Source organism: Trachinotus anak, unplaced genomic scaffold (genome assembly GCF_046630095.1).
Source record: "Trachinotus anak isolate AG129_WGS33_773 ecotype Australia unplaced genomic scaffold, CSIRO_AGI_Tana_v1 ptg000025l, whole genome shotgun sequence".
Taxonomy (NCBI): domain Eukaryota; kingdom Metazoa; phylum Chordata; class Actinopteri; order Carangiformes; family Carangidae; genus Trachinotus; species Trachinotus anak.
The window spans coordinates 16,105,853-16,231,710 of record NW_027273876.1 but is presented as its reverse complement, the minus strand read 5'-3'; the positions used below and the strand labels follow the sequence as shown (position 1 = coordinate 16,231,710).

General features: G+C 40.4%; 4 protein-coding genes across 9 annotated transcripts; 3 read left to right on the top strand and 1 right to left on the bottom strand.

Moving 5' to 3' along the window:
- Positions 1 to 1,835: 1,835 nt before the first annotated feature.
- On the top strand, positions 1,836 to 4,882 carry lrrc18b (leucine rich repeat containing 18b). 2 transcript variants are annotated; one of them, XM_071463393.1, is made up of 3 exons: positions 1,836 to 2,115; positions 2,540 to 2,798; positions 3,732 to 4,882. In XM_071463393.1, the coding sequence occupies exons 2-3, from the start codon at positions 2,541 to 2,543 to the stop codon at positions 4,161 to 4,163; spliced, it is 690 nt and encodes a 229-aa protein (XP_071319494.1). In that variant the 5' UTR covers positions 1,836 to 2,115; position 2,540; the 3' UTR covers positions 4,164 to 4,882. The 2 variants fall into 2 exon arrangements, with proteins under 2 accessions (XP_071319494.1, XP_071319491.1); XM_071463390.1 differs by having other exon boundaries at positions 1,838 to 2,115; positions 2,537 to 2,798.
- Positions 4,883 to 10,273: 5,391 nt separating this feature from the next.
- arhgap22b (Rho GTPase activating protein 22b) lies at positions 10,274 to 48,615 on the top strand. The gene is made up of 12 exons (XM_071463007.1): positions 10,274 to 14,169; positions 14,753 to 14,848; positions 15,845 to 16,025; positions 22,548 to 22,747; positions 28,902 to 28,989; positions 39,168 to 39,296; positions 42,321 to 42,528; positions 42,625 to 42,757; positions 42,846 to 42,919; positions 43,103 to 43,224; positions 43,345 to 44,386; positions 44,873 to 48,615. Exons 3-12 carry the CDS (start codon positions 15,983 to 15,985, stop codon positions 45,093 to 45,095), a joined length of 2,262 nt encoding a protein of 753 aa, XP_071319108.1. The 5' UTR covers positions 10,274 to 14,169; positions 14,753 to 14,848; positions 15,845 to 15,982; the 3' UTR covers positions 45,096 to 48,615.
- A 1,688-nt stretch (positions 48,616 to 50,303) lies between these two features.
- Positions 50,304 to 81,467, bottom strand: mapk8b (mitogen-activated protein kinase 8b). Of its 4 annotated transcripts, none has more exons than XM_071462508.1 (12): positions 81,158 to 81,464; positions 73,291 to 73,472; positions 70,702 to 70,831; positions 70,165 to 70,223; positions 67,697 to 67,835; positions 65,236 to 65,401; positions 63,038 to 63,109; positions 60,705 to 60,887; positions 59,097 to 59,221; positions 56,943 to 57,006; positions 56,267 to 56,344; positions 50,304 to 55,414 (listed from the first exon to the last, which is right to left on the bottom strand). In XM_071462508.1, exons 2-12 carry the CDS (start codon positions 73,410 to 73,412, stop codon positions 55,242 to 55,244), a joined length of 1,311 nt encoding a protein of 436 aa, XP_071318609.1. In that variant the 5' UTR covers positions 73,413 to 73,472; positions 81,158 to 81,464; the 3' UTR covers positions 50,304 to 55,241. The 4 variants fall into 4 exon arrangements, with proteins under 4 accessions (XP_071318609.1, XP_071318612.1, XP_071318610.1 ...); XM_071462509.1 differs by having other exon boundaries at positions 55,246 to 55,419; positions 81,158 to 81,461; XM_071462511.1 differs by lacking the exons at positions 63,038 to 63,109; positions 81,158 to 81,464 and adding an exon at positions 64,091 to 64,162 and having other exon boundaries at positions 73,291 to 73,467.
- Positions 81,468 to 83,033: 1,566 nt separating this feature from the next.
- Positions 83,034 to 103,404, top strand: frmpd2 (FERM and PDZ domain containing 2). Of its 2 annotated transcripts, XM_071463379.1 has the most exons (30): positions 83,034 to 83,263; positions 85,836 to 85,957; positions 86,264 to 86,427; positions 86,908 to 86,973; positions 87,076 to 87,255; positions 87,413 to 87,488; positions 88,295 to 88,382; positions 88,726 to 88,882; positions 89,145 to 89,216; positions 89,558 to 89,732; positions 89,899 to 90,034; positions 90,146 to 90,284; positions 91,193 to 91,345; positions 91,470 to 91,655; positions 91,783 to 91,942; positions 92,039 to 92,237; positions 92,475 to 92,575; positions 93,064 to 93,144; positions 93,304 to 93,411; positions 93,904 to 94,020; positions 95,232 to 95,413; positions 95,699 to 95,797; positions 96,924 to 97,017; positions 97,340 to 97,425; positions 97,542 to 97,737; positions 98,878 to 99,092; positions 101,350 to 101,416; positions 101,495 to 101,643; positions 102,068 to 102,172; positions 103,202 to 103,404. In XM_071463379.1, exons 2-28 carry the CDS (start codon positions 85,837 to 85,839, stop codon positions 101,530 to 101,532), a joined length of 3,456 nt encoding a protein of 1,151 aa, XP_071319480.1. In that variant the 5' UTR covers positions 83,034 to 83,263; position 85,836; the 3' UTR covers positions 101,533 to 101,643; positions 102,068 to 102,172; positions 103,202 to 103,404. The 2 variants fall into 2 exon arrangements, with proteins under 2 accessions (XP_071319480.1, XP_071319479.1); XM_071463378.1 differs by having other exon boundaries at positions 86,908 to 87,255.
- Positions 103,405 to 125,858: the final 22,454 nt, after the last annotated feature.

The following is a 125,858-nucleotide window of genomic DNA, read 5'->3' as shown; positions in this document are numbered from 1 at the left end:
TCTGCAATGACATAAAAGTCAAAGTAAAGGTAAGAAACACTGTGTTTTGCTTTGTTTTTTGTTTTGTTTCTTTTTTGCATTTTCCATACTGTCCTAACTTTTTCTGATTTGGGGTCATAAGTAAAGACAATAACCTACAGTGATTGTGCATCTCAGTAGCCTATTTTGTTTTTCTTTGGTCTGGTTATTATCACAGCATCTTGCACCTGATACCACTTCCTGATAACCATGGAAATACCCAACAATGACCAGGGCCTGGTTACATGATTTCCAGCACTGTTTTATAACAAATATTAATTTGCTTATTCTAAATTCATGAAATGGGTTTCCCTTTTTTCCTAAACAACAGGAAGAAAAGTAATTGCAGAGATGTTTTGCCCTGCAGCCTTTTTAGGGACATCTGACTGGGAACTGTACTGGTAGAGTGATATGTGACTTGCACGGAAACAGCACCACCTAATGACAGTTCCATGTTACTGCGAGGCTAATTTTAGTCAGGTCACGGCCGAGTAACATCAGAGGTGAGACTACAGTATGTGATACATTATACTTACTGCTGACAGAAGTGTGTGTGTGTGTGAGTGTGTGTGTGTGTGTGTGTGTGTGTGTGTGTGTGATATCACTGCAGCCGTGTGACTGCTGTATCACATCAAAGCTTGAGAAATAGGTCAGACTGGAAGCTATTTACAAACACAGGAGTTGGAATTAAAGGCCAAAGGTTAACTTGCTGTCTTATGTGAGTCAGGTCAGTGTGCTGTAAGTTTTAATTATATTTTTATTTAGTATATGTTGTATGTATTGTTTTTTTTCCAAATGAATATGGAGTGAATATGAATTTTACTTGTATGGAAACACAATTTTTGGACACAACTTTTTTATATTGAAGAAAAAATTGTGTCGTCTTGAAACTGAATTATACTGCATGTGCTTTCAAATCACTGATTCAGCAGTGTTTGTTGTTTTTTTTATTATTATTATTTTTAACCAATTTAACCAAAACCATTTTTAATTACTGTAATAACTATACTATAATATATATCCAGAAAATGATTCTGAATTTGGATGAAATTCATAAAAACAAGGGGTTTCAACACACTTTTTAAATGAGTCTTTGTGCCAACTAGTCCAATATTTTTGGGGAAATGGAATAGAGGAAAAAAGTGCAGTTAAGATTTATTTTTCATTTATTTATGTAACACCGTGCTGATTTTTTCATGCGAAAATTATACTGATACTGATACACGGCACAAAATAAATAACATGATTTATTGCATTGCATCAAAGCTGCTTTACTTATTACTACTAAGTACTGCCCAGCATGAACCAGTGCACAGTGACACTGACAAGTAACACTGCATTACACAGTATGACTAATAGTTTTCCATTGGGTCATCATAACCTTGAAAAGGCCTCTGTAAACATGCAAAGCTGAATGATTCAGAGATATGAAATTACTCATTCTCAGACTGAAACTGTAATAGCTAATGCTTTATGATAAAATCAGTTTAATTTGGTCATTTCAGTGCAGAAATTTATACTAAAAAATAAAAAATAATCAGGATCTAATATTTGATCTAGTTTGTTTTTATCAGCCTTTTTGAGCATTTCTTAAACTTCACTCTGAAACTTTCCACTGTAACCCAGACTTGTATGGGATGATAGGGTAACTGCTTTTTTTAGAGCCCTGGCAACCCTTGGGCTGTTGTGGAAAGTCAGATCCTCCACTGCCTCATACAATCAGTAAGCAACACAGACATCCTCTCATGTCATTTTTATTTAAAAGAGAGTAGTCCTAGAAACAGTTACCGTATTTTTTCTAAATGACTTCCAAATGCAGACACCGTTCCTGCTGTAGCTGCTCCCTGCCAATGAAGTGCACTCAGACCAGACAACAGTTGCCTGGAAACAAATGAAAACAAATGCCATTTCCGGGCTTGTGAGTCCAGACAGCTACTGCACAACATGTCAGTTCTTTCCCTGTCGACAAGTCATTTATTTTTATTAACAACTCTCTACAGAAGAATCTTGATGCAGAGAATCTGGAGTCTCAATCCTTATTTGTCTTTTTCTTGGTATTCAATGCACTGGTTCTAAGCTGCAGATTTATTAATGCTGGTAAGGAATAGAAGTTTCTTGATTCTTAATTGCTTTACAAGAAAACAAAGAATGTGGTTTAAAAACCCATTTATTCACCTTAACTTTTATTTATTCTGACTGACACCACATTTGAAGTGCCACATTATTGTTGTGAAACAGTACTGAACACTGATTGCACATTGTAAATACACTATAGTAAAGAGCTTGAAATGTGTTAGTGAATTTGCTTTGTCATGGAACAATGAGAGATAATGTTTCGCGTATTTCATCTAGGGAGAAAGGTAAAACTCGACTTTGTCTACTGTTACAGCTGCTGCACGCTGTTGGGAAACATAATCTTGCAGACCAGTTCAACTGTCAACTCCTCTGTCACAGCACTTTGCTGAATACTGTTAACTACAGACCCCGTCACTGTCCACTATCTTCCGTCTCCCTGCAGCAGCATGGCCAAAGGAAAGAAAAGCAGACAGCCGAAGGGAAAGACAATCACCTTGAAAATGGCTCAGAACTGCGTGGCGCTGACGCTGGATGGTAAACGGCGACTGGACCTCAGCTTCAAGGAGATTGCCACGGTGCCAAAGTGCATCCAGAAGCTGTGTGACATCGATGAACTGGACCTGAGCAGGAACCTGATCATAAAGATTCCAGATTTTATTGAAAATTTCATCAACATCAGTGTTTTGGATCTGCACAGTAACTATGTGAGTATGGCAGGAAACTGAGGAACAGATGCTTCAAAAGGCATCTTTGATTTCTTTGATTATATAGTTTTTTTACTGACTAATTCTTTACCCTAAATACTGTTAAATAATATAAATAAATAAATAAATAAATGAATGAATATCTTCTTAGGCTCTGAAAGAGTTGGGTTTGGGAGTCTAGAAATTTAAAACCAAAAGCCTCCATTACCCACTGAGAGTGTTTTCAAAGAAAAGTTGCATTTTGGGAAGTGTAGGATCCAGGGGTTGTTTACAGGTCAATCTACACTTAGGATTTGTACTTTTTACTCATCTAGTGTGATGCAGATGTCTTCTTGGGGCCTTTGATGGTCCTAATATATACCTTTTAATAGTTGTGTGTTCAGTGTTATTTTGTACCACACACAATGTTATATGCAGGGCTGGATTTATCTTCTACTTGACCCTCAGGTAGGATGTGACCTGTGGCCCCCAGTTAGTTATTAAGTTAGTTTGTGGATATTTGATGAATGTGTTTAGAAAGCAGTCCATGGAAGCAGAAGATAAACTGAAATAACAGCTTGAAAACTACATTTTAAATTGTAGCCCCTTTACAAGACATGGCCTCCAAGTTACCTAATGATGCCGATGTCATTTCTGTTCGTATTGTGCATTTGGTGGTGAACACAGTATTAACAGTCTAATTGGAAACTCAACAAATTACTACAGAAAGTGAGCACAGAGTCTCTGGGCCCCTGGGTGTCACGGGGCCCTTTCATAATGGATAAGTGTCTGGCTGGATGCCATGGTGTCAGATAAGGAAGCATTTTCTGCATAAATCTGCACATTACATTACACATGATACATTAAAGCAGAAGAGCATGAAGAAAAAAAGAGAACATTTTCAGGAAATGGTTTTGTTGTCTACTACAGAACGTGTCCCTGTTCGTTTTGTAGCTAGAAGAACTCCCTGTGACTATCGGCCGTCTGCAGAACCTGCAGGTTTTGAACCTGTGCAACAACCGTCTGACAAGCCTCCCCAGTGAGCTGGGCCTGCTGAGTAAACTCCACACACTGAATCTGGGTCTCAACCAGCTGGAGGCTCTTCCCAGCTCCATCGCAGCCTTGAAGGAGCTCCGCCAAATTGGCCTCTCTGACAACCGATTCACCCGCGTTCCAGTCTGCCTCTCGAGGATTGACAAACTGGAGAAGGTCAACCTGGACAGGAACCCCATCCTCACTGAGCTGACACCCAGCTACGAGTCAGTAATGACAACAGAGAGGCTTTACCTGGTCACAGAGAGCTGCCTGTGTGAGGACTGCCTGGATAAGTGTCAAACTGCGAGGAAGAAGATGGAAGATGTGGTGAAGAGCAAATTAACTGAGTGAGCTAAAGAAGACAGGGAGATGTAAAGATTCTTTTACTTTAAAAACACAGTCATGCAAGGCATGTATGCCTTTCAAATGATTTATTTCTCATTTTAACTCGCTGTAAACTTGTGCTGTAACCGTACCCACAAACAGTAGCTTTAACTGACACTACAGCACCATCTGCTGTTGTAACACTGACAGTAAGGCTCATCAAAAAATCTTAAGACATGAGCACGAGATACAGTGGGCTGAATGCGCTATTATGAACTGCTGAGGGACAACTGAGGAGTATGGATGCTTGCTAACATTTTTTTTTTTTTTACATTAACAATGGATGAAATGACTATAGTTATAAGCTCCCTGAGCCATCCTGGGCTTTTTAGTATCTTGGTACATTCTCACCGCTCTCAAGTCATTCTGAGCTAGCAATTTTCAGTGAAACAGCTCTAATAGCTCTCATGCTTGCTGTTTAGTTATACACACACACACACACACACACACGCATCCGCATTCACACAACAGTGTGCTACCTCTAACCTGAGTCACTCTCCGGGACATATTAAGGGTCAAGTGTCTCGCTGAAAGGGCAACTGCCCAGCTCTCCCAGTTCCCGTCATACCTCAAAAATCGTCAGCTGTTGTTCTTAGAAAACACTACTTGCCAAGAAGATGAAGGCCAGAGCGTCTGCCCTCTGTTCATTCCCCTTTAACTCATTACCAGACCGAGATCAATTCGTTTTCACGTCCACACAAACAGTCAATACAATCTGAAAACGGCATAACCTCAGAGGTCTGTGTCATTCAGTTTTTACCACTTCACTGAGCGAAAGAGTGCTGAGTGGACTGGATTAAGATCTCAGTAGATATGGACTCATTAAGAAGGAGGCAGCCTGGTATTGACTCAGCCATATTGTGAGACTAAGCAGCGATACAGTAAGACATGAAGGACAGAGAGCAGAGGCTCCCTCTTTAAAACCCAACCCATGAGTTGAGATTATGATGGATGTGACAAGTCAACCATGCTGCTGTAAATAAGATGTTACAGTACTTGCTATAACCACTATTTTATTTATAGTCGTACAGCATCAGTTGTGTGGAACTTTCTGGTTTGTCTGTCACAGTTAAAAAATGTTTACACCACATTAGTGCAGTGTCATGAATATTTCTTAGTTATCAAGTTTCAGGTATAGAATCTAAGGTTTATTTATCTAATTTCTTCCATTTACTTCCCATCTACTATGTAACAGCATGAATGAAATCTACCTGCATCCGTCAGCGGTTTCAACTGGTCTTATTGTGTGATCTTTATTTAAGTAGCTCGTGCAGCGAGCTAGAGGTCCGTCACAGCTGAACAATCTAATGCTCCTTGCCCAGCGCTCCCGGACACATGGACCCTGTCAGAGCTATTGAAAATCAATTCACACACATGCACACACATATAGATGTGCTCTCTTTTTGTTTCGCCCTGCTTTTTAGCCATTCCTTCAGTCTCTCTCTGGGCATCAATCACCCAAGCACACCTAGGAAGACAGAATGAATGAAACAGAACAGAAGTGCTGCATAGGCAAAGCACTGTGGTCACAAATAGAATGTAATTCATTTTGACTGTGTGGCCCTGGCTCCATAATTGACTGAGATAGAGGGCACTTGGACTTTGTTGCATTATAAGGAACGAAACAAGGAACTCAGAAAGTCATTGTGGGGCTGTCCATCAAGTCAAGGTCCTTCTACCATTTATATTTGCTGTATCAAAGGTTCCTTTTAAAGTACAATATAATAATTCCCACATTAATTTTAAGACACGAGTGGTGTCTCATTTAGGTGCATGGCTTTACAGTTATCCAGCTAAAGTCAAAATCAAATTGGCATTATAATAATGCAAATTTCTTAAATTGGTAGTAATTGATTTTTTTTCTCCACTGGGGCACATCACAACTAACTGCGCTCAACTTGTGCTGGGCGGGTTTTAACCATGAGTTTATCAGAGGTTATTCTGTGAAAACAGATGCCTTCACTATGGGGAAATGAGGCTCATGAGAGCTGCGAGACTCAAACAAAGCAGTAAAGTTGTCGGCTGTAACACCGAGGTAAGTGAACCTTCTGGAAATGTCTGAATTCATGTACAGATTTGTCTTAAAATATGACCAGATCATCATCAAGTTACATGACGTTACAAATATGAACAAACGCTTTTGAATTTCCCCAAGGGATCTATCTATCTATCTATCTATCTATCTATCTATCTATCTATCTATCTATCTATCTATCTATCTAACACTTGTAACACACAAATCATTGTATTGTTCTTGTCCATATTGAAAAAACACTTCACAGTGTAGGTTGGGAAAAGTAGTGAACCCCTCAGCTAAAAGCTAATTGGAGTCAGGAATTATTTAGAAAAACCTGGGGCTGGTTTCAAAAAGATATTTTAGGCTAGTCTGTAGTGTTAGCTCAGTCTTAGTTTTGCTCATGCACGTAAGACCATTTAACAATCATAAAGACTAACTAATTCTAAGCCAACAGCATTAGACACCTTACCGCCTGGCTAACTCAGGCCTAAGAGCTATGTTACCATGGAAACAATCATACCTGTGCACACTAGTAGCACCCAACAACAAAAAACAGGAAAACATGGCTCATAATTTGTGGTTTGCTGACATTATTATGGAGAAAGCAATGAGAAGGGAAAGAGTTTTTAGAGACAGCAATGATTCTCTTGCACATCAGATTTTTCTTTTTATTGTTCCACTCTTCGCTGTATTTCCCAAGTAAAATGTCCTTGTAACTTCTGAATTCTTCCAAAAGACAAACATTTCCTGCTGGACCAAATGCAGCTCAGTGGTTGGATGCAATTCCTTGTTCTGCCATTTTTTTATTTTGAAAGAAAGTCTTAATTTACCCAGAATTCATTGTACCACAGTCCAGCTTAAGATAGTCAAGAAATAAACTGCTTCCTGCAAAGCATGAATTTAGACGTCTATCTGAACTCTGACTATTTGTTATATCTAAGCCACAGTCAAAGTTTATCCTTGTGGATCCAGCCCCTGGAGTCCAGTCAATGAAACCAGATTGATGGTGTGGGTTAGAGCTACATTGACTCGACTCAGACATTTTGAGTTTGGTGTTCACAAGAAATATCTGCTGATGTGAGCCATGGCTCACAAAAAAAGATCCAGATTTGGGAATTTGCATAAAACTGAAAGGGTTACAAAGAGTTTCATTAGTCCACAATCAGTCAAACAATGACCATTTAGTTTTTTGTGTACTCTCCCTTGTAAAACTTCAAAGGCTCAACACAGAGGTAACAAAGAACCTCAAAGTAACAGCTAAAGGTTTGAAGGAATCACTGGAGCTGGTTAACATCCCTGTCCACAAGCATGGTGCCCATGTCAGAACATGGGAACCTGTAGGGTGGGGTGGAGGGAGCATCACAATGTGGGGCTTTGCTGCCTCTGGGCCTGGAATGAAAATGAATGAGTAAAAATGAATTCCCATCAGTTTCTCACAGGATAATGTCAGGGTGGCTGTCCACCTGCTGAAGCTCAGTAGAAGCTGAGTGATGCAGCAGGACAATGACCCTAAACATCGAAGTAAATCTATTACCCAATGACTTTGAGCAAAGAAAATCCACCTCGTGGAGTGGCACAGTCAGAGCCCAGACCATAATCCAACAGAGATGCTGTTGTCTTGGTTTACTTTGTCCACCAGCACTGTGAATGTTAAATGGGTGTGTTCAATATAGACATGAAAGATTATAATTGCTTGCATGTTATAAGAACATTGTGTTTGTCTCTATTGATACATCACATTTTATGCAGGAAACCAGGTCGTTTCAGGGTTTCACATATTTTGTCTTTCCAGTGTCTAGCGTCAGTAAAATGTGTGTAGACAGCTGGACTGAGAAGTGTAAGGGTTCTGTCAAACATGCTAAATGCAGCTAAAATCCTTTCTCTGTAGACCTGCTGTTAGCGTCCTGACAATAACAATAAAATCTACTAATTTTATTACGCCTCACGACCAGCACAGCTTCTGAAAAACGCCTCTATGCAGCGACTGTAATGTGACAAAAAGACTGAGTAAGAAGATTCAGACAAAGAGACAGAGACACAGTCAGACAGGCAGAAGGCTGCCATCCATATTGCATACGCCGCAGTCCTGTCTGCTCCTCACATAACCATTAGTGGATGACATCATGGCCCTGTGCTAATTGTCAGTGACAGAGTAGTGAGGCAGGGTAATGGGGGAAGAGAGGGGGTTAGAGAGAGAAAGGCAGAGGCAGACGGACAGACAGAACTCAGGGGAAAACACCTGTCTGCTAAACGTCTCTTTAGTCAGTCACACCACTCTCCTACCGAGCACCAATGTAATTCTCTTTCTCCTAATTAAAGGATGAGAGCCTGAGTCACTGGACTGTTAACTTATTAGAGAGATTGGGTTATAATGAGCAAAACTGCGTTTTAGCTTCGAAGCTGAAATACAATCAACATTGCAATGTAATTACATAAAAATGTCTTCTTTCAGCCTTCTCCTGCTTACACATTGTTATTTTGTTACTGCAAGTGGGACAGTTTAGCTAAATGAAATATTCAACAGAATATAAGTTGTCAGAACCCAGATATATGAGCAGGTGAATGGAACACACTCTGTACCCATACAGAAATGTAACATGTGACATATACTGTATGTCCCTATATCAAGAGTGAGGTTGCCATATATGTCACCTATGAGGGATGTACTGTATTATCATCACATATATACATAGATGAAGATATGAGTTTATAATATGATGTACCCATAATAAAATTTGTATATGAACATATATAAAGATATCTATATGACAAGTTTTTGTATGATAAAAAAACATATGTTATGACTATAAATGATGACAATATATACTTAATTTATCTTTGCAAGTTTGTTAAAACAACATACATATAAAATTATTTATATTTTATGTGTTTGTTTGTTTTTTATTTCTCATTCATTTTAAACATTTCTATCTTCTCATTCTGGCAAACTGCTCTCAGACTTTGGACCCTTCTGTATATAACATATATTGACAGGCTTTGGGATGGATATATTTTTACTATATATAACGTATGTCTACTATATAAGCATACATACATAAACATACATATTTCTATGGGCTAGACATCTATGTCAATATATAATTTTTGTCCAATTTCTAATAGGTTTCATATATAATTTTTACCTTTGTACTTTTATTGTATATGTACATACAGTATATTTCATATATAGCCATTTAATATATGTACATATGTTGCATTTGCGTGTGGGTGGAATAAAATCTTTCATTCAGCTTTTTACTGTTTATTAAATCATGATATGAACAGGCTTTATACTGTGTATTTAACATGAACTCCTGTTATAAGTTTCTTATCATAACAGCAGCAAGTGTAAATAAAAAATTCCATATGATTTACTACAGACTTTATTCAAAAATTTGTGTTGAATAAAACCCTCTAACCCTTCATATATGGTCATCTATTATAACACTGACATCAAAATATAGCCAGTTTTCTGCAACATTCATTTAGAAAATGTTTATTGATACATTAAGATGATTACATAATAAATCCAGGAGCTTCATCATTAATGGAAAATCTTAACAACCCTTATTTTATTTATATATAAAATGTACTATTGAAATAAAATCTGATTATAATACCATCATTTAGAGAAGCAGAGTTAATGTCAATACAGCCCCCCAGTCATTGCTGCTGACTGAACGATGCGTCCCATCACAGTCAGTCACTGGTGATCAATAAATAATGCTAAGTCAACAGTCACACGTTCAGCAGCCACCCACAGGTCTGTTTTAGTGTAGCCCATCCCTGCCAATATGAAATTTTAATCATCTTCATTATCAATATTTTAGAGGGGTTTTTAAACACTGTGGATCCTGAGGGCTGTTAGCATTCTGAGCGTGGTTCGTCCTGACTGACATTTGACCTCGCTGGTGACAGAGGAAGCATAAACACAATAAGTGACGAAAGAAACAGGATTGATTTCATTTCCAACATGGACGCTACTTAGCTTCAGTTTCTATATGACAGGTTTTGTCACTCTGCCTCCCAAACAGCAACTACATGATGACATGCATTTCCAGCGGTTTGACAGCAGAGACCGTGTCAGCAGCCTTAAACCCTGGCTCGCAGCAGAGGTGGCAGAGAGCGGTTCGTGTGTGTGACCTTGTAAAACAGGTGGTGCATGAAGCTGGTCACAGGACTAGCTGGAGGACCGCTGCAGACAAGAGCACACTCCAAGCTAGCTCACTTTTTCACTGTTAGCAAGCACAGGTCCGCTCGGTTGAAAACCGGACAATAGACTCCTTTATACTTTATACTCCAGCAGGACGAGATCATGCAACACGGGAAATAGACTACAGAGTATTATCACAGCAGGAGAAGCACAGGTGTAACACCATGTTCATGTGATGTAATGGATGGATTTTAACAACTTATGAGCACAACATCATCATGATGGTTGTATGATTATAAAGTTGCTCATCGAAAGATTAAAATTGGATGGATAATTGTGGCTCAGTGATGATACAACAACGCAACTAGCAACCTAATCTTAAAAGTAAGAAAAGCAGGGTGTGTATGCATAGTCTACTGAAATAGTTAATAATTCAACATCTACCTTTATCTCACTCTTTGCTACATGCAAATATATTTTTTGTTATGGTCGATTTCAAATGAATGTTTCTGGGTCAGTGTTTTCCACCGACAAAATGACAGTCATGCAGATATTTAGTCCTTTTCTCATCTGTCAATATTTGAATCAATGCCATTTATCCTTCTTCCGCAAGGTTAAAAGCTGACAGTGCATGTAGTGTAGTAAGTAGAACATAGCCTACAGGTGATTTCATTTTCATGGAGAGTTCATGCATTACCTACACCAACGCAAGACACAATAGGTTTAGTGTTCCGTGTGACTTGCTCAATAAAAAGAAAGACGGTAACTGTGGAAACTGATTTATTGATGTGCGATGAATAATACATGATAAACTGGAACATACATGCATGATACATGATGGATTTAGTTAATCAGTGTTGTGTATTCATCGATCACTGTTGAAACACAGGTAAAGAACCTCTGTAATTGTTTGCACCAGCAAAAATTGGTCTCAGCACAGGAAAATGTTCATTTCTTTAAAACTATAAACACAATGAGCCTGTGAGAGCAATCATCATTAATCATTTTACCTGGCTCGGTGTCTCTGCCTCTTTAGGGCCAGCTCCAACAGTTTCTGCTCAAATTTACTGTCATTAGCTGACTCAGAGAGACAAAAATTCAAAACTATGTCAAACCAGACTCTTTGATCATGCCAATGATGTTGATTAATGAGACTAAGGAGGTTTTTTGTTTTTTTTTTTTTTTGGAAGATGTTTTTGCAATTATATTTTTTTTAATTCAACTGAATGATCCAAAGGGAGCTACCACCATACAAAGACACTCAAACCTCAAGCACCTAATGTGATCAAAGTATTGCCCAGTCTTTTTGGTGAACTTTTCAGGGGTGAGGGAGTCTACACCACAGCTATGGTTATTTTAAAACTCTTCAGCCCCGACCACTGTCAGCTGATTTGGATATCCAGATCCATACAAATATCAAATACATTTACAAATTAGATTTGCCTGGTTTTCGATGAGGGGCTGTTTATCCTTTTTTTTTTTGGTTGTTAACCCACAGCTCCAAGTTGTTCAGCTCAGCCTCACAGTTAACACCTGTGATAAACAGGCACATGCATGTTAACAGGTGTCCAGTTATACTGTCCAGTTAATCCACATCTTCCAGACCAGGCTGAAGTCAGTGAGTTTTATTCTTAGTGGCCACTGATGCCAAAGTCCAAATAAATGTGATATTTGTTGAAGAAAAAGCCATTCCACCTTACAATATATTACATTTCTCTAAACCCAATCAAGTTTTTATCATGTCTACATCGCATATTATCTTCTGTGAGCAATTAAGTTATTATCTTGGGTGCACAAGTTAATAACCTATGCAAACAAGATTGGTATCCTTTACTGGATAACATCGTGTGAACAAGAAAAGGAACTTGTGTGAACAAGATCAATATCTTGTGTGAGAAGAAAACTTGTGGAGATAAGGTAACCTAGATGATAACTCGTGTAAACAAGATCAGTATCTTGTGTGAGATGGCAACTTGTGGAGACGAGAAACAACTTGTGGAGATACCTCTTGTGCGAATTAGATAATATTTAACAATATCTAGCAACTAGATAAAAACTTGTGAACACAAGATAGCAAGTTGGATAAACTAGACAATAATGTGTGAACAAGATCTCAAAATATTACCACCTTCAGGGACCCCTGACAAAAGCCATTCTGGGAGATGCAAGAAATCAACAACTTAGGTAGAAGTACAATCAAAAAGCCAAAAGCAGATTTCACAACCACGTAAATTACAAACCTCAGTCACAGTACTCCACCCTAACAGGGACCTACTCTGATACGAGCTGTGTCCTTCACATCACGCTGGAGAGAACAGCCTGACAATCGAGCGAGCTCTGAAATAGACATGGAAGCTTGCAGGCCTACATGTACGAGTTATGGTGTCAGTGAAGTGTATACAAAGAGTAACCCAATGTTTATGGCTAAACAAAAAACAGGAAAGTTACGGTTGAGTGCTGCTCTGGTGGTTTGCAGCTCTGCCACTCGTCTTGGTGTGTGGCTTCAGAGGTCCACCCACTGAGTCCATGGTCCCTCCTTTTCTCACCTTTCTGTCTCTTTTACTTTAGTTTAACATCCCATGCTGTGTTAACAGAACAAAATGATGATGACTGGGCGATACATTCAGAGTGAAACAACACCCAGAGCCACACCCAACACAGTGTGGTTGCATCGCTTTCACCCAACCTCAGGCTTAAACCAAACACTGGCACTGAATGCTTTTTATTGCTGTCTCATTTTGGCTTGTTGGTGTGTTTGTGTATGTGTGTGTCACTCCTCCCTCGCTCCGCTTCATCTTGGTTTTTTGCTGGTATGTCCCTCCTCTTTCAGCTCATTTGACCCCAATCTCTGTGTCTGTCAGCCCCATTTTGGCTCCATTTTGAATGGCTCCGTGTGTGCGCATTAGATCTATCTATCTGTCCATTTGCTGCTTGATGTCTTGTGTGTATATGTGCTTGTATGTTAGGTGTGGGCACACACACACACACACACACACACACACACACACACACACACACACACACATACACACACACACACCCTTCCACCCCCTTCGCGTCTCTTTCCCTCTTTGCTCTGCAATAAGAGCAGCTGTGGTTGACGTGAGGCCAGATCTGATTCAATTGCAGTGCAGGACTTAAGGCTATTATCCTCTGTACACTGGAGGAGGAGGGAAGCACAGCATAGCTGCTACAGCAATGACAGGTCTGATGCTGCCTTCTAGAGAGGGCTGAGAGTAAGAAATTCAGATTTCAGAGGGGGGAAAGTGCAAAGAAACTCCTTGAAGGAGACCATGTGTGTTGTTTTTTTCTCAACTGGACAAAATACTTTGGTTATTGCAAAATAGCAGGAAAAATCTAGACCGGTGGTGTGTGATAACTATATCCATATCCAGTTCAAATTCCTGTCTTTCAGTTAACCTTTTCTGGTTTGCAATGTGTCTCAATACAAAGCGTTATAATTATTCCAGGGTGTGTGTGGTGACGTTCAGTGTTAATTTCATCAACCAAAACTATTACAAAAATGTTTATTGGCGACCTTTCATCGGAACAAAAATGAGTCTAAAATTAAAGAAGTTACTTGTAAGTTTTCTCTGCCTCCGAATGTGGTTTCTTGCCAGGAGCGAGTGGTGGTGAGGTTATAATACGACCTCTGAGCAGTGTTACGCCTTCAGGGCAGACTGGGGGCTACGGTGAGTCGCTATTGGAAAGTGAACAGATGGACCAGGGCTAGCTGGTTAGCATGCTAACTCCAGCAGGGTAGAAGAATAGAGAGTTAACCTTCGCGTGGCTTTCCACCACTGGTGAGTGAAGGAATGAAGTTTGATTCTGAACTTGCAATGTTTCTTCTTCACTAGTAAGTAAACAGTTGTTATTGCTAACGCTAGCTATGTAGCAATAGCAAAACTTACAATTAGCTCCTTTGAATAAAAGATAAACTTTAAAAACAAAAAATTTGACAAAATAAGCAAAACACTTTTCAATCAATAAAAACTAAATGATAAAGTCAAAGACAGAGCAACTCATTAATGCAGTCGCTGCAGTTATTGAACAACCAGCTAAACTGTAGATCGTCCGGCCATTGCTCACAAATATGTCTTGGTCTGTTGTGCTAAATAGTATCACACATTTCAGGAGCCTTTTGTCTCTGTCACTAATGTTAATATTAGCTCATGTTAGCTAATGTTAGTGGTCCCGTCCAACTGACAAACCAGAAAACATGCACTCCAACATCATTAAGGGCTGTGGACGCAATGTTAGGCTAATGTTTGCTAGCAACTAATGGGTGTGAGTGCAGGTTTTAATGTAGGCTGTCAACCATCTATGTCTTTCTCTACAGTAAATGTTAGAAAATCATTGCATTATTGTTATCTAACTATTTAACAGGTAGAGCACATAGCCGCAGTAAAGCTAGATGAGTATGAACGACAAGGAGTAAGCAGCTTTGGAAACGACAACTGGATTCACTGGTCTCCAAAAAAGGTATGAAAATTAAAATCCATGACAAAAATTTCACTAATGAGAACCAAACCAAAATATTTACTTTTATTGTTGTGTGAAGTTTTCTATGCTGTGACTAAAACAAGTCAATATCAGGTGCCAAAATACACTGGTGACATTTGTCGTCTTTGCTATAAATTTCTCTCGCCACCAGAGCCACACTCCCACACGCTGTCTTGTATCAGTTACAGGCTGCTGTAGATCAAGGCGACAGGACGTGTTTGTTAGAGGGGGAGTTGTATTTTTTTTTCTCCCCTGGTTTTTCTGAGTTCCTGAGCCACTGGAATGCCTGGAGGATGTAATTCTGACCTAGTGTACAAGTTGGGAATTCCCCACATCTGACTTTGAATTGAATGCAGCATTATTCTTACAAAGCCAAAAGGGATGAAGACAGAAGTGGTTAAGGAAAGTGTTCAAAGTGAAGTGTGAAGGGAGTTGATGCAAGAGATGTGGGGGGAGAAAAAGAGATCAAACACTGGTTTAGCTAGATAGAGATAGAGCTAGAAGGAGGCAGGAAGAAAATGAGAGAGAAAGGAGGAGAAGGGTGGGGGAAATGAGTGATTAAGGGAAGGAGATGGAGACATGCTGAGGACCTCTACAGCTTAATTAGGTGCAGAAGGAGGAGACACCTGCCAGATGAACACCCCCTCCCCTTTTCTCTTTCTCCCCCTCACACACATGCAAATCTTTATGAAAAAGCAGTCCTTCAAAAAAAAAAAAAAATAAGAACACTTAAAATCAAGCATCTGTTAGTTGGTCACATCTGCATTCTGCTGGTGGGAGACCTTCCCCAAAAATGTCCTCCTCCATCTACCCGAGGCGCATGAGCCACTATGAATAATGTAACAGGGAGGGGTGGAGGCCACTGAGCGTGTGTGCACAGAGAAAAAAAAAAAGGGGTAGTTCCTCCTCCTTTTCCTTCACCACCCCCTTCTTTTTTCCATTCTCCTCCCCTCCCCTGTTCACCCAACCCCCTAGCTGCCGGCCGCACTGCAGAAGGTCAGAGAGAGAAGAGGAAGAGGCGCGAGGCAAAGACACAGAGAGGCTGAGGGAGAGACAGGGGTGGGGTGCTTGGATGTACATGAACATGCCGACAGGAGAGTGTGTGGCCGAGCGATGACAGCAATGCTGAGCCCAAAGATCAGACAGACCAGGAGAGGTAGGACATGGTTTACTTGCACTACCTTCACATGTACAGTACCTGCCAGCTGCATTAGCTGCCTGTTCATCCTTAACTCTGCACTGTCACCTAATGTCATATCTGACAGGGATCGGATCAGAGGATGTGTTAAGGATGGAGTGACTCTTGCTGAACACTGACCTGCACTTTTGCAAATATTGTCATTTGAAAAAGTGCTTTCTCCACTGTAATTCTTATTTCACACAAGAACACGTCTACAGAAACACTTTTCCTCCACTCCATCTGTTTTCCTGCTGCAGTCATGTATTTCTGAATGAAGCGGTTGGTCTGCCCACGCAAGCAACCTCTCCTGCACATTAGCATTCTACTACAGCTGGCCGACGCTGCCAGTGTGAATTCTATTAAGAGGAGCGAGCAGCATCTCTAGTTTCATCACTGCAACGCTCAGCACTAACAGGCAACCGTCAGCTGCTGCTGCTGCTGCTGCTGCTGCTGTGTGCGTGTGTGCGTGGATGGATGTTTTAATATGTCCATGTGTGCAAGTGTGTGTGTCCTTCCCTCCTTCCTTGACACTAATCTCCATGACTGCAATTATATACTGTAGCTGGAGCTGATTAAAATGAAATGAATAGTTCCCGAGAATGGGAGAGTGATGTGTAAATCCTCTGCCGGAGCAGATTGAAATTGTTAGCAAAGTGGATTAAATCTACATTTGCATATATTAAGAGAACAGAACAGATTCAGCTGAATTAATGAATCACTGTGTACATTTTGGGCATTGCACTTAATTGATCACAGTTTTTTGTGGAAGATGATTGTTTGACATTAACAAGCATTAAGGTCCAGTTTTGAGCTCATCAAGTGAGAAAGAAGGTCTCATGTGGATTTACAGAAGATCCAAATACGTAAAACAAAATGCAGCTGTCATGTTAAAAACCACTCATCTTGCATTTGTGTTAAGAAAGTGGAAATTAAAGAGATTTGAGCGACTCTATGATCCTGCGTGAGAAGCATTCTCCGCATACCTTCTGCAAATTGGTGCTTCACTGCTGACAGCATCACATTTGTTGCATGAAGCCCATGAATAAACGGGTATGTGACAGATGTAGTCGTGTAGTCCGTCCTCAGTTAGGGTCAGAGCAGGTCATGAAAGGGACACAAACACTAACCAGCATGCATTGCGGGAGGATGAAACTACTTCTGACGAGCAAACTGGAACGTGAAAGAGTACAATCCAGGTATAAATTAATAATATAATTATCATTTACTTTTTTTATTGATCTTTCATAGCTATGACAAAAAAAAAAATCAATTCATCATCAATATCTGCTTCTTAAAAGACAAATCTGGCTGCTATGCTTCAGTAACTGCTACAACCATCAGCAAATTAAAGCTGTAGCAGGGCCCTGGCTACATTTTTCTGTGGCTGGCATCAGAAATCTAGTAGCAGCTTTAATTGCCCACATGTCAGCTGCTTCATTCTCTTGCTGGTGTCTTTTTTGATCTGCGTTACCATGGTTTTATGATCAAAGTCCTGCAATGTAGCAACACCCTGACATTCTGCCTTTTTGAAGCATATGAATGAACACCCTCACAACTAGGTACTGGGAGCCAGAGCATGCAGCATGGATAAAAAATGCACACAGTGACACACTTGGATAATGTTCATGTGGAGATGATAACGTGCACAGAAATGCACAGACATGCACACACCCGCTGCTGCAGATCAGTTCCACTCCACTGCAGCTTTCACATACAGGCTGTATGTTATTGGCCACACCCCCAGCCTGTCAAGGAAGGCTGCCACAGAAACACACACACACAGACACACACACATACACAAACATAACGGTTAACACATTAATCAACAGTGACAGGCTAACTGGAAGTTACGCCCTGATGCACCTGTAACTCTCCATTTTCCACGAACCATAAATCACTACACAACAACCGAATTAATGAAATTGAATTCCTCCAACATGCTTGTGTGCATGCTTGTGTGTGTGTGTGTGTATGCGATATAGCCAGCAGTGTGGTACTGCCTAGCTATTGTGGAGTACCCGCCTCGCCACGCTAATGGATGGGCGCCTCTGCGATGTGCATAAGAGCCATAAATCCATTTCCTGCTGATAATAAATATACGGCTCCAAACTACATTAAGTGACATTATAGGGGCCTAGAGTGTGTGTGTTCAGGCATGTGTGTGTGCAAATAGAGCATCAAGTGTCCCTTCATGTGCCATACCATTTGTGATCTGACGTGGGTCTGCAGACAACCATTTGTTCACATTGTAACATTACTTACATACTTAGACGTGGCACTGGTGAATCCAGCTTTTTATGGGCAGAGCACTCTTCTGTGCCCTTTACAATACTTTTGTTTTTCTCATTTGGTTTGTCAGTTCCTGTGACAGACCAAGCTTAGACACTGCCTTTCAGATTGTGTTTGGGTAAAATGGCTCAATCTCCAGCACCTCAGGCAGTGTGGATTTGTGGAACCCCTGCTTAATGCAACCAAGGGTTAGTTTACCGAAATTACAAAACTGATTCCCCTTAGTAGGTCTGCACAGGTTTTGAGATATTTATGAATACAACTGTAAAGTTCTATTTAAAAATTTGCTGCGTTAAAAAGACTTATTCGTACGATCGACTCCTGTCTCATAACTGTCTGAAAGCAACGTCTCTTTTGTGGAGCAGTTTATATTCCAGCAGAGGAGATTCAGTAAGACTGAATGATGTAACACGGCTAATAAGCTATAACAGCTTCCTGCCTTCACCAAAGCTGAACTCGATATCAAAAATCCACACAGATTTACTTCAAGACCTTATCCACTGATCACGACAACGACAATTTAGCCATTTTAAATTTTGGGTGACCAGGGCTTAAACCTGTCAGGATCTTTTGTGTATTTCTCTGTTGGTTAAATTGAAGTCTATTTTTTACTTTTGCCATAAATCATAGCTGAAGTTTTATGAAATAATAAGTGCACCCCCCTCCCCACCAATGCGCAGGCTCGTTCATGATATCATGTATGAGCTCATGACTGAGCAAGCAGCCAGTCCATCTGGTATTCCTGGATATTCAGCTCCATGCTCAGAAATTATTCATCTATGTTGCACATGACACATGGGCCAGTTTGCATAGATAATCATTGGGGTACGTCATGATAAACAAATGTGGGCACACTGCACATCTGCCAGGCACGATGTCGAGCCCTATTATTGGACTCAACCCCCTCCCTAACTGCTAGCTACTGTAAATGAAGGAGCCACAATTACGCTCTCCATCACAGTGAATTGCAGTGATTATGCATAAAGGGCACATTTACAGTAAAACTGCCTCTTTTCAGCATTGCAGCCGATAGTTGTAGAAGTGACCACAGAGCAGCTCCACCCAAGCCAAGGAAGGTCTGAATCATTCTGAGCAGAAGGTCCAAATTGGCGCGGTGGGTAGTCGTGCTTGGCACACACACATTCACACACTCAAAAATCAGTTGTTGTGACTCAGGCGTGAATCATCGGCCAGTGTGTGTTCCACTGAGTCTGTGGTCCAGGCAGCTGATGTGTCGAACAGTTGCGCTCTTTCATGCTAACACCGCCGCCAGGAAGGATGGAAAGACGTGAGGGACATGATGGGGTGAGGAAGAACAGAGGGGTCAAGGAGGACAGGGAAGGTGAGTGACACCTTTAGCAGCAATGTGACAGAAAGAGTAAGGCCCGAGATGCTGAGAGGACAAGACAGTTCACATTCAGGATGTTAGCATTTACAAACAATCAACCTGTTCACCATGCCCTTCACAAAGACTGTTTTAAACAGCTCTGTTGCAGCACCTAAAATTACCCTTGTTCTCAAAAACAATGGAAGTAATTATATTTTTTTTAAATTGCCGATAAAAATGTGCCTCTAATCCAACAACTAATTTATGAGACAAAAACTGCTTTAATTAGGAGCCAGTGGTGAGAACAATGCTCTGCTTTTGTGTGTGTGTGTTGTGTGGTTTTGCATGTGTGCATGTGCCCTGTGTGCTCTCAGTAATGACAGCGCTTTGATTCAAACGGACCAGCAGTGCTGAAAGTCAGGAGGGAGAGAAGAATTAGAGCGAGTCAAAGTCAGAGAAACGGAGGGAGACGGGGACGGGGCCGGGGCCGGGGGCCGGGGCCGGGGAGTGAAAATACAGAGCTTGTTAGTAAAAGACTGGAATTAGCACAAAATGGATAAACGAGAAAGGCCAAGATGGTGGTGACAGAGGTAAAGAGAGAAAGAGAGCAGGAGAGGGGAACAAAATATAAAGGAAGAATGCCCGGCTTGTTCCCTCAAATGTTTTCATTTTAAAAAGAGGTGTGTTTTTCCATGTTTGGTGTCATGTCACACTGTGTTGCTCGGAGCAGCAGCCCTAAACTAAACATCAGGCTTCAAAAATTTCCAATTAAACAACAACAAAAAACGTCATGAACCCAAAAACCTCAAGGAAGTACTGGATCTATAGAGATGTAGGGCGACACTTATTGGCTGCATTAATAAATCTTTTTATACTAACAATGGATGAAATGATTATGTGAAAGGTATTGCCCGTGGTGAATAATCACCCAACTCTTCAGTTCCTCTGAGCTCTGCAGAGCACTTTAGCATCTCATTGTTTTGGTTTTGCAACTCGCAAATTCACAGCTCTGGTTCAGTGCCGCAGCTCTGATCATGTAGCAGGTAGTTTTCTCCAGCCAAAAACTCTAATAAATATACTCTAAGCTTCCTGCTCAGCACCAAACAGCCGACATGGAGCATTTAGCTACTAAAGAGTCAGATATTTCTCTTGGGAGCTGCACAGAACAGAGCTAAGAAAGAGTTAACGCTGGACCCAACATTTTATGCTGCATTAAGATGATATATTTGGCCAACTAAGTAGTTATCCATTTGCTGACAAGTTTGGTAAACTAGGTAACGTCTGCCATTGTACTTTGTAGTGTATTTAATAAAATTTCATGTATCTGACATGAGTAGTTAACATCACATAAATTATCCGGTGAAAAATTACAACTGTTATACACAGGGACCAATTTTAAAAAAGAAAAGAAGGGAAAAAACACATTGTGAGTGTGTGTTATTGTTCTTATTTTCATTCATTTCCTGTGGTGATAGTGTTTACTTTAGTTATTGATATGTTCAGGCAACTCACAATAAAATAAACATTTACACATGAAAAACACACAAAAATTATGCTTTGAATTATCATGGAGGTGATTCACAATAAAACTGGACACTTTGAAAACATGGCCAAAAAAATCCTACACATTTTCCTTAGAACTACTACTGGAACATCCACTCTTCACTTAACACCTCTCTGAGGATCAACAGGCTTTGGAGGCTGCCAGGACAGGCTGTGACATGAAATAAAAATGACGTGAGCCGTGTCCTTTAAGCTACATGTATGCCGGAGAAAGCGGGATGAGACAATAAAATGGTATAAACATTGATTTTCTTCCCCTCTCCCCATTCATCCACCCCCTCTGTCCCCCTGCGCCATCTCAACATTGATCGTGTGTGTGTGTGTGTGTGTGTGCGCGCGCGTGTGTGTGTGGCACAAAACGCACACCAGCAGGGAGGATGTCTGCACAATTGATTTCTATAAATTATACATGATCATCAAATGGCATTGCCTTGTTTGCCTGACCAGAATACAGCCCCACGGCAGGAGCTTCAAACCTTCAGCCTGTTTTATGAGAGTGTAACTACATTTAGCCTCAACTTCTTAAAAAAAAAAAAAAGACATGAATGATGGTGTGTAGGTTTGCAGAAGTCATACTTAAGAGTCAGCTGGTGTAAAGAAAAATGTCAAAAATGACACGTGGTCATCGATTTTTTTTCCAAAGCTGATGTCATACAAGGACAATCTGAGAAGCATTGCCATCCCTTCCCTTTTAAACCTGTCCTTGACTGAGTTCAGGTTACACACGTTTGTTGAGAGGATTTCAGTCAGCCAGCCAGTCAGTCAGCCAGTCAGTCAGTCCCATGTGGTCCTATTATCTCGGCTCAAAAGCCTCTGCCATTCTGTTGGCAACACACAATAAGTCTCTTCCAAGGACCTTCCGAATTCGACGGGGGATCCCTGTCACCTGAGGCTATGTGTTCTGTCTGTGGGTGCGTAAATGTGTATGCCCCTGTGTGTGTGTGTGTGTGTGTGTGTGTGTGTGTGTGTGTGTGTGCATTCCCCCCTTCACAGTCCCTATTCTATCTGCTTTCTGTTATTATTTGTGCCTGTTGTCCCTCTCCCCCTTCATCTAAAGGCGTAGCAGCCCGGGGGCAGAAGGTTGTGCGTGTTCATGACTGAGGAGCCTGGCAGAGCATGTGTGTGCACACAGCATACCGAATGAGGGTTAACACAAGCTTCTATTAGGGAGAAAATGAAAAGACACCAGCTGGACAAATGGAAGACATATAGTAAATCAAGCAGCACAACCAATTCAATCCTCTCTGACCTACTCGACCCTTCGCTCTCTGACTGCTTGTGTGTACACAGAATGAAAATGCTTTATGTATGTTTTGCAGCCAGGTCCAAGAGCATGGTGATGGGCGAGGTGTCGCGGGGCTCGTGCCGGCCGGGCTCCCCCAGCCTCCAGGAGGGGGCCCTGAAGGCTGGCTGGCTGAAGAAGCAGCGCAGCATCATGAAGAACTGGCAGCTGCGATGGTTCGTGCTGCGCTCGGATCAGCTCTACTTCTATAAAGACGAGGAAGAAACCAAACCACAGGTAACACCTCAGCCATGTTTGCACGCAGAGGGATACGCCGACAGGACGGTGAACCTCAAACCAGACTGTGTGATCACATTTACACAATGAAATGAAAGTGTTTTATCTTATCTAGATTTGCTCTCTGGGGGGGACTGATGGGTTTTTAGGTGCTAATAAATCAAACAGCACGAAAAACTTAAATAACTAAAAGCAATACTTCTGGTTATTTGACATGGGGTTGTGTGAGGCACTTATCTGTGATCAGTGTATCACCTGTGGTTGATTTGGATCAGTGCGCTGCCAGATTAGAGAAGCAGCTGAGAGCACAGAAGCTGCTTAGCCATTTAAAAAAAATACCACTACACTACACTCTTGCACCATTACAAGATAAAGCAGTAAAAATATTTTAAATAAAGCATACACTTAAACTGACAGGGGTTTTTTTGTTCTGTGGGCATGTTTTTAAGTAGTTAAAATTTGTTTTTCTGCTGACCCTGTCCACAGCAGCACAGCACTCAGCGTCTGTGTCTGAATTTCAGACTGCGTCTGTGTCCGACTGTGTTTGATCTGAATCTACTGCAGGTAACACACTGACTACAGATAAGTACCTCACACATCCCCACGTTAAATAACCTGAACTATCATTTTAATGTGAGGCTTAAAAAAAAAAAACAAGGGATGTAAATTTAGATTATTATGTTATCTGATGAATCAGTGATGAGTCTGTAAGAAGCAAAGGAGAGTGTGAAAACACACACAGGCTGGCCATTAATCGTAGGTATTGGCTGTGACCACCAGTATGTGTCCTCAAGCAAGATCCTGAGCCTTTTTTAGTCTATCGATCACATCTTTTCACCGTTAATTACCTCCCTCCAAATATCTGTTCTTGTGGGAAAAGAAGTGTGTGATTGCAGTTGTCAAATGTTAACCGGTTTCCCCAGTGAGTATTTAAAGCTCAGTAGCAGAGAACTTGCATTATCTTTTGCCCTCCATTCATTTCCATGTACAGTATGTAGCGTGGCTCTGTCGACAGTGATGCTGATCTCTCAGGTAATCCACCACTCTCTCTCAGTATCTCAACAAATATCTCAACAGCTATTGAATGGATTGATGTGAATTCGGTTGAGACATTCATGGTCCCCAGAGGATAACACCTACTGACTGTAGTGATCCCCTGATTTTTCTCCTGGCACCACCATAAGATTGACGTTTTTGGCTTCAATTTAAATCTCGATGGATAGATTAACCTGAAATCTGACATTTATTGTATATCCCCCTCAGGATGAATTGACTTTTTATTCACCAACTGCTGCAGTTATCCTCAGCGCTCTTGTACACAGTTATTCAAGGCTGAAGCAAAGCTCTTGGAGAACTTGCCACAGTTCTTCTGTGGATTTTCAGTCTCTCCTCTCTCTTCATGCAATCCCATGATGTTGAGATCAGGACTCAGTGGAGGCCAGACCATCTGCTGCAGGACTCCTTGTTCCTGTCTCTGAAAATAGTTCTTCATGACTGTGTCTTTGGACTCATTGTGCTGCTGCAGAATGAATTCAAGAAGGATTCTTGATGCCTCCCTGATGGTACTGACTGATGGATAAGAATCTGAAGATCGTTAACTTTTGCACAGTATTGTATATGTCTCAATTAATACTGTCATTGTCTAATATGTAATATGTTAAAAGTGTCTTACCTAAAATGCTAATCATTGCTATGTTTCAGCGTCACTTATGCTGAGATGGCAAAGAATGTATATTTGATGAGTCAGCAGGTTTTAAGCAGTTAAGAGAACCAGTGGCCAGGGGCAGCACAATTTAACAATAATCAAGTTACAATAATACAATAATACAATTTTACCATATGAATTTAATAGACTTAATATTGCCAGAAGTCCCAAACAAATATTGCCAAGTTTAGAAAAGTCACACTGTGACCTTTGAAATGTAAGCGATGATGTTGACAGCTGGAGCAGCACCACTACACATGTCAGTCACCACTGGAGCCCAGATTTAATATCCTCCATCTGCAGACTAAAACAGGCCCTTCATTCATTCCTGTCAGTGGTAATGATGACTCATCGCACTCTCAGGACATTTTAGTGCATCAGTACAAATAGCAGCATGTGACGCTTGGTTTCCTCCTCCATTAGTACAACCATCATAAAAACATTTACAGTGTAAATCTCTAATCAATCCCACCGCTTCTCTGATGAGACACGCTCATCTTCTGTGGCCAGGTGCTGACTCATATTTTCCCATTGCAATTCAGTACTGAAGTGTCCTCAAGCAGTGCGATAGCTGGCCTGGCCTCACACACACACACACACACACACACACACACACACACACACACACACACACACACACACACACACACACAAACAAAATAAAGAATATTGGGATGGGCAGTCAGTGTAAATGACAGGCTTTGCATAGTTGTGATAAGAAGAGGTGATGTAATCTAACAAAAGACACCAGGGGCAAGTCCATGACAGACACACATACGCACACACAGATGCACACACACATACACACACACACACACACACACACACACACACACACACACACACACACACACAGAACATAAAGATCATCTCTTTACATTCCTTGTTGAAATCTTGACACATTTATTGATTTCTTCAGTTTTCACTCTGCCTGCTGTTCATTTAATGTCTGCCATCACTGCCATCACTGTCTACACACACACACACACATACACACACAGACTAAAGCCACACCGAATGACGTGTCTCTCCTCCTCGCAGTCTCCATTCTGTGGAGAACAAATGACTGAAGGCTTCGACAGACTGTCTTTAATCAGAGCCTGTCAATACTCATCCAGCCGACATTGATTTGCAACTCCCAGTGGATTCAAGTAAAAACACGGGGCTGGATGCACTCACACATATACACTCAGAGGAAAGCACACTTACGTACAGACACACACCCTCCCCCTCTGAGAGCAGGATGTGTGAGAAAGTGTCATTCTGGTCTTTTTTCCTCCCTCTCATCTTCTAATCGATTGGAAATTCGAGGCTGGGAGTGGTGGTGGTGTGTGAGGCGAGGGAGGGGGGTGTGGGCAATTCATTGCAATAGAACAAGACGGGGGTGTCTTGTTCTGTTGCGATGAATTGCCCACACCCCCCTCCCTTCCTCCCTCTTCCCTACCAAGATGAAAGGATGTGATAATTGGTGAAAGGAAAGGCAAATCTGATGCAGGATCCATACTGGTTTTCTTTTTCCTTTTCACCGCATGGGGATAAATCCACTACAGAACAAATGGACTTCATTTATCAGATGTTAGATTCCTGCTCCAAGACAAACACATGGGTGGTGGTGATGGTGGTGGCGGTGGAGGGGATCATTAGTTCTCAGAATACAAAATGAGTCTTCAGCTCGGTTCATGACACACAAAACCATTTGTGAGTGATAAGTGGACGCTCGCAGTGTGGATGGTGTCATCTCTCTCTTTGATGTATCTGTTGATCCAGTTCGGTGGTTTGCTTTCTTCTTTGGTAAGAATTTGTGGCTCATGCTGGCTGCTGTGATCTGGCTTTATAAACTCCAGTTTCAGTTGTTTCATGGAAAAGACCAAAGCTCCAGCAGCCAGATGACATGAACAATGCATATGTTTAACCAATAGAAAGTTGTGTATCTGTGGCTCTGATGACACTGGACTATTTTTCTCTTTCCCCTGTGGTGTCATGGTAAATGTAAATGGTAAATATGACTGCATTCTAGTCCTATCGACCACTCAAAACGCTTTACAATGGAAGCCACATTCACCTATTTACACACACATTCATGCACTGCTTTTTGCAACACATAGTGATACATCAGACCAATTTGGGGTTCAGTGCCTTGCCCAAGGACACTTTGAAATGTGGACTGGAGGAGCCAGGAAGCAAACCACTGATCGTTTGGTTAGTGGATGACCCACTCTCCCTCCTGAGCCACAGCAGAGGCAAGTTGAGGCATGCATTCACAAATTACAGTTACTTGCAAACAGCAAGTAAATTTGTGTGTCCTAGGCTGAGGTGCACATGGTACCAATCAGTCACAGTGTGTAAAGTGTGTTTGTAACAATACACTGGCGGCTTTCGCACTGGTGGGGGACATTATCAAAGTGTGCTGAGAGTAAGAACTGGCCCTGCCGAGTGTTCTGATGATTGTGATGAACCGAATAAAGTTACCTTGTGTACACAAGAGTCAACAAAAAAACAATCTAACCACAACCATTAGCACATGCTAGCATTGTCGTGATCTGCTCCACAGCAGTGCTGACAGTTAGCCAGCTAGCGATAGCAACATTTGTCAAACAGCAAGTCAGCTGAGGTTATCATGCTATTCTAGCTGTCACTAATGAAAATAGACCTGTAACATTTTGTAGCTTCAAATTACTTACACATGGAGGAGAAGAAAAAACAGTTCTGAGTCAAGCTGGAACCCTTTAGCAGCTCATAGGAGTCTCCATCTCAGGAAACACAGACTGGGAAAGAAATTCAGCCTCAGACTTTTCCACAGTTGCACAAATGACACTGCTGGAGCTGGTAAAAAAAAAAACTGATGGCGCTGTTTGGTGAAGATACAGACAGAGCCAGTAAAAACTTCACTGTTTTGACGCTCTACCGTTCAATTTTGAGCCAGTAATCCCTATGGCCAGTCCACCTTTGCTTTGGTCTCATCTCTGTCTTCAGTGCATGAAATTCTGGAGGGACGCTTTCACCTGGACACTGTCACTTTCACCTGAAGGTTGCATACTGATAAATATGAGCTTACATTGCTGTGGAAAGGCAAATGCAGCAAACAATAACCTATAACTAAACATTTGGTACAATGGCACTAAAGACAGGAATCAAGGTTAAGCTGTAAAACGTCTTCTTAACTTTGTCACATATTTTAAGCATCAGCTGGTTCCAGTGTTAATTTTGAGTCAAATGCTTATTGTGTGATGCTGCACAGAGACTTTGTTACCTGTAACACATTTAACTGAGAGCATGTATATCTAACACAAACCAGGATTTGTTTTTGTCAAATCCTCTTAAACTCAGTCTGACATTATACACTTGGTATCTATGGTGACCTAAGGATGCAGTCAGTGAGGAATGGCCTTGGAGGGTTGTATAAAAAGTGTCAGTGTTGCAGTTACCTTGCTCATAGGACAATGCTTTTGAACAATAAGACTGATCCAGTCAGTTGTTTGATGCTGCTACTTTGACTGGGATCCAGCGTTGGCACAGATTTACTGAATATGTGAGGAGACAGCTGTTGAAAGAGCTTGTTAGAGCTTCTTGCCATGTGTTTAACAATGGGAGGTTGAGGTGTCTATGTGCCTCAATTTAGGGCCTATGTACATGGTACCATTCAATAACAGTGTGTAGGATGTTCCCAGAGTGAGATGAGATTAAGAACTGGTCTTCAGAGACCTGGCTGGTGTTCTGGTCCAGGATGATGATTGACATTAATGAGCAAACCAGGTTAAACTGTGCATATTTATGGCCGGTTGAAGGCTCAAACATGAGCTCTGCCTCAGAGTCACTATGTCTCCATGCTAAGAAAAAAAAGAAAAAAACAGAGTATCCTACATTTTCATCCCACACAGCTTGACCGTGTGATTTGTCTTCTCGGGGTACGTGTTGCCTTTTCTTCTTCATTCATCCCCGGCCAGCTACTCGGGTGATTCCGAGCACACAGCACCCTTGGGAGCTCTCCTCCCCCCGGTTCCTGCCCTGCCCCTGTGCTCCATCTATCCCCAGCCCCCGCCCCTTCCATTTGTTTCCATGGCGACTAATGCTGGCGACAGCCCGGTCCTCCATCTGAGGCGGTTTGGCAGACTCCACTCCCCATTTGATGGAGGATGCCAGTGCGCAGATTAACGGGGCCGACCTACTGACGCTGGCATCTCTTCACAGCTCAGTTGGCCTCAGTTCTCAGGGCTAAATAGGTATTGATCTTGATAATGTATTCTGATAATCAGTGTGGGTGCCTGTTCACTTTTAAAGGGGTCAAGAGTGGAGTGATAGGAGGAAGGAGGGAAGGAAGGAAGGAATGAAGGAAGGGTGAGAGGGCAAGGATGACAGGAAGAACGAAAGAAGGAAAAGGGAGGAGGAAGTTGGAGGAAGAACAAAATTACATTTGTCCCATTGTTCAGTGTTCCTCTGCCTCGTTTTCAGGGCTGCATACCTCTGCAGGGATGCCAGGTGAATGAACTCACAGCTAACCCGGATGAACCAGGAAGACATCTATTTGAGATTGTACCAGGTAAGATCCACTAGCTCCTCCTCTTCTTCCATCATCCACCATCTCTTCCTCACAGATTCACTTCACATCTCAAACAAAATTAACATGCCAAAACAGGCACTAGGTTAGATTGAGGAGAAGATCATTATTTGGGTAAAATAACAACAAGGGTTGGTTACAACAATGAACATCCGGTTATGGTTGTTGTTGTTGTCATCGGTTTCACACAGGAAAAAAACAGCCTCCTCCTTTGTCAACCCATCCACCCCCCAAACCTCCCCCTAACATGAACCTTGTTGCTCTATATTACGTCAGTCGTTATGATTACGACAGTCACTAAAAGTCAGCTAAGAATAGAGTGTAGCTACATGACGACCACTACCCTACTGTTGTTGTTGAACCTCACCATTGTGGCAGAATATAGGCAAAAGTATTCATATGCAAACTGGTGATTATCTGCATTGTCCTCTTTTTTTTTTTTTTTCTTAATTGTCGGAGTGGAAATGAGGCTCGGGCTTGTGCACACAGTTCAGGAGTGATTGAGATTTATAAAATCATATAGTGATATATAATTGTATAATTGTGATAGAAAGGGTGTGTAAGCATATTTCTGTCTTTGTGTGTATTAGTTTTAGTCATGAATCTATGTGAAGTTTTATGCATATAAGTTTTTTGCTGATTTGGTACATCCAAGTGTGAATAAAATCTTAATGAATCCAATATTTGCACATCAAGACCTGTCAACATGCACCTCAGTGTAACTTTGAGGTTAAAAACAACCGTAGACAATGTTTTATTAACCAGAAATTTTCAAAAGAAATGTTTTGTCTGCACTTCCTCTGTGTTATAACAGGAAATGAAAAACTGCACGACAACCACCTGCATTCTCTGGTTGCTATTCAGTTTTCAGACAGCAGGGAGCACTGTTAGCCAGGGATTAGTTGCTGTACTGCTGGGGACATGTCTGCTCTATTGTATTTCTAGCTCCTCGAGTGTGAAAGTCAATTCTTGCAACAAGAACAAAATGGCATCTCCATCATTGCGAGCTGAGTCTGTGACGGTATATCTCAGGGCTGTTAGCGAGCCGTCATGGTCCACATGTTTAACCCACAGCGGACACATAGCAGCTTTGCCTGTGGCTGAGAGTCCAGTAGATAGATTGACCTTAAGTCACCTTTCATGGTTTTACTCAATCAATACAACACTTATTTTTTATGTGTGTTGCAAGTGTGTATTTGTTAGTGTTTGTATTTAACCCTTTGTGAAATATGACAAAAAGAATATATTATCATAGCTGTATAGTTTTGGACTGGGCTGTGCATAATGTGAGTCCAACCTTCTGGTTCTCTATATCACTCTGTCAGTCTGTGCCTGTTTGCCTGGAGGTCTCTCTTTGTGTTTAGAATGGCTGCCAGGCTTGTAAGTCTCTGTGTGTTTTGTTTATGGCCTGTCAACATAGCAGAGGGGTGCGAACCCCAATGAGCCTCTAACTTATAGCTTCTAGCGCACAGGCCTGCACCCTGGGAGCAGAAACAGGAGGCAATGAAAGGCAGATGGAAACACAGACAGCTAAGGAGAGCTGTCAGGTGGGAAAGATATAAAGAGAAAGGTAGAGTAGGTTAGAGTGGACGGCTTCAGACAAATACGGATATGTAGACAGTTCATAAAAGTGTGCAGATTAGATATAATCTGGTTAAGGTTTTAAGGTTTAAATGTTACATCAGGTAAAATGTTAACAGATTAGCTTCTCTTTACAGTGCGGTTGTTCCTTAGTTCAAATCAACAGCAGGAATCTGATTAAATGACCCAAGTTACATTCTTCCTCTTTTCAATCCCTGTGTGAACAACTCGCTGTCGACTACATATTATGTTTACAGCATATTAGATTTGTTGGCTCCTGGGCAGAAACACATGAGTTGCTCGACTCTTTCTGTAGTCTATAATCGGCTTAGAGAGACGAAGGCTTTTTTCACTCCTGTTGTGTGAAATGAATAGACTCTGAGATTTCAGACTTCATAGTCATGCTTCAAGGAGGAGAGCCCTTCTTCAGTTTTTTAAAAAACAGTCATTATGGTGTCCAGTCCTGAACAATACAGCTTCAAACAGAGAGGCTTATTGGTAAAAAATCACCTGATGCTGCAACTTAAGAGAATCTCACTCTGGCAAAACAGTGATCAGCCTTTGGCTCAATGTGCACCAATGTTCTTTTTCACTCTTTTACTCTATTATTAACTCCTCAGAGGAGAGCAGTGACACTGTAGTCTTTACTGTTGGCTCCTGAAAAAACTGACACCTCAGACATCATTGAGCCTTAACTCTTCATGGTTTGATAAACTAAGGCTCCTAATTGTATGCAAATACAAAAATTAAGCAATGTGACTTTGGTTTGCTCATCTTCGTCCGGATTACGTCCAGAGTTGCAACAATCAGTCTATCAATGCATCAAAAATAAATTTCATCATTGATTAATTGCTTAAGTAAGTCTGAAGCAAAAATACCCATGTTTTCAGATGTTTTACGGATCAAATGAGAAATAGATTAATCAAGTAAATAATCAGTTGCAGCGTTAATTCAATCTCTTCTTTATTGGGGTTAAGTTGTACATAAATTAAAAAAATAACATTTTAGTTAATTTCCCTAATAGCTTGACTAGTGAAAGAACTTGTTCATTGGGGCTCTTTTGATAAGTCTATTTTTATCAGGTTAAGATAACAAACCTTTGCAGGAAAGGTTTAAATGTGCACTATTTTATGTCTGGTGTACTGTACAGGCCTGCAACAGGGGGCTATTACCAGCTGCTACCATAAAAATGGTAGAAAACCACACATCTAAAAACATCTATTAGGATTCCCAGACGGATCAACCCTCAATTTGAGGTCAATCCAGCTATGAAATGAAGGTGTTTTTTTTTTGTTTGTTTTTTTTATCAGGGCTGCTAAATCAGCTGCTGGCTTGCTCTCACTTTCAGCTCTCCTTTGTCCACTGTAATATTAGCTTTGCCCTTCAAAGGAGCCCGGGGACCTTGACTGTTCATCTGGGTCACGTCATTGAGTGATGGACTTTGCTTTTCTGAGACTGTTTGTGTGTGTGTGTGTGTGTGTGTGTGTGTGTGTGTGTGTGTGTGTGTGTGTGTGTGTGTGTGTGTGTGAAGTCAGCCACAGGGTAAATCCATTGGTCATGTTTATTGTGGAGATATAGAGTACCCATCCCTGTTGCACAAGGTAGATACAAGATAGATAGCAGCCACAAGATGTTGAAGCCCAGACACACACACACACACACACACACACACACACATACACACACACACACACATGCACACACACTCTTTGTATAATGTGTGTGTCAAATGTCTCCAGTGAACAGTGCATTTTTTTATCCTATGATTATGGGTAACAAACTATTAAAGCGGACTGGAGACGCTTTCTCATAAACTGAAGTTGATGAAATCATCATTCGGTGCACGTCTTGTGTGCACACGATCTCAAGGTCATGGTCACATTAAAATCTGCTTGCGTACATTTATCCTGCTGAATCTTTCTTGAACGTTGCTTGGTGGAAGCAGAAAGAACACAAAGCTCATTATGGCACTTCTTGTAATTTCCTCTTGGCATTTGAGTGAAACAACAGCAATAGTTCAGCGTGCAAGCAATTAAAAACTGGGACTCCCACCATGTTTTTTATCAGTATATACTGCAGACAGAGGGAGCAGGACACCCAAACAAAGCCGATTCCACAGTCATGTGGCTTAGTCTGAACTGAGCTTGTCTCAAAGCTCAGAGGCATTAAGGAAATGGGCAAATAATTGGTTATTTTTAAATATTCTTTGTATTTAATGGCTGACTCAAGGCTGTAAGCCCTCTGTTGTGGTAGTGTGAAGCAATTAAGCCATTTGGAAAATAGACACACACACACACACACACACACACACACACACACACTTGTGCCTGTGCAAACGTGACAGGTTCTGCTAATTCATTATTGTGGGCTAGCCCACACATTCACATCCCATCCATGCAGGCCCCAGAAATACCATTTTCCCAAGATACACAGACAAACCCGCATGAGAGTTCAGAGTCCTTTTTTCTGAACAGAAACATTAAAAGACTCTGTTAATTTTAGCCTTTGACCTTTGTAACATGTACACAACTGTACATGTTGGCCCTTATGCTGATCCTGACTGGGTCAGTTTTTGGCTTTCAAACTACATTTTAAGACACATAAAAAAATATATATTCTTTGGCAGGATACTGGATAATTTGAGTTGGATCAAAGGAAAAAGTGAACTTAGGTGGTACATATTTCTTTGTATGTTCAGCTGTGGTGGTTGTTGCTGCCAACAGCCTAGTGTTTCTCCTGTGTATTCCCACTATCACTACTTATTGAGGCCATTCATACAAAAGATAAATATTTTTACTACATTATCAATGACAACCTCAGGAAGCTTCTGCGTCTGATTGGTTAATATTTTTGAAAAATTCTGACTGTGCTTGTTAATCAATTTAGATGAAGCTATGGAGATTGGAGAGTACAGTCTTTGGCAGTGCTTGGCGTGTTGTTTCCAAGTTTCATAAGACAAGATAAGATAGATAGATACTCCATTATTAATACTCCTTTATTAGTTCTTCATAAACTGGTTACAGGTTTTAGGTTACACTGCAGCAATCAGTGATAGAAAGCCGAAAAATTGATTTTTAAATACAAGAAGTCACAGATTATTGTGATATCTCATATAGGTGCATGTGAGCCTGAATCCTATCTGACTGAAGGAAGAATCCAAAGTCTGTACTGCCTGTATCATGCAGAGATTGATTGGCATTGTGTCTGTATGTGTCTGTGTGTATACAAGTTTGTTTGGCAAAGACTGGAGGACAGCCCATCTCCAAGTTACTGCACACACACACACACACACTCAGAGAGAGAGGGACAGAGAGAGAGAGAGAGAGAAAGCCTTGTTACACTCCTCCTCAGGGATTTGCTTCTCCCCAGGGGAGCTGAGGGAACGGACCTGCTGAATGAGAGAGAGACAGGAAGAGAAGAGTGAATCAATGGACAGTATAGACGAGTGAGGAGCAAGAAGTGGGACTCGTTTGACGGGTTTTGTTTCCGCTGGCATCGAGCATGCCTCACTGGCAGGTTCTGGCCGTCAGTGCTACCTGCGTACTGATCTGCTTCCAAGTGGGCTTAGCGCTGGCAGAGAAGCCACTTCTTCATGCTGCAGCTTTAGGCCAGAGCCAGTCCCAGCTCCAGTCTGCACCGCTCACTCAGACATGGGGCCGGTCTGCTGCAAGCCGGACAGACTGAAGAAACAACATCTCCCAGGTAACGGGAAACAGATGCTGGAGATTTTTTACAAGAGTAGTAGAGACTGAAGTGGAGCGCCTGAGTAGCTGTGAGACTGATGGGACCTTAAGTATAGTTACAACAGCCTCTTATTTATGGCTTTTTGCATAGCATTAAGACACTGACTCATGTTGCTTATATGCAACATATACCCTATATTGAGATTGTTAGACATTTGAAAAATTTGAAAAAATAAATCTACTCTTTTTACTTTATTTTAAAATTTTCTATGACTCAGCATGGATAGACCACAAAGTGAATTTATGTGTTCAGGTTTGCTGAAAAATACGTTTTACCAGTATCCTATCTCTTTCTGCAAATGTTTGCATGAACAAGTATTTGACTGATTCCTGTCTAGCAACTTTATTGTTATTTTCTGCTATATTCATATTTAAAAAAAAACACATATTGCAGCATGGAAACTTTTATCCCCTCTTTCCCCTTCTGCTCTGGTCTTAGAGTCTTATATCAAATTAATGTCATCTGGTCAAAGTATCTTTTTAAACAGCAGATCGTTACTTTGGCAGCTATTTGCATGATTGACGGGTCGCTTAGACATGACTAGTGTGTATTGTCACACTTACAGTAGAAATATTATGGCAGGAGCTTGTTTTGTCCAAAGCAGTGAATGCTGGGTGAAAAATGTGAGGTTAGATCTTAAAAGTGACTGCAAGGTCAGGAAGTATTGTGTCTGGTTGTACTCACTGGGAGGATGTCCATGGTTATTGCTAGTCTGGGCAATATAGTTTGTGCATGTTTCAAGTTTATCAGAGGTATTTTTTATGATTTCATACTGTTTGCCTCCCCTTCTCATTGTTCCTTACACTTTTCATACAGTAATTACATTATTATCACTGTCCTGCAACACTAATCCCAGCCTTACAATCCTATAGCAACAGCTTGTTATACTGCTTACTCATCATAACTGATTCATGTAAACTGATCATTGTGTTTTGATTTGGCAATCATGAATGGAAACAACATGTTCCAATATGCTGAGTGGGAATTCTGGAACACAGTAGCTGCATCTATATTTAAAATTCTCCCAGACACACAAGAGGAAAGCATGAGACCGAACGTGAATCATCATGTAGTTATAGCGACTGCATATTAAGTATCATCAGTGCTGCTGGCTGCACTGACGGGTCCTCACTTGTCTCCCAGTCCGTCTCACTGTTTCTGTTACTCTGTCCTCCTATTTGTTCACTAACTTTCTTTGTATCTCTATTTCCATCTATATCTGTCCGGTCTCATTCTCTCATTCATACCAATAATAAGCTGCACAGAGGTCGTATAATGTTAATCCCCAACCAGTTCACAGTGCCCAATCATCAGTCACATTATTAATAGAGGACGTAGCCTGAGGGGCAAGACACGCCAACACACTCGATAGTGTAGAATAGAAACTGCATGACTGTTTGCTAGGCCAATAGTGCTTCAATGGACCCTTTTATGATTTGAAATTTAGTCATTACTTTTACTTATTCTAGTAACACTGTCATTTTGATATTTTCTGTGAGGGAGGGGCGGGTCAGTATCTGGTCTGATATTATGATATTCTCTGTAAGGGAGGGTTGACGGTCTAGGATGTGTTAGCTTGGCACAGGGCGTTGAGGTAATGAGAAATTAGCCCTAATTGCTAATTAACTGTTCATGTTGTGTGTTGTTAGCTCACTTGCTAATGTTAGCCTTTTTTTAAACCCACACTCAGGAATCATCTGGTTTTGTTCATAGTTGGAGGGAAACAAACGGTGCTGCTTGTGGTGACGGGACGTTTAGTATTTAGGGTAGTCTAGCTCCAACATGCAGGTTTGCTGCTAATGAAACTATAGTATCGAGTAATATAAAAAAATGTCTTTCCCTGTGGCATAAACAATTAAGTAATATAATTATTTTTCCATGATAATATTTGGTATTAATTACATTTTTCTTGCCCAATACTGTTCATTAGCCTAGGCACGCTCGCAACACATATGGTTTATGAATGCTAACTAACAAATTTCATCTTTGTCTAGGTAACAAAGTTGACAACTATGATTGGCACACAATTAACATTTAGTTAATTCAAATCAGCTCAATTGAGACTGTAAAAGTTTTAAGTAAAAAAAATTACACAGGCCTTTTGAGACTATTAAAGCTGAAGAGCTGAGGACCTCTCTTCAGTGGACTGCTCTCTCATGCTGACTACAAGTATCCTGTCCCACACTGACAATTTAATAAGTTCAAACAGTGGCATCAGTGAGAAAATGTCTCGTCCTCGGCATTGTAAAAACTACCTGTCCCCCTTCCTCCCTCCTTTCCGCTCATAATCTCCCATTCAGCAGTGCCTATGAGCTGTCTGACATTTAGGAGCTGCAGCTGTAATTATCAAGTATGTATCTTCAATAAACAGACACTCAAAAAGCAGCAGCATTACACCCCCATGCTGTAAACACTCAGCCTCCTCGCAGACTGAAATGTCAACCTCCGTGTGATTGGCGTGAGGAAGAGCTAAAAACGAATTCATCACTGGGACTTTGAGGGGAAAACTCAGTTTAGCGTTTGCCTCCGTAAACCCTGCAGTCACTGTTATCTTAATTGGCTCCAAAAGGGACCTTTGTAATGCTGATCCAACCAGGTTTGGATGTTCCAGTGATTTTAGTGTCTATGTTAGGATAGATTTTAAGTGGCTCTGCGTGTGTGTGTCTTATCAGTTGACGATTCACTGAGGACGAAATATTGGATGCTCTCAGGCTCCTTCATGTCTGAGTCTCCTCTTTATTTCTTATTCACACATTTAATTTTCCTCTTCTCCTGAGGACTCATCTAAATTCAATTGTACATATTCATACACACACTGTGAGCAATAATGATTGAGATAAATGCTCAGTTCAGTATTTCAAGACGGTGGAGCACATGTGAGGACAGACTGCAGTGTGTTGTTCATCACGGCAGTGTGAGTTTGCAAAGCTGGCTGACAATGGCACTTAACTTTATGGCACCACTGTTTATATTTGGATTCCCTTCTCTCAGCTAAATGACAGTGACAACAATGACTGTGACTGTGGCAACAACACCATCCAACACTAATGGCTCAACCAGAAAATATGTGTCATTCTCTCCAGATTATTAAAATGTCTAGCAGTACAGTGGTGGTGGATTGTATTCTGTATTTACTGTCTATTGTGTCGGTTTGGTGTTGCTGTAAAAGAAAAAGCAAAGATGTCCCATTTGCTATCTTGACCGAACATCACTGTGTAACGTTTTTTACTTCATGTGTTGAAGGGCTGTTTATGAATCCAAAAAAAAAAAAAAAAATACAGGAGATCTGCATTCACTAAAAGCTGCTCTGTTCAGAGTGACAACTAAATGCCTCACATGAAAATGTGAACTGGATTTACTGGTGCCATAATTACAGGACAGGAGGGTCAGAGCATTCAGTGCAGCCATTGTGCCATCTAGTGGTAAGAAGCCCTTGTAGCACATTGGTTTTAACCTGACTTCAACCCCAGACAAAACCAGCTGGGTGGGTATGAGATTCGTTTTTTTTTCTTCTTGGTCAGCATTTATTCTACCTGAACTGAAAGCAAATTTTCTATTTCATTTCATTGTTGGGTGAAATTCAGGCATCGATATGTGAATTTGTTGCTGCACCAGTTTGATCTTTCACAGCAAGAATCACAGCTTTGTTTTAATGTTCTTACCTGAATATTATATAATAAGTAATTTCTAATGTCCATATACACAAAAGACTTTTGCCAGTGTGACTAGTAAGTTAACAATTATCAAGCAAAGAAGCAGAAATTAGAAGCATTAAAAACATAAGCATGGATTAACAGCATGGAGGCTGATATCCCCAAACACACCTGCAAGAACACACCTGCAACAAAAAGAAATGCCTTATATTTATTCAAATGATTAATTAAGTCACAATATTGCTCTGTTGCACACAATATCAGCATTAACAAGCACACAGAGCTGTCTTATCTTAAATCATGTTAAATCATGTCTTTTTTTTCTTGCCTTTTTCTACACAAAATCATCCGCACATGCTTATTAGTTCTCCATTTAGAGTTCTATTTCGCAAATTTCACATTGAAAACCTAATGCCCCCCCCTTAAAAATTATGTCTTTCTTAAAACTTGAAAATCATTGGGGGCAAAGTCCTCATTTACAGTAATGTTGAGTAGATACAAAGTTTTAAAAAGCTGAAATCAATTAAAACAAACCTATGGATACAGTTAAAAAAATAATGCAAGTAGATCAATTAAAACAGGTGCAAACAGAAGTTAAAAGGTTAGAGATTAAGGATTTAAAATAACAATGAGGAACCAACAAATTAATTTTTAAAGTGCTTTGAGTTCCATGTGGATGGTGCTAAAAAGCCAAAAGCAGCTCTTCCAAGCTTAGTATGAACTCAAGGGACATGGAGTGTAAGTCAGTAATCAGTCCGGGTTTTATGTAGCCCAGTGGACAAAACTAACATACAAAGAATAAATGAAGGCAGTTTTCCAATAAGGCGCCTTGCAAATAAACAAATCTGTACGCAAATTGAGTGGCTAGTTATTATCATATTTTTGAAACTCTCAACAAAAATTAAATGGGTTCAAATCTAACTTACAGGCTGGTTCTCGCTCCCCCAACCTGCAATCCTGCTTATCCAATAAGGTCCCTGAAACAAACATAATTTGGAAATAAAAAATTGGGAAGGAGGGAAATATTTCATGGAGTTTTTGACATTATATATGGAAATCTACAATATACTGCATGTCCACGAATATACATTAATTCACATGAATTCAAATACAAATAAATAAATATTTGCAGAGTCTGGTGCACTTATTGTCATCTTTTTCCCCCCTCGTTTTTTCCTATAGGTGGAACAGGAGAGAAGGACCGGGCACCAATCAGCCATGAATCCTTCCTGCTCATGGCCAACTCCCAGACAGACATGGATGACTGGGTCAAGGCCATCCGGCGGGTCATCTGGGCGCCGTTTGGAGGAGGTAAACACAAACCTTTGACCTGAAACATGAGAAATACGATCACTTTTAAAAACATACAGATTCTCATCTTTGAGCATTTGACCTCATAAGAATGAACAACAAGGCTTTTTTAAGGGGAGATTTCGGCTGCAGGAAGGAACACGATGCTAAAATGAACAACATGGTGAAACATAAAGTAAAACCAGCAACAGAAAGACCTGAATTTTGAATTTTCAAAGAGATTAAAGATAAAATTCCTCAGTGAGGTTGAAAAGGACAACCAAATAGGAAAATATCTCTCCAGTGTGTCTTCATTATAGCGTATAAGTTACAAACATGAACCCAGTTGTGCAGAGTACCCCCAGCCCCCCCCCACTGTGTCTCATTCCTTTAGCCTGCAATTAAATTCTCACCCTGATGTCTCTATCCCTGGTGTCAAACTACTGTACCTGAATGGAGCAATGTTATTAGAGTTATCTGTCTATTCCAGTATAGTGTTGGTTTAAATTCAAAAATAGAGGAGCGGCTGCTTCTCTTAGGTTTCTGCCTGTGCTGGCACCTGTTAATGTGGCTTGATGAGTGATGAAGGAGCAGCACAGTATATGCACCGAATGCTGTATCGCCTTTACACTGTTATCCAGTTAAGAAGAGATTTTCTGTCTACTGCTAGAAAATCTCTTCTCTGTCTCTCCAAGGAGATCTGAGCCTGTGGTTAATTCTCACCCTGTCTGCTCCAGTCTGGAAGCTTAACTAGTGTACTTGACAGGAGGCCAGAAATATAACCAGGCTGGTCTGGGTGTGAACTGGGACAAGAGGAGCAGCTGAACAACATGGTGTGGGGTTACAAAGGAGCAGTATATTAATAGGGGGATAAATGTAGAATAACACACCAGTGATATAGCGTATGATGTCACTGGTCTCACTTTAAACTTCATTTTTAACGAGCCAGGTTTAAGCTCTGCTGGCAGGGCAGGGGGAAGGGTACCAACCACTGGAGATACAGCTACTGAAGATCAGGATTTCATCAGTCATGTAAATAATATATAAATGTAAATTCCACCTATATCCATCACAAATTCTCTCTACTCAAATTGCTTATGTCTGACATGTAATAATAATAATCCTTATGAATTAACTGTTAACTGGTTTGTGCCTCTCATGTATTACTGTTGCATTTCCAAACAATACCCAGTGATCTTTGAAATCTTTAAAGGTTGTTTAACACTTATCTCTAATCTGGAGATATTTCCAGACTCCCCAAAGACCCTCTGATCACTTCAATGAAAAAAATTATTCTGTCCAGTGCACAATTTAAAAAAAAAAAAAACCCCAAAAAACAGATTTTTCTACCTGTTTTCCAAGTTGCAATTCTTTTTTCTTAACCAAACAAAAATGGTAGCCAGAAACAACACATCTCCTTGCTCAAATTTGTATAAAAAAATTGAATTCAGATGTGTTTTGTTTGTCTGTATTTGTCTTATTTTCTATTATATCCCACTTTTCATGCACAAAATGTCACATTTATATTCTTGTGTTGCACAAAATGATTATGAAGTTGTGTCATTTCTGGCTATGTGGATAGACACTAGCATTACAAACAGGTTAAAACTAGTTTTTATCATGTGGTGGACTGAATATTGTTTCATTCAAATGGTTAGAAGAGTTTTTTGTGAAATCTGGAAATCAGTTTTAAACATTGTTGTTGGATTTTTTTTACAGATATAATTATTTATTTATTTTTTTTAAACTGATGAATTAGCTGATTGACATGAATATAGTAACAGAGAGACACAAACAGGGGCTGGCCTAACCGCATATCAACACAGTGTTTCAGGATAATGGATCTTCTTTTGGCCCCTAATGACCAAAATGTGTTCACACAGCTTTACATCTGTAAACACTGTAGGTTCACATTACTGGGCTAAAAGGAAAGTCAATATTGGATTTACATCCACCATGTAGATAAATAAGCAGCTCTTATATCATCAGGCTCGTGCTATGCTTGTTTCCACTGCTCGAAAGTGAAAAAACGAATGAATGCAAGTTGGAAATGCAGGAAACTTCAAATAAATTGTGCTGAGTGAATCAGTTTTGGCCCAGCTGTGGCACAGATGATGGGACAGAGGAACAAAGCTTAGGATCACTAAATCCTGCCTACATCCCTGATAACAGATGATAAAAATTTCTTTCATGGGGGGAGAGAAGCATCACAATCAGTAACATTCATCTGTAAGTGTAGTGGTAATCTGTTATCAGTGACCTCATGCTGGCTCGGTCATATTTCTCTCTGCCCTCTCAGATTCACTTGGTAGGGGGTGTCTGTCTCTCAGCTCTTGGTCCAGAATAGATCTGTCGCCAACTTATAGACCTGTCGTTAACGGCAGAACTGTGGTCACAGCACACTGACCCCCGTCTGCTGGTCACATTTCTCTCCTCTGTCAGCTGCCGGTTGCTTCGACTCCTCTGTCCTTTTACTCGACTGTAGGTCATTTCTGCGGCGCTGGACTTTGTAAATGCAGGATTAATCTACCAGCACAGTCCAATGCCTGAGCCAGAATGGACGAACTTGGTGAAATGCGGGTTTGGGATTTATGAGAAACGCTCTCTGCTGCTGTGCAGCTCTTGCTCGGTGAATTACTACGATTATTGTGAGCTGTCAGCCAGCTGTGACTGCTGCAGCCAGTCAGCAGGTAACAACAACAGTAATTTATTAACCAGGATTAACCTTTAGTTGTCTAATGTGTTTAAAATGACTTAATTATGAAGAAGTGTGTCTTTGATATAGACTTTGTATATTTACCTATTTCTTCTTCCTGTTTATAGCCAGTTCAAAACAGAGTTTCTTCTTCACAAGGATCTTTAATGAGGAATAACGCTGAGATTCAGTTTTCAGTCACAGGTCATCATGCTTTGAAAGTTGGTATCTTTCTGCAAAGGACCGGACAGTTTCTAATGGTGATGTTGGTCATGCTGTGACCTTAAAGTGAAACACTGGGCCTTAACATGAAATAATGAATATTTCATGTTTCCACCGTCTCTCTCCAGGGATATTTGGCCAGCGTCTAGAGGACACGGTGCAGTATGAGAAGAAGTTTGGCCCCCGGCTGGCACCCCTGCTGGTGGAGCAGTGTGTGGACTTCATCAGGGAGAGGGGTCTGGACGAGGAGGGTCTCTTTAGGATGCCAGGACAGGCCAATCTTGTCAAAGAGCTGCAGGAGGCCTTTGACTGCGGTGACAAGCCTCTGTTTGACAGGTAGACACAAGGGAGCGTTACAAGGGTACTCCAGCTGTTTTGAGAGTTAAATGATAGAACACCCAGTAGACAGCATCTCTCTGTGCTCCCTTGCAGTAACACAGACGTCCACACGGTGGCATCCTTGCTGAAGTTGTACCTGCGAGAGCTGCCAGAGCCAGTCATTCCCTTCTCCAAATATGAAGACTTTCTAACCTGTGCACAGCTTTTGGCCAAAGATGAGGAGGAGGTATGTGCAGTATACCCCAGATGCCTGTGTGCATACACCGAATTTGTGTGTGAATTATTCTGTGTCTAAACAATCTGTCTTTTATCAGGGGGTCCAGGAGCTTGGAAATCAAGTTAGCACTCTACCTCTACCGAACTACAATCTCCTCAAGTACATATGCAAGTAAGTCCACTGCCTTGTTTGTCTGAAACACACACCACACTCACAGATGTGTCATTTTTTTTTATCTTGATTGGCAGTTCCAACAATGATAATTAACACATGAGAATTCAGGAAGAAATGTTATCAGTACCCAATAATGATGACTGTGTCTGCTCTAGCATTTAACTCTGTATCTCGCCTTAGATTCCTTGATGAGGTCCAGTCCCACTGTATTGAGAACAAGATGAGTGTCCAGAACCTCGCCACAGTATTTGGACCAAATATCCTTCGACCCAAGATGGAGGATCCAGTTACTATCATGGAAGGTATGCACAATGTTCAGTAACTTAATGGTAAAAAGTCACCACAAACTATTTACCTCTGGTTGTATTGACAAAGATGAATGTAAATAAAAGTATTTTGTATTCGTGGTCCATATTATCCAGGCACCTCTCTGGTCCAGCACCTGATGACAGTGCTCATTAGGGAACACAACCGTTTGTACTCAGGGAGGGACCAGGAGGGACTCACCTTACCCCAGACAGAGCTCCCTGTCCAAGGGCATCAGCTCCAACATCGTAGCCTGGGAGCCTGGATCTCTGAGGAGGACCTTCAGAGCTGCCCGGTCTCTAACCCTGACCAAGAGCTGCACAGCAGTGCCTCTTCTCTGGATGCCAAACTGTGTGCAGCCGTCACACCCACCCAGACCCCCAACCCAAACCCTGTACCAAAACTGGGGTCTTCATCAGGGAAGGGAGAGACAGTGGTCAGCCCGAGTAAACAAGTCAAGACCATGCCTTCCTGGAAGTACTCATTCAAAAGCTCCTCAGCGCCACGTTCACAGCCACAAGCCAAGCAAAGCGGCGGCGGCAGCTCCGTGGCAGATACAACTAGTGTATCTTCTGGTGGGGGAGGAGGTGGAGGTGGAGGTGGTGGGGGAGGTAACTGGCTCATGAATGGTTTGTCCTCTTTGAGGGGACACCGGCGCACGTCTTCAGGTGAGCGGTCCGCCCGCGACCGCGACTCCACTGGCTCCTCACAGAGACTGTCCACCTATGACAACGTCACCTCCTCCTCCAGCATGGGGAGTGTACCGAGTGTATCCAGCACACCGTGGTCCACCTCTTCCTGCGAGATCTCTGTCCCTGACTCTGGAAGTGAGCCTCCAGCGAACCAGAACTGCGGAGCAGGGGGTGAAAGTGGGGAAAAGGGGGAGTGGATGGAGAGCCAGAGGGAGATTGACAGAGGACGGGATGGGGGGATGATGACAGACCCGAGCTCTGAACAGGACAGTTGCGAGGCCATGGAGCTGTGCAGCAGCAGTGCAGCCTGCAGTGAGAATGGAAACATGGCCCTGGCAGCTGGCGTGCCGTCTATCATCATGTCTGAGGATGGAGACGGAGTAAATTTAACACTCAGCAGTCTGGTGGAAGGACTGAAGGACGAGCTGAGGAAACAGAAGACCACCTACGAAACAAGGATACAAAAGTAAGTCTGTGTTCTAGGATCTCCTAAACTTAATAGTATGAGTGTAGATTATCTTGTGGTGCTAATTGTTTAATGACTGAAAGAGTCAAACATTTGCTCACTGACACTGCTTCTTTGCTGTGTAGGTAAAGTTAGTGAGTGGGACAGTTAAAAGGATACTTGGAATGCAATTTAGTTGTGTAATTCAGATTGTGTGTTAAGAAATTGAAGTCTCTAAGCCAAAGGGGAGATAACATCATCATTATCATTTTCCCAGATCCACAGCAAACATGATACTACTGTTTCACTGTTAGCAACTCCTCTTGGCAAGTAATCATTGAATATTAGTGTCTTTTTCCATGACTGACTAACTGAGTGAGAGTTGAGTGATCATTGTTCCACCACCGGTCAGCTGAATGCTACGTTTTGTCTATTTTGAAATGTAACCAAAGAGTAAAGGTGAGTGTCTTTACTGATTCCTCTCTGTGTTGTGCTGCATCTCCTCAGACTGGAAGAGTCCAGTGCTGCTCTGTGTGCACAGATGGAGCGTTTGGAACAAGAGATGGAGCAGGAAAGGAAGAAGCAACGGATGTTGGAGATCAAACTACGAAACTCTGAGCGGGCAAGAGAGGATGCAGAAAACCGCAACCGGCTCCTGGAGAAGGAGATGGAGGATTTCTTTTCCACATTGGGAGATTTGGCCCTGGGTGCAAGGACTAGCGACATTTGATTCGTCAAGGCCGCTCATCTGCCTGTGGCCAAAACCGTGGCTGTCATCAGGGTTTATACTTTGGGGGTTGAGTGTCTGTTAACGTCATCTTCAGTGCATCAGGGCATTCCTTCAAAATAAAAGAAGAAAATAAAGGAGCCGGCCATATTTGTGTACATTCAGGACAAACTCGAAGGAAACTGAAATATAGAGATGATAGAAGAAATTTTGAAGGAAATCATTATCAAACTGGGACTGACTGCGTGTTCCATCATCTCCATTATGCACCAAGCGGTTTTGACTGTCTTACGCATGCGTGAAAAGGAAACATTAAGACGGTACTCCTGTGATTACCCTCCTTGGGACGAGTTCAGGGTTGTCTTGTGAAGGCAGTATTCTAACAGTTCAGATGTCTGAATGTGAGTGGTGGAACGCAATGTAATTTCTCTGACACTCTCCGCACTGGAGAGCACTGACCACTATTTTACAAGGACACTAAATGAATAGATTTCGTGTTGAAACTGTAAGACCTGTTAGAGATCTTGATGTTGAATGCAAACAGCTGACTGACATTAATCTTTATCTGATATTTATCTTGAACGAAAAGGTTAAACATTTCGGGAAATACATTTATTCGCTTTTTTGCTCAGAGTTCACGACCGCTGTTAACACACTGCAACACTGACTGTCCTAGTTCCAGCCTCTCCACTCCTGAAAAAATATTTTGTCTTTTTTTTTTTTCCAGAGAAGGCTTTTTTGTTCATCCAGGCTCCCATAGAAGCTCAGGTTTCCTCTCCTCACCTCTTGCTGTTTATGGAAAATATTTTATAAGTATAATCAATGGTCCTGTTGGCGTGCTGCAGTGTCCCTGCTGGTGCTAGGAGCACTGTGCGTCATGTGATGCACTGCAGTGCTGCAGATGCAGTGTGTTTTCAGCAGCAGTGTTAACTTAATGACTTGCTTACTTGAGCAACTTTTCAAAGAAGCACGCAGCAACAAATCTAGTGACTCTTTGGACAAACCTTAGCTACTTTTAATGGAACTGTTACTAATATTGGCCCATGAGTCAGAGGCACACCTGTCTCTGTGGAGCCTGTGCATCATTTCACAATATAGCTATTACAGCACAGTCGTTGTCTTTAACTTATGTGTATGTGACAGTTACAAACAGTTATAGCAGTGCAGGGCAGCAGCTTGGAAGCGCCTGCTGTTTAAACATGTAGTCTTAATGTGCCACGCTATTTCATACTCGTTCCGTTGACTGACAACAGACACAGAAAAACGAGGACAGCTTTATCAGGGATTCGACTGTATTTAAATACTGTATTTGTGAGCACAGAGAGTAGGAAAGAAGCAAACAGATAAAGGGCTGAAACTGGCTGACACTTGGCAGAATACGATGGTGATGACGACGATGAGGGCACAAATATGGGGTTAGTGCATGACATCATCTAGCAACACTTAGCGAGTTTTCCAGTAGGTTTTCGCTACCTTCCGTTGAAAGTGGTTGACAACACTGGTTTTCAACTTCAGATGTCTGTACACTAACCTAAGCTAGCTGGTTTTAGCTTTATATTTAGCATGCATACATGAGAGTGTATCAGTCTTCTCATCTAACCCTCAGCAAGAAAGCGAATAAAACTGATTCCCAGGTGTCTTCCCAAACTGTTTCTTCAAATGTACAGTGAGTTAACACAAATTACAACAAAAACATATCTTTTTGCTTGCCTGTAGTGGTAGGTAGCTGGCAAATAGCTTTTCCTTTGGCTGGATTTGACGATACAATAGAGGTCTGTAATTATCCAGAATAATGTGATTTTTTTTAATCCTGTGAGGCCCAGAAATTAAATTCAAATTATCTCAATTTTTTTTGCCAGAATCTCAGACGGATACCTCAAAGCCTAGGCAAATTACATCGAAGCTATTAGCATGGCTAGACAGTACTAATTTGGGCTGTAGAAAATATGTTTTTTTTGTAATTTGGGTCAACTGAATCCATTCCCATCCCGTATTTGTACTGCAGATGTTTCTTGCTGTTTTACCATAGAGCAAAAGCAGGTGCAGAAAACAATTTTGAAATTCCTGTTGGTACCAGACGGTGGGTGGGACCTTCTCTGTAGCTGCCTCTGTACTCCTCTCTGTCCTCAGGCCCGTCCAGTGCCTCTCTAGTCACCATCTACATGGTTTCCATGTCCATTTGATAACAAAGTCTCAGTCTGCGGTTCACTTCGAACCACATAGATGTCAATATACCTTTAATGTACAGATGATGCAACAGGGACAATGAAAAGAATTATTCAAGCATTTTCAACTTAGCTCATGCTGCCTTGTACACAGGGCAATGTGGCTCAATAGGTGAAGACCATTTACAGTACACAGTAAATACCAAAGCTGGACTGCCTCAGCTGTTCACTCACTAAAAATCAGAATGGCCTGCCTGGAAGCCATGTTGATTTTGGCACATGAAGCTGAACACTGCCCTCAAAAAAAAAAAACAAAAAAAAAAAACAATGGAATTTCCTGGTCGTGCCTTCAGGGAAGTGTTGTTTAATAGGAAAAATGTAGTGTTGCTTGCTTGTCCAGAGATGTAGTGCATATATTCGCCCATAGTACACACAGTGGCTGCATTGTTGTTGTTTATTTTATTTTATTTTTTATTTTTTAATATGGCAACAAACTGCTGACGATGAATAACTTGATCTCCCTAGAAGGTGCCAATTCTTGTGAAAGTGAACTGAATGGAGGATTTGAATTAAGAATGTATACTTGTAGTGAATGTAATGTGTTGTTGATGAAACCAGCCTGATGAAAAAAAAAAAAAGGAAATGATTAACAAACAGAAAAAATGCTAGTTTCTCCCAGCTCTCCAAACCACATCTGATTCCAGTTGTCTTACTTTGACTCCAGCTGAACATGTGATGTATTATAATGCATTATGGGATGCATCACACAGACCCACATCACATCAGGTAACTGTGATGTGCGTTATAAAACTGGTCCATTGGATTGTTAATTTTATGTTTCCAAAATGAGGAGTTGCAGATATCTGTTTTGTAAGATTTGCATGTGGTTACATTGCTGAAAATGTCTTTTTTTTTTTTAGCATCTTATCACCAATCAGAAAAATGCCCTCAAGAAGTTGAAGTGACCCCGATTTCTTGAAGGGCCCGGCAAACGGTATAAGTGAAAGAGTGCTTTTGGTTGAACAATGTGACTGTACTTTTTTCTTTTTTTACATTTTATAAAGAAACATAAAATTGATGGAATTACATTACCATTTTTAATTGCACAGGTTTACAAGGTAATTGTCCTTTATGGCGTTATGCCTATAAACTACCACTACCACAGTCCATAATATGATGGTCTAAATCTATAGCAGGTTCTTCGATTTCAAAAGAGACATTTATTTTCCTTTTATGTATGACTGAGTGTTTCTTATTTCTCTGCTGATCATCTATGGTGCTTATTTATTATGGTTTTCCACTATTGTAATGAATGGACATGTATGGGAATAAAGGTGACAAAGATCATCTGTAAGACATTAGTGAACTTGGAGTATTTCATCTAATCTCATAAACATGTCTGTCACTGTCTTTTCATTTCATGTAAAAAGATAAAGGATACGGAGGCAGAAAACACACTTGGCATATCGCAGCTTATTTAAAATACTGGTGGTGCTGCAGCAGAGAAGAACATCTTTTTTAAAGTTTCCTTCAAAATGTAGCGAAGAAGACAGAATACTGATCAGTTCTGCAGTACAATTTACATTAACAGGTGCTTGCATTCAGTTGGTCACCTGTTTAGGCTGGAGTTATTCTATATTTTTTACTATTGTCAACAAATCACATTAACATTTCCTGATGTGTCCATCAGTCTGGACAGTTACACAATTTGTTCTTCAGTTATTGTGCTTAAATTTGAAACATAATAATCAATGCTACAATAAAGTGAGAGTTGCCATTTAGACTGAGGTGGAATCTGTTAATATGAGGAGTAAAGAGATGACCATGCAAGTGTAGAAGATAATAATAATAATGTGGCTAAAAAAAAAAATCTATGAGCGAGATACCAAAGGAAGTCGGTTGCGCATACAAAAAATAGAAAATGGCACCTAAGCTTGGTAGACTGAGACGCAGGGGTCTTGTGGAGGACCAAAAATGAATTTGCATGGTGAAGAAAAAACCCTTTACGTCTGCACAGCAAGTCAAGAATGCTCTCCAGGATTCACCACAAGATGCAAACCCCTGGTAAACCTCAAAAACAGAAAGATCAGGTTGCAGTTTACAAAAACACACAAAAAGACCATTCGAAGGCTGGAACAAAGTTCTATAAACAGATGAAACAAAAATCATGGGAAGAGGAAAGTGTGGAGAAAAAAGGAACAGAAACACCAGCAACGTACCACTTAATCTGTCAAACATGGGAGTGGCTCTGCTATGGTTTATGCATATACGACTGCCAATGGAACTGGCATACTGGCATTAACTGATAATTTCACTGCTGATGGATGCAACAGGGTAAATGCTGAAGTCTACAGGAGCGTTCTGTCTGCCCACATTAAACCGAATGCATCAAAACTCATTGGATGACATTTCATCATTCAGCAGGATAACCGCCTTAAACATATGGCCAAAGGAACCGAAGAGCTTTCCAGGTCGGGTGGCATATCTTCGACTGGTTGAGAAAGTCACCTGACCTCAGTCTGATTGAGCTGCATGTTGTCCTTCCACAAGACCAGAATAAAGGCTGAGACCCACAATGAGCAAGAGCTGAAGGAGGCTGTCGTGAAGGCAGGAGAGAATCACGAGGGAAGACACAGAGCATCTTTTGATGTCTGTGGGACATGGGTCAATGACTGCAAAGGAATGTCCACAAAACATTAAATATGATCATTCTTTTGCCCTCATATGTATCTGTATAGTTACTTTTGAACCCCTAAACTCTATGCTCATTAAAAGGGCTGTATCTCCCACAAAGTTCTTTCTATTTTGATATAAAAACTACTCCAATTAAAGCTGAGACTTAGCATTTCAATATAGGTCATTCATTATTTTACTTCAAATTGGATGTGGTGAGGCACAGAAGATCAAAAAAAAATGATCTGGACTGTATATCACATTAAAAAGAGGTACTGGGTGTCACCAAAGAGCAAGTTTACTGTGCTATGTACGCAGCAACAAATGTTGGGCAACTTGTTACTACAGAAAGAAGACGACATACAACCACAAATCAAAGTGTATTTCTTTTATTTGCAGTACATGTTTTTTTAATTTTTAATATTTTTTTTTAAGAGGTGGCATCATCAGATCCCAGTGCGTGTATTCTAGTAGTGCACTTCTTGTTGGTTGCGGTTTTTGGGACGCATAGATCCAGGAATTCTTAAAACTACTTGCATGGCTGGATTCACTAGCAAACATTACAAACCAGCACCATACATATAATGATTTATAATGATCTTTTTTGTGTTTATTAACATTATTGTCCCTACCAAGTCCCAAATCAAAACCTGTCAGCCATGGTGTGACTTAAAGAAGTTCCTGTCTCTAAATGAAACCATGGCTGATAGATTAGTTTGGTGGCTAAGACTGATTACGTAACATTATGACTATAAACAAGTCACGGAAATAAAAATTGATCTTATTCATAAAAAAGGAAAACATGGATTGACAGTACCAAACATTTTCTTTACCTTCAGGAGACAGCTAACAAAGGCTAGGCCCATCACATACTACTAGCACAGTTTGCTGAAGGTATTGCACATTTAGTTTAAAAACAAAAAAACAAACAAAACAAAACAAAAAAAAAAAGAACAAAAAATACATATAACAATTCTCTTACTTCTAGGTGAAGTATACATAATGTACAAAACTAGAAGTCTGTTGAAACCGACAAATAGTACACTTTCAAATAAATAAATAATGGAATCTGTTATTCACACGTCTTCAATAGCTAATTCTGCAGGCGACTAAATATATGCAAGAACTGGCAGAAATTCAGCGTGAGGTAGTTCATCAAAGCCGACTTAAATCAGAATGACATTGTTTGGAGAGATGCGGTAATAATTTAAAAAAAAAAAAAAAAAAAAAAAAAAAGCAACAACAACCTAAGAACAAAAGGAAGAAAAACAAAAACTCAAATTAAAGCCCCTAATGTTGGGCTAGAAAATTAAGAGCACTTTTCACAACAAAATGTTCTTTCTGATTGATTTTTTTTTTTTTTTTAGCTAATTTGACAAATGGACTTATATGACAAATGTATACATGTCATTTTTGTCTCCCTGCTATCCGTGCCTTCTCACTGATGTGAAACTGTTTAAGTCCTTGTTTTTACTCTGTGCCTGTCAAAACACTACTGCACATTTACCACTGGACAGTTTGACTTTGTGCTGTTGTGATCTACAATAACTGACAGCAGACTGGAATAAGTGTTGCACTGTGCTAATAAGGCCCTGCTTCTGCTAACACTGTACATTGCTAGCAAACCCTCAATAACCGTTCTTCTCCACTGTGGTGACTGAAAAGAGAGCAGGAGCCGTTACCCCAGCCGTTCTTAAGTTCTTACTTCGCCAAGTTACAACGTACACTGTGTCGTTAAAGTGGAGCTTTATCACAAAATTTAAATGGGTTGCACCACACAAACTAGCTCTTATGTAGAGTTGTTACTAAATATTTACACCCAACTGCCAGGTTACCTGTTTGCGTAGCTAACTGTCAAAGCTAGCATTAGCGTGCTAACATATTAACTATTATGTAGCTATTGTAACTGACAAAGCCAACATTAGCTAGCTTACATAATAAATATAAACCGTTATGTAGCCACTGTAGGTGACAAAGCTAACATTAGCTTGCCAATATATCAAATATTAACTGTTGAGTAGCTCAGTGACAAAGCTAACGTTTTGTTTTTTTTTTGCGTTATTACCCGTTTACAAGAAGAGTTAAAAGTGGCAATGCATATGGTCAACGCTGCTGCTAGCACTGTAAATGCTTTTAATATTAATGTAAACTAGGTTTTTGAAATTTGAAATAAATTCCACAAAAAATAACATAATATACGTCAAATTACAAAACATTATACTAATAATGTTAGAGTAAGTGACCTAATAAAACTAATAAGGTTAAAAAGATATTTCCCACTTATTCTAAACTGCTAATTCATGCATACTTACTGTATGCACATAAATAAAACAAAGTAACACTACATTTACAAAGCACTGGCAGTTTAATACGTTGTTCGGGCTACTAAAACTGTCACTGCCATTACGTTACAGCTTGCTACAATTCCAGTTTAGATTTCATTTTGATAATGCTACAGATAATTTTGACAGCCAGTTTACCGATGCTAAGGCTTTTACTTACTCAGAAATTCCTTAAGTTTTAATGGTGCAACCCGATTTTGTCTCACTAGTTTGAAACTTTGAAGTTGTTGCTAAGAACTTGAGGACACACACTTGGTAATGGATTTACGAATAGTTGTTTCAAATTGAAACAGGAACTGAGCCATAGTGTGGCAGTATTTGAGACATTTGACGTTAAATGAATGGTTGTGTCTTTGTTTAGCCATGTCTTTTTACATGGTTGGCAGACAACAAGTTGCCTGAGCAGGGCACAGCACTGAGCCACGGCCTATGCTGCAGTCTACAGACAACCTTTTTTTCCACTTTGTTTTGAGCTTACTAGATAAATGTCCATGTCAAAGATCAAGACATGTCCTGGACAGATGCACTGCCTGTGTTACACATCTGGACAATCCTAGCATAGCACTGTTTATGCTGACATCCACAACACCTGCTCATGATCCATGACAACAGTACAATACATCCAGACTCTGCCTCTTGCAGAAAATCATGCAAACATTTCTAGCAGGCAGAACGGCTGCTTGAAACTTTTACAGATGGCGCAAAAAGCTAAAACAGAAAATACCGTTAATTCCTTTGTTTTATCATTTATGACCAAGATGGTGATGTTCATAGTCTTCAAAGGTCAACAAACAACTTGCCTTGACAGATTTAAGCTAATAAGGCTAGTTCAAACTGTTCAGTTAGTAATTTAAAAGTGAATTAGCCAGAAACACTGTGGTTGTTTGGCTCTGCCTCTCAGAAATGTGTTTGTGCATCAATCTGCCTTTTAACTATAAACATTTTCCAAAACCATTCACAAAATACTGACAATAATGCAGAGTTCACTCGTTTAGTTTGCTCCAGTAGTTGAACTTTCTTACTTAAACTTAACTTTTCAGTTCATTTTTCTCACTTACAGTCATCACATTGAATTAGTACTCAAAAAAAAGCCAAAAAACTGGTATTAACCTATATTTCGGTTGCTGTCACTGCAAAGAAATACTTCTTTTTACTTTGATGAAAGACCTTGATAAAACTGCCTCTTTTTCTGAAATGACTCAAATACATGCCTAAGCATCTCGCTGCATACATCATCACCTTCTTACCCTGCAAGACACCACAGTCTCCCACCCAAGGGTCAAAATCAAAACAAGTAGAAAAATATACAATACCTTTGTGAGAACTACAACCCCATCATACATTATTGGTTTGATGTGGACACTACTGCTGTTATCCAGACGCCATTAAAACCTACACATAATGAATACACTTCCTCCCACCTACTCAGGAATGAATGACAAACAACAGGCACTTTTCCTTTCAAAATAAATCAAAATCACTGAAAAAGGGCACTATTATTGCATACAATAAGAATAATTTGTTTCATTTTACTCGGCTTATTTGTGCTGCTGTTTAACATGCTAGGTGTTAGGTTCTTTTATTCACAATTGCAGGCAAGTCTGGTAAGCAAAGTGTTTGGCCAATTTTTAGAGGAAAAAAAAAACACTTTCAAATTTCCAAATTCAATAAAGTACATTACTAATAACAGGATCTGGTAGAAAGAAGCAGACATTTTTCACACTGTTCCATCAGGTTTCAGAATCATTATCCCTCCAAGACAAATATCAACACGTTCACATGCGTTCTCAATATCACAATTCCCTACTTGACTGAAGCACATTCTACTTACACCGTCACCGAGTTTACAACCTCACACAACTCTATGTCTTGAAAAACCTCCCTAAGCACGACGAAAAACATTCTAAAGTCCTGAACTGTTAACAATACCTCACTGTCAAAGCAAGCCAAAGGAGAACGTGAAACAGCTCGGCTTTCAGTCCTCCAAAGCAATACCGCCAGACCAGTTCCATAATGTCACACTGCCTGTTGCACTCAAGAGAAGAGGTACTTTAAAGCACTTAAAAATACAGAAGACAGTCATCAAAATGCTCCAAGTTATCTTGCGGGACGTCACTGTGCCTTTATCAATCCCATAGCTTAATTGTAGATCATAAAATAAATCATATGGTGAAAGTATCTCAGTATTTTGAAATTTTGACTGAACAGGAAGTGAAGAAAATTATAAAGCTTTCATTAAGTTGAGATTTACAATGTAGGCTGTAGTAGTGACTCACAAGAAAAAAAATCTTTTTACAAACGAATCTAAATGACCTCAGTTGAAATAAACGGATATGTCATATGCATTTAAAACAATATCCATATCATGAGAGATAAAACAGGTAAGGGGAATACTAAGACCTTACATTTGTCAATTAAATTATGTTTCAGTGGCTCACTGCAAACTCATATTGAAGATAAAACTACATCTACCATAAAATCTGTACAAACTATATTTATATGGCAAGTTGTAAAAGCGAGTGAAAACAAATGACTTTCAACAGAAAAATAGATCACATTAAACATTTTACAGATATTTCTTTAAATTCTCACTGTCGGTTAATACAAACCGGAACATAGTGAAATCATAAAAATTCTCTTATCATCTTAGGTTTCTGAAAAATTAAGAAATGCCACAATAAATTACAGCTAGGACTCAAATGAAAAGAAATCCTAATAAAAAAAATAAAAAAAAAAGACTATAACTGTCATAAAAAAAGAAAAAAAAAAAAGATCTGTCCTTTCAGAAATATTTCTCAAACAGCTAGCTGGCTAATCGCTACACTACTGAAGACAAGCACATAGAGGAGGTGGGAGGAGGCAGATGAAGGGAGCAGGGGCAAAGAGCCAGTGTCGGGCTGGTGGTCTCAAAGGCGACCAGGGAACTTGGCCCGGCCCAGCCCTGGACCAGGAGGAGGAGTAGATGATAGTCATCTGCAGCAGCCCAGGGGGCCGGAGGTCGTAGCAGTGGCTGTGGCGACAGCGGCGGCGCTGGCTGTCTCCAGGCTGCTGTCGGTGTCGGTCAGGGTCAGGTCGGTGGACATGGAGGCGGAGGAGGACGTGGAGGGGTGGTGCTGGTCGGGGCTGCTGCTCACTGCTGCACCTGTGCTATGAGGAACAGGAGAAAGCCTGTGGTCAGTCATCGAGTGTCATTGTGCAGCTGTAGGCGAGCTAATGAAGTCTGGGTAACGCTGGTGAGATGGAGCTCTGTTATACCTTCTTCAATGATACATGTTCCATGATACAAGTTTCACAGTGTAATCTAAGTTGTAATGTTAATTGTTGTACAACGACAAAGAACCACTTACATTCAACTTACATTCAAATTTGATTTAAGGGAAATTTATAATCTCGAATCCAATCTACTTGCATGTCTTTGGACAATGAAAACTACAGGAATGTAAAAATTACATTCATTCTGGATGGGCCAAAAAAATCAGCTAATTTTTGTATTGATGTTACTGCTTCATAATATCATACCAGATATTACGTTTTTGCTGAAAATGGCCAGTTTTATTTAGAATGTGATACATCACAGCTTCTCTATGCTGTTTCTGGATAGACAGAAAAATTAAGATGAAAACAATCAGAGGCTCAGATAGACAGTTTTATTTTGTAATATAATGGACTGAACAAGCAAAAAGAGCAGTTCCACGTGGCAGCAGAGCAGTGCATAAATCCCTGCAGATACAGGTCAGGAGCTTTATTAATGTTCACATCATCAGGAGGAAAAAAGCGACTTTGACTGTGGCATGATTGTTGGTCCAAGACAGGCTGGTTAGAGTATTTCTGAAACTGTTGATCTCCTGGGATTGTCGGTGTTTCTTAATAAAGTGCTATGTGAGTCTATGTGCACAGGCATGCTGAGCAGCACAATCAATTTCTCATCCCTGAGCGGTGAAAGCTCTGTTGAACAGTCTCACACACACTCAAACACACAAGAAACTCCACTAACCTATGGATGCTGGCTGTCCCCTGATGACGCCGTTCTTTGTCCTTTCCTCCCAGTCCAACACTTCTTTATATATCAATTCTGCAACAAAGTACAATGATTTAGCTCAGTGAGGAGGTGAGAAAAAACAGGGAAGAGTGAGTGCTGTAAAATCTGTAAGACCGTTTTCCTTTATCACGTCTGAGTTGACACAGCAGGTAAATATGAGTGAGCCGTTTCTAGTTCACTGATGTCAGTAAATGTCAGGTTTTCTGGGTTTTTTTAATGGAGGAATTTGTAATTTTATCTAACTGTGTGATAAACTAATTCTAAAGAGAGACACATGGGATGACGTCCTCCAGCAGTGTGTGTGGAATCAGGAAACACCAACCTGTAACACCTCAGGTGTGAATCTCCTGCTGTCATTGTCATTCTGTGAACACTAAAAGGAAAATCTACATGGAGGAAGCACCTCGTCCTACTCCTAAGTTTCACCAGTCATTTTTTTTAGATGTACAGTTCATTAGTACATTCATACATTGAGACAGTTATGCAGAGGAACATTCAGCTCAGTTTGAGAGTGAAGATTAAATGTCCCACAGGCTATGAAGCACGAAGCCAGACCCACCTTATGCAACACAATGCAAAAAAGACATGACAGTTTATCAGAGAGGAAAGGAGAGGAGAGGGGCTTTCCTACCTTTCCACTCCTCCACTGTGTGCTCTCTCTCATCCAGCTGCTTGTCTGTGATCACTGGTGGTGGCTGCAAAAAGACAGACAGACACATGTTTTCTATATTTCAGTCCTCTTACCAGATGTTCATTCTAAACACAAAGTCCACAAACATTGCAGTGAGGTAAAAGACCTTCAGGCTCAGAGAGAGCTAAACAACAATCCTAAAATATCAAAATATTTCCAGACAAAATATACTTCACATTGCTCCTGAGGATATTACCTAACTTTTAGTTGTGTGTGCGACATTGAACTATGTTTTGTCTTTTGTCTTCATGAATTTGTGCCTCAATTCATTTAGCTGCATTTACCTATTGACTGTTTTCATTACATTATTCTGCCCATTGTTTTCTTGTTAATTACTTATTCATTTTGTCTTTAAGACATCAAAAAATATATATTTTTTAAACGTTTGTTATAATTTCCCACAGCCCATGGTGCGGTCTTGTTTTGTCCGACCAACAGACCAAAGCCCCGAAACTATTCAGTTCAACATCATGTATGAAGAAGTAAAGTGTCACATTTGCCAGTTTATTTTCTGTCAATCATCAAAATTAATCAACCAATCATTTTTTTAACCAAACCAACAGTGGCTATTCATCTGTAAGAAACTCATGTGATTCCAGTCAGCCGACCTATGGTCACAAAATTGTTCACGTTTCCCATCATCTGCTTCTGTTTTCAATCACTGACTACATATTGGTTTTATGCTTTGCTGTAGAAGACATGAATGGTAAACTTGTAACCTTTGATTTACAGACAGTTTATCAGTCTGTCCTATTACCATACCTGAACTTTTCTGTCACCACTGTGAGCCCGAAGTTTTCACTCCAACCAAACATCACAGCAGCTCAATCCTGTGATGAGCAAAATCTGAACTAGACACAGGGAAACTGCTGCAGCTCGCAGCTCAAACTGAAAACCTACAGACTCAGCCAATGACGGCACAAGATAGAAAACCGCTGCATTAAATCTTCCTTAATGATTCATGCTGATTTTTTTTTCTGCTTTGGTGTGCACAAACCTTTCCAGAAAAGTACCACAAACTCCTAAATTCAAATTTATAGCAGTGACAGAGTTTGGATAAACTACGCCAAAGCCAGCCGTGAGACAGCCTTATCCGTCCTCCTCAGAGTCAAACTGAGATTTGATGTATTTGTGCAGTGTCAGAGCAAACTCTATACAAATCTGCACTTCTCAAGGCTGAACTGTCAGTTCTGAGGAATCCTTTCACGCCACAGAGGAGAGGGGAGGAAAGAAACCAGCAATTCACTTCATCTCCCAATCCGCCTGATCACAGGCAAAATCAATTTGCGCTGGCTGAGTCATTGTGTTTCCAAGGAGAGCACAAGGGATTGTCACCAAACACAAAGTCTCAACTTTGGAAACGCTTTCAGACTTTCTGAGGGCTGTGGACATCCCAGCACAAACACATTCTACATGCAGACAACATTTTTAGAGAGAAGAGGCAGCAGAGTTTTACACTCTGTAGTCTTCAAAACCTAAATTGAGTTTTATTTTTGAGATATGGGCTCTTCTCAAATCTCAACAAGAGATTCAGAAGGTGCACAACACTGCGTTACTTTCTACTTAGATTGTTAGAAGTGGTAAAACTGTGATTATCAAAACTGGGAAAAGACGATATAACAACATTTGAATTAAAACCTAATGACAGGTGAGGGACTGTTTGCTTATGTTGAAAGTCCACTGTCAATCAAATCAGATCAAACTAGGGCTGCAACTTTATTTTCAATATTGATTAATAAGTCTATTATTTTCTTGATTCATGCAATTAGTTGTTTGTCTATTGATTTATTAGAACAGGTGAAAAATGCCACACAAATCACAAATCCCTAAAACCTAAAGGTGATATCTAAGCCCAAAGATATTCAGGAATAATACGTATGTGAGAGGCTTGTGACCAGAGAAATTTGGCACTTTCTTTTAAAAATCACTCTAAACAATCTATTATGAAAATAGTTATTAACTTTCTGTTGATCAACAAATCAGTTGACAAACTGGTGCAGCTCTAGATCAAACTACACCCAAACAGTCATGATAATGCAGATTAGCTCAGTTTTGGAGCATAAGTGTAAAACAGAAAAAAATACTAGTACATACCGCCTCCACTTCAGTCGGGTCGTACCACACATTGATATACGGGTGCTGGAGAGCCTCGTCCACTGAGATCCGCTTTGACGCATCGATCACCAGCATCTTGGATAGTAGGTCTCGGGCTTGGCTCGCTGAAAAGCAATTGTGGCAGAAAATAAGATAAAAATGGTAAATGTTTAGCTTTCGACTAAACAGATTTCCTTTCTGCAATGTTATCCTGTTGGGAGTGTCTGGCTTCGTTTTCCTTTTGAAACAGGATGTTGGGGCAGGGAACAATACAGGGACGGACCACTCAGAAGTGCAAATGAATTGAGTATCTTTGATGGAGGAAACAATAGTTTAATTTGACAGAATAGGGTAGAAATCACAAATCACAATAGTTTCATTGGAGCGTCTGTGCACCAGCGAAGGATTCTAGACAATGATGGCTTATATGAAGGTGCCCTGGGGAATTTCTTGTAAACACACAAAGTTATGTTTACATTCAGCATATACCACTAAATTGCTTTGTGTGAATCTTTGACACATGATAAACATCTTACATGCTTGTGTGCACCCTCATGCATGATACAAGTAAAACCTTCATGAAAAAATGAGTCTATCGCACTGCTAGTGATTAAAAACTTCTTTAACTTTTGTCTTTTTAGCAGAAAAATCTGATCAAAAACATGAAATGAGTCATCTTATGTCTGCGTTTTGGTTTGTCAAGACCATCCACCTTGATTATCACGTGTTCTGTCTGAAAGCTTTGCCTGTGTGGCCTGTCAGAGTTCCAGTACATGCAGTTTAACCAGACTTCTTCAGGGGAATACACTGTTGTCAAATATTCCTGCATGTGTAAATTAATGAGGGCAGAAAAGGATGAGCTACTTTTCTCTTGCAACACCATGCAACAGCTTGGCGGGCGTTTGCTGTGAGTGTTCCTGTCATCTTCTCTCCATTTACACATGGAGACACGCTTGAGGTAAATTCCTCTTCGCAGTAAACAACTTGCTCCCGAGCTGTCAGCTTCCGTAATAAGTGCTTAATCTAAGGCAGCCACTGAAAAAGGTTCTGTCACTTGGGCTTTGCTGTCAGCGGATGTTTGTAACATTGTAAACACATGGTACAACATAAACTGATGCTATATGGAGAAAGAGTTCATGTTTCTGCTTTATAAGTGGTTGAATCCATACTCACTCATCCACCATGGACAGTGTAGATTATATTAATTCTCCAATTAAAAAAAATAGCCATTAAAAAAAACATCACCCATGATGAATTCTATCTTAGCCAAAAAAGAGCCAGCATTAAAATGGTCTTTTATACAAATTTCAAGCAGCAAAATCGAAGCGCACTTTGGCATTTAACTCATGGCTCTACAAACACTGATTGCTTCATTATTCCTGTCACCTTCTGGCATGTGATAAAACAGCAATTTGAATTTTCCAAATGGTTTCCCCCTCAGGCTGGACAATCACTGCACCTGTAATACAGCAACTATGCAGCTAAATAGTTTTAACTCTTAGCAGGCAATACATTTACAACCTCAAAACCACTTTTCTCATGCTTCATCAAGCCTTTACAAGACAATTTACATAACATGGGCATTAAGAGAAAGTAAGCCATCTTTACCTTTCAGTTTGTTGTGTTCAGAGTCTGCAGGAAACAGGACATCGGGGAAGAGCTTTTCGAAGCTGTAGCCAGCATACCGTGGCCGGTTCTCCACGTAGGTCCTCACTGACTGGTTGAGTTTCATCAGGAACTCCTGAGATGGCGTCCCGAGCTGTTCGATCACCTTATTCCACTGGTCGATATCTTGTGGTTCAAGTATTAAGAAAAGCCCTAGGCTGGGTTTGGACAAAAGGAGCGCCTTTTTTTGAGGAATATTCTGAACTGATGAATAATAACAGAGAGCAATCTGAAGCGTTCCTAAAACGCTTGTGTAACTGCAAGTGTGCTAAAAAGGTAAAATCTGTTACTGTGCACAGGATGTAGAAAAGGCACAGCAGATAGTAACTTCCGCTGTAAAGTGATGGATTACGATTTTACGCTGTGTTAATGGATAAACTGGGGTAAGTCTCTCAACACAAACAGCTGTGAAAGGCTGCCAGGAGAGTGATGTGTTTACAACTACTGGCAGTTTTACTTATGAGGGAAAGGACTTAACAGATTTAAATCTCATTCAAATCTGTGTAAAATCAGTCAGGATGGACTGTGTGGGATAAATGCACCATGAACTGTGTTGCAAAAATTATTTCAAACATCTGTTCTGTAAAATACTGTACGTTAGGTGAAGCAGGTAATGCTCACCTTAAATGGTCCAGATGCTGGAAATATGTATGCAACTTTTTTTTTTTCTGGAGGACAATAACACACACATATGTAACATGTACAGATCTACCTGTAGGACACACAGAAATTCTTGTTCACATCTTTGCTCATCCTTAACTATGAAACAAGGAGAAGCCCAGCCTGGCTGGAAGAATAACAGAGCCAGAACATCAGAATTGCCACAAAAAGGCAGCAGCTATTCAGGTTAGTGTACGTTGACTTACAGAAATAACTACTCTTAAATAGGCATATTTCTTCCATTATCCTGAAAAACATTAAGCTAACTGCTCCTAGCATCGCTACCACAGTTTGTGGTAACTGACAATTACATCTGTGGGATAGATAAGTCATTTGCTACTAATTGTTTTGGGGAGAAAAACCCTCCATAACAGAAAACAGCAGACCTGAACACAGTGTCAGACTGAATAATCAGGAGATGCCTGATAAGCCGTTTAAGGCCAAATTGTCCAGTTATGTTGAAACCTGAATTTGTGAATAACATACAAAAGTACTATTACCAAATGAATGTTGTCACTATTGGATGACATGAATAGTTTCATGATAAAATGGTAGTCAAACATAGGGTTAGACTATACTTATGTTTTCCAAACCACTTAGTTAATGTTAGCTGAAGTAATCCCTTACAGCAGTGCAAGCTAAAGTTTCACCAATTCAAGCTCATGTAATGTATTTTTCTCAGAGTTATTTTCATCCAACTCTGATCCTGTCTTACTTTTTTTAGATGCTGTTCATCAACGTAACCTCTCCTTACAGGGCACTTTACACTGCAAACAAAGTGCAACACCCAATATAACACTTTAATTATCAAGCTAATGCTATATTAACCTTAGCTAACCTAAGTTAACCATTAGCATATTATGGCAACAACTATTAGTTAACTATTGATACACACCGCATGGTTTCAATGCTAACACTTGCACCACAAACACACTATTGGCAAAAACAAATGAACACTTAATGCACAACATGCTATGCTAATTATCACATTAATGAGAACTGCATCAGTATCACCAGCATAATGATAAAGAATAATGATAAAGATTATTACACATTACGGTCATTAATGTACAAAAAAAAAGATAAGAAGAAAGGCTAAAAAAGTGGAACAGACCGTTTTCATGGCAGCCATTTTGACATATCATAAGAAAACCACAGGTGTAGCTAAATATATTAATAACTGCTGCACTTTACCAGTTTCAGGTCCTTCATACTGTGCTTGGTGAGCTGTGGTTAGCTCACTTAAATGGAGCAGAAGTATCACTGGTGCTATTAATTACACCTGTGCTTTACCTGCTGTAAAGAGTCAAAACTTCTGCCATGAAAACTTGAACTTGTGTTCTCTTCCACTCAGTTACTGACAAATGAACACTGACACTAAAGACAATTACGTCATTGCTCATTAAACGCCTACAGTAGCTTGGAAAGTTTCCTCTCTAATAATCATAATAACAGGAACAACAGTGGTAACAACGATACTGGTAGTAATAGGTATAATATTTCATTTTAGCTGCAAATGACTTCTGGCTTCTCGTGTGCAAAGATATGAACAAGATGTCAGACAAAGGATGAGGCAAGATTTTTGGGGTTTGGATGGAAGTTCAACTCAAGGATACGATCAGTGCCTGGAAACAACACACTACCCCGGACCATTTCAGCCATGATGCAGCCAACAGACCAGACATCAACTGAAAAATGAAATGACAACCACCAAATTAGCATGCAGGACTGAAAAACAAACCAAAACAAACACAAATCAAAAGAACAAAGGGGTAAAAAAAAAAAAAAAAAAAAAACACACACAAAAAAAAAAACCAAAAAAAAAAACATGATGTGCATGCCAGGTGATGTGTGTGATACGTGAAAAAAATGAACTGCATGCAGCTGAATGCACTCTCAAACCTGGGTCAGCATCTCACAAGGCTAAGGAAAATTATTATGCTTTGGCTAGCTACTGCATGTACTGCATATTTCTGTAGGAACAGCGATATTACCATCCAGAAGAAATGTTTAATATTCCTTCTACTTCAGGTGCAGTGAATCATTAGTTTAAAAATGTGAGACTCTAACTTTCAAGGTCTCCTGAAATGCATTTTGACACCCTCTGTATCCTCACTGCATGGTGTGTGTGTTAAACTGGAGTGTTCTGATTACTGCTCGGGAATAATTATTTTTGAGCTTTATTGTCACACCAATGTGTGTGTCATTGCACACTGAGAGCATCACAAGAATTTGGCACCAATTTTTTCAGCATTATATTCTCTATAAAAACCTAGCAATTCATCTTTTTGTTGCTATGGTATCTACAAAGACATAGGGAGAGCAGTTTGAGGATAAAAGAGGGTATTTTTTGCAGTTCAGTTCTCTGCCATGGAAGAGCAAACTATTAAATTCTATTTCAGGTTTTTCATGTGACTGTCATGGAGCATGAAGCAACAGTGCTGCTGCTGCCGTGAGTGAGGAGGGAGCTATGTGAGTTTGTGTATCTGTAGGAAGAGCAGGTGGGTGGATGCAAGTTGAGGTGTGAGACAAATCCAAGAAATAGAACTTCTGTAGTTGCTCACATGATATGATCCATTTGATGAAAAATAATGGGTCTGAAGAGACTTATTTTGTGCTGTTTGTTTCACAAGAAATGCCAGACACTGCTGCAAGCAGCTCAAGGATACAATCCCTTCCTGGAAAAAGGATTTTGTGGCGAACCATTTCTGCCATAATGCAGCCCACAGCCCAAATATCCACTAAATATGCGCAGCATAAAAGGAGGGAGAAGAGAATAAGCAAAAAAATGCAACAAGTCAGCAGGAAAAAATAGTGTCAATGTTTTTGGTCAAAAGGACTAAGGATGAGAGAGAGCATTAGTATTTAAAGGTTTTGTTGTAACAGAGCATCATTTCTTTCAATCCACCTCATGATGCCTGTAATAAAGGAGAATTTTTATCTAAAAAATACCTGAAAGCCTAATTATTTGCTAAGCCAATGGAACCCCAGTCACAACTCTATCAAAAGAACAGTTAAATATTTTGGGAAATATGCTTGTTAGTGTCCTTGCCAAGGATTTGATGGGTGGATTGATACCACCCACATTTCTGTACACAAAATACAAAGTTACAGCCAGGAAACAGTTAGCTTACTTTGGCGTAAAGACTGGAAACATGAGGAAACAGCTAGCCTAGCTCTGTCTAGCACCTCTGTTACCTTTAGACTGATTCAGACTTGCTGTTTCCCTGTGTTATCTGTCTTAATGCTAAGCCAACTATATCCTTGCTCTGGCTTCTATCAGACAGAGAGAGAGTGGTATCAATCTACCCATCTAACACTCACTGACAAAACATATTTCCCAAAATGCTGAACTATCCCTTTAAGACCGTCTCGCATAAACTGTGATACGTTCCAAGCAGGAGCGCTAAGTGAGACTGTTGAAACATGCACAAGTGCCTGTATCCATACCGGCCTTTTTTTGTTTTTTGTTTTTAAGCCAGGCTGTATCAAGCTCAGGACAGGCAACCTCTTAATAAAACATCAAACACATGCTAAAGCACTGCTGGGCACCAGAGTCCCTTGAAAAGAAGTTTCCCACAAAGCACTGATGCTCGACATGCCAGCTTCCCCTGAGTGCGACCTTTACAGGAACAGGGAGAGTGTGTGTGTGTGTGTGTGTGTGTGACAAAGAGAGTGTGTCTGTGTGTGTGTGTGTGTGTATGAGTTTGGGAGGTGCTGTTGAAACATCTCATAAAGGGGAGGGCCATGCAGCAGGCCAGGCAGCAGTTCCTCATTGGCCAGTCGCTGTCAAGAAGCCACTTCTTCCACTCACCATTGGCCTGGTAGCCCATGCCCAGGATGACTTCAGGGGCGCGGTAATAGCGGGTGACCACATAGGGCGTCATGAGGAGGCCAGTGGCGGCTGTCCTGGCCAGGCCAAAGTCCAGGATCTTTAGAGTACAGTCAGACTTCACCACAATGTTACTGGGCTTCAGATCCTGGACAGAAAACACAACACTGAGTCACAACCCTGATTTAGACCAAGATGATACTTGAGGTGCTGCTTTATTTCTTTTTTGTACCAGTTGCATAAATTTCCTTTTAATAACCTGGTTCGACTGAATATGTAGAAACTAACAGGGTTTCATGCAGGTTAAAAGTTAATTTTGTGGTGTGTGGTCTTTGTTTTGCCTGGTCCAACTTTTTATTCTAGCTTTTTTTTTTTTTTTTTTTTTTTAGCTTTTCTCTGAGTTGAGTGTTTTCATATCAGTGCTGCATTATGTGCTGCACAACTTCATGTCAATCACCTGAGACCTACAGGAGGAAGCTCAAGCCTCCGCCGAGAAATAAGACAAGTATTAAGCTATGACTAACTGGCACTGGTAGTCTCCCTTTCAAGTGTCTTAACTTTCCTTCCTTTTCTGAAGCCGATGCCAAACTAACCTGATCTTTTCAGCTCTCTTGCTCTTCAAGTTTTGAGCACAAATCACATCCTGTCATTACCAAGACTCATTGCCTGTGGTTACAATCTACAAATGGCCATCTGCCAGTTGATTTATTACAACAATTAATTTGCTAGCGATGACAGGTTTGACTAATTACTATTCAGTGTGATTTACACAGCAACAATTACACTGGAGAATTATGTAATGACTATTACAGCTAGTCCCATCTAAGCAGACAAAAATGTTAAGGTTGCTGCTCACGAGCAAACAATACAACACTCATCTGAGGAAAAATTCAACGCATTAGAGGTATCCTCTAATGATGATGATGATTATCCTCATCATCATGATCAGTATCATCACCTCCCGTAAATGAGACAATCAAACTAAAGTACTGTTAATCGTGCTTGACTGCCTGGATGGGTGGGAGAACGTGTTCTAGAGAGAGTGCTTTGCAGTTGTGAGCATCTTAAAGAGGACTAGAGAGCTTTCATCACAGAGATGATGGCCACAAAAACAAGAGAGCTGAATCTTTGGCAACCATGACTCATATTGCATCTGTTCACCTTATGAAAGCTTTGCGTGCCGAGCCGTGCCAAAGCGAGCGAGGCTGGTTAGCTCAGCCTGTGGCTCAATTTGTTCTGCCTGGCAGAACAAGAGGAGCTCTGCTAATCTACTGCTGCTTCTTTTTACTAAGGGTGATTGACAGAGTGCCGTCGGTGTGTGTGTGTGTGTGTTAGTGACTGTGTGTGTGTACAAGAGGGATTCTTTGTATATTGTTGCTGGTGCTTCAGGACATGTGTGTGTTATAATGTGTCTGTTGTTTCAAGGTGAATATGAGCACCTGAGTGTGTGTGTATGTGTTTGTGTGTGTGTGTCCTCTTAGTCATTTTTGAAGGAGCAATTTGTGAGTTTTGCTGTTGCTACATAGGTAATGCCAGTGTTTGTTTTGCTTCTATTTCTATCACTATGCTATTCTAGCATGCTAACCAGCTAGCTCCCGGTCATTTTCCAATACTGAGTCACTGTAGCATCCAGGCTGCCCTGAAGAAGTGGCGTTGCTCAGAGGGCATATTATAACCTCTTGTATTGTCAATGCACCGATGGCTGAAGCTCTCGGTAACACTGGTAATTAAACAGCTGGTAATGCTGATGTTGGCTGATGTGGCAAAAGCAAAACCTAAGCAAAATTATCAAATATTTGCCGTTTCTAGCTTCTCCAATCTAAGGATTTGATGCTGTTTGACACACATGACAGTAAATTGATTTTGGACAGTTGGTTGAACAAAAGTAGTTTTTCTAGCATTATATAGACAAAACAATTCATAGATTAATCAGAGCTCATTAATCAATAATATAAATAATAAAATAGTGTTTAGTTGCAGCCCTACTTATTTCTCTATCAAAAAACAATGCGTAAAAATAGAAGGTTGTGGTTTCACAAAGGGGTTATGGGCCTAAATATTTCTTGACTAGGAGGAGTGGGACAAAAGGAAGTCCACACGCAACCAAAGAAATTCTCTAATCTTCTTATCTAACTCATCTCTCATCAAGAAAGCAAATAAGTGTATTTTCAAATGCTGAACTATTATTATACCAACTTTTGAATGCGTTCTGTAACATTGTTCTGGATAACAGGTGCCATGCACATTAGAATTTCATTAACATTATCATTGGTAGCAGCCTTGTGATTTGCTGATTCCTCTAAGTTTCTGAACATCCTGGGCTGCTAAGTCAAAAAATGTTCATTTAAAGATATTTATTGGTTCAATCTTGTATATGTGAGGCTTAATATCTGGAGTTGATCCATGCAAACTGTTTTGTGGGTGTATATACAGTGAGGCTCACCCTGTGTATGATGCCTGCGGCGTGTAGGTGTTTGATTCCACACAGCATCTGGTAGAGCAGGTAGGAAAGCCTCTCGTGGTCCAGCTCCATCTGAATCACCTGGCAGAGGTTGGCATCCATCAGCTCCATCACAAGATACCTGCAGGGAAGCCACAGAGGGTAAAACAAACAGGCAGGCACAGAGAATCCCACATGTTTAAATCCTATTTTTTCCTTACCAATATCAATTCTGATACCTGAACTTGTGTTATCAGCTGATACTTATCCAATATCAGCGTGGTTAAAAAAAGGTTTAACAGCTGTATACTAACTCTGAATGGATGTGATATGATTGCTGTCATTGGTGACTTTGTAAAACATGAACAAATGCATAAATGGCATAGAATATATATTAATGAACCACTCATATGGATCAAGGACAGAATTTTTCCTATACAAATGCTGTTTAAATAATTTGCTTATAGCACTACTGCAAGCTGTCAGATGCTCTGACTTATTTCTTTGACTGTCTTTCGTCTTTTGTTTGTTTGTATGTATGTGTATGTATGTATGTGTGTGTGTGTGTGTGTGTGTGTGTGTGTGTGTCACTCACAGACACAAGTAACAATGATTGGCTGAGTAGCATCAAGAGACCACTGCTGTAAAGGCTATTTACCTGATGACTTCAGGTGTAGGGTACTGTTTTAGAGCAGTGAAGAAGAACTGATTTCTGTGAAAACTGTAATTTTATCTGCGTGTGAAACTCTAAAGTTTTTAAATACATTACATGGTATCGGACCAGTGCATAGACTTGCACACTCGCCGATTCCCAATCCAGTATTTTAGGCAGTATCAGAGGCGCTTCTGATACAGTGGTAACAACTCCACCTGTACAGTGGTTTATACAAGTACATTAGCAGGTGATTATTTCATAAGGGATGAGGCTTATTTTTATGACTTGTGTGACAGTGTAATATAACTGAAACACATTAAAAATGCCATCTAATACAATCAAAGTCATCTGAAAAATTAGATGACTCATCATTCTCCAGCTAGCCCTGAATCTACAGTACATGCCACTTAACTGTGAACAGGCTTAACTTTCTTGGCTGTATGAATAATGAACAAAGTAGTATGTCATTAAAGATTAACCAAGCAAAAATAAAAGTAAAAGTACATTTTGGACTGTTATTTCCTCACCCACGCAGCACTTGCTCTGCATGGCATTTAGAAAGTGACAGCAAGGTTTCTTCTTTTCTAAACAGTGATGATGTTATGTTATCTGGCAGCTGTTATATCATCAGTCCCTTCAACCCTCCTACATGGAGTAGAGAAACTGAGACAGATACTTATTTTTTATTTTTTTTAACAAAAAGCAACACATTGGTGTCACACCGTGCCGTTTACACTGTAAAAAGTAGGAAGGTATTCGTTTATACTCATTATTTTAAAATTATACAGACTGAAAATGTCTAAAATACACCAGAGAGCATAATGTTTTTGGTTAAGTTTGAGTGAAAGTACACATTCTCACATATGCATATGATGAAATAATTTTTTTTATTTGTATATGCCCTGTCATGCACCCTATAATACAAGTATGCATCCAAGTACACAAACACTCAGACAAATGGAGTGTTCTTCTTCATCTTCTAGCTGTGTTTGCCCTGCAACCCTCTGGCCATGATTTGTCCAGTTTCCTTTTTAGCTCCAATCAAGCAGACACAGCACTGCAGACACACACACACACAGACACACACACACACAGACACACACACACACACACACACACACACACACACACACACACACACACACACACACACAGCGCTTCTCGAAGATGGCATTAATCATGCTTGTTCCCTTCATACTCTGCAAAACCATCACTTCCCCCACTTTTAGGTCTTGTATTCCCCTCTCTTCTACAGCCAGTTTACATGGAAATCTTGTGAAAACACATCCAGGACACTGCTAAATATACCCTGACGCTGCTCTTATTACAGGCAAAGTCCACGCAAATGTAGAATTTATAAATGTCAGGATATTCAAAGGAACAGAACTCAGGTATTTTGAGAGACTGGGGAATCGGCGTTCCACCAGAACCATTAGAGAGAAAGTCATTAGTATGTGGAGATGTGCGCGTTCATCATTTAATTGTGATTTTCATCAGTGTTCACAGATATCTCAAGATGAAAATGTCTACCTCCAAATTAGCTCAGTGAATCTAGTTTCTAGAAACAGTGTAAAAATGTAAATATATCCTCTCTCTGTGATAACGTGTTACAAATATACTGCATGTATTCCTTGAAATACATCTCCCTGCATTATGTGCTTGCAGTACGGCGTGATAACACACTAACCAGAGATTCAGCTAAGCTGCACAAGCCCTAGAAGTCAGAAAAGATCATCTAAGCCCCCAGCAGGCCATATCCTGTATTGATTTTACAAACGTTCAGTGAGCAGATGTTGTTTGGCTCAGTTCTACTCACACATCTTGGAATTCTTCCAGCGTCTTCTGTGGCGTGAACACGTTTAATAGGCCGATTATCTGAAATGAAAAACACAGTTATTGCTCTGTCTGACTGGAGGAGGGACAAACAGGTTGTAATGAATGACAATATCACCACCTCTGCATCTCTGAACCAGCAGAGGCAACTGTTCATCTGAAAGGCTCAGACTGCTGCAGCCTGAGCATCAATAATGAATAACAACAACATTCTCTAATTCACAAGAAAAGAAAAAAAACATGACACGGCAGAGAAGCATTGTGGTAATCCCCAGGACACCTGTTTTCAAGATCAGCTGTCAATCAAATGTGGTGGGCAGCTTTTTGGATCACTAATGTCTCTGCAGCACAGAGCTGCAAGATGGGAATGTACGTCACAGTTTATGAATTTTAAACTCTGAGCCTGTTAGACAGTTTAGGTGTCACAGCTGAAAATATACAATCCCTAACAGTAGGGCAGATATACCGAAACATTTTTTTTTATATATATACAAAAAGGATAGAGAAGTGGAGCTCTCACGTTCTTGTGGTTGACACATTTCATGAGCACCAGTTCTCTGTAGGCTCGTTTTGCGTGAGTTTGATTTTGAAAAGGCCGGCTCAGCTTTTTGATGGCGACATTCCTCTCCAAGTTGTGGTCATACGCTGAACTGGTGGGGGAGAAGGAAAGCAGCAACTCAGTCAACAGTAATATATGTCAAATAAAACTGTATTAGCAACACAAAAAAAAACAAAAAAACTTCCAACACAAACAGGAATACTTTTCACACATATTGTTTGAACACTGATGATTTTACTATTTACACTCCCCTGGATGTCTGCGGTGTTTTTATATTTTTGTCCACCATGAGTTGCCAAAGTAAAACATTTTCAAGGCTCATGAATATGTTGAAAATTATAGTGGACATGATCCAAGCCCAGCTGGAATCACAATTATTGTTGTTAAAAGAAAAAAACATTAGGAGACTTTTTCTAACTCTGTCTGTCTGTTGTTTGGTGCTGGACAGGTAGTGAACCGAGGGTCTGGAAACAGCTGCCTGCAGCCCCAGGAAAGAGAAATGTTGAGGGTTGTAAAAACCATAACAATGAGCTGAAAGATGCTTAAAAGCTCTACAGAGCTGACGGGAACTTCAGAGTCGATTCACTATAAATCTACAAGCAACTTCTTTTACATTCAAGTAGATACAGTGTAAATATTAAATATTCATTATAGAAGCTTTAACTCGTTTGTGTGTTGACCCAGTTTTGAGGCTGCACTTTTTGATATTGTTGTATCAGATGGTATGTAATTGTATTGAAAGGTGTTGTTAATATTATGTCCACCTTGTACACCCACATGGAGGGAGTCTGTCTCCATCCAGACGACCGTTTTAGCTCGTATCAGAAATGATCTCCAGCCAGATTCAGCTCACTGGAGAACCCAGAAGCAGATATTCCAGTCTGGTCCTAATCTCTAACCTGAGTTTCCCTATATTAAATATGCGCAGTCATAAAATGTTTTCCAAATCATTCAGTCTTAGAAACATATCTATTAGAAACACCTTATGTTGTAATGCTCAAAATTGTGAATATTGTGTAGGCTGTTGCTTCAGTTAGACAGTTGGACAGCCATCTATCTTATGTGATGAACTTTGGTAATAAAACTTAAACAATGATTCTACATGTTAGCGCTGTCGCTTAATGTGCATGTCCAAAGACGTGCACATTAGGTAAATTGGTGACTCTAACTTGTGTGTGTGGTTATTTTCTCTATATGTCAGCACTGTGATAGACTGGTGACCTGTCCAGGGTGTACCCTGCCCTCGCCCAATGTCAGCTGGGATTGGCTCCAGCCCCCCTGCGACCCTGCAGTACGGAAAATGGATGGATGGATTCCACAGAAACCCTTCTTGAGGATTCTGCACAAAGGCAACGTAAGAGAAACACACTAGATGTTGATATTTTAAGGGCAGCAACTCCTCACATAACAAACTGAAGTCTTGACCGATGCTCATGTGCATCAGTTTCTTGGTGTTCCTACCTGATATGGAGACCAGAGAAGGTTAATGACAGCACAGAACTCAGATGAGTTCATCTGGCTTAGCTTATGTTACAAGAACTGGATCTGCATTACTTTGGATTCCCCCCTGTAGACATTAATTAAATATCTGACGCTCCAATGAATCCACCACTGGAATGATGGCACGACTGCTGGTATGACGGAGTATCACAATCATATAAAATGAACCAATCCTAATGCTGGGATTCAGATTCAAAGGTCTCAACACTCACCCTTACCCTAATCCTCTCACGTCTACAGAGATCCAAAGGGAACACAATACCAAGCTGCACTGTCAACAAATACTACATTATGCATTGATTTCTGTGTTGTATGTAACTGCTCATCTAACATCTGATGTCATCAACTTTCAGAGTCAACACCTGGCAAAGCCGGAGCGCTGCATCAGCAGCTTCCATCAAATGTTTCCTCATCCGACAGCTTCTACGTGGAAACTTTAATCATTCTGAAGTTTAACAATCAATCTAAGAAGGCAAAGGTTAAAGTGGGTCAGAATTTTAGTATAAGGTGTAAAAAGTGCAGTAAACTGATTCACGACGAAACACTATGAGTGATGTTTGTGATGTTACAACATCCTGCAAAAAGTGTGATGTTGTTTTATTATCAAAGTAAAATCTATTAGAGTTTTTTTTTTTTTATATAAATTTGTGTGACAAACACATTAGTGTCTGTGTTTTCTGACCTTAATCCAATGGAAATTAATGAAATTTAACTCCAGGTCTACTTACTATCATTTTTCAGAGCTTTCAACCAGATCTAATGGTGCTCGGCAGCAGATGAAATGGATAGCTATCGTCACATGACCTAAGTAAGTGACCTTAGCTCTGTCCATGACAGCTGAGCCAACTCCTTTTGCTAAAGAAAACCATGAGATACAGTTGAAAGCACTGGGAAAAGATAGTAAGTGGACCTTGTGTTAAGATTAATTTGTTAATTAGTGCTATTGCTATTTCCAAGGTCAAGGGTGTATTTACACTCCATAACAAATTAATAATAATAATCTTAGAATTCATAATGTTTTGGGATTTTTTTTTTCTTCCTCTGACTCACCAGACAATTCCCTGCGCTCCGGATCCGATGGGTCTGAGGTTCTGGTAGCGCTTTAAAACCATAAAAGTTGAATCGCCCACATCTATACTGTAGTACTCCTTTTCACGCTTGTTCCGGTTCATGGTGAAGCCTTGGGACAAACACTTTGACTGGGCATCCAAGTGGAGCTCTCCTCTCAAGACCTGCAGAGCCAAGGAGAAAGACAAGTTTTATTTTTTTCACCCATTTTCAACCTTTGGTTTAAAACTTTCCATCCAGCAGCCAAAACAAGCACATTGGACTAAGATATAGGGCTTAACGATATCCAAAAAAAATCATAATGCGATTATTTTTGGCAGACATTGCAATTGTGATGAGTCACACTTTCAGTTGGAATGGTCATTTTTGCATTTCATTGTCATTGAAAAAAAACATAAAAATGATGATGAGGTGATTTTTGTTGGGTCTGGTTCTGTAACATCTGGAGAATATGATCTGTAGGCCAGAGCGTATCTGTTGTACCACAATGTTTCATTTATGGTATATTGTGACACATTTTTACCTATATCAAAAAAAAACAAACTGCAGCTCCTGTGATATGGATATTGCTTTTGGCCATATTGTGATTTCGATTATGTTTCGATTAATTTTCCAGCCCTGCTAAGCCTTTCAGCACACAGCTCCCACCTGAAAAATATTATAAACCTCATAAATCTAAAGATTTATGAGAACCATTCCTCTTATTAGTGTAGGCTATTTTTGATTATTTAACACGCCGAGTGAACAGGCCCTGTTGACATGGCACCAGCATCAAAGCAACTCTTTGGGACCACGGCCAGTGAAGCTGTTGAACTGCTCAGATAGTAGATCTGTCCATCACTGTGCCACACTACAGGCTGTCTGGCAGAGTGTACCACCTCATCACTGTAATCAGTTAATTGAAATTAAACACTCCTAAGGTTGGTATTATCTGGGTACCTCATGGAATCAATGTCAAACACCATTATCTGCATTTCCTAAAATGCAAACAAGTTGTATTTATTTCTTGAATAGAACTGTTGAGTTGTCGAGGCGAGCTAATTGGTGTAATGGTACAGTTTAAATCTCATCTTACTGCCTCAACCAATTACAGCCCTATTCCTCCACCAGAAGAATTCATTAATCGCAAATTCAAACCGGCCAGAAGCGAGGTTAATCAATTATAATGACTACTAAACTTCTGAAATACATGATATAGCCTAGAGGAGCTGTGCATACAGTATATCAGACCCAAAGGTCAGAGTGATGGAGCGATGATCCAGGCAGAGAGAGACAGAGAGGAAGCAGGAAGCTGGGTTAAATGCTGTAACGACGACAAAATCATTAGTGGAATTTGGAGCATTGTGGTGAGGAGGTCGGGTTTGTGATTATAGCTGTACGTTCCATGACCCGACCTCTGGATGTCTCCGACTACTGCCAGCCCACCCCCAACCTTTCAGTGTCAGTTAGCCTTTCCTTTCCTTCTCCTCTCCTCTCCACTACATTCTTTGTTCTATTCTTGGTTGCGCTGCCCTTCGAACCTTTACTCTTTCTTTTTTTCCATTTCTCTCCAGCTCGCACGGTCACAGTCACGACCACCTGAGTCAAGTCTGATGCAATTCAGAGACCAGACCATGCTGGGTTCAGAACAGAGAGCAGAGTTCCAAATCCTATTCAAAGATCACTACGCACATCAATGGCTCTGCTATGAGACAGATACGTTTTTTTAGATGCACAGGAAAAAGCTGGAATCATGGCAAGATCAAGACATCCGACAGCGATCTTTATATGTGACTCAAATACTGCAGCCATGCCACCTCCCCTGTGCCTCTTCCTCTCCTCGCCTTCTGTTTCATCCTTCCCGCTTCCCCTCATCTTTCTCTCCTCTCCGCGCTCCTGCCCTCTTCTCTTTGACTCTGATCATAACGTCATCCTCTCTCTCCTGCTGGAGAGCCTTGTCAACAGTCTGCAGACTGAGCCAGGCGGTGCAGAGGTAAAGGGATGAATAAAAGGCTCTGAACTCAGTTATTTTATCTGACAGAAAGAGACATGCTGCAAAAAGTCTGACAAAAACACGAACACACTTGCACAGGCAGAAACACAAATAAACACACTTTCGATGCTTCTATGGAATCAAAAGCTTACTGAACAAATTCACTCTTTAGATTTATCATGTGATGGTGACACGTGTTAGCCTGTCGATGTCTCCCCTTACCTTAACCCGCATCCAACCTCATTCCTTACCCCCAATCAGTCACCTTCTGACCCCCACCTAACTCTAACCCCCATCAGTTATCTCAGCTACACCTAACCATATCACACCTGGGGCCTGACTCCAACCACAGAGGGCAGCTCTGACGGAAAGGAAACACAAACTGAAGGGGGAACAGACTTGGGTGGAGACCGGTTTGTGCCAGCTGGGTGTGATTTTCACTCCATTTGAATTTGGCACACGCGCGCGCACACACACACACACACACACACACACACACACACACACACACACACACACACACACACACACACACACACACACACACACACACACACACACACACACACACACACACACACACACTTACTAACAGCATCATAAATAATACAGTCTAGGTGTGGCAGTCTTTGTAATCTCATGATTAGATTCACTTCCAGTTCTTGGTGTCATGAATGGATTTGGGATCGATTCTCTATCCGGTAAAAAGAAAGAGGGGGGCTGTGTTTTGGCTCCTCCTCCAGTGCACTCAGTGTGTGCCCCACCACTGACTCCCGTCCTTTACCCACTGAGCTGCAAATGAAACTGCTCTTGATGAGGGTCATTGTCTGACAGCTGAGACAGGTGTGTGAGAGGATGCAGCTTTTTTTTTTGGGTTTTTTTTTTGTTATTTTAAAGTTATTTATTGAGGTCAACTGCATTATCACGGAGCCATCTTACAGTTTCCTGTCTGTATAAAAAAATGAAATGATGTCGAGCATGACTGGTGAAAGGTTTCTTTTTGTAAAAACAGAAGTTGCTCTGTGTGTGTGTGTGTGTGTGTGTGTGTGTGTGTGTGTGTGTGTGCACAGAGTGCTCTGCTGTGTTGTTATTAACATGATGTCTCCAGCAGTGGAGAGCAGCCGCTGCTCTGACATTAATGTGGGGAAAAGGCATTTTCATCCCAGTGGCTGTACAGATGCAGGGCTTTTGAAATGAAACAGACTATGGACCGAGTTCATTTCCTCACCCCACTGCAGTTGGTTGTAGAAGTGCTGCAGTGAGTGTTGGTCTTGTGTGTTAGTGCTGGAGCTTGTTGTTCCACTGCACTAACGTCAGTCTACAGGTGTCAGGGTAAAAGTATTTTTAAAAAAAAAAACCTCACCTTTGTCTTGCAAAGACAATTATTGAATCATCAAATACAAAATGGGTCCAAACGCTTGCCTTTTTTGAAGATGAACTACTAGATTATTCTTGTAGGCTACGTTCACACTACTACATTTTGAAATATCGTTTTAAAAACAAAAATGATCCTCATTCGGTTTTAATTTCATATCAGAAACGATCGCCAACCATACGGTCACACCTGAAAACGCATACATACGTGATCATACACGTACACTGGGCATGAGCAAATCGGTATAAACAGGAAGCATATAGTCTACTCTGCAGTTCTTTTGTTGCACAAAATACTACTGTGCAGAACTTAACTGCGCAACAGCTGCTAGCAAAGACAACAAGGTCAGTAACACTTGTAATTCATTATCCATGGTGCTTTCACTACTGTAGTAAAGGCTGATAAGCCCCAATCAGGGAGCGACTGTGGGTGTCTACGTGATTGTTTCCAAAGATCTCAGTTTCTGCCCGTCCAGACTACAACACAACCCTGGAGTTTTCAAATGAAAATGGGTCCAGCAGGGTCTCCAGAAGTCTCAGTGTTAGGTGCTCGAAGACTCACAGTTTTAAAACTAAACCGTAATAGCGTGGACATAGCCGAAATAGCCCTGATGATTTCAAACCACTTCACCTCAGTGTACAAATGCTTTCTGAGTAGTGTCCTCTTGGGTTAGAGTTAGGTGAATTGTGCATGTTTATGTATCTCGCAGCAAATGAGGGAAACCTCAATGATTTTCAAGGCTCAAATAAATAAATGAATAAATGAATAAACCCTCCGGGTCCTGCACCATGTCGTCGTGGTTGAGTTCCTCTTCTGTCACTTTGTCAACAAAGCTTTATTAACTAATGTTATTACAAAGATCAATTTTTGGCATCAAAGAATCGCAATTCTAATATGATTTGATTTTTTTCAACCACCCTTACTACAGATTAATTAAAAACATATTTTACAGAGGTCATCATGGCTGACTCCAACTTGAAGCCTTTCTGTAATGTCTTTGCTAAAACTTACAAGCTGTTAAAAGGCTGAATTAAAGTTTTAAATATCTCCACCACCTACTGCAGTGTGATTATCACGTCATAAAGATTAAACCCTCCACCTCATGTCGCCCGCACCCCATTTAACCTTGTTCCCCCACCTTAAAAATGCCAGCACAATCAAAAGGAGCACAGCCACAGACTCCTTCTTAACCAGCAGTGTCACTGCAGTAAATTGATTTAACATGTGTGGTTAATGCAGGTGAGCAGAGGGTAATTGTTCAATTTTATTGTAGTTTTGGGTTTTGCAACAGCTGAGTAAACTAATACTTCTGCTAGCAGTCACCGCAGTGAGGAATTTTCATTAATAGGTTAAATGCACAGTGCAACAGTGGATCTTTTTAACCACAGTTTAGACCAAAGTCTTGTCATGTGATTACTTGAGTTTCTTTACAAGCTTATGATCCAATTTAATCAACCCTTGCTGATTTATAAGCACCAATACTTTACAGAAAATTACTTGAGCCGTTTTGTAAAAATAAACTTTAGGCTGATCCACCGAGCAGTAAAAATGTCAGCTACATGCGCCGGTGGTATATGGCTGCAAACAGATCGCAAATAACATCTGAGCACTACTAACATGCTTTTCAGAAAATGTCACTCTGTAAATCAAATATAGGCCAAATCGGAGGCGAGAGAGTGCACCAAGTACATGCAGGTCTATCTACAACCTGCAGAATATGTCTAAACTGATGTTAGGCTTCAGCATATGGTGTGACATGATATTCTCTCCCACATGCAGTCAGAGACGTGGAGTCGGGGGGTTACTGTGAGACTGGAGGATCCATAGCTGCAACGGGGCTGAGCGGAATGACAGAGTGTGTCAACCCAGTTCAGCCGCTGGGATGCAGAGAATGGTGTATGTGTGGCCCTCCATCGCACCATGTTACACCGCCGGGGCTGCACACAAATAAATGACTGGATGTGTGAAAGCTCTTGGCTCAGTAATCAAGTGTATTCTGCGTGTTTGCACATTGACTACAGCAATATTTTATTTAACAGATGAATACTGACACTATCAGGGCTCCAGATCTACTGGCAATCCCTCAGAAATGCTACAGCTCTAACATACATGTACATATTGAGGCATCACAGTTGCAGCTGCATCTCAGACTGATGCCCTCCTCTGAAGAAAATGGCTAATGCCTCCGACAACCGGGGAGAAAAAGACGGATAACCGTGTCAGAAAGTGTCAAATGTGGCTTTTGCAGGCTTTGGCAGTCCTGTCCAGATTTACACTACCCCTTCCCCCGCAGCTGTCCATCACACCGGCTCTGCCGGGAGCTGATCCGTCTCTCGTTGACTATTACAGGTCTGCTCCTCTTTCACTCGGTCACTCCACCATGCAGAATCTTGCAAACATCAAACAGATTTGTATTATCTGGGTAAACCATGATTGAGTCCACTAGCTATTTAGGACAGTTGGATTTTATCAGTGAACCACTCACATTCAGCCAAAGTAACTGCTGCTGATAAGAGACCATAAGGGCACATTCTCTGCCAAACATTAGTGCCAGTGCAGGCCATAAACCACATTTCTCTCTCTCAAACCAAGGGTGTTTCTGTTCAAACTACCTACAATCTTAGCTAACATGCTAATCATAAAAGAAGATACAACAATTACAAAATATTTTTAGGTACCTAACATCCAGAAATGCAATCATACCGCCGTTGCCAGGAGCATGATTGCATTTTGGTATCAAAACTCTGATCGCTAGGATGTGAAAGATGAGCACTCAGAACAGAGAGCAAAAACTCACACAGTCACATCCTCAAATGTAATAGGCTGTTGTGGATAAAAGAATGATCAAAAACAAGACAAACGTTGTCATCGCGACTTATTAGAACAGCTTTGCAAGGTGTAATCATAAAGCATATTTGCACAAGGATAGAAACATAACAAATGAAGCGTCACATCTTTCAGGGGAGAATCTGAACATGATGCAAAGGTGCGGAAAGACGTGAGGCGGTGACAATTCTTTCTCAAGGAAACTGCCTCTGCCTTCACCCATGACTGTTTGAACTGTTGCATGCCGTTTTGTTTGTTTTATGTGCGTCAGGGCTGATCTTGGCCACAAGGTCTGAGCAGGTCAACCAGCCCATTCAGGGGAACAGCCTGTTTTTATATCAAGTAATAACTCTACCGACCAAGGCAAATCATGGTATACACCTGTGGGTACTATAAGTTGACAGGTTCATGGAGTTTGGAAACAAATAGCAACACAGTCCATTCAATCATCTGACAAACAGTGTTTCAGTCATTGAGCAAAATGAAAATGATCTAATATTCACAATCAGTAGGACCTAGAATCTGTTAGTATCAACCAACAGGACCTTCAGGTATGAATGAGGGGTGTTGTTTTAGTAAGGACTCATAATCCTATCTCTCCGGGCCACCTTTCACGTTTGGTGCAGGAATCAGATTTCTCTGTGCTGTTGGCTGACCACTGCTCCTCTCTTGGCAGGTTGTTCAGCAAAGCTCGCTGGCAATGTGCAGCGCAGTCTGAGAGCTGCATCACCTAAATATGTTAGATGGTATAACCAGGATGCATGCGCTAGACACACTCAAGCTTCGACTGAACGCACCTTTGACCAGACAATTCTGACAGCCGAGCTAGGTTGTTAATATCACTGATAATTTGATGGATCACAAAACTTCACACATGATCTACTGGCCTGATAAGGTATCTCACATTATTATAGAGGCAGAGACTGTAACTGGTCCATTTGATTACAGCAACAAAGATAAACCAAACTGCAACATTATGCAACTGCCAAGCAAGAATGTTCACACTCATCTTTCAATTCTTTCAGTGAGACAGTAGCACCAGTGTAAATCACATAAGAACCACATAAGCAGAAAGACTGCAGCCTTGTAGGTGGCCAAATATTGATCTGTGTGTTGTTATTGAATTGACAGAGATGCTGCTACACTATAATAACCAGTGTAAACCAGTGCAGTGCAGGAATTGAGTGTTTTCACCTTCCAAGAGAACATGAATATGTATGAGCTATTTTCACAGCAGTGAATATCCGCAAACGGATGCTAGCTAAAAAAAAAAAAAAAAAACATGGTGTATTCAAAGTGATTTCTGTTTACATGCAGGATGTTACTGTCTCTAAGTGACCACAGACTGGGAGGTCACAGCGTTTTAGTTGCACCCTTCACTAGTTGTATGACCGGCAACACCACCCGGTTCGCAGTTTACAGTGTAAAGCAGGGCTAATGTGTGTAGCACTGATATTACAGGTTACAGTAATGTGCTTCCCAGTGCAGCCCCTCGGTCTGGTTGCCTTTTACCAGTTAGGCCAGACCTGTCCTGCCCGCTGTGGTGCTCACCATGTATGTTATAGTAACACCTCTTCACAGTAACATGTGTGACTCAAATTTGGCTGTTCCCATCCCCCAACGGTTGACAATAACACGTCAAACATGAAGGAAAAAAATCCATATGTCGAGCTCACCCCTCTCCGGTTAATTCCAACAGTGTCGACCCGCAGTCGCCGTTCGCTGCCTGCTGGAGACACAACCCGGCCGCTTTCTTTTTGGTTGTTCGGAGAAAAACAGCACTTGAATCCCTTTTTCTACTCCGGATATAGTCCCGTTTCCCTCACACTAGCAGGTCGGGATCGCCGCAAAATACATGTGTAGCTCCAACGTAACCTAATCTTTGTGCTTCCGTGACACAAGCAGTTTCTGCCATTTCATACCGACGTCGTCGGAAGCTTGCGATGTTTCCTCGGCTGCACAATGAGCACCAGGGGCACGTTCAAGACCGCCTGCGCGTTCCCGGCAGCGGCTCTGGGAAAGCGGAAGCGACGGTTTCGCAACGTTTTGAAACAACACTGCACCTCACGGGAAACGAGAATACTAATATTTCTGCACATATTTATGGGTGTATTTTCAAATATATAATACACATATATCATGTATACATAAACACACACGATATATAGACGATGTATTTTGCAACTGAGATAACATTTAAGATAGTATGTAAAGGTTTATTTTTTCTTTTTAATGGTTAGCTAAAAGATAAAATAAAGTACTCAGACTTTTATACATTAATTTCAATAAGTTATATATAGCATATCATTTATAAAATTGGAGTGAAAAATAGAGTGCCCTGTAATTTTTAGTATATAAAGTACAATTACCAAAAACAAATGCTGTCTAATTGTTAAATTTTTAAATTTTAAATTGTTAAAATTAAATTTTTGTTTTGACATTCAGTTTTTGTTGAAAATGTTTAAGAAAATTAATATTTGTATTTTTTGAAAAATGAATTCTCTCTTTGCTGACCCTAAAACTCTAATACTTATAATACTTCTTAATTACAAACATAAAAGCTACTCAAGTTTTCATGGTGGTGCAAAATTTCGTTACTGCTTGTGCACTAGTTGTCCTGTACTTTGGCATTTCATAATCAACTGCACTACATTTATTGTGCAGCTATAGGATTTGTGTGTTTAACTATTATCAACATGTCAAATCTGAAAGCGCATGCTGGTGGCAGGGCTGGGCTGTAGCCTATGGCACAGAGGCATAAGTTACAGACTTAGTTACAGGGCCTCTCTTTATGTTGTTGCTGAGGATGAATTTGGGGGTGTTAGGAAATTCTTGCAAGATGTGTAGACTGCATGGAGGGAAAAAATTATTGCAAAAAAAAAAAAACTGGCACATAACTTGCACACAAAACAGCAAAAAAGCAAGAACAGCACCAAGGTACTGTGACTTTTAAGAATGTCTATGACAATTTTTGCTCCTCTTCATTTATCTGACATTTATACTTGTAACGTGCATGTTTTTAAATGGAAAATATACACAAATAAAACACATAAAACATAAAAACCTGAAACAAATTACATACACATCAGTATTGCATCTCATCAAGATCCATTTTTGAAAATACTACATTTACCATTGACACTTAATTATATTTGAAATGTAAAATCATACTTTTTACTTCTACATCCATCAAATTTTTAAATGCATGACATTATGGTTATTCTTACTTTAATTAAATACATTTACATGCCTTTCCCATCACTAAAGCTAGCAGAGAGGTACATGCATGTAGCATGTTCTTTGAAATCTAGTTGTTTTGAAAGCCATATGAATTAGCCAGTCAGCTGTGTGTTAATCTATGCAAGGCGCTAATAGAAAGTGGGACAATTATTGTGTCACTTGTGGTTGAAACATCAGATTAGCTACCACAGTGCTGCCTACAATGGATTGGTCCTTTGCTGCCCCATCTGCCGTTAGCTTGCCCTGCAAATCCAATTATGTTCTTATGTTCCCCAGTCTAAAAATAGTTAAAAATGACGGAAAACACAGAAACAACACGTCATTAGTTGGTAGCACAGAGAAAATTATGTTATGGAGCTGATTTGTCCTTTCTGTGGAGACGAAATGATCCGTCATGTGTGACAAGCTGCCATGACAGACAAAAGTACAGACCGGGGAGAGGTGGGTGGAATGGCAGCACGGGATGCATAAGAGGAAGGATTAGAGTGGCAGATGTCTGAAGGAACTTAGGAAGAATCTCTTCAGATACTGGATGAAATAAGGTAGGCAACATAATGTGTAAAAACCAAGTTGTACCCTTTTTAGTCTGAACATTACTCATGAAACCACTTGTAGGCCTAGACATGTCTGTTTGCAGACTCAGTGCTGACTCCGCCAGTTGCAACCAATATATATTACCAATGATCAGCATGTTTTTTGTTCTCTATTCTTTATGTCAACTGCTATAACAACTCAATATTCCTCTGTAATCAACCCTGTAGTAGTTAGTTTGCAGGACAGAGTGATATTGAGCAAAGCTTCAAACTCATACAACGTGAATGAGAAGCAGGGTGTTGGTTATAAATCCGTGTGCTCATTCAGATTACCCTGGATGAATTAAATCATTTTACTGAGTCAATCCTAAAATTTGCTTTGTTTCTCTACAACTGAGTTAACTTGTGTTTGACAGCTGAAATCATTGTCAGATGCTCTGTTTGAAGGAGTTGACAGTGGAATTTGGCATTCTGATAGACACACCTATACCTGGTCAGTAACACTAAAAACGCTAACGTGATGGGGATAAACTTTCATAGTTCTTATAATCAGTTTTTATTTGGTTTGACCAGCATATTTAGTTTAACTACTTGTATTTCCATACTCATGTGATTATATGTGATCATGACCACATTAAAATAACACTGGTTATTGCAGCTACCATGTAGACACCTCACCTGAGGTTATCTTAGTTTAAACAAATCAGAGTACACATAACCTGATTAACAGAGCTGGGTTATTTGGCAATGTGTCAAATTACAGTGTGGTTTCTGTCAGTGTCAGAATGAATGCAAAGCAGCGTCTAAACTGTAGAAATATCAACAGAAGCAGATGAATAATACATTCAGTTGAATTAAAATAGATTCAAGTACCGTAAAGAAGAAATATCATCAAGGTAGAAAGCAATATACACCAACACCGTTCTTCCATTTTCCTCCCCTTATCCTCTAATAAGAGAAGGAATAAGATGATAAGTGAGACACTTCCTGAAGGCTACTACACCCACAATCTGATTATCACACAAATGATGAAAACCCAGGTTGCTGGGGTTAATGAGAACCATGTTAACGCTTCACATTGTTCTGTGTTGATTATCAATCTGGTCATTTATCAGTGTTAGATCTTTATATCTAATGCCACCAGTGTCATTAGCAAATGAATACCATGGACTTCAATGGCCTGGGGCTGCAAAAAATCATCAGTCAGACGTTTTCTTTTTGTCATTGCTACTTTTATCCGCCATTGCTCATCCGCTACCATGAAAGAGCTTGCCTCAGTTGCCTCAGTTTGGTCTTCTTCCTGTTTCGTGCCATGCAATCTGTGTAGGCTATATTCCTTTTAAAATGCAGAGCAAAGGTAGGTGGAGTCCAACATGAATCATTGCCATGGTACTGTGTGGTGATTATAAATCCTATATGGACCACTAAAAATCCTAACTTAAAAATTTGTCTAGATGGTTATTTCCATTCATATACAATTTCTTATTTCAAAGTTAAAGTGATAAATTAAAAAAAATCACAAAAAAGCCGATAAATAAACCTTCATTTCCTTTCCTTTCTTTTTTCCCCATAGACAATGTAATCAGTCACTGTATTCTTGCCTTTTCTTGACAACCAGATGAAAAATAAACTAAAAATTTAAAGTGACGTTAAAATAATAATAATAACAAAGATTTAAATTTTTTAAAAAATCCTTGAAACACTGTAAGGAATAAAAGAAAACTAAAACTTTTAAACATATGTTCTTAACGCTGTAACTATGCACATTTAGAAATACGCATGAGTTACTTACTGAAGTACTTAAGTACTTAGTTTCACCTGCACTAACGATGCGTTATCCGTGAACTGGAAGTTTTCAATGACTGAAATCTTCTCAAGGTAATTTATCATGTCAGAGATCCTTCAACATATGCACATGAGAGCTTTATGACTGCTCAACACCAGACTGAACCGAACAGACTCAAGTATGCAATATATAGAATCTAAAAAATAAAGAATAAACTAAAAAGACACAATGTACAAATAAACTGTGTTTGAAAACTAAAACAAACAGCAGCTTCTTTAAGTCAATAATCAGTAAAAACAAAAAGGAAGTGCCACTGAAGCTCAGACTTCTGCATTCTGTGTGTTTTTATGTCAAACTAGATGTTGACATCACTTTTACTGATAGGAACAGTATAAAAGCAGTTAGAATTGTTGGAGAGTTGGATTTGTTTCCACTTAGATCTAATTCCTCTAAACCCTAAGCTTGTCTGTCTGACACTCGGACCTTTGACCTCTAAAGTTTCACTGTGTCTGACGTACATCTCAGTGGGATTCTAGTCAGTTGGGACATTCTTGCTATCAATCCTCTACTTTAAATTAACATATAGTAATCGACTTATAACTATTTTTGTTCGAAAGAAAAACTCCTCTCGAGTGCTAGAAGACATTTTTCAGGGGAATTTTGATACTGCAATGAAAAATTAGTTAACAATCTTTTTCTAATGCATCAATCTATTGATCTGCAGCTCTCAGTAAATGTGTATGTTCTGTGTGTATGTGTGTGTGTGCGTGTGTGTGTGTGCGTGTGTCCTGACAGGATGGGTACATTTGTGACCCTGGGAGAAGTGTTGGAGGCCCGGGGTTCACCGCTGGATGAGGATGAGGTCTGGTGTCTGCTGCTCGCCACCACTGAGGCCCTACTGAACATCTCCAAAAAAGGTAAACAAAGCCACTCACCAACTTGTATTTCCTCCCAGATCCAGTCCTTACCTGGCTACAGGGCATGGTTCAAAGGCAGCGTTCAAGAGCATCCAATCAGACTGAGCTGAAAACGTGTCATCATGAATCTTTGTATTCGTATTACTATGTTTGATTGGCTCTTTCACCTCTTCATCCCACTGGGTACCCCCCTCTTTTCTCTCTTTTAATACTCTGTACTCATACTTGCTTTCACCAAAGCTCATTTTCCTGTCTACGTTATCAGTGTGGTAAATGTCACCAGTTTCTGTTTTGCTCTCTGCCCAGGTTCAGGCAACATGTGCAGTGTGCTAAGCCCAGGCTCGGTGCTGCTGTCAGCCAACGGGAGTCTGGCCTTCAAGAGCTGTGTGCGATATGAAGATGTGGCCTCCTTCACGGCTCCTGAGGTGCAGCAGACTCACGCTGCCTCCACCAGGACTCCAGCTGAAAAGGTCAGAAAACTCTGACTTGCACAGTTGTTTTGAGGACATCTCAAAACATTTATATTCAATTTTCATCTTTTCGGCATATGCCATTGCATATTTTGCTGTGAAATACTGGGTAGTTTTATTCCTTTAGGCTTCTGAAAATCATTCAAATTCAACAATTTGATGGGGAAAAACAATAATAGATTGATAGCTTTATAAGGTGAAATTCATTTGTTTTAAGAACCACTGATGTAGACCAGCATGATATAAGAAGAAATCAGGTTCATAAAACATGCATTTTAAAGTATTCATTTTTACCTCTTAAGCTGCCATTGCCTATGTGCCCTAATACAAACACTGTCTGTGACCTTAAGCCTTTAATCACAAAAACTGGAATCAGTTCATAGCATGAGCAGTAGCACAATAGTCCTGAAAAAAGGACTTCAGACAAAGTGTTTTTGAATGAGCAGCAATAAATCATTTACTTGTCCTGCTTTCCATCAGATGGTCGTGTACTCACTGGGGATGACTCTTTACTGGTGTGTTGATTATCATCTTCCTCATAATCAGGTACTTTCCTCCGTCTTATTATCTGCCTCTTGCTTAAACTCATTCTTGCATATTCTCAGCGCTTGCACATCATCTGTTTTCCTGTCTCTTGTGTCCCTGCAGCCGGTCCAGCTGAGTACAGAGCTGGAGGGTTTGCTGCTTAGTATGTGTGAGGACATAGTGGTTAGAAGGACCGACCTCCTGACAGTGCTGGAGACCTGTGAGCTTCACCATAAGGCAGCGATGCTGCCTCCTCCCGAACGCCTCATAAGACAGCTGGTTGAAGATGTGTACAGAAACTCAGTGAGTTTGGTGGTGGTTGATTGCTTTGGTTTGGTTCAAGCTGGTTAGATGAGGTCATGTTTGGTTTTGAGTTTAGTTTAATGAATTTTTCTTTTGAGTTTACCAATAGCACCTACTCTCTGCTTGTGCCTTGAGCTGGACAATGATATCTTTGCAGGTTGATCATGTGTCCATGGCTGAAAATGGATCCCAGCTAACAGACCGCAGTCAAATGGTCAGGGACAGATTACACAGTAAGATACCGATCCCTTTTGTCAGATCTGATGACGCACTTGCTTTCTTGCTGAGAGTTAGACGAGGGGATGAACACCAGTCTCTGATCACTCACTAACATGTTATACTGTATATTGTTTTTTTTTAAATCCACACACAATAAGAAGTGCAAAAACAACACTGCAACTGGCCAACAAAAAGTCTGCCACGACTCCCCCGTAAACACGTCGTTATTACTTTTTAATGGATTTTTAAAATGATAGAGATGAGATAAAAGAGATGTATTTGTATTAAGTAGTGAGCTTTAGCTTTCGAGGTGCTGGTATGCAGATTTTTCACATTTGGACAGGCCAAGTATAGCCTGGTTGCGCGTTTTGTGCTAAGCTAAGCTAACTGGCTAACAGTTGTAGCTTCATATACCACTATCATTTCTGTATAAATCTGAAGCAACTGCCAGCAACCAGTTAGCTTAGCTTAAAATAAAGACTGAATGCAGGGGAAACAGCTAGCCTGACTCTGTCCATTGGTAACAATGGCCACCCACCAGCACCTATAAAGCTCACTATTGAACAATTAGGTTTTGTGTAGGTAGTTTTAAATTGAGATAAAACTTTAAGTGTTCCATGATTTATTTTGGAAGCTAGCCATTCAGTCTTACCTCTAGGTTTTTTTTCTAAGCTAAGCTAACCAACTGCTTTTTGTAGCTCCACGTTTAGGATACAGACATGATAGTGGAATTAATGTTTTCATCTAACTCTCAGCAAGAAAGTGTAAAGTGTAATATTTGAATGTGGACATAAGTATTACGTTCCACTTTGTTTTCCAGGGGGCTCCTTTAGTTACTCATCAGGGGCGCTGAACAAGAAGATTTCTAGAACATTCTCAGGAGCATCTTATCCATCTGAGCCCACAGGGTATGAAAGTCTGTGTCCAAGTCATAACAGACATTTTTGAGTGTCTAATGCATCATCATAAATCCATTTGCATGCTTGAATCAAATTATAAATAAAATGTTGTAAAATCATATGTTGTTTATTTCATAGTAAAACCTAATTCAAGTTAAATTTGAGTAGCTGATTAAATGCTAAAAACTGTGTGGAAAAGGAGACAGAAACTGTGTAGGGAAGTCAAAGCCCCCATGGGACTCTTTGACAAAGCTAATGCAATTACAATATACTGTATATTGTCTGGTTGCAAGCCATCATTTCATGAGTGACACTCCCATCAGACTGACAATGGAAAACTCATTTTTCCCAGGATTCCCTCAGGAGGTCGACACAGAGACAGTTACACAGGCTGGCAGCAGCTAAGCCGCAGCCCTTGTAGTCCATACATGGATGGTAATCGTAACGCCAACTTAAGATCCCTCGCACAGTTTGAGTCCACAATGAGTCTGAATGAAAAGAAAGTCAAGGTGAGCCAAGTAATTATATTTTATATTCTAATTTACCGTGTAATCTGCTGACATTGACACTTACATGAAATTAGATAAAGGGTAAAGGAAATTAGGTAAAGGCCCACGGATTCTGGCAAATTCTCCACATCTGATTGCATTCCAGCATTTGAAACAACACAGATGCATCAAAGTGTCATCTATGTTACAGACTGATTACGTTACCAAGACTGGTTGACAACATATATTTACGTTTCTCTTTCCCTTTTCCTTCCTGTTACAGGACATGGGCCCTGAGTTTATCAGGGTGTTAGATGAGCCACTGGTTGTCTTGGAGCTGCCTGGATCCATCGTGGTGAGTTATTGAAAAAATAAACTAAATTCTGTCATTGTGAATTTTTGGAGAGGTTCACATTAATTTAAATTAGAAGACATCCATTGAGACCATCATTTGGAAGCTGGACTGACCAGGGAAATATGAGAGGTGGTTTAGATAATGTGTCTCACTTCTTAAATCTCCTGTTCCTTGTGACCCACCATATCAATTATTAATCTAAAAAAAGTAGCATTTTTCATTTGATGCATCACTTTGCAAACCTTGCCACCAAGGGTTTAATAGGTCTAAGGTTTAAAAGGTTTACTAACTTACAAAAACAATGTACGTCTTTCCCTTAATGTATGTTCACTTTGTGGCAGTCAAAGAAAGGGAAAACTCCAACCACCCAGAGAGAGCTGAGTGTGGTGATGCCCAACGGTCAGAACATCCTGGTAAAGTGTGAGGTGAAATCCAGAGGAGGAGATGTCTTTGACATGATTGTGGCTCACTCCAACCTGATGGAACATTTCTACTTTGGCCTTGCTTACATTGATGGTAAAGAAGCAGACACATTTAAGTATGATGAGTCAATGAGTGAATGATTGAATGAATGCATCTGATTGTTTGCTTGACTGATATACACTAACCGTTAGGGGTTAACAAGTCATATAATATTATTCCATGTGATGTGCCCACTCAGATGTTTCTCTTCTCTGGTCAGATAATGAGTTTTTCTTTGTGGACAACGACACCAAGATTTCCAAAGTTGCTCCAGATAGCTGGAAGAAAGTGCCTACAGCCACCTTTGTTCTTTTCTTCAGGGTTAAATTCTTTGTCAATGACGTTTCTCTTCTTTTGTAAGTATACTTCTTTCTTTCTCATGTCATTGCCAAAAACATTAGTAGTTACAAAATGTGTCTCGTTAATACATCTAGAATCATTCAAATGTGTGCTGTCTTCTCCATCAGGCAGAAACAGACCCGCCACCAGTATTACCTGCAGCTCAGGAGAGACCTTTTGGAGGACAGGCTGTCCTGCCACGAGGAGACTGCTTTGTACCTGGGAGCTCTGGCCCTGCAGACGGAATATGGAGACTGCATGCCTGAGGTTGTGCACCTAAAACTATTATAACAAAATCTATAGTTTCAAAGGAGCAGTCTCCTTGTGAGCTGTTAAAGAGGTCCACCAGCAGGACAGTTTTGCACTTCCATAAGCTAGGTGATTCACAATATGAATGATGAAGCAGCAGAGGCTCAGAAATCCTGACATTTAGCCCCTGGTAAGGGTTAAGGTCCAGAAACACCAAATCCGATATTTGCTATAAATAGCATCTTTCCTCTATGCCATATGAATGTCCATATTTTTCAAACGCCTTAGTTTGCAGGTGAGTTAGTTAAGTCATGCTTTTATAAATTTTGTGTCCCTAAGCCCAGGCTGAGATAACCCTGCTGACATCACTATGACATTATCAAGGATGGATAGATTGTTCCTTTAAAGGCAATGTAAAGGTTTTTGGCTTATAATTGTCACTTCAGCTGTCATAGAATAAAATAATTAGTGGAAACAAAGGTGGTAACCTTTTTAATGCCACTGTGTCTTGAAGACTACATTTCCCATAGGCCCTTTTGTTTACTGACAGAAACAGATGATTACTCTTTTGTCACCCTCCCCATATTCAGTTGCCTTTTGTGTTAAGACTGTATTATGATTCTCCATTAAAACACAATTAAAGGGGTTCCCCAGTGGCTCACCTGGTAGAATGCATACTACAAGGGCTTCGTCCGAACCATAGTGGCCTGGGTTCAAGTCTGACCCGTGGCCCTTTGCTGCGTTTCATCCCCTCTCTCTATCCCTGACTTTCCTGTCTCTCTCTCACTGTGGCTATCCAAACAAAGGGAAAAATGCCCAAAAATTAAAAATAACCTAAAAAAAATGCAATTATCAAATCATAGCAAGCTACAGTAAATGAATATATTTCTTGGATTCTATAAATAATTTTGATCTGTTGTGTTTAGGTGTATGGTAGGAACTACTACCGCCCTGACCAGTATGTCTCCAAAAGTGTGATGGAGAAACGTGCCTTGCCTTACATTCAAGAGGAGCTGCTACGACTTCACACCAACAACGCTCAGATGCTCACTGACGAATCAGAGCTCGAGTTCCTCAAGGTAACAAAATAATCAAATTTGTTAAAAAAAATGATGATGATGATGGTGAACATGCTGCACTTATACTATGACTACCCCTAGTATCATATGAAGTACAGTTGCCACTTTCTATTTCTATTGTTAGGTGTGTCAGCAGTTGCCTGAATACGGCGTGCTGTTCTACCATGTGATGCGTGAGAAAAAGCCTTTAGAAGGAGAGATAGTCCTCGGGGTTTGTGCCAAAGGAGTCATCGTCTACGAGGTTAAAGATGGCTGCAGATCCACCAGTCAGACTTTGTACTGGAGGGAGACCGCAACCATCTCCTCTAATGTGAGTGGAAACATTTTTTAAATCAGTTAAAATCTGTTTCAAAAGAAAAATGTGGAACTATTGGTTTCTACTGGCATTTTTGTTTTGCCTTTTATTTTCTAAAAACATTTCCTTCCTGTTCCTGCAGAGGCGTAAATTTGTAGTAGAGAGCCGTGGCAGCAAGAAGAAGTACACCTTCATTACAGAAAAGTCGAAGATAGCCAAATACCTATGTAACCTGTGTTCAGCCCAGCACAAGTTCAACAATGAGATGAACTCTCGCCAGCTCAGCCACAGCCTGGTCTCAGGTCAGTTGCTCAACTCAACAAGGAGAGGACATCCATGAAAAGATAAACACAACTTCAGTTAATGAAGACTATATTTCTCTGCTTTTGTTCCTCCAGAGTCGAACATCGTGCAGTACGCTGCTGTGTGTCGGGCTCAGAGCAGCCGGCTCAAGTCCTTCTCGTGCTCGGAAACACCACAGGATGACAGCGGTCTGAACACGCCTCAGGATGAGTCCCCGAACAAGCTGTGCGATGACGTCGCAGCCAGGATCGAGGCCCGAGTTAAACAGCAGCGACAGAGCCTGAACGAGCAGAGGTACATAGTCATCTGGCAGTGTTGTGTTCCCCCAAATGAAAAATCCAAAGTTAAACAGAGATTTTTTCACACCTACAAACTACAGCAAAGATAAAAGAACTTTGCATGTTTGAAAAAAAGTTGTGTGAGTTTGTTGTTGTTGTGAACATTTACAGCTTTAATTATTTATTTATAATGACACAACTTCCTTGCTTTGATGGTTTCCTCAGTCTTTCTCTTTGTGTGCTTCTTCTGCAGTACCTGCTCCAGCAGTCAGCGCAGCAGCACTGGTATGCGTTCCCCAGCACTCTCTCAGAGGAGTGGATCTGAAGCCCCGTCTGGTTCTCCAGCAGCTAGAGGTATAGTATGACCGAGCACACTGAGAACCTGCACATGAGAGTGTGTAGGTGTACCGCAAGTACTCTAGCTATTAAGCAGTAAGCTTACTCATAGGACTCACACAGGTAGACTGGTCTTTACCTGAGTAGGTCTTCACTTGAGGGCTCTATTGATGTAGCACGAGCTTCATTGAACATAGCTGTTCATGTGTCAGATTGGATTACAGCCAGCTGAGTACACCTTCACTAATAGCAACACAAAAACTATTGCTTTTGAAGGCTCCAGTGGTGCAATCAGTCAGCGCGCTGTACTTATAAGACAGTGTCCATCAGTAATTCTCAGGCTGTGAGTTTGAACCTCACCTGGAGCACCCTCCCAAATGCATTTAATTATAGAATGTTGTCTATTATTATTTGCTCGATCATAAAGCCACTAAAACAGAACTGTTGGTAGTGCTTTATGCTTTCAGGTAAGTTGCTCATGTTTTCTTTACCTGTATATCTCACAGAAACCCCAACTAAAATGGGTTCATCGCCAGAGAGAGAAGTCATATGTGTTTCCTTAAAGAAAGACCCAAAGCTTGGCCTTGGTAAGATGATCACACTTTATCACACACCAGTGACAAAAAGTAGTTTTTCAAACTTTCTGACAATAGTGGTGTTTAGTTTTTAGTAAGTTCTATGACGGTGACTGAAGAAAGGCTCTCTCTGTGTCTGTTTTGACACACCTTTGGTTTGCACCCATGCAGGTATCGTAATAGTGGGAGAGGACACTGTGGGGCGTTATGACTTGGGCATCTTTGTTGCTTCCATTGTGCCTGGTGGACCAGCTGATAAGGATGGACGCATCAAACCAGGTAGATAATCATGTGGCTTGTTTTTGCTTTGTCTTTAGCAACATTGTGTGCACCGAAGTTCCACTTTTCACTGTCTGAACAACTTTGCTTTCCCATAGAAAAATAAAGCTTTGCCCTCACCAGGCATTCCTCTAGTAAGCGTAGCAGCTAGTTTTTGAGTTCAGTTTTTTTCTTTCTAAAAACAGCACAAATTTGTTCTCTAGTGCAATTATTTTGTGCAGGTGTCACTTTTTCAAATGGTTGATACCTAATTTTGAAGCAAATTTCGCACATATGACAAGTTATCTGACAGTAGATGTTCATTTTGAATTCCTCCAACATCTCCTGTTTTAAGAAAACAGATGCAGAAAATGTGGGAAAGTGCAAATGAGGACACAGAGGTCTCTGTGAGACCTTTGGGGTCACAACTGGGTTGAGAAGTGGTGGTGGGGGTCTTCACTTCTCCACTGTTACTGGACACCAGCAGCATTTCACTGTGACCTTTGCCCTCAGGTGGTCGTCTGATCTCTCTGAATCACATCAGCCTGGAGGGCGTCACTTTTAGCGAGGCAGCAGAGGTCATGCAGAGCAGCCCTGAGGAGGTGCAACTCATTATCTCACAGCCAAAAGGTGCTCTGTGTGTGTGTGTGTGTGTGTGTGTGTGTGATTACTGTATGTGCGTGATGATAGTGTGGCTGTGACCTTTGCCCTTCTTTTTTGCATGTATAATGGACGGTGTAGTAATTAGCCTATTCCACTGATGCACATGCTCTGAATTAATAAAATGTAAAAATTTGATCTGCATTTAATCCTTGTTTTAAGGGTGAACAGTGCTTTTTTGTACTTTCAGCATGTGTCCCTAGTTGTGTTGTTTAGCTGTCCATTATTATATCCATTAATAAGTCAAAAATGTATTTTATTGCATTTTCACATCTTTCCACCTTTTTGTCCTCATCAAAAAATGTCGGTTTTTGTGGATTCATCTTGCCCTCAATAGTGCAGACAAATGCCATCATATAACTACAAATGTAACAGTTTCAACATGTCTGTTCAGTAAATTGAAGCTACAGCCAGTTAGCTTAGCTAAACTTATTTTTAGCTCACAGTTGCATTAAGATTGGAAACAGTTGGGGAAAGTTAGCCTGACTCTGCTGAAGCTTGACACCAGCGATAACTAAATGCAAAATTCTCATTGGACCAATATGACCTGCAAGGCAAGGGTCACATGACTGAAGGTAACTTTGCTAGCATGTCTACTTCTACCATAGTGAAAGATAAACAATAAAAACACATATTAAGCCCGTCCAACAAAAATTATTGAAACCCTCTACAGCAAACTCTCCTCAGGTCTTTTACACTCAGATAACACAGTCTCACATACATTTTGGGAAACAGACTTACTGGGTTTCTTGCTAAAAGTTAAATCAATACAACTCCCGAATCTGTAAAGTAAATATGAAGCTACAACAACCTTAGCTGAGCTTAGCACAAAGACTGAAAACGGGGTAAAAGCTAGCCTAGCTCTCTCCAAAGGTAACAAAATACACCTACCAGAACCTCCAAATTACTAATTCATACTAAGTTAAGCTAACCGGCAACTTGCAGCGGTACCGATCTCCTCATTTAACTCACAGCAAGAAAGAGAGTAAGCAGATTTCCTAAAATGGCTCTTTTATATAAACTGTATTTGATAAACTGTTCATCAAACACTTTCAGACAACAAAACAAGAAGAATAGTTGGTTACTCTTGTAGCATATGAAATTTTTCAACTAATGTATTTTAAGCTTTAACAGTAAAGTGACTTCAAACTAATAATGAATGTTGTTATTTTTGTCTCCAGTCACTGTTAGTCCCAACAGCGTTCGCTCTCCTGTGCTGAGGAATTACGAATCCCAGACCACGTTGATGACATATGCCCAATCAGGAGACGACAATGTGGATGATATGGTTTCGGTCGTGATGACGCCAAAAACTGGCAACAGGCTGCACGTCCCCTGTGAAGTACGGGGCCTTGGTGCACAGGTAGAATCATGGTGACCGTTCGGGTGTTTTTTGTGAAACTATATCTTCAGTTATAGTTATTTAAAATACAATTAGAAATCAATAACCTTTAAGAGCCTATAAAGGAGTTCAGAATTGATATTAATACAAACAACTTACCTTCCTTCAGTAATAGTTTTTATTATTTTTAATTACGTGGTGGTGGCCTGTCAAATATAATACAGTTAAAAGCTTGATTTTTATTTTTTAATCTTTTAATTTACATATCTGAGCTGAACTCATTGTTTCTGTCTGTGCTGGTTTCAGGACAACTGCACTTTGTCTCCCTCCCTATACTGTATGAGGCCAGAGGAGATCACTGTGGAGCTCAGGAAGATATCAGGAAGTCTAGGCATCAGCATCACTGTGAGTTTATGAAATATTTTTAATTGGAATGACCGATAGCTGATTGTCCACCGTTTGTATTAATTGTGAATAGCAGATCTCACTTCTGGCTTGATAAACTACACTTCAGTGGTTGTCTTACATAAAGTGGCGTTATTGTTTTTTTTTGTCAATGGCAGAATGATGTATTGCTTAAGTCTAAAAAAGGAGTTTTAGTCTGTCATTGCTCACCACTGTTTCCCCACTTTATTTAACTTTTTTTAGGGCAGGCAGTCTGGAATTCTGCAATGAAACTTGGCTCCTTATGTGTTATAAAACTGCTAACCTATGCACATCAAATTTATACTGTAAGCCTGACTTCATGGTAAAATGCCTCAATGGGTTGAATTGAAATGTACAGTTGTTATCCCCTGCTGTTTCAGACACCTTTTCATCTTGACAATGATAAAACAATGGGGAATGGTTAGGGATGGTTTGCATCCAAAAATAGTGGTATTGGTGTAAGCCTGCAAAATTCTGTATCCATCTAATTGATGTGTTTGCAAATAATTTCATTCAATACATTAGGAGTGAACAGTCAGTTAAGACAATTAGTACAGCAAGTCATCTTCAGCTGTCGGTCACAAAGTCTGTCCCTCTCAACCAGATTAACATCTGTGGTCTGACAAGATTAAAGAGAGAGGGAGAGAGCAAGCGGATGGGCGGGGTCATTGATCACCACTGCACTTGGAGCTGTACTGCAACCAGTGATTTTCTCTAGTAAAAGTATTTGTGTTGTAGTAAAATCTGGATTAGTACCATTTATGAACCCTTTATGAAGTGTGCATTAGTTAAAAATAGCTAACTTTAACAACTTTATATATCTTCAGGCAGTTTAATACATTGCATCAGATTTTGTCTGTAAAATCTTAACTGATCTGCAAAATAACCAGTAATTATTTATGTCAGATAGATGCATTTGAGTGAAGAGTGCATCATATCTCTGGAGTTGAAGCATAAAATAGCAGGAAAGGGAAATACTCAAGTAAAGTACCTCAAAAAAAATACTAAAAAATAAAACAATACTACAAGCTACATTTAATACACCCATGTTTTTCTATAGCACTGATGTAAGTTGAAGTAAAAGCATCTGTCATTGATTGTTCAGGGTGGCGTCAACACCAACCTTCCTAATGGAGGAATCTACATTAAGAGCCTCGTTCCAGGAGGGGCTGCTGAGAGAGACGGACGTATACATGCAGGTATTTCACCTCAATGTCCAATCCAACAGTGCTAAAGCCTGCCCGTGTCCTTATGAAGAGAAATCTGGTGTGGAAATGGTTTGTTTGATTTGTATACAGCTTTTCAACACTTACCAATAATGGGAAATTTGATGTGTTTGCATTAACGTGATGCTTTCAAAGCAGAATTAATGATACTACAAGCCAGAAATGGAAAGCAACACAAGGACCTAAGCTGAGATAGACTCCTTAAAGACCTACAACAAGTAGAGAGAAATAAACTTAAAATAGTTGAAGTGTCATTAATCTTTTTGTGTTTTTTCCCCATTTTTTTCTGTTACAGGGGACAGAGTGTTGGGAGTGGATGGGATTAGCTTCCAGGGCTTCACCTACCAGCAGGCTGTGGAGTGTCTGAGTAAAACCGGAGAGGTAAAGTGCAAAGACTGCTAGAGATCTGTCATTACTTATTTCAAGTGATGACATCACCTAATTTACTGCTCAACCTGTTTGTATCCCTCCCAATCATATCCCTCCTGTTTCTCTAGGTGGTAACCTTTGTTGTGGAGAGGGAGTTGATGAACCTGCCCAGGGTTTCTCTCAGCGCAGACACCAGCAGCAGTACGTTCAATCAGAGCCTCAGTCCAGCTACCAGCCAGCTGAGACCCAACAGCTGCTCGTCCATCAGCACCCCTCCAAACACGAACAGTGAGCGGCCCAAGGACTACAGCTTTGTCACTGATGGTAGGACGCCTCAGTTAGACCAATGGAATTTTAACTTGAGTGCCCGAAACACATGTAACTGCCTCAACATACACAGAAAGTCCATGATCTGCTTCTGGGAACTTCCCACAATGAGTAAAACATTGATCTGTAGTTCCCTTAGAGAGACAGAAACTTATTTCACAAGACCTCACACTCCTGTGGAAGAACGTTCGTGAGAGAACCTGTCAACTCTAAGCTGGTTTGTCTATAATAGCTAGTCTGACTGCTTCAAGGTGAACTTTCACACACTTCCTCCTCTTCATCCTGATCTTCCTTACTGACCCTGACCTTCCTCTTCTGATCCCCCTGGCCTTCCTTATCCTTCGGCCTGTTCTTCTAAATCTGTCATCCCACACCTCTCCTCTGTCGTCTCTGCTGAAAATCACACAGTGGGCCATGTATTTCATCCTGTTAGAGGTTAACATTGGCTGTTTTTTGGCTGTTTTTTTTTTTTTTTTATTCCATTGGCGGTCAACTAATTTTACTGTTCCTTTTCATTACGTCCACAGAAGGCTGACGAGGACATGCAAGTGATAATTGGTTTATTTTGGCAAGGAAATAATTATTTTTAATCTTAACATAACAAACCTGGATTTCCTATGATGACAAAATTGTTATTCTGTGGACAAAACTACTGAATCTTAAATTAACCCTTATCTACCATTGGTGTGCGGCTGCATCTGATGCAGGGTCCAACACAGGGATCTTTTGCTTCAGTGCAGCATCTGGCTACCAGCTCCTCTAAATCTCACAAATTAACATGTCATTTGCTTTGTTTAGTCCATATACAAAACCACAGGTTACAATTTTATGGATTTTAGTGGAGGGCATTGCACCTTTAGAAAGAGACAGGGTAAGTTAATGCATTCTTGTGGAGAATGAAAAGGTCCAAGGTTACACACCCAATATCAATTCTGCATTAATTTAATGATACATTTCACAAGATGGATGACCGAGCAGTAAATTGTCTGTTTTTTTATTTTTGCATTTTAGCTCATATTTATCTTCTTTTCCCTTCCTACCTCCTCTTTCCAATTTCCTTTATATCCTGAACTCACTACATCTTCACCTCTTCATCATTCCATTACTCCCTCCATCTTCCCGCTACCAAACCTTCAGACAACACCCAGGAGGTGACCCTAACCAAGAGTGCCAATGGCCTAGGCTTCAGCTTCCTAATGTGTGAACTAGATCCGCCCACTCGGGACTTTGGCAGCCTGGTCCGGATAAAGCAGCTGTTCCCAGGCCAGCCAGCTCAGCAGAGCGGCAGGATCCAGGAGGGAGATGTCCTGTTGGCTGTGAATGGCCAGTCACTCAAGGAGCTGTCCTATCCGGTATGTGCCGATTTCAAACCGTTAACATTGGGTTTTTTCCTTATATGGTCATCTTAGTTTTAAAACTAGAAAAGATATCCTGTCAGACTCTGCTGGTAGAGCTCTGGGGCTTTTCTAAATAAGGTTAAGCTTTGTAAAGGTCTTGGTTACAATACATATAAGAAACTGTTTAAATCTTGTGTTTGTCTAAGTTTGGCTCATACTTCAAGAGTCTGTGGTTGAAGAGTGATAATGTGAAAAAATAGAGCTTTGTACTTTGGGCATAAAATGGCCCCAACACTTTCCATATGTTGTGATTGTGGAGTAGGTTAATTAATGACTGATAATGGATCTACAAAAAAGTATTTTATTGGGATTATAAATGATTGATATTATTAGTAATTATCCATGGGCAATAGAGAGTCGTTCTCTAAATTTGGTTTCCAGTATATGTCTAGATGTAAGTTGTAGTATTATTGTGTGACTCTGCTATTTGAAAATGATTTAAAAAAAGGTCAGGGAAAATTAATAAGCATGTCAAAACCGAGAGTATTGTGTTATCAATCAGATTTACCATCTCAAGCAATATATGTCCCTTAACCTGTGCAGAGCTCAGAGGTCTGTTTGTGCTCACTTAAGATCTGGTATTCTGCTTTAGGCTGTGTAAATTCCCTGAGGACAGAAAGTGTCACCTGTGTGATCTGGATGAGGCTGACAATGAAATGTGTTTATCATGAATCTTCCAGTTAAACTTTTCCTGAAAATGTTGGCTGTCCCGATCTGCCTGACATGAATGATGAATATACATCACAGTACATTAGAACTGAACTGCATGAAATGCAAAAAAAAAAAAAAAAACATATTAAAAAAAGTTATGACATAAACATAAGTCATGATTTCAGTTGAGATGGTCATTTTTCATTAAATTTTAACTGTGAAAAATTTAAAATGATGATGATGTGATTTTTGTGGCCAAAATGCTTATGGCACTAACAATGCACGAAAATGTTGTGACACATTTCACCTTTATCAAAAAAATAAATAAATTACTGCTCCTTTGATTTTTTGCACCTCTTGCAATTTGGATTTTGCACTTGGCCATAGCGCAATTTTGCTTAATTGTGCAGCCCATTACATTTAAGACATTTGACATGGCTCAGTTTTTGTTAAATGCCTATCATCAACACATGAGAGCACTGAATGTGATGTTGTGTTTGATACATGTACACATCACCACATGTACACAGTTTTCTTTTTGGTTTTGCTGGCCTCTGAAGATAGTAGTAATTTTTATTCAGGCCTCATACATAATACAAACAACACAGGAAATCATTTACATTTGTATCCCTCAAAAATACCTTTACATATCTTTTTTTTTTAAACCAAAGTGAATTACACATTTTTAAGTTTATATTGGCATTGTTCCATAATGTAACCCCTATAATAGAAATACATCACCTTATACACACAATACATACCATAATGCTACAAAAATACATCTATTTTTTGGCTTTTTGTGCAATAAACTTACAAATACCTCTCAGGTCATATTTACTCTCCTTTTTGCGTTACTTTATAATATACTATAGCATTATATTTCATAGCATGAGAATTTAGAAGCAATGGATTTGTGTGGTCATGATAGTCAGCCTTGTTGATAATATGCATGGCTCATTTCTGTAGTAACACTATTGAATTTACACTCATTGTAAAGGCAACACACAGTTCTGCACAGTAACTTATATAGGGAAGTATAAGCTAACAATAAATTGAATACAGGTCCTTGTAATTTAATATATCCCTACTTTTATACAATATTGCTATTGACTTGGATAGATTTTTCTTTAATATAATCAGTATGTTGTTGTTGTTTATGATCAATCACAACTCCAAAGAATGTAGTCTCAAAAACTCTTTCGACTGCAACATCACAGATTTTAAATAAGGGGAGTAGTGTTTTGTAAGTTAAGTCTTTATGACACTTAAATAAAAATATTCATTCATATTCATATCGCAGGAATTAATCCACTAGTTCTCTATGGAGGGTCTAATATTCTGACTGTACTTCACATAAATGTGCATGGAAATACACCATTTCCACTCTGATAAATAAAATGACATGTGATTCTCGAAACTTTTTTTTTAACTTTTTTTTTTTTTTAATTTCCTTGGTGTGAAAATGGATTTTAAAGATAATAATACCTGTCACAGAGCAGCAGGTATCTGCGGCTTCATTGTCATCTAAAGCCCTGTTAACAGTTATTTCTTCTTTCTGTAGAAGGTGCTAAAGCTGTTCAAGACCTCACCACCTGAGGTTCGACTGACTCTCTATCGGCCTGCCCCTGGTAAATACACACATTCTGACAAACACGCACATTCTTGCCACCTGCGGTACTCTACTCACCTGTTTCTGTTTTCTGTAGGGATCCTGCCTTCCATCGATCAGCTCACTGGCACATGAGTGACGCTACAGTGATGTTGGAGTGATGGAGACGTGGCTGATAAGGCTGTTCTGATCAGTGGACAGGAGCATTAAGCTGACCTTATCAATCGATACCAACGCTGCAGAAGGGTCAGTGACGTTCCGCAATGTGACGTGAGGTGATGTGATGTGATTTGACAGGACATGTTGTGACAGGTTTATACACTGTGTACGACCGTTGTCATATCTGATCCTATTTTCACCTTTTGTCACATCTATTCAACAGTGAATCAGAGGGATAAATCTTACTAAACGTGCAGAGACACGACATGATGTGACTCAGGGTGACACAACATGACATAGTATATAGCAAATATTAATATTAAATATTATAGAGAACGCACTACATTATCACAAAGACAGTCCTCAGTGGAAACCTGTTTCTGTCCCATTTTTCTGCTTTGGCCTCCCTTACAAACTAGACAGGGACACACACACACACACACACACACACATTCACACAGGTCAATTTCACGGCTTCTAACAGTGCAGTTTTGTCTTGTTTGTTTTACAGGTATACTGAAGACACAGGGACAGCATGGAAAACACAGAGGTTGAATGTGGGCTACAGAGGTTTGTGTAACCCTGCAGGTTTGTGGGGAGGATAACTGGAGAAAAGGTGAGTGACTGGATAAAAAGAAAATATAATGACATGGTCACAGTTCTGGATGTGAGCTGTTTCTTTTTTTAATTGTGTGTTTATTTCATATAAAAATTAGTATTTAGAATCCCTGTAGAAAACAAACCTGATTTAATATGACTTTATTAAGACTTACACTGTCTTACACATAACAAAACACAACATTTAGTCAGACAACATAAATAACTGATACATACAGTATATGACATCAGACATTACAACTAAGCACCCTCATTGCTATGAGTTTTATTACTTGCTTTCATATTCAGGGCTTAGCCTACACTAGTACACAGGTCTTAAAAGAATAAAAGCACATCAGCTGGGTGCAATGCACCAGGACCCAGTGTAACCTGACTCCTGTCCTGTCGACAGACCAAACCCTGGTTTAACAGTTTCACAGACTGAGGAACAAAAGAGCTCTGTAAACTGTTCAGGCTAGCCAGCGGGATTTCTTCTTCTGTTTGATGGCAAAAGCTAATATTCTCCAAATAAAATATGGGAGGGGTGATATAATATTACTAGCCAGAGCCCAATTACTTGACATTTTGCAATTCTGATACCTGCAGAAACATTTAAAGCATTTTATTCCAAAATATTTACTGTATGAGCAAGATCTGTGCTGCTACACCCAAACCAAATCTTCATGTGTGGTTCTCATTCAGACAAAATAACAAAGCACCAACAGCATTAGATTTACTGAGTTCATTGAATGAATGTTCAATCAATGAATCACGGGATCCTTCCATATTTATGAGCAGAGACAGAAATCCAATCCACATTCTTACCCTAGCCCTAACCACGCCAGAAAAACCAAACCATTTTCCACCCAAATTCCACCTCAAGTCTTCAGCAATCTTCAGTGACTTCTGTTCTGTTCATATCTTAGCCACAAGGTGGCAGCATGGCACTGCAAGTAACGACACTCGTCCTCTCTTGTTTTGCAATCAGTTATCGTCAGTGCTGGGTTTCATTTGTCAATTAACAGCGTTTAATTTTTTTCCTCCACAGGAAAGCAAAACAAAGATGTTTGGATGACAACAAAAGAAGAAGAGAAGGACAGAAATGAATTGTACATTTTTGCAAGGACACAAAAACATTACAGATATGCAGAATACCACCAAGACAGTCATGAATGCGCTTGAGTTTACCAAATAAGAACTTTTTTAAGCACCCATTTTTATATCATTAAATAAATTTTAACCCACTTCAAACTTTTCTGGATGGTAACTTCTTTTTCTGCTCATTCCCTCTCTAAAAAATACCCTAAAAAATGGTCTTAAACTGAGTCTGACCTGAATATGGATGATCCACACATCCAAACATTCATTTAGTATCTGGACATACACATACAGTCACACACACACACACACACACCTCCCTGGGTGAGGAGCCAGTAATGGCCCCTCGTAAATAAGGGTTCCTGTATTTTGGTGAAACCCAGTAGTGCATCTGGATCCCATCAGAGCTCGTGTTCCCTTTGCAAATGATCCCAAATGTTTCTAATTATGCCAGAGGAGTCGGCACGAGGCTGTGTGTGTGTGTGTGTGTGTTTTTGTGTGCATGTAATCGCACTGATGGACATGCACACCCATACACTGGCCTGTGTTTATTCATGAACTTAGTAACAGAGATGGACAGCGTGGTCTTGACCTCTACAGCCTCTACTTAGGTCACTGCACATGGTGATGACTGATGAGTGGAAGACAGAGTGGAGATGGATTTTCTGCTGACATCATTGTCTCCCTGTTGCTCAAAAGTGATTTCCAACATGGGAGGGGGAGGGGGGGGGGGGGGGGGGGGGGGGGGGGGGTGCAGGATGAATTGTGAAATATGCAAACTATAAAATCATACTACTATATGTTTGTGTTTCTACAGTGAGAGCATCTCTTTTGAAAGAAAGTTGGTTTTATCCAACCAGAAAAACCTTCCTCACATTTGGATCAATGCAATTTACATATTTTAAGGCAAGCAGGGCCTGCATCATGTTTGATGTATGTAAATTGTTCCAACCAAAGGGTGTGGATGACCCGTTTCACCATAGATTTAGCATACAAAACATGCAAATGTGATTGTTTGCAGTTGTATTGTATTGTTACAACCTTATAGGTGCGTGACTGCACACACCGGAGAGCATTTCATCGACTGCTAACTGGTCCTCCAGCGCAGATGAATATGCTGGAATTGAGCCATTGTTAACGGTGCCAGGTGCTGTGTGAGTCAATAACAGAGTGCAACAAAAAAGAATGATTTCACAAAAAGAGAGGCTTTACCAGCCAATCAACTTGAACTTTAAGATTTCTTCATCTTTTTTTTTTACCTGTTGATTTCATTTCTTAAAATTAAAATTTGTTGCATATTAAATGTTTCCTTTAATCAATATTTTTTATGTTAACAGTGATTTAAATGAGTGATAGTAATATGCAAGCAGTGACTTGTAGTAACGAAACATCAGTTTTCTCAGCTCTACAGAGCGTTTTAGCATCTTTTAGCTCATTGTTTTGGTTTAAAGCCTGCAACTTCATTGTTTTGGTTCACGCTCACAGCTCTCATCAACTCATTTCCAACAGTACAACAGTTTGCTGTGTGACTGCAAGATGTTCTGCTTGCTTACATGTTAGCCATAGCAGCTATATAAGGAATAATCTGCCAATTTTGTGTTTAAAGCTTGTTCTGCTGCCCACTTTAACCATGTGGCCAAAAAAAAAAAAAGAAAAGAAACAATGAATTTTGCTTGGTTTACCTAACCAATCATTTCTTACTCCAGATCAACTCTGCTTTCTGGAAAACATAAAACGCTCCAGTCTGCACTTAAACCTCAGGAAGGGTTACAGGAAAATATAGAACACATATACAAGGTGTTACAATTTCCCGCCCACAGACTAGTGTTACATGGCAGTGTGTAGAGATTTACAAAGAACAGCATTATACAGTAATTGGAACTCAAACCTGGGTCTGGTCTGACCTTGTCCTAACCTGGATGTAAGCAAGCAGAACGTGACACAAGGGAATCTGGCTCCTAAAACCATAAAAGTTGCAGATCGTTTCATACTGCCTCTCCAACACATGGATGTGGATAAACATCTCTGCTCCTGACATGGAGTCACATGCTAGAGCTCCATGACCCCCATAGTAACATGAAAAACACCACCCAGACAAATGGGCACAGTGATGCAGTTTGGCAGGCCTCAAAGACCTCTCTCTACATTACAAGGCATTGTGAACGATTCACATTTTCCACTGCAGCCACTGTGACGCACAGCCCCGTCCAGAGGCAGCAAAGGATGCTGGGTGATTGCATGCGTTGGGCTGCTTGCCTGTGTCTTTGATGTCACCTCTCGTTCAGCTATTTCCCCAATTAAATTGATTGTGCTAATGTGTAAAGTGGACTGCCACGATTAAAGGTAAGCCATGTTGTTTTTGAGAAGGGCCTCAAATCCATCACCATGGCTGCAATGCCAAACATCCATTGACACAAAACTCTTGGCGTGGAAAAAGCCTTCCAGCTCTGTTTGAAACGTGAAGGGAAATCGTCAAATCTGACTTATTACTGGCAAGTGCCAAAGGATATCCTAATTATAATTGTATCCTGACCAAAATGAGTCGATATTTAAAAATGAAAACAATGGTAATTGCACATTTTGGGGGAGCAGTAAGCCAAAGAATTCCAGGTTTCTGGGGGAGTTGAAAAGGCAGCGGAGAATGAAAAGGTAATTGAGAGGATGTCGATGAAAAGGAAGTGGTCAAAAGAGAATAAAAGTTCAATATGTCGAATAGATGAATCGAGGGTGAAGGACTAAGTGGGTGCATATTCACACGTGCACGCATACATACACACAGTTTAAGGGAAAGTGAGAGAATCAAAGGAAATATTTCATAATGTGTCAACATTGTTCAGTGTGGGAGGTTGCCCCAGGGGGACGCCGCTTAACTCACAGGGGAGAAATTCAACAGCTCATTCAACGGAAATCCTCATCAGACATCTTCACCGCTTTCGGAAAGCAAAACAAGGAACATGGAGCCCTGAGCTGCAGCCAAAGCTGTGGTTGTCTCCGTCCAAGAAGTGGAGAGGACCGTGAAAGATTTACTCATTTCGAAGACAGGAATCTTATACTCAATTTGTCAGAAAGGAGAAAAAGATACAATATTTGAGCATTAAATGGCTAATTTGGCATATCCTTACTTCCCTGTAGCACGAAAATCACCATAATAAGGTGGGTGTGCCAAAGGCTGATAAGGTCTCTGATTGATGACAAAGATTTAGCGATTACCTCATTAGATGAGATTTACAGCTTTCCTGCTTTCTGTGAAATAAATACTCAGTTCCACCCAGAGCAACTTCAAGACCTATTGACAAGACCCATCCACCTAATGTGTCTCATGCGTATGCTCTTTCTCAGTAACACCCTACTTCACACGTGGCTTTTACATCTGGGAGCTGCACTCTGCATCAATAGTCTGCTGGCAATTAAAGCTAAAACCTCTTGATTGTTGTGGTTGCGAGATCTTCAACACACGTGCAGAATCTACCAACAAATCTTTGTCACGGGACTCTCTGGCAGCGGATACGATTATCACATTCACAAATGATCATCCCTGACGATAATAAATATAAAAATGCTAGGCTGAATGCTATTGTCACACATTTATTTATCACCATATATGCCTGTGGTACTCTCTTTTTATTATTTCCCCTGACCTCTTCTGTTATGTTCTTAGCTGGCAAGCTATCTGAGGAAGCACATTTGCTCAATTGCTGAAATAAAATAATAAAAAAAGAAAATAAGAAGAGGTACAGTATGTGGAACTAATGAAGATTAAAATGGATTGCACTACACAAATCTGACTGCCAGGTGCAGCTTTTGTGTTGCTAACTGATCCAAATGATAGAACTAACATTAGCTTGCTATGACCCCTTTAGAGTAAGAGTGAGTGCAGTCAATAAGTTTGACCTTTCCCTTGATTATAATTCTGTTAAATAAATTCAAATGTTTAGTAATAACACAAATTACTAAACAATTCAGAAAAATAAAAACACAGCGGAGCACAGTACCTCCTATTTTAAACTGTATGAATACTACTAACTCTGAAACAATATTTCTGCACTTGCAAAACAAAGTTGTGCCTACGTTTGCAAAGGACTGTCATTTAAATTGAATATACTGTACGGCATGATTCTCTAAAACCTCTGGAAGCTCTATTACAGCTTGTGATGCTACGGTGACATTAAAGGTTCAGTCAATGATTGTCACTGCCACTAGATGTCACACTAGACTGCCAATCTAGTCACAACCATTAGCCCATGCTAGCATTGCAGCGATATGCTCCACAGCAGGGCTGACAGCTTGATAGCCAGCTTTTGAACAAATTCAAAATCAGGGTAAGGAGGCCTTCTAAGCCAAAAAAGTGGTTTCTTCAGCGGAGAATATTCTGGAAGGTTTTCGTCTGAACGCTACAACATTGCCATCTCACCCGTGGGCGCCTGTGTGTTGACTGTTGCGTTGACTGTTGTGACTAATGTGGTTGGACCGTGGGTGCGTTTCACAGGAGGGACTCACATGCACTAACACGCACACCTACACGCACCAGACCAGCTCCCAAAACTAGAGACTAGAGACGAGAGAGGCTCAGATTACAGCAAACACAGAGGGGGCGTGACTTTGTTTACAGCACATGGTTTTACCATAGCCATAGTCCGGAGCAGACAGGCGTCTCTTCGTTCTCATCCTTAAACGCTACCATCATCGTCTTATTAAAGCTCCTGCGCTCAGGGAGCCAGTTGGGCTAGGCTGACTGCCTGCACTGCAAGGCCAGCCAGTAGGGCAGTGAGGTAATGTGATGTGAAGATGACCACTGCCTGCACCAGCATCTTGGATAGGAAGGGTAGAAACGTCTGATCTAAGAGTATCACGCAATCATTAATAATCACAACAATACAGTTGTAGGAGTTCTGGAGGATTCTGGATAGTTTGATCTACAAGTCCTAAGCTGTCATTTGGCTCATCAGTGCCAGGCATGAGGTCCAGATGTAAGCTTCAGAGAAAGTTGTCAGGATATGAGTAAAAAGCCACATGATGAATTTATATTGTAATAAATCAAGTGTAAGAGGAAAAAAAAACAGAATCCCAAGTCCAAACCAAGACCTATCTTGTAGAGTGTTGTCATGAGTGCTGTTTAGTTTGGAGCCTCGAGACTGGGCTGACTCTCAAGATAAAACCCAAAGTAGCCTTTAGCGACCCACGTTGAGCATACAAATATGAACATCGCGCTCATGCATGAAAGATAAAGAATTTGGGGTTTTTTTATGAAATAAATATGAAATATAATTATTCTAATATATACCATTACCAGTAATTGCTACAAATAAACTCGTAATCTTCCTCTATGACTGTCATTCCTGCAAGTAGTGTTTGGAAAATTTAAAGCTTGTGAATTGCATAAAAATCATTTTACATGTGATAATGGCTCAGGTCTCTCAATAAAAACAATTATCCTTACCTCTAGTTAGAATCTCTTGGTTTGCTCATTCCCCTGTTAGCTTGAGCCATTCTTGGCAGTACAACATGAGCGGTCCATATTCTTTTGATATCATAAATCTGTTTTTTCATCTCTCACTCAGCACCTTCTCCTGAAGAAAACCATCTGTGCAAAGGATCAAACAGCCCAAAGGAAAGAGGCTCAGTCTCCCTGCAGCAGAGGTTAGGCCAGGGCCCGATGTTCTCTATGGTTCAAGGCCAAAACTTCTGGTTATGGACTTACAATAAGGGAGGCTTTTTACTTGCAACACACATGCACAGAGGAGTGATGGAACTTAAATTTCCCTGAATCCCTTTACAGTGATGATAAGACCAGAAGGATGAGGTATTGTACGACAAATTAAGTCATTTTTCCAAAAGCCTTAATGAGACTTACATAAAGGGATGGAGCCCAGTGTTGCCAAAAACTAGAATCACACAGAAGTGTGCCACTGTTTTAGAAAAAGGACAATAGAGGAATACAAAAATTCTTAAACCGTGTATTCATTTTGTACTACCCATAATGCAGCAGAAGTCTGCAAGGAGGTTTTTTTTACCCTTCCATAACTCACATTACAGAGCAAAACTGTAAGGAATGGATGAACTAATATCTTTGTCTCCTTTAACATGAGCTGCAAATGTTAGCATGTCTGGCTAACTGTTAACAGTATTTTCTATTTCCCAGAGTTTCCTCCAAGGCCAGGACATGAAATACTGCACTGTTTTGTGGGGTTACATGTTACATTTAAAAGAAAGCCCCGTTTACGACCAGCACATCCACAGTGTAGTATATCTCCACTGTGTGGGGGCCACTCCCGGATGCTACTATATCAGACGGTAGGCTAACATTAGTGGCTCTGTCCTGCTGTGGATTTACACTACAGCATCCCCATCCAAACGCATTTCCAAAGATAGCATTACATTTGATTGATTACACACTGATTCGTCCTCACCATAAAAAGGTTTTTTTGCAATGTTAAAAGTGAAGCATGCTGTTTTACAATATGAGCAATAAAGCTAAAAACTAACCTTTTTTTTTTTTATTTATATATATACCAACTCATGAGCCTGGAAAGCTTAAGAAGCTAGCCAGCTACAGTTGCAGTTGCTGCTAGCTGCTGCATTTGTCAAAAAAACACCTTTCGATGCTTCCTTTTGTCTCTTCGTCACTGAAGGTTGCACATTGGTTGAAATCTTTTGATTCTAGTGCTGATCTAGTATGCAGAGGGATGACATGCAGCTGGAAATAAGAGCAAAAGTCAACTCTCCCTGGAAAATGATGTTAATATAACACACATAATAACACACCACTCAGCCTGTGATAGCTAATGCGACCCTCAGTGAAACATCTCAGTCGAGTGCGAGATTAGAAAGTTGATTCTCCACAGGAAATCAGGAATCTCCACGCAGGCCCATCTTGCGTGGGGACACTGAAGCTGTGTTAACGGGCCAAATGTACTGTGCTGCTGAATGAAACACGCTCCATTGCAACTTTATGGTTTGAATCCTGGTGTAAATGCGCCACCCAGATATGCATGAGAAAGGGAGTGAGGAAAATAAATCAAGGTGAGGACTGTTGTTCTGCAGTAGGAGGAGGCATAATGTATGTATTGCATTCATCCTGCACGGTGTAAGACTTTGTATGAAGATGGTAGTGAGGGCTTCTCTACCAGTGTCCCTGCACATCCTCAGACTGTTGTAGTCTGCAGACAGAGCTGAGCGTCAGGTTTGCATCCAGCAAGAAACTGTGTGCATGTACAACGCAGAAGACATTGTAAATGATGGATTTTATAGTGCAGGAGTAGAGTTACTTCCTATGTGAAAGTCCCTTATGGATGTGGAGGTAATAATCATTCTGTCAGTGGGGTAGTATGAGCATCTGCCACATGAACATATGTGGTCAGACCTATGCAGTATAACTCTCACAGGTACTGTAAAGCCCACCCATCTGCACTCAAAGCCTGGATCATCCAGAGTCATCCCTCTCTCCTCATGCACCCAGCTACCTTCCTGTCCAGGATAAACACACTGAGCTTGGACCCTCCACCTCGCTGCAGCAGTTAACATCAGCCTCTGTGAGATGCAGCGAGACCGCATCAACCCCAGACAACTTTTACAAGCCCTACGTTCTCTGTCCTGCCCTCAATCAGCCCACCCTTTCCCCCCAAAGGCCCTGTTCCCCATCCCAGACCTCTCCCCCAGGCCCCATTAACACTCCCAGCTTGAGGTTCTGCTTAAAGAAAATGTTCTCTCAGGCAGAGCTGCTCCAGAGGCAGAAATCATCTCCAAAGCCAGAGTCAAAGATTAACAATATTTTGAAGCATGAAATCTTAACCAACAATGAAGGAACTCTGGTCTAATGGTGACCACATCATAAATACGAGGTCTTTGATTTATAATTGAAGGAGCTGTTTGAAAGAATTGGTAAATTCTTTCTCTTTGTAGAGCTTCCATTTTGCACACAAGCATCAAAAATCATACATTGAAAAATCAATCATAGAAGCAGCCACAGTCTTACCGGCAAACAAACACTGTGGCATTTGTTGACTAAAAACCATGGTAAAATGGCTCATAGCAGCAATTAAATAACATACATTCCTTAAAACAAGGCAAAATATTCTTCATTTAACTTTTGTCTTATTTGAATGTAATAAAGACATCAAACGTAAAGCTGCACTAGTCAATATTTCTATGTCAGAATTAGGAAAAAATAAAAGTCATATTTGCAGTTAAGTCCTTCTTAGCTATACGTAACGTTTTGGCATCTTTGAGCGCTTTGTTTTGATTTTATGGCCCACAGTTGTACTGTTTTGGTTCACTCTCACCTTTACTTTTGAGACACTGGTGTTGGGGACTTTTTTTCTGGTTGAAATTGGTCACAAAACCAACTGCTCCCTTCACCGTTTTTGTATAAACTTTTAATCTTTTATCAAAGTTTAGCAAAGGCTGAAAGACTGTGCAATCACTGTTACTCTCTGTGGAAATTATTATTTTTGGAAGGGTATTGATAATGTCGGTAGGTTAGCAGAAATTTACTTTGTCCAGAATTCATCTGTGTTCACCCACTGAGGTGTAACCAAGCCAGTAAGATCATTTCTGCTTTTACAGCAGCTCTGCTCCAGACATGTTAGCTTGAAACTATAAAAATCCAATGTGCTTCCCACTTCCTCTTAAAACGGATGGATGTCCACATTCCTTGTGATCATGGCCCGATTCAATCCAGCAGAGTGTAATAGAGAGTAAGAACAAGGGTCCAATAATTTCCAACAGCAGAATGTGGAAATGTAATATGTAGGATGTGTTTCAGTACAAGTTCCAACAGCGGCATCGGTGTCAACTGATCGAGGGCAAATGAAAGATGTTGATAGTGTTTCTAGTCTTCAGAGGAATGCACCGTGACCACTTCTCACTGCCCTCTCTGCTCTTTTATTTGACATTAAGATAATAGCAGTGAATGAAAGGAATTCAAGTATCCCCAAAGCACTCTTTTTTATCTTTTGTCTCTCTCCTGTCCTAGTTTTGCACTCTCTTTCCCTTTATCCTCCCCTTCACCCTTTACTCTTCCTCCTCTTTTATCTCTTCTTCCCATCTTTTCCTTAATGTATCCCTGTGGACAAGCAGGCCATGCCAGAGCCATAAATCTCCGCTCTGTATCTGTCCATCACATCTCATAAAAGTCTTATTCATGCCAGTAAAAATTCAAGCTTCTTTCCCTGTAAATGTGTTTTTGGGTGGCAAGGATCCCTGTAAATAATTTGTTGCCATGTATTTTACAAATCATCCTCCCGGTGCGATGTCCATCTTGTTTCAATCACCTCTTGGAATGGATGATTTGATGCACAGCATGCACAGATTGTTACAAGGTGGACTGGAGCTTGAATCAAGGATGGACGCACGCATGCAAGTACAGAATTTTGTGTGCATAATGCATTTTGACCCGACGGGGTCAAATTATCTCCACCTGTTCTTTTGTCTCTATAGTCATTCCTGTTGCTTTTCCTTTTGGCGAAGAAGAATCTTTTCAGCATGTTTTGAATCATTTATGAGTCTTGACCTCAGTCCCTAAAAGTACAATCATGGAGAGGAACTTGGACGAAAGAGTTTGAATTTCCTGCTGAAAGATCAGTAAAATGGCACATCTGTAGTGTGGATCTATCTGCAGACATTACACTTATATACTGTATATTTACAAGGAAATGTTGGCAATGGAGAGTGGGGTTCACATCCCATGACTCTTGCATGTAGTTAGGTTTAGACAACAAAGGAACTTTGTACAATGTATCATCTGATGTGAACCTACACCTGAACCTCCAGTACCTCTCAGCTTTATGAAGTATTTTAGCATCTTTGAGCTCATTGTTTTGGTTTCCCTATCACCACCCTCATACTGTTGTTTTTTGGTCACATCAGGCAGCTGTTTTCATTAAAAAAATAAAAATAAAAAAGGTCCTAATCCATCACACACCACCTGCTCAGCACCAAACTAAACAGTGTAAACAGACAAATCTAGTGACAAGCTGGTGAACACAATGAAATGAATATTCGACATTTGGATGTTAGCCAGAGACACAACTCCAAATGAATGATGTCACTTTGGTACTAGTGGATGTTTAAATTTGCAACTGTTTGCAAGAAGTTCACTCAAACAGCCTACGTCATGTTTGTGTTCCCAACTTGTTTCTGCTGCCCCTGAGTGCCCAAAATTATTACTATGAACTCATGCTTTGGCTTGCTTTTATTAATATTAACTAATGTTTTGCAAGACCACAGTCAGTTCCCTTTACCACAACCATGTCCTTGGAGTGCCAACGGCTAACCATGAAAAACATGACACTTTAGCTGCTGTTGTATTGCACAAGCAGGTAGTAGATGGCAAACATTAAAAATACAAGGACACGGACCATTTTTGCACATGCTCTTATATTTTCTGTGCAAACATTTTGCAACGATGCAGATGCTTAAATTGTCGTTTCCTCATTAGTTTGTTGTCATTAAATGTTATTATGTTGCCATGAAAGTGCATTTCTCTAAAACATCTTTAGTAGTATGTTAACATACTTTGAAGCACACAGACCTACCAAGAGCGATCAGCTTGGTGCTCATGCTTTTCATGACTTAGTGGATATATGCTATTGCTGCACCTTGATGTAAAGATGTGAATGTCCTAGAATCTGCTCTTCCCCAGTTTTTACTATTTGTTACGTTAGCTTCCTGTGATCTAAATGTAATCTCTTATTACAATATGTGTAAAACCAGAAGATGGCAGTGCAGAGCTTAAATTGGTGTCAATATCACCTCCTTTCAATCTGCTACATGTCCCGCAGCTTTAAGTGCAGATCAGAGGTTCTCAGCCTGGGCTCAGAGCCAACAAGAAGATCATGAGACACGCTGCCTTCAGGATCTGAGACTGATACAACTGTGCCTTTTGTACAAACTGCACTTAACCTGATGAAAAATGCATATATATGTGGGCTTTCCAATTACTGTCACAGACCAAATGTTCAACTTTCTCTAGCTGAAAAAAAGCAAAACCACAGTGAATTAGTATGTACATGTTCACTAACAGGTTTCTACGGTCTTATTATTTGTTCTTTACATTCAGAACACTTTGTGAATCCTATTGTGTGTGCATGTGTGTTTTCACCATTATAGATAAATGATAAACTATCCATCTAACTCCATCTCTGTCTGCTTGCCTGATACCAGAGCAGACAGACCATCAGATTGCTAAAATGTGTCCTGTGTGTGTGTGTGTGTGTGTGTGTGTGTGTGCTTATTTGCGTGTGTAAATGCATATGAGGCAGACATACAGACAGTCTGCCATTATTAGTACTCCATTATTAGTGCCCCTGTTGTAATTGTGTATCCACAGAGGGAACCAGAGTTGAATCTGTTTTTCTGGTTCACTGACTGGAGCCAGTACGACATCTGTTCACAACAAAATACACATACTGTTGGACTCTGCCTTGTAAAGTTATACAACTCTATAACTTTAAAAGTTATGACACGAGTATCATCATTTTTGGTGGTTCCGGGACAGATAGTAAATTTTCTTCCCAAATCTCAACAACTCATTTTGTGGCCCTGCGGTTCGAGCTGGTTGGTTGATTCAAACTCCTGTCAGCGCTTGGGTCCAATTGGAGTCAAAAACAAGCGGAAACGTACAGAATCCCACACCTAAACCTCCAGCCAGCTGAGGAACAATTTCAGCTCAAAATGGTGAGTGATGCTCATGTCGATCTGAATACACAGCATCTGCTACAAGGAAAAAAACAAAACATGAATTATAAATCATCCTGCACAGAGAGATTTACCACAGCATCTGGCACAATACCTGTGTGGTGAAACTACCTGTTGGTCCAGATTTAACATCACACCTGTCGCCATCCCCTGCCCTCGCCTCCGCTGAGCCTGCAGCACGTCAGCACGGCCGACTGGCGAGCGGCCTGTGGTTCTACGGCTTCACCCACTGAGGTTTAGCCTTAACATATGTCAATATCTGCGGCTCCACAGTAGTTTTTAAGCTTTAAACTCTTCCAACATCAACACAAGTAAGTCTAGACTAATGACAGCGCGGTGAGTGGAACTCACGCATCTGTCACGTTTACACTCGGCTCTGCTTCCTGCAGCGGAGTGCAGCAGTGAGGACCAGCAGTGTGGCTGCCGCTGCTCTGTTCTCTGGACGTCATGTCAGGTTCCGCAAAACTGTGACTGGCAGTAAAGAGTTGTGTAAGTGTGTGTGTGTGTGTGTGTGCGTGTGTAGACAGGTGTTTAAGTGTAAGCTGTGTGTGTATCGCTGTTTAGTTTGAGTGTTAGGATGACTGTGTGTATCATGAATATGTGAACAGGTGTAGAGTGTGTGTCTATGTGTGTTTATGGATGTGCGTGTGTGTGATATTGGCTGCTCCATCTGCCATTACCTCACTGTAATAACAACACCATTATTCTCACTAAGATTCCATCCTCAAACTTTTGATGACAGTTGAAGCTCCTCCAGCTCCTTTGTGTGTGTGTGTGTGTGTGTGCGTGTGTGTGTGTGTGTGTGTTCCTGCCAAAGACAAATGCCCCAGGATACACAGCTGAACTGGCTGGTGAGAGCTAACATTTCACTTCAGAAAACGTGTCATCTTTTCTCACTGTGATGGATATTATATTCATGTCTCCTCGTCCAGGTGCCCGGGCTCTGTTTGACTGCGTGTGAGTGTGTGTGTGAGTGTGTGAGTGTGTGTATTTGGAAGCATGTTCCCTGACTTACTGTACCCTCGCCATAATTTCATTAATCACAATCCTCAGACATTCTTTTTCCTGTCAAAGGAGAACAGACGAAAGACAGATGATCTTTGTTTCCACAAAGACACTTCTTTGATTCCGCCAGCGTCTTTCCTCCTCCAAACCGCTAAATGGGACACAAAACATGATCTCTTTTGACCACCATTCAAAAGCTCTATTGGCGCTGCGGTCAGAAGGCTGGCCTGTATTGTTTTTAGATATGGGCTAGATCATATAGACTGCGCATATGGTTTTCCTGGCGGGGTAAAAATGCAGCAGGGAGAGGAAGAGAAATGTTGAATAGACATTACCGGAGCCATTTATTTTTACATTGCTGACGGATATCAGTGTCAGTGAGGGTTACAGCCCATTTACTCAACTTCTGCTTTTCTATGTTAGATTCACTTAGTTCGCACACAGGTTTCTATTCATTCATTTTTTTTTTATTATTATTATTTTGAAATCTGAACTTTACAGACCCTGGATTATAATTCTGCCCTGGAAAAGTAGAGATGCTATAAAAAAAAATAAAATGTTTGAATGAAAAAAACATAATTGTGGATAAAAAAGCATAATATACTAATGGAAGACAAAGTGGTCAATGTCTGTAGATTATAACAGATTAATAAAACTGAATCGATGTCTGAAAGACAACCAAGTGGGTGATGCAGCCTCAGCTGTGCTTCGTGTTAAGTGCTATATTGTATAATGACAAACTCTAATTTGCAGTATGTTCTGAACTGATTACTATGATAAACATTACCTGCTGTCAGAGTGCAAAACGTGTGCACATCTTTCTGGTCCAGATCCAGCTCATTCTACAGTGTTGTGAGTCCAAAGACTCACAACACTGTAGAATGAGCCCTTAAAAAACACACATTTACATTTAGAAATAATACACAACATAGTAAAGTTAAGACATTTTAAAGAGACCCTTCTACAACATACAGTGTTGTCTTGGGAAGCAAATTACCTGCTAAGCTAAAACTAAAATTAACTATGTTCTATGTATGAGCGTAGCCCAATGTCAGTCCACATCCAGGCCTGAAAACACCAGTGGGGTGCAGAAAGTGACGGTTCTTACAGGGCTGAACTTTGACTTGCGAGGCGCCACTGTCAGTGTGTAGCCACTGCTACTGGCACAAACAAAGCTGAAGTAGTTTGTCTCTGTTTAGCTGCACACTAAATGCTTTTTTTCTCTGTACACATACAGTCATTACATTGATTCTTGTTGGCATTTGAAGTTAATGCTGGATTACAGGAGTGATTTTTCTAACAAAACATATTGTGTATAAAGACCGCTTCTTCTAAACACAATTAGCTTGTATGTTGCTGCTTGGGTTTGAAAGTTTGTTTCTGCCGAATGTTGGCCCCCAAATGTCGACCTCATCACCCGACTATGGTAGTAGTTCCCCCCTGGCTAGCTGTAGCCCCACTCTGAACTGCTGCTTGCGTTAGCAGTGGTAAGCCTGAAAAAAATGCCTTACAACAACAAGATTTACTCCCATAATGTTAGCTGTGTTAACTGTGACGAACTGGGATATGACTATGTAGCAAGACAGCACAGTTACAGTAAAGAATATAATTAAAGAATGAGGCTTGATGCTGTGGTGCTATGAACTACAACTGCCATTAACTCCTTGCATCAAGTGAAACCAGCTTTAGACCTTTTGTCTGTGTTTTTGATCTCCACAGCATTTGGATCATGACCCATTTGACCAAGACCCAAGGCCTGACAACATCTGCAGCATTATTTTAAAGAAGAAAAATCCCACTTTTGGATCCGTGATATGCCAAAGTCCATAATGTTCCACATTTTTGAGGGATTATTTCCTGCAGAGCTTCTGTTTTTTCTCCTGTGGGCATCAGGTGATTGGCAGGAAGCAGAGTATAATGTCGTGCAGCACTGATATGAAAACACAGCTCAGCACAGTGAAGTGAGGATAAACAAGCTCTCTGTGTGGGTATTGTGATGGATTATCCCTCTCGTACATTTTCATTTTTCAAAGTGGACAAAAATTACAGAGAGCGTCTTCTGATGGAGGAAAACTGCTCACAGAAAAAATGCAGGCGCAATATTAGGATTATGCATCGTTCAAAAAGCTTCACTCATAAACACAGGGCAGTCCAAGTGTTTCTGGGGTGTGTCCTCCTCCCAGTTTGCTCAGCATTGTTGTGTATGTGACCTCGCTCTTGTGGTTTTTGATTCATGCTTGTCACGTCTTGGAGTTAGCGCAACCTTGGGCCCTGGGTTTGGACACATCCAATAAACACACATAGATATACACAAACTCACACCCACATTCAGAATACACACAGTCAGAGGTTACTCTTCCAGTGGGAAGTGAAAAAGATCCTTCCTGTAAAAGGTTTGAACTTATCGACCGGGAAGACGCGAATTTCCGATAGGCGGTGATGTATTTCCCCGCTTCAGAAACAGAGTGGTGGTTAGTGAGAGTGCTGGGCCGGGTTCCCAGAGAAAGACTGACTGACCCGACCAAGATGTTTGAGTAGAAGTCCTTTCTCAGAGAGGATCGGGCCTTATCAGGGTGACGGAAAAACATCAACTGTGCAGTTCATGGTTTGGACAACACAGGATAAATTCTCTGTGGTTGGAGCCGAGTGTTATCCACATCCATTCCTGGGTGGGTGTATCTAATCATGCTAAATAGTGTTTATATGTTCAGCGTGGAACTGATTTAAATGCATAGCTTCTCCAAGTCCCTGGCTGCAGTGGTAGTAGCTGTTGTTGAAATTCAAGTTTATTTATTTCTGCAGGTTGTCATTCCAAGCCTGTCTCAAATCAAACTCATCAACAACCAATCACAGAATGAAAACGAAACTATGCAGTTTGAAAGGGACAGTATGGAAGACATAACAACCCCCCCCCCTGTAATCTACAGAAGCCAGCCCAGGATACCTGGCACCACCATCCCCAGACTCTTAAATGTGTTTAAGGAAAAACTGCCATGAAAACCTTCTTACATTTATTTATCCTGCATCATACATAAGCACTGGAACAAAAAATATAGTCTCCTGTAAATCTCCCAGCCAAAAGCCCTGCTATTATTTTGGAATTGCAGTGGTCGTGAATGATTTTAATCCAGTGCAAATCTGCCTTATTTATTACTTGTTCTGTAAAAAATGTGTGGCCCTCCACACTTTGTTAAAGACAGATGTCTCTTGTTACAGGTAATCCCTCAGAAATTGAAAACATGATTTCTTGTTTAGTTTTCTTTGAGACAGAGAGTATCTATTTCTTTTTTTTCTTTTTTTTTTTTTTTTGATGTCTTGCATGCATTTTAAGGGCACATTTGTAAAATCGGAAACTGAACATGACTAATGACATGTCCCCTGACAATTTTACTATCTTTTGCAAATACATTTCACAAAATACCGAGGTTGGGGTTTACTTCAAGTCCAAGGAGATGGGGAAAATAATAGCTACAGCTTCGTATAAGTAATATAATGAGAGTAATTTCAGCTTTTGGGAGGCTTGTCTTTAATTCTGCCCTGTCATCTTCGCTGCAGTTTGAAAGTTACAGATTGAACTTGTGAGGGGGCTGTATGTGGTGTTGTACTGAATTACGTTTCCTGGTATTTAAGTTACAGCCCAGCATCTCTAGGAATTACATCTGCAATGCACACTTCTGCATTTCACATAACACTGCAGGATGCATGCGCAGCAGGGGGGTTGAAAACTTGTGGCCGCAATGTCTCACAATGAAATGAGGCAACAAGCTTTAAACCATTTGAAGTAGCGAAAGCGATTGAAGCTAATTTTGCTCTCATTTGCATGAAGCTAAATTTTTTCAACTCTTTTTCTGCAGTCGGTCCCGCTTCAAATGGAATCCCACAATGCCTTGCCAATTGATTTGTTCATGATCCACAGAAAATGAATAGGAGTTCATACGTTATCAGTAACCAAAAAGAGTAAAGCTGGCTAGCATGACATATTGTATACTATTAAGAAAAGACAGCTAGTGGAAATAATATTGTGAGAAATGTAACTGTAAGTGTGCTAAAACATCAACCTGTAGCATAGGTTAAAAGCACAAGTTCCAGTTGTGTGGAGTCCAGAACAGAAGTCAATCAGATCAGGGTCAGTTTCCCACAGAGAACATTTTATTCTGAGGTCCTCCTTCATGCACAAGTTCTCATTATTAATAACATTCTTCTGAATTGAAGACACAAGTGTCAAAGCAGGATCGATGCATGAAGGCAGGCTAACACAATGGTTGCTACTGTGTGTTGAACCATGTGTTTGTGTGCTGTTTGTACTTTCAGGACGGGACCATTAACTGGCTCCTTGCAGGGAAACTCAGTGGGGTTCAGATGTGTTTTGTCTCGCTGTTGGTTCAAGCTGTGTTACTTTGAGGCCCCACAACCATCATGGGTGGCCACACTGGGCCCTTGGCACAGCACATAAGGACATTCATACACACTTACTCATAAATGCTGATGTGCCAAATGTACAGTTTCATCTCTCTCTCTCACAAACAAACACACACAGACACACACACACACACACACACACACACACACACGCACACACAGACTACACAAAACATTTCTGCCTTTCTAATCACTGTCTTGCATGTGCACACACACACACACACACACACACACACACTGCACTCTGACATACACAAATATACAATTAACTCTCTCACTTCTACAAAAACACACACAACTCTTAACTTGCAACACACACCTATGCATGTTCACATGAATGTAAATGCACAAAAACAGGAGAACAATATTCTGCATACATGTTTATATAAACTCAGCACAAATTCAAAGGCGCATACACTCATTCATGCTACTTCACCCCTACCCCCCGCTGTGCCGTAAAAACAAACTGCCCAAAATATGGCATTTGTCTTCTGATTAAACACATTAAACACAAACACATTCCAGCAAACTGTGTTTGGCCAGCCTGGCAACAGCCTTCATATTGACAGTCGGACGTGCGGTTTGTCCGGGGGATCTCTCATGAAGGGACGCTTTATGGCACAGCCAGCTCCATATAATCAGCTTTAAATGGCCCCAATGCTAACGAGAAGGACAGCACCCTCCCTCCCTTCATACCAGCCAGGCGGCCCCCAGGAGTCAGGAAAGACAACAGCTACAGAGGCCATTAAGGGATGAGGAATGTTAAGAGGTTCAAAGATCGAATAAAGTCAAATTTTTGGAAACATGTCATGTCAACAAAATGTCATTAAGTTTTAGTATCCATAACCATCTGTCTGGAAATTGTTAATCTGGAATGATGATTTGCTCTTACGTGCTATGTTGCTGCGGCTATGCAGATGGGATGGGATGGTAAAGTTAGCAGCCAAAGTATTTGAGGTCACTTCAAGTTAAAAACAAAAATCAATTATCTTAATTCATAGGCTCACATTGGTGGATCATTACTTTCAAGAAATGTGGACACTGTTGTAACTAACAAAAAGTTAGTGACCCAAAGATTTTGACTCGCTAATTATTTGACTGAGTATAAGCATAAGTGACTTTGTTCTTGCTTAAAATGAAAAAGATTTACCTTCTTTTTTTCTTATTTGTATCATGTGCACAAAGTAGTGTACATGTGAAGTAGTGCAGTGCTAACACAATGACCAGTGTTGGGCGACTTACTTTAAAAATGTAATCAGTTACGCATTAAATATTACTCATTTAAATTTAATTACATTACTTTACTAATTGCTCAACAGCGAAATGAATTACTCATTGCCTTGCTTTCATTGCTCAACACTGCCAAGGGGTTTTGGCCTTAGCCTCCACATCCACTCACATACTTAATATTTAATATATAGAAATGATAAATAAAACTAACCAGCAGTCTATGTTTTGGTGGCAGTGTATGAGACTGAGCGGTTTTACATCCATTTTGAATGATTAACTGAGCTGGGAACAGCATAGTTGGACAGATTAAAATGAATAATTATTAAGAAAAGTTGGGCTCTGTTCCAATAAATTATATAATGTATAATATAGGTAATTTATTTATATATTATACAACATAGATAATTGATAAATATTAAGCAAAATGTCATCTTAGTTTATTACAACTTTTTTTTTGCTATTGAAATTTAAGTCAAATCTCTACTCTTTTCTCTCCCTCATGCCAAGCTAACACTCCAGCCTCCCCGCTGCAGGCCAATATCGGAAGCAGTAAAATGACTGCATTTACAAGTATGATTCATCTTCAAAGACCTATAAAGAGCTGAAAAAAGAAAAGAAAGTCATTTTAGATTACAATATTCATAAATATCATGTGATCATTCACATCTGTGCAGGACTTCAATATCATATTTTATTGTCTTGTTAATCTCTGATTCATCTTTGTCTCTTTGGCACAGGAGCAGTCATAAGAAACGTACAAATGAACAGACAGCGCGGCAATAACTGTTCATAGCTTCAGCTTCTTGTGCTCTCACATAAGGTCAGACGCTGTTATTACTGCATCAAGGCTCCACTGTCTGACTGAAAACCCTTCATATCCTTAAGGGACACATCTTATCTATCAGATGATTCAGACAGAATGCCTTTACAGTTATGTAGCGGCTCCAACTCAACAGAGTCTGAGGTGGGGTAAGAAAATAGTCTGGTGAATGTCAGGCTAACGTCAGGTCTACCTCGCAATTTATTCACATGGAAGAGAAGAGAAGAGAAGAGAAGAGAAGAGAAGAGAAGAGAAGAGAAGAGAAGAGAAGAGAAGGGTATTCTAGTTTTATGCTTATCAACAAATGTACCAAGTTAGCCAAATAGAAAAAAAAAATTATAAAGGCCTCATGAAATGAAATACACATTTTCCCAGTTTTAATCCTGTGTCTCTGGGTTAATTGTTTATTTATCTCTGTCTAATTATGTCAAACATAATTAAGAAGTATTTTTAACATCAAAGTCTATGTATTCTCTCTCTGCAAAACAGCGAAACCTTTAATGACTCATCCTGCACTCAAGGATGTTTACTAGTTTTGTGTCCAATGAAAATTATTTCTCAATTCTTTAATGTCCTTCTAACTAACTAAATCCTGCCAGTCATTGCCACAACCAACATGTGTGACCTACCAACTAGCTAGCAAATATTGTACCGCCTCCCGCAGCTTTATTCCCCTTTCTCCCACCCTTTGGTTAAGAACAAAGTGGAAGAACAAAGTTTGCTTTGTGCAAAGTTACATTATGTGAAAAGCATTTTTCAGGGGACTCCATCAATATGGCAATGTACACCACGGGAATGGCTAGCTACCTTAAGCTGTCGGAAAATGTGGTCCCTTCATGGTGCACTGTTAATTGTCTCCTCCTCTAAAAGTATTTCATTTTTCAATGATAGGATAATTATCTAATGTAGGTTAGTAGTAATCTGTCCTTTATCCAGCTAAAAGATGTCAGATGTCAGTGTGAAGTAGCTCAAACAAGTGTCCAAGTTAAGCTGCCAAAAACATACAGGAGTAAAGTTATCATCAAATAAAGTTAACCTATACAAGCTACCAATGATCAGCCTTAACTGTGTTTTTCAACCTGTCAACTAGTAAAGAAACAGCTTCTGACAGTTTTTCTGTCAAAAATAAATCAGAAATTATTTTATAATGAAGAGAAATCCAACATTGCCAGAGCCGGAGGGAGCATAAAAAAGCATAAAAAATGGTTTGGTGTCATTCAAGAGTGCAGGTTATGTCACAGGTAAACGTGTGATCACCATATGTAGAACATAGGTAGCTCAGCGTCATAACCTAAGTCGCCCACACTTCATTTTGAAATGTGCAGAAGTTTTTCATGAAAGCGGACATGAGTTTGTTTTTTTTTTAGTCCATATAGAAAAAAGAACATATTTGCAGGAGCTGCGTTGCGTAAAAGTCTCGAGTGAACTGAACTTCACAAACCTAGCCGCGGGTAGCTTTCTGAATTGTTGACTTTGCGTTCAGCTGTGCAAAAGCTATTACACAAGCGGACCTACACCGGCACAAATGAGCTGAAGTTAACAGGGCAGAGAGCATCTGGTAAAAGTAAATCTTTACAGGCCTCAGACACACAGACAAGGTGAGGCAGTGAAAAACACACATTATACAGAGATAGGGAGAGGATGGCTTTATGGGACAGCTGTGTAACCCAAGAGAGCGGGCAAGGGTTAAAGGATGCTACTGAGGCACGCTGACATCGACTGTCCTCCCCTCCTGCATGTTACAGTTTGTGAAGGGAGAGTAGGTTACTTCTTTACTAGCAAAGATTTCAATTTCAAGACTTGGCTGGATTTTTGCTGCACAAGTAATAATTTTACATGGATATTACCTGTATAGTTTGCTGAAGGGGACTTGTGTAAATGCTGCAATCACATTTCAGCAATTTGTGCTAGTGTGTTGTTGCAAACGTTTTGATCAGGCAGGGATGTTGTTACATACAAGAAACTGTTCATCTATATTCTCTGATAACGTGTGAGTAAAGTTTTACCATTACAAAAACTCACAAATAACTAATTAGTCCCTTTATTAAAGAAAAAAAACAGATTCCACTAAAACATCATCAACAATCTTCCTGAATCAGACTTTGCTTTCTCTGCTGTATCTATCATCATTGCCCAACACACGTCGAGGACCTGAAGCAAGCCTTTCTCCCTCTGTGTGGAGCTCGTAAAAATATCACTGCTGCTTTGCGACTGTAGAGTTAAATAGCTGTAAAAGCTGTGTACGTCTGTCTCAGTGTGTGAATGTACTTGTGTGGAGGCCAGCATGAGTTGCTGCCTGCCTGCCTGCATGAGCACTTAACCACAGAATACCACGAATTTACAGGATGCCTATTTGCATAGCAGACATAATTGAAACCATAAAAATGTTTGTCATCGTCAAGGAGGGAAAGTCCCTAATTTCAAGTATGCTAATCACTATAATTATGAATAAGAATTTTTCATGTACTGACAATATAAACTCTGTTTTATAAAGTCTGTTTTTACACCTTTTCAAAAATACGTATTTCACTGATAGTTCTGTACTTTCACTTGAGCAGTTTTCAATGCAAGCAATGTTACTTGTATTTATTACTCATTTTACTGCTGGTTGTTCTCCAAAGAATACCACAGTGTTGTAGATTTTCATCTACTTACACAGTTAAAGTCAAGTTGCTTAAACTGGGAACACACTGGATGCCTTTGCTGAGCTGCTATGGAAAAAAAACACACGTGTGTTCACACCAGCTGCATGTCATGTAATATTGCTGGTATGATGTCAATATGACGGTCAAGAGGTCTTTTCTCTGGTCTTTTTTACTGCATATGGGTGCGTCAGGCCTGAAAAGTAGGCGACACACAGGTACAAGAGCGACACACTTCTAGATCATGAGATGCAGCAAAGAGGCGTGTGTCTCGTGCATCTCACACAGGCAGCGTGCTCGTTCTTATCCATTAACATTGGTGCCAAAATGAAAAACAAGATGTTCCGCAGCCGCCTCTACTCCTGAGAAAAGGCTGTTTAGAAACTAAAAGTCCCACTATGCTCACTAGTTAGTCGCTAATGTGAGTGTGTATGCAGTGAGTGGTGAGAGTAAACCAAGACAGCTTACGAAAAACCAAAACAATGAGCTGCACGATGCTAAAATGCTTTTTGTCCAAAACATTTCAACATCCAAAAACACCACCTCTTGAGTTAAATAATAGAATTTCCATCGCTCCATCCTCTTGAATTTACTTGTACAGACTTTTCTATCTGGATATGCAGATGTCTCTCAACCAGCACATGACACAGTACGTTGACACTTTATGACTATCTGGTGACTTCTGGTGACTTTTTGAGCAGCCCATCGTTCTTTGGCGCGATTCTAACTGAAATTCGAATGTGTCCAATGTTCCCTTGCATTCAGATGAGTGCTGTGGAAAAGTTTGCAGGTTCCAG

What these genes read in the sequence shown, in the direction of transcription:
- lrrc18b (XM_071463393.1), top strand. Translation starts at nt 2,541, where the DNA reads ATGGCCAAAGGAAAGAAAAGCAGACAGCCGAAGGGAAAGACAATCACC. An exon ending in TGGATCTGCACAGTAACTAT is followed by an intron (nt 2,799 to 3,731) that starts GTGAGTATGGCA and finishes TTCGTTTTGTAG; the next exon opens with CTAGAAGAACTCCCTGTGAC.
- arhgap22b (XM_071463007.1), top strand. Translation starts at nt 15,983, where the DNA reads ATGACAGCAATGCTGAGCCCAAAGATCAGACAGACCAGGAGAG. An exon ending in GATCAGACAGACCAGGAGAG is followed by an intron (nt 16,026 to 22,547) that starts GTAGGACATGGT and finishes TATGTTTTGCAG; the next exon opens with CCAGGTCCAAGAGCATGGTG. An exon ending in TCTATTTGAGATTGTACCAG is followed by an intron (nt 28,990 to 39,167) that starts GTAAGATCCACT and finishes TTTTTCCTATAG; the next exon opens with GTGGAACAGGAGAGAAGGAC.
- mapk8b (XM_071462508.1), bottom strand. Translation starts at nt 73,412, where the DNA reads ATGAACCGGAACAAGCGTGAAAAGGAGTACTACAGTATAGATGTGGGC. An exon ending in CCGCAGGCATCATACACAGG is followed by an intron (nt 65,402 to 67,696) that starts GTGAGCCTCACT and finishes TTTTCTGTCCAG; the next exon opens with GATCTGAAGCCCAGTAACAT. An exon ending in TGAACACAACAAACTGAAAG is followed by an intron (nt 59,222 to 60,704) that starts GTAAAGATGGCT and finishes ATTGCTTTTCAG; the next exon opens with CGAGCCAAGCCCGAGACCTA.
- frmpd2 (XM_071463378.1), top strand. Translation starts at nt 85,837, where the DNA reads ATGGGTACATTTGTGACCCTGGGAGAAGTGTTGGAGGCCCGGGGTTCA. An exon ending in CATTATCTCACAGCCAAAAG is followed by an intron (nt 94,021 to 95,231) that starts GTGCTCTGTGTG and finishes TTTTGTCTCCAG; the next exon opens with TCACTGTTAGTCCCAACAGC. An exon ending in GTCTAGGCATCAGCATCACT is followed by an intron (nt 95,798 to 96,923) that starts GTGAGTTTATGA and finishes TTGATTGTTCAG; the next exon opens with GGTGGCGTCAACACCAACCT.